General features: G+C 38.6%; 4 protein-coding genes across 6 annotated transcripts in view; 3 read left to right on the plus strand and 1 right to left on the minus strand.

Moving 5' to 3' along the window:
• Positions 1 to 7069, plus strand: part of LOC133553983 (claudin-10-like) — an 11836-nt gene extending 4767 nt beyond the window's left edge. The window contains 1 exon segment of the mRNA XM_061902308.1: positions 6922 to 7069. Within this exon segment, the coding sequence (XP_061758292.1) occupies positions 6922 to 7069 (148 nt within the window).
• Positions 7070 to 29190: 22121 nt separating this feature from the next.
• On the plus strand, positions 29191 to 42312 carry cldn10e (claudin 10e). The gene is made up of 5 exons (XM_061902467.1): positions 29191 to 29577; positions 29649 to 29810; positions 41391 to 41472; positions 41538 to 41651; positions 41708 to 42312. The coding sequence occupies exons 1-5, from the start codon at positions 29346 to 29348 to the stop codon at positions 42045 to 42047; spliced, it is 930 nt and encodes a 309-aa protein (XP_061758451.1). The 5' UTR covers positions 29191 to 29345; the 3' UTR covers positions 42048 to 42312.
• Positions 42313 to 51826: 9514 nt separating this feature from the next.
• cldn10d (claudin 10d) lies at positions 51827 to 58953 on the plus strand. Its single transcript, XM_061902468.1, has 5 exons — positions 51827 to 52192; positions 52259 to 52420; positions 56704 to 56785; positions 56856 to 56963; positions 57028 to 58953. Exons 1-5 carry the CDS (start codon positions 51931 to 51933, stop codon positions 57212 to 57214), a joined length of 801 nt encoding a protein of 266 aa, XP_061758452.1. The 5' UTR covers positions 51827 to 51930; the 3' UTR covers positions 57215 to 58953.
• Positions 58954 to 61492: 2539 nt separating this feature from the next.
• Positions 61493 to 120336, minus strand: dzip1 (DAZ interacting zinc finger protein 1). 3 transcript variants are annotated; one of them, XM_061902471.1, is made up of 20 exons: positions 120249 to 120336; positions 119651 to 119821; positions 111912 to 112493; positions 107631 to 107715; positions 106217 to 106332; positions 106090 to 106129; positions 102333 to 102442; positions 102148 to 102264; positions 98235 to 98297; positions 98042 to 98170; positions 91427 to 91475; positions 91285 to 91341; positions 91089 to 91142; positions 90734 to 90879; positions 84716 to 84920; positions 75380 to 75554; positions 71104 to 71450; positions 69500 to 69621; positions 69284 to 69437; positions 61493 to 62335 (listed from the first exon to the last, which is right to left on the minus strand). In XM_061902471.1, exons 2-20 carry the CDS (start codon positions 119651 to 119653, stop codon positions 62253 to 62255), a joined length of 2637 nt encoding a protein of 878 aa, XP_061758455.1. In that variant the 5' UTR covers positions 119654 to 119821; positions 120249 to 120336; the 3' UTR covers positions 61493 to 62252. The 3 variants fall into 3 exon arrangements, with proteins under 3 accessions (XP_061758455.1, XP_061758453.1, XP_061758456.1); XM_061902469.1 differs by having other exon boundaries at positions 119952 to 120301; XM_061902472.1 differs by lacking the exon at positions 91089 to 91142 and having other exon boundaries at positions 119952 to 120301.
• Positions 120337 to 127110: the final 6774 nt, after the last annotated feature.

The raw sequence follows: 127110 nt of genomic DNA on the forward strand, positions 1-127110 counted from the left end.
ATTTTTGCTGAAGGATGCAACTTGACGAAAATGTAGGTCTCAGTCAGACCTACATAGATGTTTTTGTTTCATGTCTCTACGACATCCCTAACGGAAGTTACAAGCTGTTTTGTCTGTGTTTTTTCCTAGGAGGGGCTAGAACGCAATTTTGAGTTTTGGGGTTTGGATTTTTATTAGATGGCAATTTTCGCCAGTCCTGATGTGTGTGTCAAATTTGGTGAGTTTTGAAGCATGTTAAGGGGGTCAAATTACAGCTCAAAGAGGCGAACATGACATTTTTTTAGGAAACTTTTGTTTTGAAGGGGTGTTTGCCAACTTCCTGATGATTTTTGCTGAAGGATGCAACTTGACGAAAATGTAGGTCTCAGTCAGACCTACATAGATGTTTTTGTTTCATGTCTCTACGACATCCCTAACGGAAGTTACAAGCTGTTTTGTCTGTGTTTTTTCCTAGGAGGGGCTAGAACGCAATTTTGAGTTTTGGGGTTTGGATTTTTATTAGATGGCAATTTTCGCCAGTCCTGATGTGTGTGTCAAATTTGGTGAGTTTTGAAGCATGTTAAGGGGGTCAAATTACAGCTCAAAGAGGCGGCTGTATAATAATAACAAAACCTTAGAAATAAAATAGGGTCCTCTGTACCAAAGGGACATTCCGTCCCTAATAAGACACGACAACCTGGTGGAGTTTAATTTTTTAACATTTATGAAGAAAATGTGCCTTGACTCAAAAAAGGTTGAAAATGAACCCAAAATATCCGTTAGCTGTGATGCTCATTTTCTCTAAGTTAAATTTCATTCATTTATGCTAACAACGTTAGCGATTCGAATGGCCCTTTTTTTGTGATGTGTAAAGTTGAAGTAGCAAATAGTAAATGAAAAGGTGTAGTTTCCTCTGCCTTCTGTTCTGCTAGCCCAGGGGTCAGCAACCCGCGGCTCTTTAGCGCCGCCCTAGTGGCTCCCTGGAGAATTTAGAAAAAAGGATTGAAAATGGAAAAAAAAGGGGGGGGGATATTTTTTTGTTTTAGTATGTCTTCTGTTTGAGGACAAACATCAGCAATTGTTAGAAAGCCCAGGTTTCATACGTTTGTGTGTATGCTTCACTGGTGACACTATTTGCAGCACAATCGTTTTGTCCTACTAATTTTAGTGGTTCTTGAACTCACCTCAGTGTGGACTGTGATGCCACAGTTTGTTTACATGTAACATCTTCCACACCTTTGTCACATTTTGTCCACCAAAAGTTTCATACTGTGTAAATGCACAAAGGTGAGCTTATTGACTTGTTAGAGTGCTAATCAGACATATTTGCATGACTGCAAGCTAATCGATGCTAACATGCTATGTAGGCTAGCTGTATGTACATATTGCATCATTATGCCTCGTTTGTAGCTACATTTGAGCTCATTTAACATCTTTGACTTGTATTCTCTTTGTATATCATTTAGTTTTGCATGTCTCATGACACATTATCAGTACCTAATATCGGCTGCATTTCTCATAGTTGATTGTTAGCCATGTTGTTCCAGACCACAGCAAACATTACCTAGTTGCAAAAATGGTAATAAATATATTAAAAGAAGACAGCTTGCTGTTTGCTTGAACTTGGACACACATTTCTATACTTCAGGCCAGGGGTAGGGAACCTATGGTTCTAGAGCCAGATGTGGCTCTTTTGAAGACTGCATCTGGCTCTCAGATAAATCTGAGCTGACGTTGCTTAACATGATAAGTAATGAATAATTCCACTTTAGTGTTAAAAATAACATTCGAAATCTAAAACATTCTCATGCATTTTTATGTTCAAGAAGTTGCGTTAATGGTAAGAAGTCATTTATTTATTATTGGTTAGTGTGGGGCTTGCCCTCCTGGGGGTTCTTCAGACCACCAAGAGCCTGTTTTAGGGTTAAAATATATATATTTTTTTCAATTAGTCTCTCAGGAGCTTTCCAGCAATTGTCTTTTTCTCTTTCGTCCTCACTCGCACTCTGGCTCCAGCCCCAACCCTGTCTCTCCTCCTGGCTGCTGCTTATAAACAGAGCGACAGGTGATTAGATAACAAGGCCCAGGTGGGCCATCCACGCACCTGTCGCTGATTTCAAGGCCGGTCCTGGCAACATCCTGCTTTGCTGCAGGCCCGCAGGCCACGCCCCTTCCACAGTTAGCTTCAGAATAACAAAGTTCGAGATGCTACCTCAGTAGAAGCATTTAAGTCTCACCTTAAAACTCATCTGTATACTCTAGCCTTTAAATAGACCTCCTTTTTAGACCAGTTGATCTGCCGCTTCTTTTCTTTCTCCTACGTCCCCCCCCCTCCCTTGTGGAGGGGGTCCGGTCCGATGACCATGGATGAAGTACTGGCTGTCCAGAGTCGAGACCCAGGATGGACCGCTCGTCGGGACCCAGGATGGACCGCTCGCCTGTATCTGTTGGGGACATCTCTACGCTGCTGATCCGCTTGAGATGGTTTCCTGTGGACGGGACTCTCGCTGCTGTCTTGGATCCGCTTGAACTGAACTCTCGCGGCTGTGTTGGAGCCACTATGGATTGAACTTTCACAGTATCATGTTAGACCCGCTCGACATCCATTGCTTTCGGTCCCCTAGAGAGGGGGGGTTGCCCACATCTGAGGTCCTCTCCAAGGTTTCTCATAGTCAGCATTGTCACTGGCGTCCCACTGGATGTGAATTCTCCCTGCCCACTGGGTGTGAGTTTTCCTTGCCCTTTTGTGGGTTCTTCCGAGGATGTTGTAGTCGTAATGATTTGTGCAGTCCTTTGAGACATTTGTGATTTGGGGCTATATAAATAAACATTCATTGATTGATAAATAAACACTGAATGTTATTGCAAAGAATAAGAGACCTTTTATACTCTAGAAATGTTGGTCTTACTTAAAAATGCACGCGTTTAGTTGTGTTCTGTGTTAGAAAAAAAAGTATATGGCTCTTAGGGAAATACATTTAAAAATATTTAGCTTCTTGGCTCTCTCAGACAAAAATGTTCCCGACCTCTTGCTTCAGGATAATAAAATCCAGTCATTTCCAGGAGTTATGTCACCTTCTGAGTAGATAAAGCTTTCTAATGTTGTAAAAATAAGTAGAATAAATATTACATTTCTACATTTCTGTCAAAGATTTGCTTCAGCCTGTGACACAGTCATTTTGATGGTAGGCTTAAATAGACACTTATTTATAATGTTGCCTTCATTATAAGACTTAAATACGGCTTTTATTTTTTGGCGGCTCTTTCAACGTTTTGGGTTGCCGCCCCCGGTGTTAGCCAGTCTGTTGTCGGACAAGAAAGTAGCTTATAGTTTAATTTAGTATGCTGATTGACTCTTCTTTTATTTATCTAATACCAGAGGTCAGCAACCTTTTTGAAAGCAAGAGCTACTTCTTGGGTACTGATTAATGCCAAGGGCTACCAGTTTGATACACACTTAAATAAATGGCCAGAAATAGCCAACTTGCTCAATTTACCTTTAATTCTATGTTATTATTAATAATTAATTATATTTATTATTGTGGAAACACTGATCATCTTAATGATTTCTCACACTTAATACATATTTTTATAATTATATTTTAACTCTTTAAAATTCAAAATTCAACCAAAAAAAAAGAAAAGAAAAACTAGCTAATTCGAATCTTTTTGAAAAAGTTAAAAAATAATTTATGGAACATCTTAAGTCATTTTTCCTGATTAAGATTAATTTTAGAATTTTGATGACATGTTTTAAATAGGTTAAAATCCAATCTGCACTTTGTTAGAATATATAACAAATTGGACCAAGCTATATTTCTAACAAAGTTTTGAATTTTAATCATAATAAGTTTGAAGAAATATTTCACAAATATTCTTCATATAAAAAATTGAAGCTAAAATGAAGGATTAAATCAAAATGTATTTATTATTCTTGACAATAAAAAAATACATTTTCTTGAACACTGCGGTGGCGACTTGTCCAGGGTGTACCCCGCCTTCCGCCCGATTGTAGCTGAGATATGCGCCAGCGCCCCCCACGACCCCGAAAGGGAATAAGCGGTAGAAAATGGATGGATGGATGGATTTACTTGAACATTGATTTAAATTGTCAGGAAAGACTTTAAAAGTTAAAAAGGTATATGTGTTTAAAAATCCTAAAATCATTTTTAAGGTTCTATTTTTTCTCTAAAATTGTCTTTTTGAAAGTTTTAAGAAGCAAAGTAAAAAAAAAAAATTTATTTATTTTAACAAGTGAAGACCAGTTGGTAGAGTGGCCGTGCCAGCAACTTGAGGGTTGCAGGTTCGATTCCCGCTTCCGCCATCCTAGTCACTGCCGTTGTGTCCTTGGGCAAGACACTTTACCCACCTGCTCCCAGTGCCACCCACACTGCTTCAAATGTAACTTAGATATTGGGTTTCACTATGTAAAGCGCTTTGAGTCACTAGAGAAAAGCGCTATATAAATATAATTCACTTCACTTCAAATATTTTCTTGGATTTTCAAATTCTTTTTGAGTTTTGTCTCTCTTAGAATTAAAAATGCCGAGCAAAGCGAGACCAGCTTGCTAGTAAATAAATACAATTTAAAAAATAGAGGCAGCTCACTGGTAAGTGCTGCTATTTGAGCTATTTTTAGAACAGGCCAGCGGGCGACTCATCTGGTCCTTACTTTGGTGACCCCTGGTCTAGACTATTTCTATTCATTTGTCCATCAGTCAAATATTTTTAACGACTACTCCAGTTGTTTAGCTGACTATTTATATCTGTGTGGCATTGAATTAGTCTTTTGAATAATCAAAAAATGGTCAAAATGTCCAAACTTCTCAAGTTTAAAGGCCTACTGAAAGCCACTACTAGCGACCACACAGTCTGATAGTTTATATATCAATGATGAAATATTAACATTGCAACACATGCCAATACGCCCGCTTTAGTTTACTAAATTGCAATTTTAAATTTCCCGCAAACTATCCTGTTGAAAAAGTCGCGTTATGATGACGTGTGTTTGTGACGTTTCGAGTTGGAGGGGACATACTAGGTCAGGACCACTAACGGCTAAAAGTCGTCTGTTCTCATCGCACAATTCCACAGTATTCTGGACATCTGTGTTGCTGAATCTTTTGCAATTTGTTCAATGAATAATGGAGACGTCAAAGAAGAAAGCTGTAGGTGGGAAGCGGTGTATTGCGGCCGCCTTTAGCAACACAAACACAGCCGGTGTTTCCTTGTTTACATTCCCGAAAGATGACGGTGAAGCTTTACTATGGAACTACTATGGGTTCTTCCGAGGATGTTGTAGTCGTAATGATTTGTGCAGTCCTTTGAGACATTTGTGATTTGGGGCTATATAAGTAAACATTGATTCATTGATTGATTGATTGAACAGAGCGGTCAAACGAACATGGTTTCTTACCACATGTCAACCGGCAGGTTTCAGTGAGAAAATTGCGGTAATAAGTCGGCTCTTACCATAGATGAGCTTGAGCGAAGAGCTTGCGTCGTTCCTCCTGCACCTGTCAAAGAGGCAGCTGCGACTCTATTGCCTCCTCCGACTGGCCGCCCCTGAACGAGGGAAGTTTCCACCGTGGAGGAGGGAAAAAAAAAACTCTCAACCCGGCCCTTCGCCTCGTCGAGAAACGTGGCTTCCCTCAGAGACACACCTGTGGACACACCCCTCTGACTTTCAGGTACGACCATATAATCTCACTAAAACACTAGTAACACAATAAGCAGATAAGGGATTTTCCAGAATTATCCTAGTAAATGTGTCTAATAACATCCCAATCGCTCTCGCTGCTGGTGGCCATGATTGTAAACAATGTTCAGATGTGAGGAGCTCCACAACCTCGCCTGCTACTTCCATTACAGGCAAGGCTTTTTTTTTCTAGTCCTTCACTCTCACTTTCCTCATCCACAAATCTTTCATCCTCGCTCAAATTAATGGGGAAATCGTCGCTTTTTTTCGGTCCGAATCGCTCTCGCTGCTGGTGGCCATGATTGTAAACAATGTTCAGATGTGAGGAGCTCCACAACCCGTGACGTCACGCGCACATCGTCTGCTACTTCTGGTACAGGCAAGGCTTTTTTTTTCTAGTCCTTCACTCTCACTTTCCTCATCCACGAATCTTTCATCCCCGCTCAAATTAATGGGGAAATCGTCGATTTTTTTCGGTCCGAATCGCTCTCGCTGCTGGTGGCCATGATTGTAAACAATGTTCAGATGTGAGGAGCTCCACAACCCGTGACGTCACGCGCACATCGTCTGCTACTTCCGGTACAGGCAAGGCTTTTTTTTCCTAGTCCTTCACTCTCACTTTCCTCATCCACGAATCTTTCATCCTCGCTCAAATTAAAAGGGAAATCGTCGCTTTCTCGGTCCGAATCGCTCTCGCTGCTGGTGGCCATGATTGTAAACAATGTTCAGATGTGAGGAGCTCCACAACCCGTGACGTCACGCACACATCGTCTGCTACTTCCGGTACAGGCAGGGCTTTTTTTTTCTAGTCCTTCACTCTCACTTTCCTCATCCACGAATCTTTCATCCTCGTTCAAATTAATGGGGAAATTGTCGCTTTTTTTCGGTCCGAATCGCTCTCGCTGCTGGTGGCCATGATTGTAAACAATGTTCAGATGTGAGGAGCTCCACAACCCGTGACGTCACGCGCACATCGTCTGCTACTTCCGGTACAGGCAAGGCTTTTTTATTAGCGACCAAAAGTTGCAAATTTTAACGTGGATGTTCTCTACTAAATCCTGATCAAGTATGACACATAGAATGGAGCTGCTATCCCCGTTTGAATAAGAAAATCTCATTTCAGTAGGACTTTAACTTCCTGTGGTAAATTTCTGGAAACTTCCCACCCCTTTGCAACCCAAGTCCTCACCACAGCGACTGGTCCTCAAGTCCAAGGGCGATGTTCTTCTCTCTCGCCCCGGCAGATTTGAACTGGGAGCGGCGCTCTTCGTGGGCTGGTCGGGGTCGCTGCTTTGCATCTTGGGAGGTTTGCTGCTCTGCCTCTCGCTGTGGGAGACCTCCAGGATCAGGCAAGTGGACTCCTGGTGACAGGCTTCACTTCTCAGGAACTAATTAGTCTGGAACTCCTTTCATGCTCTCATGCCTGCCAGTGACACAAGGAAGGTTCCAGACTTTAGTCGTAAAAACGTGTTTTTCAGAATATTTTTTTTTTTTTTTCCACATTTGACGTCCCTGGTCTGGATGGCTCCTTTTTAAAGGGGTGCACAAGAAAAACTGATTCACATCCACATTTTGGTTCTTATTGATTCCAATTCTAAATCGATTCATCATTTTCAAAAATGAACTTTTAGCCTTCCTCTTGTGTTAGCTTTCTGCTACCAGCTCATATGTTATCGGGTCGGTTTTGACTCTGTCACTTTGGGTTTGTGACGAACCCCAAGATGCAGAGAAGGCGGAAAGCATAGTAAAAGAAAACATGATTTCATCTTTAACACTAAACAAAACCAAACAAAAGGCGCACACAAGGAGGATAACAAACTTGGCTATGAAGAAAAACAATTACTGTGACACGAAGGAACAACGGCATGAATAGAGTGAACAGAAGCAAACACAGCTACAACGATAAGTAACACTAGACACTAAACAAAACCAAACAAAAGGCGCACACAAGGCGGATAACAAACTTGGCTATGAAGAAAAACAATTACTGTGACACGAAGGAACAACGGCATGAAGAGAGTGAACAGAAGTAGACACAGCTACAACGATAAGTAACACTAAACACTAAACAAAACCAAACAAAAGGCGCACACAAGGCGGATAACAAACTTGGCTATGAAGAAAAACAATTACTGTGACACGAAGGAACAATGGCATGAAGAGAGTGAACAGAAGTAGACACAGCTACAACGATAAATAACACTAAACACTAAACAAAACCAAACAAAAGGCGCACACAAGTCGGATAACAAACTTGGCTATGAAGAAAAACACTTACTGTGACACGAAGGAACAACGGCATGAAGAGAGTGAACAGAAGTAGACACAGCTACAACGATAAGTAACACTAAACACTAAACAAAACCAAACAAAAGGCGCACACAAGGCGGATAACAAACTTGGCTCTGAAGAAAAACAATTACTGTGACACGAAGGAACAATGGCATGAAGAGAGTGAACAGAAGTAGACACAGCTACAACGATAAATAACACTAAACACTAAACAAAACCAAACAAAAGGCGCACACAAGGCGGATAACAAACTTGGCTATGAAGAAAAACAATTACTGTGACACGAAGGAACAATGGCATGAAGAGAGTGAACAGAAGTAGACACAGCTACAACGATAAGTAACACTAAACACTGAACAAAACCAAACAAAAGGTGCACACAAGGCGGATAACAAACTTGGCTATGAAGAAAAACAATTAAAAGCCATATTACATACAGATAGTGTGTCATGAGATATAAATTGAATTAGGAAGACTTAAAGGAAACCAAATGAGCTCAAATATAGCTACAAATCAGGCATAATGATGCAATATGTACATACAGCTAGCCTAAATAGCATGTTAGCATCGATTAGCTTGCGGTCAAATATGTCTGATTAGCACTCCACACAAGTCAATAACATCAACAAAACTCAACTTTGTGCATTTATGCACAACGTTAAAAGTTTGTTGGACAAATTGAGACAGAAAGAGATGTGGCATAAAACACGTCTTAGAAAGTCGGAGAAAGTTATACATGTAAACAAACTATGGTGAGTTCAAAGACCGCCAAAATTAGTAGGACAAAACGGCGCTCGCCAAATACTTGAATCAGTGAAGCATGTTTAATATAAACAGTGTGTTTTATAACAATTAGGGAGGTTTGTGTCATGTTTGTCCTCCTACAGGAACCATACTAAAACAAAAAATATATATTCTTATATTTTTTTCCCCTCATCTTTTTCCATTTTTCATACATTTTTGAAAAAGCTCCAGAGAGCCACTAGGGCGGCGCTAAAAAGCCGCATGCGACTCTCGAGCCGCGGGTTGCCGACCCCCGGCCTATAATATACACAATTGTACCAAAGACATACAATAAGTGACAAAAAAGTACCATCCATCCATTTTCTACTGCTTGTCCCATAATTCATATAATAGTCAATAATCAATCAAACCAGGGGGTTCACATGCTTTATCAGTATCATGAAGTGTCATTGTTTGAAGCCCATTGTTAAGGTTTTACAGGGGAAGGTGACGGCAACAGACACTAGAGGCCTATGAAGCTCTATAGATTTATTATTTATATAAACTATATACCGTATTTCCTTGAATTGCCGCTGCTTATTTCAGCAAGACAATGCCAAGCCACATTCAGCACGTGTTACAACAGCGTGGCTTCGTAAAAAAAGAGTGCGGGAACTTTCCTGGCCCGCCTGCAGTCCAGACCTGTATCCCATGGAAAATGTGTGGCGCCTTATGAAGCGTAAAATAGGACAGCGGAGACCCCGGACTGTTGAAGGACTGAAGCTCTACATAAAACAAGAATGGGAAAGAATTCCACTTTCAAAGCTTCAACAATTAGTTTCCTCAGTTCCCAAACGTTTATTGAGTGTTGTTAAAAGAAAAGGTGATGGAACACAGTGGTGAACATGCCCTTTCCCAACTACTTTGGCACGTGTTGCAGCCATGAAATTATAAGTTAATGATTATTTGCAAAAACAAAAAATATATATGAGTTTGAACATGAAATATGTTGTCTTTGTAGCATATTCAACTGAATATGGCTTGAAAAGGATTTGCAAATCATTGTATTCTGTTTATATTTACATCTAACACAATTTCCCAACTCATATGGAAACAGGGTTTGTACAAGATTGAAACAACATGACTTTTGACCACAACTATATAATCATCTTCAATGCAACATCCTAAAGTGTGGCGTCCACTCACCAGATAAAAATGATGTGTCAATGAAATGTCTCCTCACGTGTTCCCAGCATGATATCAGCACTCGGTGGTGAGAGGATGAGTGCTGATGAAGTGTTGCTTCCTTCCAGAGCTCCTCACTCCTCCATCAGCGCCCAAGCTCTGGCACGCGCCGCACGTGGCGAGCGCAGCATGGCGGCCGGCGGCCCGCACAAAGAGCTGCAGCCGCCTTGCAGGCACTTTGGACGCAACGCCTACGTGTGACATCATCTTGAGTCTCCGTACGCCGGCGCCATCTAGTGGGACGCCAAAGGATCACTTAATGAAATATTTAAACACAGTGTGACTGTTCAAATTGTGTGTGATGTTACAAATATACTTGTTAAAAGAAACCTCTGCCTGGTCTTTAATGAATACTTAGATCTACTATGCTACTGTATATTAATGTTGTCATTATGGTGGTACTTAATGAATACTTAGGTCTACTACACTACTGTATTTAATGTTGTCATTATGGTGGTACTTAATGAATACTTAGGTCTACTACATTACTGTATTTAATGTTGTCATGATGGTGGTACTTAATGAATACTTAGGTCTACTACACTACTGTATTTAATGTTGTCATTATGGTGGTACTTAATGAATACTTAGGTCTACTACATTACTGTATTTAATGTTGTCATGATGGTGGTACTTAATGAATACTTAGGTCTACTACACTACTGTATTTAATGTTGTCATTATGGTGGTACTTAATGAATACTTAGGTCTACTACACTACTGTATTTAATGTTGTCATGATGGTGGTACTTAATGAATACTTAGGTCTACTACACTACTGTATTTAATGTTGTCATTGTGGTGGTACTTAATGAATACTTAGGTCTACTACACTACTGTATTTAATGTTGTCATTGTGGTGGTACTTAATGAATACTTAGGTCTACTACACTACTGTATTTAATGTTGTCATTATGGTGGTACTTAATGAATACTTAGGTCTACTACACTTCTGTATTTAATGTTGTCATTATGGTGGTACTTAATGAACACTTAGGTCTACTATGCTACTGTGTTATAATGTTGTCATTATGGTGGTACTTAATGAATACTTAGGTCTACTACACTACTGTATTTAATGTTGTCATTATGGTGGTACTTAATGAATACTTAGGTCTACTACATTACTGTATTTAATGTTGTCATTATGGTGGTACTCAATGAATATTTAGGTCTACTACACTACTGTATTTAATGTTGTCATTATGGTGGTACTTAATGAATACTTAGGTCTACTACACTACTGTATTTAATGTTGTCATTATGGTGGTACTTAATGAATACTTAGGTCTACTACACTGCTGTATTTAATGTTGTCATTATGGTGGTACTTAATGAATACTTAGGTCTACTACACTACTATATTTAATGTTGTCATTATGGTGGTACTTAATGAATACTTAGGTCTACTACACTACTGTATTTAATGTTGTCATTATGGTGGTACTTAATGAATACCTAGGGCTACTACACTATTGTATTTTAATGTTGTCATTATGGTGGTACTTAATGAATACCTAGGTCTACTACACTACTGTATTTAATGTTGTCATAGTGGTGGTACTTAATGAATACTTAGGTCTACTACACTATTGTATTTAATGTTGTCATTATGGTGGTACTTAATGAATACTTAGGTCTACTACACTACTGTATTTAATGTTGTCATTACGGTGGTACTTAATGAATACTTAGGTCTACTACACTACTGTATTTAATGTTGTCATTATGGTGGTACTTAATGAATACTTAGGTCTACTACACTACTGTAATTAATGTTGTCATTATGGTGGTACTTAATGAATATTTATGTCTACTACACTACTGTATTTAATGTTGTCATAGTGGTGGTACTTAATGAATACTTAGGTCCACTACACTATTGTATTTAATGTTGTCATTATGGTGGTACTTAATGAATACTTAGGTCTACTACACTACTGTATTTAATGTTGTCATTACGGTGGTACTTAATGAATACTTAGGTCTACTACACTATTGTATTTAATGTTGTCATTATGGTGGTACTTAATGAATACTTAGGGCTACTACACTATTGTATTTTAATGTGGTCATTATGGTGGTACTTAATGAATACTTAGGTCTACTACACTACTGTATTTAATGTTGTCATTGTGGTGGTACTTAATGAATACTTAGGTCTACTACACTATTGTATTTAATGTTGTCATTATGGTGGTACTTAATGAATACTTAGTTCTATTATGCTACTGTGTTATAATGTTGTCATTACGGTGGTACTTAATGAATACTTAGGTCTACTATGCTACTTTGTTATAATGTTGTGATTACGGTGATATTTGGCAATCTGTCAAAAATGTGTATTTAAACTTTGATCACTTTTAATAAACGGAGTGATTATTATAAAAAATCTGACTGTACAAATAAAATAAAAACTTGGTACGTTTTGTATTCAAATATTATTTCTGTGTCTTGTCAGTCTGTGGTTAAAAAAAATGGTGCTTTTATTTTGAAATCTGCCCATGTTAGTCTTATAAAAGCGACCACAGGAGGGGGATGTCCTCTGCAGGGTGACCAAACTTTTACACTGGAAAATTACAGCAAATTTTCCAAAGTGATACAATATAGAGATTTTATTAATCCTTCGGGCTCTCTTCAACTCTGGTCCCGGGGACCCGGAAGTGTCTCAGCCATACAATGTTTCAAATAGTATTCTTTTAATATAATTCAACGCTTAAATCTCTCGAACAACTTCAGGTGAGTCGAAGTAACCTTAAAACTTACATTTTTTATGACTTTTGCAGTTTTAATGGAAACAACACAAACATTTCATTTGATGTGACGTAATTGGAGACTTAAAAAGGGTCAATCATTCATAACTTTGATTTTAATTCATTATTATTTTTGACAATGAAAGTAAAAAAAAAAAATCCCACTAAAATTATTGGGAATCCAATAATTCTAATCCTAAAAGTATTAAAAATAAGTCGTGTATTTATTAGTATTTTTAAAAATTTCAACAACTTATGCCTCTAGTGGCTCTCTGGAGCTTTTTCAAAAATGTATGAAAAATGGAAACAGATCAGGGAAAAAAAAAATGTTTTCGTTTTAATATAGTTTCTGTAGGAGGACAAACATGACACAAACCTCCCAAATTGTTATAAAACACACTGTTTATATCAAACATGCTTCACTGATTCGAGTAATTGGCGAGCGCCGTTTTGTCCTACTCATTTTGGCGGTCCTTGAACGCACCGTAGTTTGTTTACATGTATAACTTTCTCTGACTTTCTAAGACGTGTTTTATGTCACTTCTTTTTCTGTCTCATTTTGTCCACCAAACTTCTAATGTTGTGCATGAATGCACAAAGGTGAGTTTTGTTGATGTTATTGACTTGTGTGGAGTGCTAATCAGACATATTTGACCGCAAGCTAATCGATGCTAACATGCTATTTAGGCTAGCTGTATGTACATATTGCATCATTATGCCTCATTTGTAGCTATATTTGAGCTCATTTAGTGTCCTTTAAGTCCTCTTAATTCAATTTATATCTCATGACACTATCTGTATGTAATATGGTTTTAATTTTTTTTGCGGCCCCAGATTTGTTTTTGTATTTTTGGTCCAATATGGCTCTTTCAACATTCTGGGTTGCCGACCCCTGCACTAGATGAACTTTACAAGTTTTATTATGTTCATGTTTTTTTTCCTTTTGTTTGTTTTATGCCCTTTTTTCCCCAAAAATAACTTAGTTTTTAATGGCAAACACAAACTATGCAGGATTCATTACATTGATTTTTATTTATTATTATTTTTGAAGCCACAACAGTTGGAAAAAAAAAAGTTTTGTGTTATTAGAGTCAACATTGCAACTTTTTCTTGTTACATATCACCTCTTTTTTATAAATGTTTGTCTTTTTTAGCCTTAGACTTCGTTTTTATTGTCATTCAAATGTGAACTTTACAGCACAGATAAGAACGTCATGTTAGTGCAGGATTAAAAAAGCAATAAGGTGCATACATAATCAAATAAATATATATAAATACTATTTAAATATATATATATATGAAATAAATACATATATATAAATAAATAGATTACTGTACAGATAAATATAGTATGTTTTAGAATGTGCTGTTAAAAATTAGCAGCGGGGCGCACTTTGGACACCCCAGATCTAGAAGGATCTGACATCTACAGGTCACATCTGAAGCCAAAAGACAGGCTCCGCCCCCTCCAGTCGTCCATCCATCGCCAACTTGGAATCATGTGAGTGGGAACTTCAGTCCGTGACCGACACGTTCCACTAAACAAGTGTCAGGTGTCCACCGGCTGTGCAGAAAGCTGCCATTGTGGAGCATTTTGTCGGGAAACTGATGAGAACGGCTGGACTTTAGAAACCAAGGAGGGGTGTCTCGACACAACTTTTTCACTTCCGGTATCGAGCCAATACGATACCAGCACGAATCATACATGATATTATTTTGCAGTGTGGAATGTCAGAAAAGGTTTGATGGAGTGAAATGGGTCAAACAGAACATTAACCTATTTATGGACTTATGCTGTCTTTAAAAGGCTCATAGTGGTCTACATTAAAAGACTTCCTTGAAGGTCTACGTCACATGTGAGGATGCTTCTCTGCTCAAAATGTTGCAGAGATTTCCCAGCTGGCACAAGACATTGAAACAACGTTGAGAACTTGTTGAAATAGTTCCCGACCTTGAGCAACGCAAACCTAACCTTGAAACAACATGACAACGTTTATTTAATGTTGGCTTCTAAACATTTAAATCTGCTCATTTCCCAACCAATATTCTACAACACAAACACAACGTTGAAACAACATACTTTTTGACTGACGTCATTTAATCAATGTCGGGTTCCGACGTTGATTTGACGTTGAATTTTGGTCATTTTCCCAACCAATATTCTACAACACAAATACAACATTGAAACAACATGTTTTTGGACGTTTCATCAATGTTGGGTTCTGACGTTGATTTGACATAGAATTTTGGTCATTTCTTAACCAATATTCTACAACACAAATACAACGTTGAAACAACATGCTTTTTGACTGGCGACATTCAATCAATGTTGAGTTTTTACGTTGATTTGAAGTTGAATTTTGGTCATTTCTCAACCAATATTCTACAACATTGAAACAACATGCTTTTTGACAACGTTTTATCAATTTTGGTTTGTGACGTTAATTTGACCGTTGAAATTTGGTCATTTCCCAACTAATATTCTACAACACAAATACAACATTGAAACAACATACTTTTTGACTGACGTCATTTAACCAATGTTGGGTTTTGACGTTGATTTGACGTTGAATTTTGGTAATTTCTCAACCAATATTCTACAACACAAATACAACATTGAAACAACATGTTTTTGGACGTTTCATCAATGTTGGGTTCTGACGTTGATTTGACGTTGAATTTTGGTAATTTCTCAACCAATATTCTACAACACAAATACAACATTGAAACAACATGTTTTTGGACGTTTCATCAATGTTGGGTTCTGACGTTGATTTGACGTTGAATTTTGGTCATTTCTAAACCAATATTCTGCAACACAAAAACAACATTGAAACAACATGCTTTTTTGACTGATGACGTTTATACAATGTTGGGTTCCGACGTTGAATTTTGGTAATTTCTCAATCAATATTCTACAACACAAATACAACATTGAAACAACATGTTTTTGGACGTTTCATCAATGTTGAGTTTTGACGTTGATTTGAAGTTGAATTTTGGTCATTTCTCAACCAATATTCTACAACATTGAAACAACATGCTTTTTCATAACGTTTATTCAATGTTGGTTTGTGACGTTGATTTGACATAGAATTTGAGTCATTTCCCAACCAATATTCTACAACACAAATACAACATTGAAACAACATGCTTTTTGACTGATGACTTTTATTCAATGTTGGGTTCCGACGTTGATTTGACGTTGAATTTTGGTCATTTCTAAACCAATATTCTACAACACGAATACAACGTTGAAACAACATGTTTTTGGACGCTTTATCAATGTTGAGTTTTGACGTTGATTTGACGATGAAATTTGGTCATTTCTTAACCAATATTCTACAACACAAATACAACATTGAAACAACATGCTTTTTGACTGGTGACATTTAATCAATGTTGGGTTCTGATGTTGATTTGAGGTTAAATTTTGGCCATTTCCCAACTAATATTCTACAACACAAATACAACGTTGAAAGAACATGCTTTTTGACCGGCGACATTTAATCAATGTTTAGTTTTGACGTTGATTTGACGTTGAAATTTGGTCATTTCCCAACCAATATTCTACAACACAAATACAACATTGAAACAACATGCTTCTTGACTGACAACATTTAATCAATGTTGGGTTTTGACGTTGATTTGACATTGAATTTTGGTCATTTTTCAACTAATCTTCTACAACACAAATACAACATTGAAACAACATGCTTTTTGACTGGCGACATTTAATCAGTGTTGAGTTTTTACGTTGATTTGAAGTTGAATTTTGGTCATTTCCCAACCAATATTCTACAACACAAATACAACATTGAAACAACATACTTTTTGACTGATGACGTTTATTCAATGTTGGGTTCCGACGTTGATTTGACGTTGAATTTTGGTCATTTCTCAACCAATATTCTACAACACAAATACAACATTGAAACAACATGTTTTTGGACGTTTTATCAATGTTGAGTTTTGACGTTGATTTGACGATGAAATTTGGTCATTTCCCAACCAATATTCTACAACACAAATACAACATTGAAACAACATGCTTTTTGACTGGCGACATTTAATCAATGTTTAGTTTTGACGTTGATTTGACGTTGAATTTTGGTCATTTCTCAACCAATATTCTACAACACAAATACAACATTGAAACAAAAACATTTTTTGACAACGTTTTATCAATGTTGGTTTGTGACGTTAATTTGACCGTTGAAATTTGGTCATTTCCCAACCAATATTCTACAACACAAACACAACATTGAAACAACATACTTTTTGACTGATGACGTTTATTCAATGTTGGGTTCCGACGTTGATTTGACGTAGAATTTTGGTCATTTCTTAACCAATATTCAACAATACAAATACAACATTGAAACAACATGCTTTTTGACTGATGACGTTTATTCAATGTTGAGTTTTTACGTTGGTTTGAAGTTGAATTTTGGTCATTTCTCAACCAATATTCTACAACATTGAAACAACATGCTTTTTGACGTTTTATCAATGTTGGTTTGTGATGTTGATTTGACATTGAATTTGAGTAATTTCCCAACCAATATTCTACAACACAAATACAACATTGAAACAACATACTTTTTGACTGGTGACATTTAATCAATGTTGGGTTCTGATGTTGATTTGACGTTGAATTTTAGTCATTTCTTAACCGATATTCTACAACACAAATACAACATTGAAACAACATATTTTTTGACTGATGACTTTTATTCAATGTTGGGTTCCGACGTTGATTTGACGTTGAATTTTGGTCATTTCTAAACCAATATTCTACAACACAAATACAACGTTGAAACAACATGTTTTTGGACGTTTTATCAATGTTGAGTTTTGACGTTGATTTGACGATGAAATTTGGTCATTTCCCAACCAATATTCTACAACACAAATACAACGTTGAAACAACATGCTTTTGGACGTTTTATCAATGTAGAGTTTTGACGATGAAATTTGGTCATTTCCCAACCGATATTTTACAACACAAATACAACGTTGAAACAACATGCTTTTTGACAACGTTTTATCAATGTTGGGTTGTGACATTGATTTGACATTGAATTTGGTCATTTCCCAACCAATATTCTACAACACAAATACAACGTTGAAACAACATGCTTTTTGGCTGGCGACATTTAATCAATGTTGAGTTTTTACGTTGATTTGAAGATGAATTTTGGTCATTTCTCAACCAATATTCTACAACACAAATACAACATTGAAACAAAAACATTTTTTGACAACGTTTTATCAATGTTGGTTTGTGACGTTAATTTGACCGTTGAAATGTGGTAATTTCCCAACCAATATTCTACAACACAAATACAACATTGAAACAACATGCTTTTTGACTGACAACATTTAATCAATGTTGGGTTCTGATGTTGATTTGAGGTTAAATTTTGGCCATTTCCCAACTAATATTCTACAACACAAATACAACGTTGAAAGAACATGCTTTTTGACCGGCGACATTTAATCAATGTTTAGTTTTGACGTTGATTTGACGTTGAAATTTGGTCATTTCCCAACCAATATTCTACAACACAAATACAACATTGAAACAACATGCTTTTTGACTGACAACATTTAATCAATGTTGGGTTTTGACGTTGATTTGACATTGGATTTTGGTCATTTTTCAACTAATCTTCTACAACACAAATACAACATTGAAACAACATGCTTTTTGACTGGCGACATTTAATCAGTGTTGAGTTTTTACGTTGATTTGAAGTTGAATTTTGGTCATTTCCCAACCAATATTCTACAACACAAACACAACATTGAAACAACATACTTTTTTTACTGATGACGTTTATTCAATGTTGGGTTTTGACGTTGATTTGACATTGAATTTTGGTCATTTCCCAACCAATATTCTACAACACAAATACAACATTGAAACAACATGTTTTTTGACGGGCGACATTTAATCAATGTTGAGTTTTTACGTAGATTTGAAGTTGAATTTTGGTCATTTCTCAACCAATATTCTACAACATTGAAACAACATGCTTTTTCATAACGTTTATTCAATGTTGGGTTGTGACGTTGATTTGACATTAAATTTGAGTCATTTCCCAACCAATATTCTACAACACAAATACAACATTGAAACAAAAACATTTTTTGACAACGTTTTATCAATGTAGGTTTGTGACGTTAATTTGACCGTTGAAATTTGGTCATTTCCCAACCAATATTCTACAACACAAATACAACGTTGAAACAACATGCTTTTTGACTGGCGACATTCAATCAATGTTGAGTTTTTACGTTGATTTGAAGTTGAATTTTGGTCATTTCTCAACCAATATTCTACAACATTGAAACAACATGCTTTTTGACAACGTTTTATCAATGTTGGTTTGTGACGTTAATTTGACCGTTGAAATTTGGTCCTTTGCGAACCAATATTCTACAACACAAATACAACATTGAAACAACATGCTTTTTGACTGATGACGTTTATTCAATGTTGGGTTCTGATGTTGATTTGAAGTTGAATTTTGGTCATTTCCCAACCAATATTCTACAACACAAATACAACGTTGAAACAACATCTTTTTGGACGTTTTATCAATGTTGAGTTTTGACGTTGATTTGACGATGAAATTTGGTCATTTCTCAACCAATATTCTGCAACACAAATACAACATTGAAACAACATACTTTTTGACTGGCGACATTTAATCAATGTTGAGTTTTTACGTTGATTTGAAGTTGAATTTTGGTCATTTCTCAACCAATATTCTACAACATTGAAACAACATGCTTTTTGACAACGTTTTATCAATGTTGGTTTGTGACGTTAATTTGACCGTTGAAATTTGGTCATTTCCCAACCAATATTCTACAACACAAATACAACATTGAAACAACATGCTTTTTGACTGACGTCATTTAATCAATGTTGGGTTGTGACGTTGATTTGACGTTGAAATTTGGTCATTTCTTAACCAATATTCTACAACCCTTAATACAACCTTGAAACAACATGCTTTTTGACTGATGACGTTTATTCAATGTTGGGTTCTGATGTTGATTTGAAGTTGAATTTTGGTCATTTCCCAACCAATATTCTACAACACAAATACAACGTTGAAACAACATCTTTTTGGACGTTTTATCAATGTTGAGTTTTGACGTTGATTTGACGATGAAATTTGGTCATTTCTCAACCAATATTCTACAACACAAACACAACATTGAAACAACATGCTTTTGGACTGGCGACATTTAATCAATGTTGAGTTTTTACGTTGATTTGAAGTTGAATTTTGGTCATTTCTCAACCAATATTCTACAACATTGAAACAACATGCTTTTTGACAACGTTTTATCAATTTTGGTTTGTGACGTTTATTTGACTGTTGAATTTTGGTCATTTCCCAACCGATATTCTACAACACAAATACAACATTGAAACAAAAAAAATTTTTGACAACGTTTTATCAATGTTGGTTTGTGACGTTAATTTGACCGTTGAAATTTGGTCATTTCCCAACCAATATTCTACCACACAAATACAACATTGAATCAACATGCTTTTGGACTGATGACGTTTATTCAATGTTGGGTTTTCATGTTGATTTGACGTTGAATTTTAGTCATTTCTCAACCAATATTCTACAACACAAATACAACATTGAATCAACATGCTTTTTGACTGACAACATTTAATCAATGTTGAGTTTTGATGTTGATTTGACGTTGAATTTTAGTCATTTCCCAACCAATATTCTACAACACAAATACAACATTGAAACAACATACTTTTTGACTGATGACGTTTATTCAATGTTGGGTTCCGACGTTGATTTTTGGTCATTTCTCAACCAATATTCTACAACACAAATACAACATTGAAACAACATGTTTTTGGACGTTTTATCAATGTTGAGTTTTGACGTTGATTTGACGATGAAATTTGGTCATTTCCCAACCAATATTCTACAACACAAATACAATGTTGAAAGAACATGCTTTTTGACCGGCGACATTTAATCAATGTTTAGTTTTGACGTTGATTTGACGTTGAATTTTGGTCATTTCTCAACCAATATTCTACAACATTGAAACAACATGCTTTTTGACAACGTTTTATCAATTTTGGTTTGTGACGTTTATTTGACCGTTGAAATCTGGTCATTTCCCAACCGATATTCTACAACACAAATACAACATTGAAACAAAAAAAATTTTTGACAACGTTTTATCAATGTTGGTTTGTGACGTTAATTTGACCGTTGAAATGTGGTCATTTCCCAACCAATATTCTACAACACAAATACAACATTGAATCAACATGCTTTTTGACTGACAACATTTAATCAATGTTGAGTTTTGATGTTGATTTGACGTTAAAATTTGGTCATTTCTCAACTAATATTCTACAACCCTTAATACATAATCCATCCATCCATTTTCTACCGCTTATTCTCTTTTTGTGGTCGCGGGGGGCGCCGGCGCCTATCTCAGCTACAATCGGGCGGAAGGCGGGGTACACCCTGGACAAGTCTCCACCTCATCGCAGCAAATACATAATTGAAACAACATACTTTTTGACTGATGACGTTTGATCAATGTTGGGTTCTGACGTTGATTTGACGTTGAAATGAGGTAATTTCCCAACCAACAAAGTAGATCCAACATCAGACATCAACATTGTCTCAGTTTACAAACACAACTATTATGCAACATTGTTTCAAAGTCCCCTTTAAAGCACACGTACGTATAATCAACGTTGCATCAATGTCTTGTGCCTGCCGGGGATATTTTACAGACTATCTTCAAGCCACTTTCTGATCGTCTCTTCAGGATTCACCGTTTGTGGGCGCTCCTATTTACCTGCCTCCACTTCTCCCCGCCATCTTTCTTGTAGTTTTTTGCACTTCCATAACGATTCTACTGACAGATATCAGTTCGAACTTGACGCCACTTTAGATCAGAAATGGCGAAGGATGAAGAAGAAAGAGAAAAAGAAGCGTATTGACTACAAACCTGGACTAGTGAAAAGCACTCTGGGTAAATCTCTACCATGTATGTTTAGTCCGCTGACGTCACACGTGGGGAAAATGTGACAAATTGCTTGGTTGCATTTGATGAAGTATTGTCCCCATACCAACATTTTGGTACCACTACCAAAATGTTTTTTGACACTTTTCTAAATAAAGGTTACCTTTATTTAGTCAACTTGTCTTTTAGTAGTAAGTAAACAAACAAAGACTCCTAATTAGTCTGCAGTAACATATTGTCATTTATACACCTATTATTTTATACACATTATGAGGGACAAACTGTAAAAACTTGTTCATTAACTGTTAATATCTGCTTATTTTCTCTTTTAACATGTTCTATCTACACTTCTGTTCAAATGTAATAATCACGTATTCTTCTCTTTTTTGATACTTGACATTAGTTTAGGATGATACCACACATTTAGGTATGGATCTGATACCAAGTAGTTACAGTATCATACAATAAAATGTAATTTTCTAATAAAGCAACAATATTATGGTTAAGAAATACTGAGGTAAAGGGTAGGTGTCGCGCGGTTTTCTGTTTGAACATGTTCTATCTACACTTCTGTTAAAATGTAATAATCACTTATTCTTCTCTTCTTTGATACTTGACATTAGTTTTGGATGATACCACACATTTAGGTATGGATCCGATACCATGTAGTTACAGGATCATACATTGGTCATATTCAATGTCCTCATGTGTCCAGGGTCATATTTACTGACTTAGTATCCCAGTGTACTCTGACAAGTATCCCAGTGTACTCTGACAAGTATCCCAGTGTACTCTGACAAGTACCCCAGTGTACTCTGACAAGTATCCCAGTGTACTCTGACGAGTACCCCAGTGTACTCTGACGAGTACCCCAGTGTACTCTGACAAGTACCCCAGTGTACTCTGACAAGTACCCCAGTGTACTCTGACAAGTACTCCAGTGTACTCTGACAAGTACCCCAGTGTACTCTGACAAGTACCCCAGTGTACCCTGACAAGTACCCCAGTGTACTCTGACAAGTACCCCAGTGTACTCTGACAAGTACCCCAGTGTACTCTGACAAGTACCCCAGTGTACTCTGACAAGTATCCCAGTGTATGACAAGTATCCCAGTGTACTCTGACAAGTATCCCAGTGTATGACAAGTATCCCAGTGTACTCTGACAAGTATCCCAGTGTATGACAAGTACCCCAGTGTACCCTGACAAGTACCCCAGTGTACTCTGACAAGTACCCCAGTCCTCCACCACTTTCAGTGGGAAGATGTTTAGTTTGCAGGTTTACTTGCCACTAGAGGGCAGCAGAATGACGCAGTGAAAGTTTTCAGAGGTGAGCAACTCTCCCAACTAACTATAAGTGTCATTAATATGTGATGTGAAGTCATTGAAGCATTAAATATGTCAATCATTCATAACAACATTGATTTTGATTCATTATTATTTCTGGAACAATCACAGTTTAAAAGAGAAATCCTACAAAATCCCCAGAGTCCAAAAGGGCTCATTCATAAAAGTGTTCAAAATAAGTCATATAATATTTAGTTTTTATATTCAACACTTAAATCCCGCGATCAACTTCAGATTTATCTGTTGATTATACGTTTTTTAAATGTTTTATGACCTTTTTGTCGTTGTAAACAGTTTTTTTTTAATGGCAAACATACAAAATATGCAACATTTCTCCCAAAATATTTAAAAGTGTAATATTTGATGTGAAGAAACTGAAGAATAGAATAGATCAATAATTTATAACAACATTGATTTTGACTCAGCTTCATTTTTTTAGCAATAAAAGTTTTTTTAAAAAATCACTAAAACTCTCAGGGATCCAAATGGACCACTCATAAAAGTCAGATATTATTTTAACTTAAATGCTTAAATCTCTAGATCAACTTCAGATTTATCTATCAATTATGTATATATTTTTAAAATGTTTTTGTTTGTCTGTTTTATTCCATTTTTGTCAAAGAAAACTTTTTTATGAGCTTTTTTTATGGCAAAAAATAAGCAATATTTCCCCCAAAATATTTCAAAGTGTAATATTTGAAGTGAAGTAATTGTCTTGAAAAGGTCAATAATTCATAACCACATGGATTTTGATTCATTATTATTTGGAGCAATCAGTTTGAAAGAAAAACCCCACAAAATATTATATGACTTATTTTTAACACTTGTATTAAAAATAAGTCATATAATATTTAGTTTTTACATTCAACACTTAAATCCCGCGATCAACTTCAGTTTTATTTGTTGATTATACGTTTTTTAAATGTTTTATGACCTTTTTGTCATTGTAAACAGTTTTTTTTATGGCAAACACACAAAATATGCAATATTTCCCCCCAAATATTTAAAAGTGTAATATTTAATGTGAAGAAACTGAAGAATAGAATAGATCAATAATTTATAACAACATTGATTTTGACTCCGCATCATTTTTTTTTAGCAATGAAAGTTTAAAAAAACTAAACTAAAATTCTCAGGGATCCAAATGGACCACTCATAAAAGTCATATATTATTTTTTTTACCTTAAATGCTTAAATCTCTGGATCAACTTCAGATTTATCTATCAATTATATATATATATATATATATATATTTATATATACATTTTTTTTTAAAAATGTTTTTGTTTGTCTGTTTTATTCCGTTTTTGTCAAAGAAAACTTTTTTATGAGCTTTTTTTATGGCAAACTGACAAAATAAGCAATATTTCCCCAAAATATTTCAAAGTGTAATATTTGAAGTGAAGTAATTGTCTTGAAAAGGTCAATAATTCATAACCACATGGATTTTGATTCATTATTATTTGGAGCAATCAGTTTGAAAGAAAAACCCCACAAAATATTATGTGACTTATTTTTAACACTTGTATTAAAAATAAGTCATATAATATTTTGTTTTTATACTTAAATCCCGCGATCAACTTCAGATTTATCTGTCGATTATACGTTTTTTAAATGTTTTATGACCTTTTTGTCATTGAAAACTTTGTTTTTTTATGGCACACACAAAATATGCAATATTTCCCCCCAAATATTTCTAAGTGTAATATTTAATGTGAAGTAACTGAAGCATATAATATATCAATAATTTATAACAACATTGATTTTGACTCAGCATCATTTTTTTAGCAATGAAAGTTTTTAAAAAAATCACTAAATATCTCAGGGATCCAAATGGACCACCCATAAAAGTCATTTATTATTTTTTTTTACCTTCAATGCTTAAATCTCTAGATCAACTTCAGATTTATCTGTCAATTATAAGTTTTCTTTAAATGTTTTTTTTTTTAATGCCCTTTTTTGTCAAAGAAAACTTTTTTATCAGCTTTTTTTATGGCAAACTGACAAAATAAGCAAAATTTCCCCCGAAATATTTCAAAGTGTAATATTTGAAGTGAAGTAATTGTCTTGAAAAGGTCAATAATTCATAACCACATGGATTTTGATTCATTATTATTTGGAGCAATCAGTTTTAAAGAAAAACCCCACTAAAATTCTCAGGGATCCAAAATTGACTACTAATTAAAGATATATATTATTTTTTTACCTTCATTGCTTAAATCTCTAGACCAACTTCATATTTATCTGTCGATTATAAGGTTGTTTTTTTTTGTTTTTGTTTGTTTGTTTTATGCCCTTTTTGTCAAAGAAAACTTTTTTATGAGTTTTTTTTTATGGCAAACACACAAAATATGCAACATTTTCCCCAAAATATTTCAAAGTGTAATATTTGAAGTGAAGTGATTGTCTTGAAAAGGTCAATAATTCATAACCACATGGATTTTGATTCATTATTATTTGGAGCAATCAGTTTTAAAGAAAAAACCCACAAAATATTATATGACTTATTTTTAACACTTGTATTAAAAATAAGTCATATATTTACTTTTTACAGTCAACACTTAAATCTCGCGATCAACTTCAGATTTATCTATCAGTTATATATATTTTTTAAATGTTTTTGTTTGTTTTATGCCCTTTTTGTCAAAGAAAACTTTTTTATGAGCTTTTTTTATGGCAACCTGACAAAATAAGCAATATTTCCCCCAAAATATTTCAAAGTGTAATATTTGAAGTGAAGTAATTGTCTTGAAAAAGTCAATAATTCATAAAGACATGGATTTTGATTCATTATTATTTGGAGCAATCAGTTTGAAAGAAAAAAACCCACTAATAAAACTCATATATTATTTTTTTTACCTTCATTGCTTAAATCTCTAGACCAACTTCAGATTTATCTGTCAATTATAAGTATTTTTTTTTTTTTAATGTTTCTGTTCGTTTGTTTTATGCCCTTTTTGTGAAAGAAAACTTTTTTATGAGTTTTTTTTATGGCAAACACACAAAATATGCAACATTTTCCCCCAAATATTTCAAAGTGTAATATTTGAAGTGAAGTAATTGTCTTGAAAAGTTCAATAATTCATAACCACATGGATTTTGATTCTTTTTTTTTTTCTTGGAAGAAAACAAAACATTTGTCAACATTGCAACTTTTGCTCCTAACATTTCACCACTTTGCTCTTTTATTGTACTTTTTAATATTTTTTTTAGTAATATTTTTTCTCTCGTCACAATTTACCTGTTTGCTTTTTATTCTACCTTTTTTTTGTAATAGTAGTTATTTTTGTTGTGACATTTCACCTTTTTGCTCTTGTATTTGACTTTTTTTATTTACAAACCCCGTTTCCATATGAGTTGGGAAATTGTGTTAGATGTAAATATAAACAGAATACAATGATTTGCAAATCCTTTTCAAGCCATATTCAGTTGAATATGCTACAAAGACAACATATTTGATGTTCAAACTCATAAACATTTTCTGTTGTCGCAAATAATCATTAACTTTAGAATTTGATGCCAGCAACACGTGACAAAGAAGTTGGGAAAGGTGTCAATAAATGCTGATAAAGTTGAGGAATGCTCATCAAACACTTATTTGGAACATCCCACAGGTGTGCAGGCTAATTGGGAACAGGTGGGTGCCATGATTGGCTATAAAAACAGCTTCCATGAAATGCTAAGTAATTCACAAACAAGGATGGGGTGAGGGTCACCACTTTGTAAGCAAATTGTCGAATAGTTTTAGAACAACATTTCTCAACGAGCTATTGCAAGGAATTTAGGGATTTTACCATCTACGCTCCGTGAAATCATCAAAAGGTTCAGAGAATCTGGAGAAATCACTGCACGTGACGATATTACGGACCTTTGATCCCTCAGGCGGTACTGCATCGAAAAACCGACATCAGTGTGTAAAGGATATCACCACATGGGCTCAGGAACACTTCATAAAACCACTGTCAGTAACTACAGTTGGTCGCTACATCTGTAAGTGCGAGTTAAAGCTCTACTATGCAAAGCAAAACCCATTTATCAACAACACCCAGAAACGCCGCCGGCTTCGCTGGGCCCGAGCTCATCTAAGATGGACTGATGCAAAGTGGAAAAGTGTTCTGTGAACTGACGAGTCCACATTTCAAATTATATTTGGAAACTGTGGACGTGGTGTCCTCCGGAACAAAGAGGAAAATAACCATTCGGATTGTTATAGGCGCAAAGTTCAAAAGCCAGCATGTGTGATGGTATGGGGGTGTATTAGTGCCCAAAGCATGTCTAACTTACACATCTGTGAAGGCACCATTAATGCTAAATGGTCCATACAAGTTTTGGAACAACATATGTTATCATCCAAGCAACGTTATCATGGATGCCCCTGCTTATTTCAGCAAGATAATGCCAAGCCACGTGTTACAACAGCATTGCTTTGTAGTAAAAGAGTGCGGGTACTTTCCTGGCACGCCTGCAGTCCAGACCTGTCTCCCCTGGAAAATGTGTGGCGAATTATGAAGCGTAAAATAGGACAGCGGAGACCCCGGACTGTTGAAGGACTGAAGCTCTACATAAAACAAGAATGGGAAAGAATTCCACTTTCAAAGCTTCAACAATTAGTTTCCTCAGTTCCCAAACATTTATTGAGTGTTGTTAAAAGAAAAGGTGATGTAACACAGTGGTGAACATGCCCTTTCCCAACTACTTTGGCACGTGTTGCAGCCATGAAATTCTAAGTTAATTATTATTTGCACACACAAAAAAGTTTATGAGTTTGAACATCAAATATGTTGTCTTTGTAGCATATTCAACTGAATATGGCTTGAAAAGGATTTGCAAATCATTGTATTCTGTTTATATTTACATCTAACACAATTTCCCAACTCATATGGAAACGGGGTTTGTAAGAATAGCTTGAATGTTGAAGAGTCTGAATTTCCAGGAAAAATCTAATTGGGTTTGGAACTTGGGAAAGTGTCAGTTGGATGTGTTGATGTCGGAATGGTTTGAATAGCTTGAAAAATGTGGAAATTGTGCAACTTGGAAAAATATCCCATTCATTTCAATGTGGACTTCCTGGAAATTTGGAAAAAGCGGGATTTTTTTTTTTTAATTATTATGAGCATGAATGTCCTAAAGTAGCTGAATTGGTTGGTGTTAGAATTGTTTAAATCAGTCAAGAAATGTTGAAGTAGTAACAGTTTTTTAATTGAAAAATTATATTATGGAATTTCGGGAACACCGGAAATTTTTCAACTTCATAAACCAACTTGATTTTTGGTCCTGACTAAGAGGAGTGTTTTGACAGTGGAAGGGTGGAAATGGGTTGCAAAATGTGAAAGGAGTCATCGCACTAAAAAAGTTGGAAATAAGGTTAGAACAAAAAGACAGGAATTCCTGGAAATTTGTTGGACGTGAAAAATGTTTGAATTTCCATGATGAACTGAATGTGTTGAAGGTGGAATGACAAGTTAATTATCATTTGGAAAAAAAAATCAAGTTTATGAGTTTGAACATCAAATATAAATGGGTTGTACTTGTATAGCGCTTTTCTACCTTCAAGGTACTCAAAGCGCTTTGACACTACTTCCACATTCACACACACATTCACACACTGATGGAGGGAGCTGCCATGCAAGGCGCCAACCAGCACCCATCAGGAGCAAGGGTGAAGTGTCATGCTCAGGACACAACGGACGTGACGAGGTTGGTACTAGGTGGGATTTGAACCAGGGACCCTCGGGTTGCGCACGGCCACTATTCCACTGCGCCAATATGTTGTCTTTGTAGCATATTCAACTGAATATGGCTTGAAAAGGATTTGCAAATCATTGTATTCTGTTTATATTTACATCTAACACAATTTCCCAACTCATATGGAAACGGGGTTTGTATATTTATAATAGTACTTTTAAAATGTGTTGTTGTAAAATGAGCTGCTAATGGCCCCGGGGCCACACTTGAGACTCTGGTGCAAAGGTGAGAAATGCGAGATTAGCAAACAGCAACACTAACTGACAATAATAGAAATATATCCAGCCAATCTTTCACATCTGCTGTGTGACACGTAATCGGAGACGCCTGCTTAGAGCAGCACTCTGGGCCCAGATTCAAACTGACAACTGTTGTGATCATGGGAACCAGAGGGGCCCTCCACTCCCACACACACACAACAAGTCTGCTTCAGACTCCTGAACCGAGCACTTGCCGGGACTCGCACAACAAAACCTTCCTAGAAACGCTAAGGAACCTGCTTTTGGAGAAAGGCGGGGATGCGGATCCGAGTGGTCCAGATCTGGGGCTTCTTGATGACCGTGCTGGGTTGGATCTTCGTGGCTTGCACCATGGCCATGGAAGGCTGGAAGATCACCTCGGTCGGGGGCATGGGGGGCTCCTCCATTCTGAAGGTGGCCTGGTACTGGTCCAGTCTGTGGAGAGCTTGTTTCACAGATTCCACGTCCGTCAGCAACTGCTACGACTACCCCGTGCTCTGGTCCGTGGAAGGTAAGTACAGCCTGGACTCACCTGGCGGAGCAGGACTCAGCGGCGTGTGCGTGTGTCTCCCCCCCCTCCAGGCCACATCCAGATCGTGCGAGGCCTGCTGATGGCCGCCCTGTCCCTGGGCGTGCTGGGCTTCGTGCTCAGCATGCTGGGCATGGAGTGCACCGTCATTGGGGGCAAAGACCCCTCCAAGTTCAAGAAGATCTACACCGGCGGTTGCTTCCACATCATCAGCGGTACGCTCTCATCTTGAGGAGACAAATGCAGAATATTCACGTGCACATGCAGCAGTGAAGTTGTCGCCGTGAGTAAATGTTGAATATTAAGAGAATACAACAAATCCTTTTAAACTTATATTCAATTGAATAGACTGCAAAGAAGATATTTCATCTTCACACGGACAAAATTCATTTTTTTTCGCGAATAATCATGAAATTAGAATTTAATGGCAGCAACACATGTCAAAAAAGGCCTTTTTACCAGTGTGTTTCATGGCCTTTCCTTTGAACAACTCTCAGTGCAGGTTTGGGAACTGAGGAGACACATTTTTTCAATCAATCAATCAATCAATCAATGTTTATTTATCCATCCATTTTCTACCGCTTATTCCCTTCCGGGGTCGCGGGGGGCGCTGGCGCCTATCTCAGCTACAATCGGGCGGAAGGCGGGGTACACCCTGGACAAGTCGCCACCTCATCGCAGTTTATTTATATAGCCCCAAATCACAAATGTCTCAAAGGACTGCACAAATCATTACGACTACAACATCCCCGGAAGAACCCACAAAAGGGCAAGGAAAACTCACACCCAGTGGGCAGGGAGAATTCACATCCAGTGGGACGCCAGTGACAATGCTGACTATGAGAAACCTTGGAGAGGACCTCAGATGTGGGCAACCCCCCCCTTTAAATGGAATTCTTTCCCATTCTTGCTTGATGTACAACTTAAGTCAGGAGTCAGCAACCTTTTTGAAACCAAGAGCTACTTCTTGGCTACTGATTAATGCAAAGGGCTACCAGTTTGATACACACTTAAATAAATTGCCCGAAATAGCCAATTTGCTCAATTTACCTTTAACTCTATGTTATTATCAATAATCAATGATATTTATCAGGGCTTCACGGTGGCAGAGGGGTTAGTGCGTCTGCCTCACAATACAAAGGTCCTGCAGTCCTGGGTTCAAATCCAGGCTCGGGATCTTTCTGTGTGGAGTTTGCATGTTCTCCCCGTGAATGCGTGGGTTCCCTCCGGGTACTCCGGCTTCCTCCCACTTCCAAAGACATGCACCTGGGGATAGGCCCCTCCCACCTCTAAAGACATGTACCTGGGGATAGGCCCCTCCCACCTCCAAAGACATGCACCTGGGGATAGGCCCCTCCCACCTCCAAAGACATGCACCTGGGGATAGGCCCCTCCCACCTCCAAAGACATGCACCTGAGGATAGGCCCCTCCCACCTCTAAAGACATGCACCTGGGGATAGGCCCCTCCCACCTCCAAAGACATGCACCTGGGGATAGGCCCCTCCCACCTCCAAAGACATGCACCTGGGGATAGGCCCCTCCCACTTCCAAAGACATGCACCTGGGGATAGGCCCCTCCCACCTCCAAAGACATGCACCTGGGGATAGGCCCCTCCCACCTCCAAAGACATGCACCTGGGGATAGGCCCCTCCCACTTCCAAAGACATGCACCTGGGGATAGGCCCCTCCCACCTCCAAAGACATGCACCTGGGGATAGGCCCCTCCCACCTCTAAAGACATGCACCTGGGGATAGGTTGATTGGCAACACTAAATGGTCCCTAGTGTGTGAATGTGAGTGTGAATGTTGTCTGTCTATCTGTGTTGGCCCTGCGATGAGGTGGCGACTTGTCCAGGGTGTACCCCACCTTCCGCCCGATTGTAGCTGAGATAGGCGCCAGCGCCCCCTGCCACCCCAGAAGGGAATAAGTGGTAGAAAATGGATGGATGGATGGATGATATTTATCTTTGTGGAAACACTGATCATCTTCATGATTTCTCACAATAAATATATATTTTTGATGACATGTTTTAAATAAGTTAAAATCCAATCTGCACTTTGTTAGAATATATAATAAATTGGACCGAGCTAAGCCACATTCAGCACGTGTTACAACAGCGTGGCTTCGTAAAAAAAAAAGAGTGCCGGTACTTTCCTGGCCCGCCTGCAGTCCAAACCTGTCTCCCATGGAAAATGTGTGGCGCATTATGAAGCGTAAAATAGGACAGCGGAGACCCCGGACTGTTGAAGGACTGAAGCTCTACATAAAACAAGAATGGGAAAGAATTCCACTTTCAAAGCTTCAACAATTAGTTTCTTCAGTTCCCAAACGTTTATTGAGTGTTGTTAAAAGAAAAGGTGATGTAACACAGTGGTGAACATGCCCTTTCCCAACTACTTTGGCACGTGTGTTTATTATTATTTGCAAAAAAAAATAAAGTTTATGAGTTTGAACATCAAATATGTTGTCTTTGTAGCATATTCAACTGAATATGGCTTGAAAAGGATTTGCAAATCATTGTATTCTGTTTATATTTACATCTAACACAATTTCCCAACTCATATGGAAACAGGGTTTGTAAGAATAGCTTGAAGGTTGAAGACTCTGAATTTCCAGGAAAAATCTAATTTGGTTTGGAACTTGGGAAAGTGTCAGTTGGATGAGTTGAATGTGTTGATGTCGGAATGGTTTGAATAGCTTGAAAAATGTGGAAATTGTGCAACTTGGAAAAATGTCCCATTCATTTCAATGTGGACTTCCTGGAAATTTGGAAAAAGCGGGATTTTTAAAAAAAATTAATATGAGCATGAATGTCCTAAATCAGCTGAATTGGTTGGTGTTCGAATTGTTTAAATCAGTCAAGAAATGTTGAAATAGTAACAGTTTTTTAATTGAAAAATTATATTATGGAATTTCGGGAACACCGGAAATTTTTCAAGTTCTTAAACCAACTTGATTTTTGGTCCTGACTAAGAGGAGTGTTTTGACAGTGGAAGGGTGGAAATGGGTTGCAAAATGTGAAAGGAGTCATCTTACTAAAAAAAGTTGTAAATAAGGTTAGAACAAAAAGACAGGAATTCCTGGAAATTTGTTGGACGTGAAAAATGTTGTTTGAATTTCCATGATGAACTGAATGTGTTGAAGGTGGAATGGTTTGAATCAGTTGAAAAATGTGGAAGTTTGAAAAATGGATAATTCATTTTGAATGGGGAAAATTACCCTGAAAACTGGGAATTACAGGAAATCCGGGAATTTTTTTTATAATTGTTGAAAGCGAGCACATAAATCCTGAACAGGCTGAATATTTTGAAGTTGGAACAGTTTCAATCAGATAAAAAAACATGGGAGTTGTCGAACTTTGAAAAATGTCCCATTCTTTTCAATGGAAATTTCATGAAAATTTGGGAACTTTTTTGAAAATGGTAAAAAAACACATGAATTTTATGAATGAGTTGAATGGTTGGTGTTGGAATTTTTCAAAACGGTCGAGAAATGTTGAAGTCGTAACATGTTGAATTGACAAATGCTATTACGGAATTCCTGGAATTTTGGGAAAACCAGGAATTTTTCCAGTTAAAAAAACTAGGTTTTTTTTTCTGATGAAGAGGAATTTTGGATGGTGGAAAGTTTGAAGTGGCTCAAAAAATGTGGGAGGAGTCGTCGCCAGAAAACAGGGTGGTAATAGGACTTTGGAAAACCAGGAATTCAGGAAAATCCTGGAATTGTTTTAACTTGGAAAAAGAATACTTTGAATTTCTGAGACGGTGGAAAATGTTGAAGGTGGAATTGTTTGAATCGGTTGAAAAATGTGGCAATGAAAAATGGCCAATTCATTCTGAATGGGAAAAATGTCCCAGAAAACCTGGAATTCTGGGTAAATCTGGGAATATTTGGAATTCGTCAAGAAAAAGCCTTCGATTCCTGAAATAGGCTGAACAGTTTGAAGTTGCAACGGTTGAAATGGGCTGCAAAATGTGAAAGGAGTCATCTTACTAAAAAAAGTTGTAAATAAGGTTAGAACAAAAAGACAGAAATTCATGGAAATTTTTTGAACGTGAAAAATGTTGTTTGAATTTCCATGATGAACTGAATGTGTTGAAGGTGGAATGGTTTGAATCAGTTGAAAAATGTGGGAATTGTGGAAGTTTGAAAAATGGATAATTCATTTTGAATGGGGAAAATTACCCTGAAAACTGGGAATTACAGGAAATCCGGGAATTTTTTTTATAATTGTTGAAAGCGAGCACATAAATCCTGAACAGGCTGAATATTTTGAAGTTGGAACAGTTTCAATCAGATAAAAAAATGTGGGATTTGTCAAACTTTGAAAAATGTCCCATTCTTTTCAATGTAAATTTCATGAAAATTTGGGAACTTTTTTGAAAATGGTAAAAAAAAACCCAATGAATTTTATGAATGAGTTGAATGGTTGGTGTTGGAATTTTTCAAAACGGTTGAGAAATGTTGAAGTCGTAACATGTTGAATTGACAAATGCTATTACGGAATTCCTGGAATTTTGGGAAAACTAGGAATTTTTCCAGTTAAAAAAAACTAGTTTTTTTTTCCTGATAAAGAGAAATTTTTGGATGGTGGAAAGTTTGAAGTGGCTTGAAAAATGTGGGAGGAGTCGTCGCCAGAAAACAGGGTGGTAATAGGACTTTGGACAACCAGAAAGTCACGAAAATCCTGGATTTTTTTTTAACTTGGAAAAAGAATACTTTGAATTTCCGAGACGGTGGAAAATGTTGAAGGTGGAAAATTGTTTGAATCGGTTGAAAAATGCGGCAATGAAAAATGGCCAATTCATTCTGAATGGGAAAAACGTCCCAGAAAACCTGGAATTCTGGGTAAATATGGGAATATTTGGAATTCGTCAAAGAAAGCCCGCGATTCCTGAAATAGGCTGAACAGTTTGAAGTTGCAACGGTTGAAATGGGTTGCAAAATGTGAAAGGAGTCATCTTACTAAAAAAAAGTTGGAAATAAGGTTAGAACAAAAAGACAGGAATTCCTGGAAATTTGTTGGACGTGAAAAATGTTTGAATTTCCATGATGAACTGAATGTGTTGAAGGTGGAATGGTTTGAATCAGTTGAAAAATGTGGGAATTGTGGAAGTTTGAAAAATGGATAATTCATTTTGAAAGGGGAAAATTACCCTGAAAACTGGGAATTACAGGAAATCCGGGAATTTTTTTTATAATTGTTGAAAGCGAGCACATAATTCCTGAACAGGCTGAATATTTTGAAGTTGGAACAGTTTCAATCAGATAAAAAAACATGGGAGCTGTCGAACTTTGAAAAATGTCCCATTCTTTTCAATGGAAATTTCATGAAAATTTGGGAACTTTTTTGAAAATGGTAAAAAAAAACGTGAATTTTATGAATGAGTTGAATGGTTGGTGTTGGAATTTTTCAAAACGGTCGAGAAATGTTGAAGTCGTAACATGTTAAATTGACAAATGCTATTACGGAATTCCTGGAAGTTTGGGAAAACCAGGAATTTTCCCAGCTAAAAAAACTACTTAGTTTTTTTTTCCTGATAAAGAGGAATTTTTGGATGGTGGAAAGTTTGAAGTGGCTTGAAAAATGTGGGAGGAGTCGTCGCCAGAAAACAGGGTGGTAATAGGACTTTGGACAACCAGGAATTCACGAAAATCCTGGAATTTTTTTAACTTGGAAAAAGAATACTTTGAATTTCCGAGACGGTGGAAAATGTTGAAGGTGGAATTGTTTGAATCGGTTGAAAAATGTGGCAATGAAAAATGGCCAATTCATTCTGAATGGGAAAAATGTCCCAGAAAACCTGGAATTCTGGGTAAATATGGGAATATTTGGAATTCGTCAAGAAAAAGCCCGCGATTCCTGAAATAGGCTGAACAGTTTGAAGTTGCAACGGTTGAAATGGGATGAAAAATGTGAAAGGAGTCATATTACTAAAAAAAGTTGGAAATAAGGTTAGAACAAAAAGACAGGAATTCCTGGAAATTTGTTGGACGTGAAAAATGTTTGAATTTCCATGATGAACTGAATGTGTTGAAGGTGGAATGGTTTGAATCCGTTGAAAAATGTGGGAATTGTGGAAGTTTGAAAAATGGATAATTCATTTTGAATGGGGAAAATTACCCTGAAAACTGGGAATTACAGGAAATCCGGGAATTTTTTTTATAATTGTTGAAAGCGAGCACATAATTCCTGAACAGGCTGAATGTTTTGAAGTTGGAACAGTTTCAATCAGATAAAAAAATGTGGGAGTTGTCGAACTTTGAAAAATGTCCCATTCTTTTCAATGGAAATTTCCTGAAAATTTGGGAACTTTTTTGAAAATGGTAAAAAAAAAACATGAATTTTATGAATGAGTTGAATGGTTGGTGTTGGAATTTTTCAAAACGGTCGAGAAATGTTGAAGTCGTAACATGTTGAATTGACAAATGCTATTACGGAATTCCTGGAATTTTGGGAAAACCAGGAACTTTTCCAGTTAAAAAAACTACTTAGTTTTTTTTCCTGATAAAGAGAAATTTTTGGATGGTGGAAAGTTTGAAGTGGCTTGAAAAATGTGGGAGGAGTCGTCGCCAGAAAACAGGGTGGTAATAGGACTTTGGACAACCAGGAATTCACGAAAATCCTGGAATTTTTTTTAACTTGGAAAAAGAATACTTTGAATTTCCGAGACGGTGGAAAATGTTGAAGGTGGAATTGTTTGAATCGGTTGAAAAATGTGGCAATGAAAAATGGCCAATTCATTCTGAATGGGAAAAATGTCCCAGAAAACCTGGAATTCTGGGAAATCTGGGAATATTTGGAATTCGTCAAGAAAAAGCCTGCGATTCCAAAAATAGGCTGAACAGCTTGAAGTTAAATGGGATGAAAAATGTGAAAGGAGTCATCTTACTAAAAAAAGTTGTAAATAAGGTTAGAACAAAAAGACAGGAATTCCTGGAAATTTGTTGGACGTGAAAAATGTTTGAATTTCCATGATGAACTGAATGTGTTGAAGGTGGAATGGTTTGAATCAGTTGAAAAATGTGGGAATTGTGGAAGTTTGAAAAATGGATAATTCATTTTGAAAGGGGAAAATTACCCTGAAAACTGGGAATTACAGGAAATCCGGGAATTTTTTTTATAATTGTTGAAAGCGAGCACATAAATCCTGATCAGGCTGAACATTTTGAAGTTGGAACAGTTTCAATCAGATAAAAAAACATGGGAGTTGTCGAACTTTGAAAAATGTCCCATTCTTTTCAATGGAAATTTCATGAAAATTTGTGAACTTTTTTGAAAATGGTAAAAAAAAAACGTGAATTTTATGAATGAGTTGAATGGTTGGTGTTGGAATTTTTCAAAACGGTTGAGAAATGTCGTAACATGTTGAATTGACAAATGCTATTACGGAATTCCTGGAATTTTGGGAAAACCAGTAATTTTTCCTGTTGAAAAAAACGACTTAGTTTTTTTTTCCTGATAAAGAGGAATTTTTGGATGGTGGAAAGTTTGAAGTGGCTTGAAAAATGTGGGAGAAGTCGTCGCCAGAAAACAGGGTGGTAATAGGACTTTGGACAACCAGGAAGTCACGAAAATCCTGGAATTGTTTTAACTTGGAAAAAGAATACTTTGAATCCGAGACGGTGGAAAATTGTTTGAATCGGTTGAAAAATGTGGCAATGAAAAATGGCCAATTCATTCTGAATGGGAAAAATGTCCCAGAAAACCTGGAATTCTGGGAAATCTGGGAATATTTGGAATTCGTCAAAGAAAGCCCGCGATTCCTGAAATAGGCTGAACAGTTTGAAGTTGCAACGGTTGAAATGGGATGAAAAATGTGAAAGGAGTCATCTTACTAAAAAAAGTTGGAAATAAGGTTAGAACAAAAAGACAGAAATTCCTGGAAATTTGTTGGACGTGAAAAATGTTTGAATTTCCATGATGAACTGAATGTGTTGAAGGTGGAATGGTTTGAATCAGTTGAAAAATGTGGGAATTGTGGAAGTTTGAAAAATGGATAATTCATTTTGAATGGGGAAAATTACCCTGAAAACTGGGAATTACAGGAAATCCGGGAATTTTTTTTATAATTGTTGAAAGCGAGCACATAAATCCTGAACAGGCTGAATATTTTGAAGTTGGAACAGTTTCAATCAGATAAAAAAACATGGGAGTTGTCGACCTTTGAAAAATGTCCCATTTTTTTCCATGGAAATTTCATGAAAATTTGGGAACTTTTTTGAAAATGGTAAAAAAAAAACGTGAATTTTATGAATGAGTTGAATGGTTGGTGTTGGAATTTTTCAAAACGGTCGAGAAATGTTGAAGTCGTAACATGTTGAATTGACAAATGCTATTACGGAATTCCTGGAATTTTGGGAAAACCAGGAATTTTCCCAGCTAAAAAAACTACTTAGTTTTTTTTTCCTGATAAAGAGAAATTTTTGGATGGTGGAAAGTTTGAAGTGGCTTGAAAAATGTGGGAGGAGTCGTCGCCAGAAAACAGGGTGGTAATAGGACTTTGGACAACCAGGAATTCACGAAAATCCTGGAATTTTTTTTAACTTGGAAAAAGAATACTTTGAATTTCCGAGACGGTGGAAAATGTTGAAGGTGGAATTGTTTGAATCGGTTGAAAAAGGTGGCAATGAAAAATGGCCAATTCATTCTGAATGGGAAAAATGTCCCAGAAAACTTGGAATTCTGGGAAATCTGGGAATATTTGGAATTCGTCAAGAAAAAGCCCGCGATTCCTGAAATAGGCTGAACAGTTTGAAGTTGCAACGGTTGAAATGGGATGAAAAATGTGAAAGGAGTCATCGCACTAAAAAAAGTTGGAAATAAGGTTAGAACAAAAAGACAGGAATTCCTGGAAATTTGTTGGACGTGAAAAATGTTGTTTGAATTTCCATGATGAACTGAATGTGTTGAAGGTGGAATGGTTTGAATCAGTTGAAAAATGTGGGAGTTGTGGAAGTTTGAAAAATGGATAATTCATTTTGAAAGGGGAAAATTACCCTGAAAACTGGGAATTATAGGAAATCCGGGAATTTTTTTTATAATTGTTGAAAGCGAGCACATAATTCCTGAACAGGCTGAATATTTTGAAGTTGGAACAGTTTCAATCAGATAAAAAAACGTGGGAGTTGTCGAACGTTGAAAAATGTCCCATTCTTTTCAATGGAAATTTCATGAAAATTTGGGAACTTTTTTGAAAATGGTAAAAAAAAAACATGAATTTTATGAATGAGTTGAATGGTTGGTGTTGGAATTTTTCAAAACGGTCGAGAAATGTTGAAGTCGTAACATGTTGAATTGACAAATGCTATTACGGAAGTCCTGGAATTTTGGGAAAACCAGGAATTTTTCCAGTTAAAAAAACTACTTAGTTTTTTTTCCTGATAAAGAGGAATTTTTGCATGGTGGAACATTTAAAGTGGCTTGAAAAATGTGGGAGGAGTCGTCGCCAGAAAACAGGGTGGTAATAGGACTTTGGACAACCAGGAATTCAGGAAAATCCTGGAATTGTTTTAACTTGGAAAAAGAATACTTTGAATTTCCGAGACGGTGGAAAATGTTGAAGGTGGAATTGTTTGAATCGGTTGAAAAATGTGGCAATGAAAAATGGCCAATTCATTCTGAATGGGAAAAATGTCCCAGAAAACCTGGAATTCTGGGAAATCTGGGAATATTTGGAATTCGTCAAGAAAAAGCCCGCGATTCCTGAAATAGGCTGAACAGTTTGAAGTTGCAACGGTTGAAATGGGATGAAAAATGTGAAAGGAGTCATCTTACTAAAAAAAGTTGTAAATAAGGTTAGAACAAAAAGACAGGAATTCCTGGAAATTTGTTGGACGTGAAAAATGTTTGAATTTCCATGATGAACTGAATGTGTTGAAGGTGGAATGGTTTGAATCCGTTGAAAAATGTGGGAATTGTGGAAGTTTGAAAAATGGATAATTCATTTTGAATGGGGAAAATTACCCTGAAAACTGGGAATTACAGGAAATCCGGGAATTTTTTTTATAATTGTTGAAAGCGAGCACATAAATCCTGAACAGGCTGAATATTTTGAAGTTAGAACAGTTTCAATCAGATAAAAAAAATGTGGGATTTGTCAAACTTTGAAAAATGTCCCATTCTTTTCGATGGAAATTTCATGAAAATTTGGGAACTTTTTTGAAAATGGTAAAAAAAAAAACATGAATTTTATGAATGAGTTGAATGGTTGGTGTTGGAATTTTTCAAAACGGTCGAGAAATGTTGAAGTCGTAACATGTTGAATTGACAAATGCTATTACGGAATTCCTGGAATTTTGGGAAAACCAGGAATTTTTCCTGTTGAAAAAACTACATAGTTTTTTTTCCTGATAAAGAGGAATTTTTGCATGGTGGAAAGTTTGAAGTGGCTTAAAAATGTGGGAGGAGTCGTCGCCAGAAAACAGGGTGGTAATAGGAATTTGGACAACCAGGAATTCACGAAAATCCTGGAATTTTTTTTAACTTGGAAAAAGAATACTTTGAATTTCCGAGACGGTGGAAAATGTTGAAGGTGGAATTGTTTAAATCGGTTGAAAAATGTGGCAATGAAAAATGGCCAATTCATTCTGAATGGGAAAAATGTCCCAGAAAACCTGGAATTCCGGGAAATCTGGGAATATTTGGAATTCGTCAAAGAAAGCCCGCGATTCCTGAAATAGGCTGAACAGTTTGAAGTTGCAACGGTTGAAATGGGTTGCAAAATGTGAAAGGAGTCATCTTACTAAAAAAAGTTGGAAATAAGGTTAGAACAAAAAGACAGAAATTCCTGGAAATTTGTTGGACGTGAGAAATGTTGTTTGAATTTCCATGATGAACTGAATGTGTTGAAGGTGGAATGGTTTAAATCAGTTGAAAAATGTGGGGATTGTGGAAGTTTGAAAAATGGATAATTCATTTTGAATGGGGAAAATTACCCTGAAAACTGGGAATTACAGGAAATCCGGGATTTTTTTTTATAATTGTTGAAAGCGAGCATTTAATTCCTGAACAGACTGAATATTTTGAAGTTGGAACAGTTTCAATCAGATAAAAAAACATGGGAGTTGTCGAACTTGGAAAAATGTCCCATTCTTTTCAATGGAAATTTCATGAAAATTTGGGAACTTTTTTGAAAATGGTAAAAAAAAAAACATGAATTTTATGAATGAGTTGAATGGTTGGTGTTGGAATTTTTCAAAATGGTCGAGAAATGTTGAAGTCGTAACATGTTGAATTGACAAATGCTATTACGGAATTCCTGGAATTTGGGGAAAACCAGGAATTTTTCCAGTTAAAAAAACTACTTAGTCTTTTTTCCTGATAAAGAGGAATTTTTGGATGGTGGAAAGTTTGAAGTGGCTTAAAAATGTGGGAGGAATCGTCGCCAGAACACAGGGTGGTAATAGGACTTTGGAAAACCAGGAATTCACGAAAATCCAGGAATTTTTTTTAACTTGGAAAAAGAATACTTTGAATTTCCGAGACGGTGGAAAATGTTGAAGGTGGAATTGTTTGAATCGGTTGAAAAATGTGGCAATGAAAAATGGCCAATTCATTCTGAATGGGAAAAACGTCCCAGAAAACCTGGAATTCTGGGAAATCTGGGAATATTTGGAAGTTGCAACGTTTTAAATGGGATGAAAAATGTGGAAGGTAGAGCGCGTCAACATTGAAGAAGAAGAAGAATAAATGGATGGATTTTGGTGCAGAAAAGCATATGTGAGAATGTGTGGAGCGTGGCCACAATAATGATGATGATTATGAAGAGTGTCTGTCCTGATATCTGCAGGTTTACTGTCCACCAGCGGATATGTTGTCTATGCCCAATACGTCTCAGGAGAATATTTCAACCCCAACTTCGATGGACTGAAGTAAGCCCACCAGTGGACAGAAAAGGTGTGCCATCAAAATCAAACTTCTCAACTCACCTTGTCAGGTACGACCTGGGCACCCCGCTGTTCCTGGGCTGGGTGGGCTCCTGCTTCCAGATGGCGGGCGGCGTCTTCTATCTGTGGTCCGCTTGTAAGCCGCTGTGTGGACAAGAACAAACGTGAGTCCAGTAAACGTAAGTCAACACTTCCTCAATGAATGTAAGACTCCTTCCAGGGTGATCATCCGGCCGGTCCCAGACCCGGAAAAGGACCCCAAGACCAAGTCCACCACGGAGCTGTCCTCAGTGTCGGGAATCACCTCCAAAACCAAAGTGTCCTCCGTGTCTGAGCTGTCGTCAGAACGCTCCGACGTGTCCGCCCTCTCCTCGGCGTCCACATCCAGAGGCTCGGTCCAGTCCAGGAGCAGACCGCTCGCCTCTTCTGCCGGGTCGGCCGTCTCGTCAAGGTCCGGCGTGTCGACGAGGTCGGGGTCCAGCGGCGGAAGTCGTGTCTCGTCGCTGTCTGGCAGCTCCGGGACCGGGAGAGCATCCTTTCTGAAAAACTCCTACATCTGAGGCAGGGGTGTCCAACATTTTTACACTGAAGAATCAAAGCAAGCGGGGGCCATTTTGATATGTTTTTATTTCAAAAACCAATACAAAATATGTGTAAAAATATACATTTAAGCCTCCACTCAGGCTTGATCCCAGGGACCCCAAAGGATTTTGGTCTAAAAAATAATTAAAATGTGTCATTATTTTGTATTATTGTTATTCAAGGTTTAAATCTCTAGATCAACATTAGGTCTATTTGTCAATAAAACGTTTTTAAAAATTTAAATTGTATGCCCTTTTTGTCAAAGATAAACCTGTTTTGTTATGGAAAAAAAACACAACATATGCAATAGTTTCCCCCAATAGATTTGAAAGTGGAATATTTGAGATTATAGAATAATTGGAGCCTTAAAACATCGTTGATTTCAATTTGTTCTAATTTGTTTAGCAATGACACACAAAATAATCACACTAAAATTGGAGCTCCGAAAGAGTCCTACTCATCCATCCATCCATCCATTTTCTACCGCTTATTCCCTTTTGGGATCGCGGGGGGTGCTGGCGCCTATCTCAGCTACAATCGGGCGGAAGGCGGGGTACACCCTGGACAAGTCGCCACCTCATCGCAGGGCCAACACAGATAGACAGACAACATTCACACTCACATTCACACACTAGGGACCATTTAGTGTTGCCAATCAACCTATCCCCAGGTGCATGTCTTTGGAAGTGGGAGGGGCCTATCCCCAAGTGCATGTCTTTGGAGGTGGGAGGGGCCTATCCCCAGGTGCATGTCTTTGGAGGTGGGAGGGGCCTATCCCCAGGTGCATGTCTTTGGAGGTGGGAGGGGCCTATCCCCTGGTGCATGTCTTTGGAGGTGGAAGGGGCCTATCCCCAGGTGCATGTCTTTGGAAGTGGGAGGGGCCTATCCCCAGGTGCATGTCTTTGGAGGTGGGAGGGGCCTATCCCCAGGTGCATGTCTTTGGAGGTGGGAGGGGCCTATCCCCAGGTGCATGTCTTTGGAGGTGGGAGGGGCCTATCCCCAGGTGCATGTCTTTGGAGGTGGGAGGAAGCCGGAGTACCCGGAGGGAACCCACGCATTCACGGGGAGAACATGCAAACTCCACACAGAAAGATCCCGAGCCTGGATTTGAACCCAGGACTGCAGGAACTTCGTATTGTGAGGCAGACGCACTAACCCCTCTGCCACCGTGAAGCCCGAGTCCTACTCATTAAAAATATATATATATTTTTTTAAACGTTTACTTTAAACACAATCGTCTTGACATCAACTTCAGATCCATCAGTCAATTATAACTTTTATTGTTGTTTATCTTTTTTGTTTGTTCTTATTAGGCCCTTCTTTAGAAAAAACAACAAATTTGTTTTCTATACACAAAATATGCAACATTTCCCCCCAAAAAATATCTCAAAGTGCAATTTTTAATGTGACATCAATTTTGATTAATTATTATTTGAATGAAAATAACAGCCTGCATGGCAGCTTTGTGTTATTAAAGTAATAAACATTGCAACATTTTCTTGTCTTTACTCTTTTATACCACTTTTTCTGTTCTTTATTTTTTTAATGGTATTTTTAGAATGTGCTTAGGGCCGTTAAATAAATCAACCAACCTCCACTGCTTAATGCACCAATCACACAGGATTCTCACAGGTATGAGGCAACAACTAACCCAGACCCACTGTATAGGTCGGATGAATGCGACTGCAGTTGCATCACATACACAACACATTTATATCCACGTACCAACGAGGCCTGAGTCGGATTTGAACATTTTGGAGTTGCATTGCTCACATTGACATAAACAAATCTGGAATTGTCCTGCAATCTGAACAAAACCTTTGTCTCTCTCTCTCTTTCTTCCTTTCTGTAGCAGCATAAAAATCTCCCCTCTGCAATCATGATTGTATTTGGTATGTCAAATAAATACTTCAAAGACCTTTGCTTTCTTTGGGCATTTCTCTATGGCCCAGGTGTCAAACTCAAGGCCCGGGGGCCAAATCTGGCCTGCCACATTTTTTTACGTGGCCCGCGAAAGCCTGGAAATAATATGTGTTAAGAAAATGCATAATATTTTCTAACTAAATATATTCTTTCCCTTTTGACATTAAAATCATGTACTGCATGCAATTGCATATCTTTTAAAATTCTATTATTATCAAAAATCAAAACACCTGCATTATATTATCATGTATTCCACCGACTGAGTTTTTTTTTTTACCATAAAATCAACTTTGGTACTGTTTTTTATTTCCATCTACAGTAAGACACTAAAGCATTAAAAAACAAACAAAAAAAACATTAAAACAACGAGATTTTACGGTTAAAAAGAAAAGAAAAGTGGCAGCTCTGTTCCTTGAATTTTACCTGGTAAAAACAGTGCTATTGCTAGAAAAACCCACGGCTTTTACTGTAAAATTCTGGTGACTGAGATGCCAGTTTTTAAAGTAAAATGTTAAAAAAAAAAATTGCAGTTTATGTAAAAATATATATTGTTAATGTTTATATATATATACATATAAACATACATACATATACATATACACATATATATATATATATATATATGTATTAACTTTAGAATTTGATACCAGCAACACGTGTTCAAAGAAGTTGGGAAAGGTGGCAATAAATACTGATAAAGTTGAGGAATGCTCATCAAACACTTATTTGGAACATCCCACAGGTGTGCAGGCTAATTGGGAACAGGTGGGTGCCATGATTGGGTATAAAAGCAGCTTCCCAAAAAGTGCTCAGTCTTTCACAAGAAAGGATGGGGCGAGGTACACCCCTTTGTCCACAACTGCGTGAGCAAATAGTCAAAGAGTTTAAGAACAACCTTTCTCAAAGTGACATTGCAAGAAATTTTAGGGATTTCAACATCTACGCTCCATAATATCATCAAAAGGTTCAGAGAATCTGGAGAAATCACTCCACGTAAGCGGCATGGCCGGAAACCAACATTGAATGACCGTGACCTTCCATCCCTCAGACGGCACTGTATCAAAAACCCACATCAATCTCTAAAGGATATCACCACATGGGCTCCGGAACACTTCAGAAAACCACTGTCACTAAATACAGTTTGTCGCTACACCTGTGAGTGCAAGTTAAAGCTTTACTATGCAAAGCGAAAGTCATTTATCAACAACATCCAGAAACGCCGCCGTCTTCGCTGGGCCCGAGATCATCTAAGATGGACTGATGCAAAGTGGAAAAGTGTTCTGTGGTCTGACGAGTCCACACTTCAAATTGTTTTTGGAAATGTTCGACATCGTGTCATCCGGACCAAAGGGGAAGTGAACCATCCAGCAAAGTTCAAAAGCCAGCATGTGTGATGGTATGGGGGTGCATTAGTGCCCAAGGCATGGGTAACTTACACATCTGTGAAGGCACCATTAATGCTGAAAGGTACATAAAGGTTTTGGAACAACATATGCTGCCATCTAAGCGCCGTGTTTTTCATGGACGCCCCTGATTATTTCAGCAAGACATTGCCAAGCCACATTCAGCACATGTTATAACAGCGTGGCTTTATAAAAAAAGAGCACGGGTACTTTCCTGGCCCACCAGCAGTCCAAACCTGTCTCCCATGGAAAATGTGTGGTGCATTATGAAGCGTAAAATAGGACAGCGGAGACCCCGGACTGTTGAAGGACTGAAGCTCTACATAAAACAAGAATGGTAAAGAATTCCACTTTCAAAGCTTCAACAATTAGTTTCCTCAGTTCCCAAACGTTTATTGAGTGTTTTTAAAAGAAAAGGTGATGTAACACAGTGGTGAACATGCCCTTTCCCAACTACTTTGGCACATTTTGCAGCCATGAAATTCTAAGTTAATTATTATTTGCAAAAAAAAATTAAGTTTATGAGTTTGAACATCAAATATGTTGTCTTTGTAGCATATTCAACTGAATATGGCTTGAAAAGGATTTGCAAATCATTGTATTCTGTTTATATTTACATCTAACACAATTTCCCAACTCATACGGAAATGGGGTTTGTATATACATACATACATACATACACACACACACATATATACATATATATATATATATATATATATATATATACACATATGTAGGTGTGGGAAAAATCACAAGACTACTTCATCTCTACAGAACTGTTTCATGAGGGGTTCCCTCAATCATCAGGAGATTTGAGGGAACCCCTCATGAAACAGTTCTGTAGAGATGAAGTAGTCTTGTGATTTTTCCCACACCTACATATTGCGCTCTACCACGGTATCGAGCACTATTCTCTGGATAATCTAATCAAGACATATATATAGATATATATACATAAACATGTATCTTCATATATTACTAATTGTTAAAAGCGGCCCCCTGAAGGCAACTATAACTGCAATGTGGCCCTCAATGAAAAGGAGTTTGACACCCCGCTCAATGGAATAAGACACATTCCAAAAGAGCAAAGTGTCCCGTCATGGGAGGGAAAGCATTCTGATATTAGCAAAACCAGGTTTGTTTGATTAAACATGTCAAAAGGGAGAATCAATCACTAAAGAAACCCATTTGAAGAGTAACCTGTGACTAAAAGACAAATAAAAACGAGTGATCTTCCAACATCTCGACTGTCTTTGTCTAATACTGTGAAAAGGTGGAAGAGGAACCAAACACAGTTGTCTCTATCGAGCTCCAGGAATTTATCAGGGCCATTAAAAGAAAAAACAGGCCGATATAGTTCGGAAAAAACAACACACACAAGCACTAAAGCAGGGGTGTCCAAAGTGCGGTCCGGGGGACATTTGTGGCCTGCAGCTAATTGTTTACCGGCCCGCCACACATTCTGGAAATGCTATTGCAAAAATAAAAAAGGACATTAAAAATACTGGAATGAGGAGAAATCTAATGAGAAAAAGTTGCAATGTTGACACAAAACTGCCATGCAGGCTGTTTTTTTCTTTTGTCTTTACTTTATCATGTAAAAAACATCTTTACCATGAATTGATTAACGTGGACGCCGACTTAAACAAGTTGAAAAACTTATTGGGGTGTTACCATTTAGTGGTCAATTGTACGGAATATGTACTGTACTGTGCAATCTACTAATAATATGTACTGTACTGTGCAATCTACTAATAATATGTACTGTACTGTGCAATCTACTAATATGTACTGTACTGTGCAATCTACTAATAATATGTACTGTACTGTGCAATCTACTAATAATATGTACTGTACTGTGCAATCTACTAATAATATGTACTGTACTGTGCAATCTACTAATAATATGTACTGTACTGTGCAATCTACTAATAATATGTACTGTACTGTGCAATCTACTAATAATATGTACTGTACTGTGCAATCTACTAATAATATGTACTGTACTGTGCAATCTACTAATAATATGTACTGTACTGTGACATCTACTAATAAAAGTATCACTCAATCAATTATTTATTCTTTATTTTTTTACAATTGCTCAAAATAAAAAATAAGGCCAAAAAAAAATCCATGTTATAATGAATTATTTTCAAAGCTCCAATTCGTTCAAAAATGTCACTTTAAGATGTTTTATGTGGTAAATATTGCATATATTGTGCAGTTGCCATATAAAACTAAGTTTTCTTTGACAAAAGAGCATAAAACAAACAAAATAATAGTTCAAACATAAAATCGACAGATATATCGGAAGTTGATCTCGTAACTTAAGTGTTGAAAGTTAAAAAAAAAAAAACTAATACCCCGAAAGGGAATAAGCGGTTGAAAATGGATGGATGGATGTATCACTTTCTGAGTGGGGAACGTTTTGGATCCCAAATATACTTAGTGGTATTTTATTTATCTTTTCACTGTGATTACTCAAAAACAATAAAGAATTAAAATGAATGGTGTCCTGCATTATTGATCTTTTAGGGCTCTAATGACTAAATACTGCATGAAGGAGCCTAAATACTGTTTAAGTTAATTTACATGTTATGGAAGGTCCTTTATGTTTATTCAGCCAAAAGGGGACTGTTTACTTTATTTGTGGCACGCAGCTAATTGTTTACCGGCCTGCCACACATTCTGGAAATGCTATTGCAAAAATAAAAAAGGACATTAAAAATATTGGAATGAGGTGAAATCTAACGAGAAAAAGTTGCAATGTTGACTCAAAACTGCCATGCAGGCTGTTTTTTTTTTCTTTTGTCTTTATTTTAACATGTAAAAACCATCTTTACCATGAATTGATTAACGTAAAACCCGACTTAAACAAGTTGAACAACTTATTGGGGTGTTACCATTTAGTGGTCAATTGTACGGAATATGTACTGTACTGTGCAATCTACTAATAAAAGTCTCAATCAATCAATTATTTATTATTTATTTTTTTACAATTGCTCAAAATAAAACATAAGGACAAAAAAAAATCCATGTTAGAATTAATTATTTTCAAAGCTCCATGTCACTTTAAAATGTTTTATGTGGTAAATATTGCCCTGCAATGAGGTGGCGACTTGTCCAGGGTGTACCCCGCCTTCCGCCCGATTGTAGCTGAGATAGGCGCCAGCGCCCCCCGCGACCCCAAAAGGGAATAAGCGGTAGGAAATGGATGGATGGATATTGCATATATTGTGCAGTTGCCATATAAAACTAAGTTTTCTTTGACAAAAGAGCATAAAACAAACAAAATAATAGTTCAAACTTAAAATCGACAGATATATCGGAAGTTGATCTTGAAATTTAAGTGTTAAAAGTAAAAAAACAAACTAATAAAAATATATCACTTTATGAGTGGGGAACCTTTTGGATCCCAAATATATTTAGTGGTATTTTATTTATCTTTTCACTGTGATTACTCAAAAACAATAAAGAATTAAAATGAATGGTGTCCTGCATTATTGATCTTTTAGGGCTCTAATTACTAAATACTGCATGTAGGAGCCTAAATACTGTTTAAGTTCATTTACATTTTATGGAAGGTGCTTTATGTTTATTCAGCCAAAAGGGGACTATTTACTTTATTTGCATGATAAGACAATGTATATATTGAATGCTTATAGTAATTATATAAAGCTCACTTTAATTGTAATGATTACATTTGTCAAAATGATTTGATGACATAACTGTTTTAAGTGCATATATGGCGGAAGGATCTGTGTGGTAAGGGGGTTTGTGGTCGCAAGGTGTTATGGGTAATTGCTGTCAGGTGCGGTGGAATCGAGCCACACAGTTTTTTGACCTCACTCATACTTATTCTCATTCATACTTTTTCTAACTAGTACTGCAACAAACTCTCTTAATTTTGTCATCCATTTGTTCCCACATTGTGACTGTTTTATGTTTTGAATGATTAAGATCACAAGTAAACCATACAAACCAAGAAGAACGCCTGGAGTTTAGTTTTGTTGTTGCCGCAGCAAGCGGAGTGAATGTGATAGTAGAGGAGCGTCAAGCTTCAGGCTACTTTAGGAATCTACACTGCATATTTCAGTTTTACTATTAAAAAAACAAAGATGTTTTTGACAGAAAAGCCATAAAACCTTTTTTTTTATATAGTTGGTATAGATATTTACTGTAAGCGTTAAATAAACAAATAATAAAAATCTTACTTATCTTTAACATTTTAATAACTGAGACCCTTTATGGTCCCGGGGACCCCTAAAGGTAAAATACATTTAAAAAAATCCATATATTTTGTTATGGTTTGAAAAGGAAAACTATCAAAATGTCCCCTGCATGCTTTTAATTTTTCCGTGTGTGGCCCTCAGTGGAAAAAGTTTGGACACTTGATTGATACTTGTATTAGTATATTGCACAGTACAGTACATATTCCGTACAATTGACCACTAAATGGTAACACCCCAATAAGTTTTTCAACTTGTTTAAGTCGGGGTCCACATTAATCAATTCATGGTACAAATATATACTATCAACATAATACAGTCATCACACAAGTTAATCATCATAGTATGTACATTGAATTATTGACATTATTTACAATCCAGGGTTTGGTTGATATCAGTACTTCAGTCATCAACAATTGCATCAACAGAGAAATGTGGACATTGAAACAGTGTAGGTCTTATTTAGTAGGATATGTACAGCCAGCAGAGAACATAGTGAGTTCACATAGCATAAGAACAATTATATACATTAGAAGTACATTTGAGTTGTTTATAATCCGGGGAGATGGGATGTGAATGGAGGAGGGTATTAGTAAAGTGTTGAAGTTGCCTGGAGGTGTTGTTTTAGAGCGCTTTTGAAGGAATATAGAGATGCACTTACTTTTATACCTGTTGGGAGTGCATTCCACATTGATGTGGCATAGAAAGAGAATGAGTTAAGACCTTTGTTAGATCGAAATCTGGGTTTAACGTGGTTTGTGGAGCTCCCCCTGGTGTTGTGGTTAAGGAAGTGGTTTGACATGTACTTCGGTATCAAGGAGGTGTAGCGGATTTTATAGACCAGGCTCAGTGCAAGTTGTTTGACTCTGTCCTCCACCCTGAGCCAGCCCACTTTGGAGAAGTGGGTTGGATTGAGGTGTGATCTGGGGTGGAGGTCTAAAAGTAACCGGATTAGCTTATTCTGGGATGTTTGGAGTCTAGATTTGAGGGTTTTGGAGGTGCTGGGGTACCAGGAGGTGCAAGCGTAATCGAAGAAGGGTTGAATGAGAGTTCCCGCTAGAATCCTCAAGGTGCTTTTGTTGACCAGAGAGGAGATTTTGTAGAGGAATCTCGTTCTTTGGTTGACCTTTTTGATGACCTTGGTTGCCATTTTATCACAGGAAAGATTAGCCTCTAGAATGGAAGCTAGGTAGGTGATCTCATCTTTCCTGACTTACTTGAAAATTGTTAAGACGAGAAATGACTTAATAAAGAGTGAAGTGAAGTGTGAAGTGAATTAGTATTGCAAAAATAAAATAAAAACATTTTTTAAAAAAGTGGAATGAGGTGAAATCTAATGAGAAAAAGTGGCAATGTTGACACAAAGCTGCCATGCGGGCAGTTTTTTTTTTCTTCCTTTTGTCATTATTTTCTTTTTTTTCCATTGTTCAAAAAAAAAAAAGGACAAAAAAAATCTGTTATAATGAATTATTACTTAAAAATTATCACTTTAAAATGTTTTATGTGGAAAAAATATTGCATATGTTGTGTGGTTGCCATATAAAAACATCAATGTTTTGAAAAAAAGAGCATAAAACAAACAAAATAATAGTTCAAAGTTAAAATCGACAGATATATCGGAAGTTGATCTTGAAATTTAAGTGTTAAAAGTAAAGAAAACGAATAAAAATGCATCACTTTATGAGTCGGGAACCATATTTAGTAGTGAAGTGAAGTATATTTATATAGCGCTTTTCTCTAGTGACTCAAAGCGCTTTACATAGTGAAACCCAATACCTCAGTTACATTTAAACCAGTGTGGGTGGCACTGGGAGCAGGTGGGTAAAGTGTCTTGCCCAAGGACACAACGGCAGTGACTAGGATGGCGGAAGCGGGAATCGAACCTGCAACCCTCAAGTTGCTAGCACGGCCACTCTACCAACCGAGCTATGCCGCCAAAGAGGACAGACTGTTCTTATCAGAGGTACGATTGTTTGCCAACCTCCTTCACTCCTGTTTGTCCGGTTTGTCTCACACACACACACACACACACACACACACACACACACACACACACACACACACACACACACACACACACACACACACACACACACACACACACACACACACACACACACACACACACATACACACACATACACACACACACACACACACACACACACACAAAACAAGGATGACATCAGTACTCGGTGTTTGTGGATGTGAGCGCTGGGAGAGTGAAGGACGCTGACTTGGCAAAATGATGCAGAAGAGATAAGGTGTGAGTCAAGCAGCCTCTCAGTCACATCCAGAGTGGCATGGAAGGAAGAGGAGGCGTGCCACTCACCATGAAGTACAGGACGCTGGTGATGTACATGGAGATCGGCAGCTTGGTGTCGTGTCTCAGCGGCTGGATCCTGGTGTGCTCCACTCTTCCCACAGAGTACTGGACCTACTCGGAGGTGGGCAGCGTGGTGTTGACCACCTCCAACTACTACTCCAACCTGTGGAGGGACTGCATCTCGGACACCACGGGGGTGTCGGACTGCAAAGACTACCCATCATTGCTGGCCCTGCCTGGTAGGATGGAGAGAGTACATGAGGTGTCGTGGAGGGGAGGAGGTAATGTCACCTGTTTGCTTGCAGTCTACCTGCACGCCTGCAGAGCGCTGGCCGTCTGCGCCGTCATCACCGGCTTCTTCGGAGGCGTCCTCACTCTGGTCGGCATGAAGTGCACCAAAATAGGCGGCTCGGAGCTTGCAAACGCCAGAGTGACCTTCGCGGGCGGAATTACTTACCTAGTTTCAGGTGAATATGACCATCTGGGGACTCATCAATGCATACTTGCCAACCATACCGGACTTTCCGGGAGACTTACGAAATTCAGCGCCTCTCCTGAAAAGCACCCGGGACAAATTTTCTCCTGAAAATCTCCCGAAATTCAGGCGGAGCTGGAGGGGGCGTGTCGACAGCCTGTTTTCACGTCCGCTTTCCCACAATATAAACAGCATGTCTGCCCAATGACATAACTGTAGAATGATCGAGGGCGAGTTCTTGGTTTCTTATGTGGGTTTATTGTTAGGCAGTCCTCCCAGCGCTGGTAACAACACACAACAACAGCAGTCACGTTTTCGTCTACCGTAAAGCAGTTTGTCTGCCGTAAACAGCAATGTTTTGACACTCTTAAACAGGACAATACTGTCATCTACTGTACATGCATATGTGACAGTAACATCTACAGCAGTGGTCACCAACCTTTTTCAATCAATCAATCAATGTTTCAATCAATCAATGTTTATTTATATAGCCCCAAATCACAAATGTCTCAAAGGACTGCACAAATCATTACGACTACAACATCCTCGGAAGAACCCACAAAAGGGCAAGGAAAACTCACACCCAGTGGGCAGGGAGAATTCACATCCAGTGGGACGCCAGTGACAATGCTGACTATGAGAAACCTTGGAGAGGACCTCAGATGTGGGCAACCCCCCCCCCCTCTAGGGGACCGAAAGCAATGGATGTCGAGCGGGTCTAACATGATACTGTGAAAGTTCAATCCATAGTGGCTTACTTATATAGCCCTAAATCACTAGTGTCTCAAAGGGCGGCATAGCTCGGTTGGTAGAGTGGCCGTGCCAGCAACTTGAGGGTTGCAGGTTCGATTCTCGCTTCCGCCATCCTAGTTACTGCCGTTGTGTCCTTGGGCAAGACACTCTACCCACCTGCTCCCAGTGCCACCCACACTGGTTTAAATGTAACTTAGATATTGGCTTTCACTATGTAAAGCGCTTTGAGTCACTTGAGAAAAGCGCTATATAAATATAATTCACTTCACTTCACTTCACAAACCACAACACAAACCACTACGACATCCTCAGTAGGCCCACATAAGGGCAAGGAAAACTCACACCCAGTGGGACGTTTGAAACCAAGAGCTACTTCTTGGGTACTGATTAATGCAAAGGGCTACCAGTTTGATACACACTTAAATAAATTGCAAGAAATAGCCAATTTGCTCAATTTACCTTTAACTCTATGTTATGATATTTATCTTTGTGGAAACACTGATCATCTTAATGATTTCTCTCAATAAATATATATTTTTGATGTCATGTTTTAAATTGGTTAAAATCCAATCTGCACTTTTCTAGCTGTAAAAATACTCCTCCCCTCTTAGCCCCGCCCCTAACCACGCCCTCTGCCCCACCCCCGACCACGCCCCCACCCCCCAACTCCTGAAATCGGAGGTGTCAAGGTTGGCAAGTATGCATCCATGGATGTTCATAGGGCTGCCAATCACACCCTTCGGTTCAGAATGGATTCAAAACTATTCTTAATCAAAAATCTAAAATTTTTGATAACATTGGGTGTCATTTCTATGATGAACTACATTTAATAATTGATAAAGAATAGTTACAAATAAGAATTGCAAGGTTGATTTGTCTTAGTCTTTATTATCGAAGCTTTTTTTGGACACTGAACTTAAGTAACTGGATTGTTTGTGTTTGAAATTTGTGAACTAAATTATGCTGACAACATCCTGGGATAAAAATCTGTGTGTTTAAGTATTCAGTTTGTTAAAATAGTGTTTTCAAATTCAGTGTGTAAACATTTAGTGTGAAAAAGTGGGTGTAGAAATACTTGTTGCTTCAAGACATTTTTTACAGTAAATAAAGAGTGAATCAATCTATCCTGTCTGACAACCAGCCAATGAGGTGTCAGCTTTGAAGTCATGTGACATGAGTCTGTGGGAATAATACAACATAATAAACATTTCTTTTTTTTAAGACTGTTCTGAGACAGGATTGATGGCTTCAGTCTTCATTTACCGGAAGTGGGTCTTGAGTTTTGAAGCAACGAACATATCTGCATCTTTTTTTTTTTTTTTACACAAAATTTTAATATACTGCATTTTTTTTAAGCTGGATTTTTCCACACTGATTTTTTTTTAAACTGAATTCCTTATACACTATTTTCTTCACACTGAATTGTTATACACACATATTGTTTATACACTGATTTATTTTTACAAACTATATTTTCACTGAATTTTTATACTCCAACTATTTTACACTGAATTTTTCTACACTGATTTAATTACACTGATTTCTTTACACATAATTTTTTTTGCACTGAATTTTTACACAGCTTTTTCTACACAATTTTTTATACACACCATTTTTATACACTGATTTCTTTTTACACACAATTTTTTACACTGAATTCTTATAACTGACTTCTTATACACAAATGTTTTTTTCCACACTAAATTTTTTTTCACCAAATTTTTATCCATTGTTTTTTTACTCTACATTTTTTACACTGAATTTTTAGATACATATTTTTTTACGCTAAATTTTAATATACTGAATTTTTACACACTGAATTTAATTACACTGTTTTTTTCCACACAAAACTTTTTACACTGATTTTTTTACACACTGATTTCTTTCCTCCTATATTTTTTGCACTGAATTTTTACACTGATTTTCCTACACACTAATTTTTTTAGACTGAATTTTTATATATATTGATTTCTTTTTACACACTATTTTTTTTCATCAAATTTTTATACACTGTTTTTTCCACACAAAACTTTTTACACAGTTTTTTTACACACTAATTTTTTTCACCAAATTTTTATACACAGTTTTTTTTACACACAAAAATGTTTACACAGAATTTTTGTATACATTTGTTTTCACTATATTTTAATATACTCAATTATTACACAGTGAATTTTATTACAGTTTTTTTCCACACTAAACTTTTTACACTGATTTTTTACACACTGATTTTTTATACAGATTTTTTTTACATTTAATTATTTTACACACTGATTTCTTTACACTTATCTTTTTTGCACTGAATTTTTACACTGATTTTCCTACACTAAACTTTTTACAGATTTTCTTTTTACACACTTGATTTTTTATACAGATTTTTTTACATTGAATTGTTTTACACACTGATTTCTTTACACATTATTTTTCTTGCAATGATTTTCCTACTCACTATTTTTTTTTACACTGAAGTTTTATATAGTTTTTATACACTGATTTCTTTTTACACAGTTTTTTTACACACTCATTTTTTTCACAAAATGTTTATACTTTTTTACACACATTTTTTACACTTAATTTTTATATACATATTTTTTTACACTAAATTTTAATATACTGAATTTTTACACACAGAATTTTATTACTGTTTTTTTACACACTAAACTTTTTACAGATTTTTTTTTTACAAACTTCATTTTTTATACTGATTTTCTTACATTGAATTACTTAACCCTCTGATTTATATTATTTTTTTTGCACTGAATTTTTACACTGATTTTCCTACACTAATTTTTTACACTGAAGTTTTATATACAGTTTTTATACAGTGATTTATTTTTACAGTTTTTTTACACTGAATTTTTTCACCAAATTTTTATACACACAAAAATGTTTTACACTGAATTTTTATATACTTTTTTTACAATACATTTTAATATACTGAATTTTTACACACTGAATATTATTCAACTGTTTTTTTCCACACTAAACTTTTTACACTGATTTTTTTATACACTACATTTTATACACAAATGTTTCTTTCACCAAATTTTTATACATTGTTTTTTTACACAACATTTTTTACATAAAATTTTAATATACTGTATTTTTACACTGAATTTTTTTCCACTCTTTTTTTCCACACTAAACTTTTTACACTGATTTTTTTATACTGATTTTTTACATTGAAATCTTTTACACACTGATTTTTTTACACATATTTTTTACCCTGATTTTTTTACACACTAAATTTTTTACACTGAATTTTACACACTGATTGTTTTATTTTACATTGAATTTTTAAAATGTTATTTTTTAAACAAACATTTTGCTCACAAATTTGTCTTCAATGAAATTGTCATCTTAATTTGATGTAAAAACACAATTCAATTACACAAATTCAGTGTCAAAAAAATAAATTAACCGCCACACTCATGGAGCTCAAAACAAGTCAATTGACTATTTACTGTCTGAAGTGCATCAATGCAGTCTTTTAGGTTGAAGCGGCAATTGTTTTTGTGTCAGGGTTCTGTGGCATGATCACATATTCCTGGTGGGCCAACAAATTCATCACAGAGTTTGTGGACCCCAATTTCCGGTTACAGAAGTGAGTACGTCTGAATGAACAAACCTGAAATGAAAAGGACTTGACATCCTCAGATGACCTCACTATTTAGATTTGAGCTCGGCGCTGCAGTTTTTGTCGGTTGGGGAGGCTCCATCCTGTTGCTCTGCGGTGGGACGGTGCTGACTTTCTTCTCCGGGAGAGAAGGTCTTCCTTCAGGGTAAGAAGTAATCAGCAGTGATGTTGACAGAAGTGCTTGCAGCTGACAGGTTGTCATCATACAGTTCTTCAAAAAGGCCCCGCAGGCCAGCCACTTACGCCACAGCCAGGACCCGCAGGACCTACATGCTGCCAAACACCTCATCCAGGGTCGGTCTGGGACCACCGCTCTTCTACCAGGGCAGGAAGAGTCAGCCGAGCAGAGCGCCGACAAGGACCGCCCGCACCTACAGCAGGGACGCCTTTGTCTGAGCGAAAGGGACATTTCAACTTTTTCATTAAAATACCTCACAAAGATGGCGGCCATCCTTTCTTGGTAAACAGCATCGAGGTTGCTGAATTGAACAATGTGCTCTTTATTTCTTTAGGAACTTTTTTTTATTTTTTTACCGCCGATACCGATATTTGAGCAAGGGTGTCCAAAGTGCGTCCCGGGGGCCATTTGTGGCCCGCAGCTACTCGTTTCCCGGCCCGCCACACATTCTGCAAAAATTGCAAAATTGATAGTATTGCAAAAATAAAAAATAAACATTTAAAAAAAGTGGAATGAGGTGAAATCTAATGAGAAAAAGTGGCAATGTTGACACAAGGCTGCCATGCAGGCAGTTTTTTTTTTCCTTTTGTCATTATTTTCTTCTTTTTCCCATTGCTCAAAAAAAAAAAGGACAAAAAAATCTGTTATAATGAATGATTACTTAAAAATGATCACTTTAAAATGTTTTATGTGGAAAAAATATTGCATATGTTGTGTGGTTGCCATATAAAAACATGAACGTTTTGAAAAAAAGAGCATAAAACAAACAAAATAATAGTTCAAACTTAAAATCCACAGATATATCTGAATGTGATCTTGAAATTTAAGTGTTAAAAGTAAAGAAAACTAATAAAAATGCATCACTTTATGAGTGGGGAACCTTTCGGATCTCAAACATATTTAGAAGTGAAGTGAAGTATATTTATATAGCGCTTTTCTCTAGTGACTCAAAGCGCTTTACATAGTGGCACCCAATATCTAAGTTACATTTAAACCAGTGTGGGTGGCACTGGGAGCAGGTGGGTAAAGTGTCTTGCCCAAGGACACAACGGCAGTGACTAGGATGGCGGAGGTGGGAATCGAACCTGCAACCCCCAAGTTGCCGGCACGGCCACTCTACCAACCGAGCTATACCGCCCCAGTAGTAGGATTTTATTTAACTTTTCACTGTGATTACTCAAAACCATCAAATAATTAAAATCAATGGTGTCCTGCATTATTGATCTTTGAGGGCTTTAATTGCTAAATAAAGGAATTCTCTTGAAGGAATCAATAAAGTACTATCTATCTATCTAAATACTGCATATTTCAGTTTTACTATAAAAAACAAAGTTGTCTTTGACAGAAAAGGCATACAACCTTATTTGTTTTACTTTATATCAACCTCAAGTTGGTATAGAGATTTACTGAAAGCATTAAATAAAAAATAATTGGACTTATTTAAAAAATTTTAGTGACTGAGACCCCTCAATGCTCCCCAGGAAGGATTAAAAAAAAAAATCCATATATTTTGTTATGCTTAGAAAATGAAAAAAGCATGCTTAAATTTTTCCGTGTGCGGCCCTCTGTGGAAAAAGTTTGGACACCCCTGTATTAGAGGCTCGAGTAGTACTGATATGATACAAAACCAGCATAATTAAAACATACTTTTAATATTTTGTAATGTGCAATGTCAGAAAAAGGTTGGATCAAATAGCGAAGGATGGTGTGTATGATACACACTAAACTATTTATTATTAACTGTCTGGAACGCACTTGTGCTGTCTTCAAGCTAAAGTGGAGTGGCCATTGTTTTTTTGCGACAACTAGTGGCCACGATAGAAATAATGCGCACCCGTTTGTTACTGGATACCTTCTAAGACCTTCGCAACTAATAATCATTTGGTACTTGTTTATGTTGACAAATGCACTGTTTTGACTGCAATAGTTCAATTAAAACTGTGCTTCTCGATTATTTTCTGTTACGCCGCTCCAAGAAGACTTTTTTTTTTCACCACATGACCCCGGCTGGAGAAATACTATAAAGCAGGAGTCAGCAACCTTTCTGAAACCAAGAGCTACTTCTTGGGTACTGATTCATGCGAAGGGCTACCAGTTTGATACACACTTCAATAAATTGCCAGAAATAGCCAATTTGCCCAATGTACCTTTAATAAATAAATCTATATATATATATATAAAAAATGGGTATTTCTGTCTGTTGTTTTTTTTCCTTTTACGGAAGGTTTTTTTGTGGAGAATAAATGATGAAAAAAAAAACACTTAATTGAACGGTTTAAAAGAGGAGAAAACACGAAAAAAATGAAAATTAAATTTTGAAACATAGTTTATCTTTAATTTCGACTCTTTAAAATTCAAAATTCAACCGAAAAAAAGAAGAGAAAAACTAGCTCATTCGAATCTTTTTGAAAAAAATAATTTATGGAACATCATTAATAATTTTTCCTGCTAAAGATTAATTTTAGAATTTTGATGACATGTTTTAAATAGGTTAAAATCCAATCTGCACTTTGTTAGAATATATAACAAATTGGACCAAGCTATATTTCTAACAAAGACAAATCATTATTTCTTCTAGATTTTCCAGAACAAAAATTTCAATAGAAATTTAAAAGACTTTGAAATAAGATTTAAATTTGATTCTACAGATTTTCTAGATTTGCCAGAATATTTTTTTTGAATTTTAATCATAATAAGTTTGAAGAAATATTTCACAAATATTATTCGTCGATAAAACAGAAGCTAAAATGAAGAATTAAATTTAAATATATTTATTATTCTTTACAATAAAAAAAAAAAAAAATACTTGAACATTGATTTAAATTGTCAGGAAAGAAGAGGAAGGAATTTAAAAGGTAAAAAGGTATATGTGTTTAAAAATCCTAAAATCACATTTTAAGGTTGCATTTTTTTCTCTAAAATTGTCTTTCTGAAAGTTATAAGAAGCAAAGTAAAAAAATAAATGAATTTATTTAAACAAGTGAAGACCAAGTCTTTAAAAATATTTTCTTGGATTTTCAAATTCCATTTGAGTTTTGTCCCTCTTAGAATTAAAAATGTCAAGCAAAGCGAGACCAGCTTGCTAGTAAATAAATACAATTTAAAAAATAGAGGCAGCTCACTGGTAAGTGCTGCTATTTGAGCTATTTTTAGAACAGGCCAGCGGGCGACTCATCTGGTCCTTACGGGCGACCTGGTGCCCGCGGGCACTGCATTGGTGACCCCTGATATACAAGAACACACTTGTGCACTTCTGGACATTGAAGCACCTCAAAAGAGTACAAAACGGCACATTTAAAAATCAATGAACCCACATCGGCATTTAAAACATACCCTACTTAGTACTGTCAATATTAAAATCATTGTAAAGAACATATTAAATGTGGGAAAAAAATATATATATATATTTGAACTTTTTCTTTGTGAGTTAAAAAAGTGAGAACCGATGATTTCTCTGCTGGCCGGGTATGGCTCCAGTGCTCCTTCCTGCTTTTTGCAAATTACAAACGTACAACGTGTGATGCTATTCTCACTTGGGAGTGACCAGTGAAAATCCAGTCACAGTCACGTTTAGCATAAGGCTACCTAGATGGGCTACTGTCAACAACTCCTGATCTGATTGGCTATCGCAACTGTCTATCAACTGCCTACTCGGCAGAATTCATACAGCGCTGGCAACAAGCTAGCTGAATTCTGATTGGATAAAAGCTCTAACGTAAAAACAAACACTGGAGCCTAACAAGACATGAACAGAATATGATGAATACTTTATGGAAAGTAGATTAAAATGAACTTAAGATCATGATTTATGTTAGGCTAGCAGACAAAGCCTTGCTGGCCCTATAAAATGATATAATTTGTCCATAAAATTGTTAGAATTACATCTCTGCATAACATTGTATCCTTAAAAACATTAAAGAAAACAAAAAATAAATATATAAATATTAACTTTATTAGCATTGTTTTTAGCCGGTAACAGAAAAGATTTGAAATGCATCAATTTGCCAAAATTACGAAAAAATGTTTGACTTTTATTCAAACTACAGTACATTTTTTGGACTGACTTTAGCAAGTTCCATCCATCCATCCACTCTCTACCGCTTATTCCCTTCCGGGGTCGCGGGGGGCGCTGGCGCCTATCTCAGCTACAATCGGGCGGAAGGCGGTGTACACCCTGGACAAGTCGCCACCTCATCGCAGGGCCAACACAGATAGACAGACAACATTCACACTCACATTCACACACTAGGGCCAATTTAGTGTTGCCAATCAACCTATCCCCAGGTGCATGTCTTTGGAAGTGGGAGGAAGCCGGAGTACACGGAGGGAACTCACGCATTCACGGGGAGAACATGCAAACTCCACACAGAAAGATCCCGAGCCTGGATTAGAACCCAGGACTGCAGGACCTTCGTATTGTGAGGCAGACGCACTAACCCCTCTGCCACCGTGAAGCCTGATACTGAAAAAAAAAATGTTAAACATGAACTCAGGAGCACAATATATAGAACACTTTAATCTCCAAAACAAAAATAAATAAAACAAATTGTCCATACATAAGGCCTCAGAGGTTTGTGTGTTTCTAAATAATTTACAAATGCTGCATTGATCAAAAATACAGTTGGTGCTTTATTCAAATGTTTCTTTTGCATTTTCTGCCCACACTGTTACAAATCCATTGACTACTATGAACCATTCCAGCTTCCCAACCCTCTCATTTCAACCACTAAAACGTGACATACGAATCTGAATAAAAATCACTTTCTTGAATCTCCCACTTCATCGAGAAATGTTGAATTGCTTGTAAAAATATTTCTATATAGAAAAAATACATCATGACTTAATTTAAAAAAAAGGTGTAAGGGGAACCGAACAGAGATGTCTCCACCGAGCCCCAGGAATTTATCAGGGCCATAAAAAAAGTATTTGATAACAAACATATATAGAAAAGTACATCATGACTTAATTTAAAAAAAGGGGGTATAAACATGGTGGACATTTTTAGACATGTTATATTTACTTGTACCTTAGTTTTAATGATGAAAAAATCAGCAAACATTTGGCACAGGGCAGGCATGAGGTAATATTAAAAATATGACGCCATGCTAAGATGAGTTAAATATGTTTCCGGAAAAAAAAAAAATGTTTTTCTAAATCTTTGAGGTTCTAGGTTTTGCAAAGTGGTATGAATGTGTGTTGTCTGTGGGTCCTTTGGGATTTGGACCGAGGTTGCCTGAGTGTGATGTGTTACTTGTGCTAAAAGTTCACGTCCTCTGCGTCACAGGTGTCACTGAACAGGCTGCTCTTCAGGGTGCTTCCTGTTCCGCCGTCACTCAAACCTAACAAGCACAAGACAACAAGGCACCATCAAAAAGTGGGGAATTGACAGCCAAATATAAACTCTTTATAATATATAGGAAGTACAAGGCGGCAATTGTATGCAGGTTAGGCAATTACATAATCCGCAACCGCATCACTAAAGTCGTCATCCACCCAAACCAACATTTCATCGAAGCCACACCCGCCCGTTGTTATATATCTAATATAGACGATGCAAGGCATTAGTGAGGTCAGAAAGTGTAACTTCCTCCAAATAGCACAGACACGATGGCTTTCTTGAACTGATTTTTGGCACTCAACATCAAGGGTTGGATTTGGGGGTTAAATCACCCCAAAAATTATTCCCGGGCGCGGCCAACGCTGTTGCTCACTGCTCCCCTCACCTCCCAGGGGGTGAACAAGGGGTCAAATGCAGAGGTAAAATTTCACCACACCTAGTGTGTGTGTGTGTGACAATCATTGCTACTTTAACTTTTAACTTGAAATAGTATTACCTCTGTACTAAGTAAAATAGTAGACTTAGTCACCTATAACACAAAGCTGACACTAAGCTTTGTCTTTAAATATGTCATATCTTTTCTTTTTATAAAATTAAAAAAAAATTATCAAAATGACCCCCACGGTCTTCAACTTTTTTAGGATGCGGCCCTTGGTGAAAAAGTTTGGACACCCCTATATTAAGACATATTTCAAACATATTTTGTGAGAATAAAATGTTTAGTTTTCCCCGGTTTCAGTAGCAAGTGTCTTAAGTTTGTACAATCAAATGCACATAGAAGTGTGTAATAATAATATTAGATTATACAATAATAAAATCCAGACATGGATTATCGTTGTGGCTTGTGCAGCCCTTTGAGACACTTGTGATTTAGGGCTATATAAATAAACTTTGATTGATTGATTGATTGATGGGCTTCACGGTGGGAGAGGGGTTAGTGCGTCTGCCTCACAATACGAAGTTCCTGCAGTCCTGGGTTCAAATCCAGGCTCGGGATCTTTCTGTGTGGAGTTTGCATGTTCTCCCCGTGACTGCGTGGGTTCCCTCCGGGTACTCCGGCTTCCTCCCACCTCCAAAGACATGCACCTGGGGATAGGTTGATTGGCAACACTAAAATGGTCCCTAGTGTGTGAATGTGAGTGTGAATGTTGTCTGTCTATCTGTGTTGGCCCTGCGATGAGGTGGCGACTTGTCCAGGGTGTACCCTGCCTTCCGCCCGATTGTAGCTGAGATAGGCGCCAGCGCCCCCCGCGACCCCGAAAGGGAATAAGCGGTAGAGTATGGATGGATGGATGGATGATTGATTGATATTTGAAGGCTTACTTCCCTTCAAATTCACCGTGAAAACTGTAATAAATAAAGCAGGTTACAAACGTAAAAATAATACAGTGCACAGCATGTGCATCAAACATTTTACCAAGTAAAATACCAACAAATGACAAATACCTCGTTGGCCATACCCGGAAGTAGCTTCCTTACATCCGTCGACAGACCAAACGAGACACTTCAAAATAAAAGTATGCCCACATACTGTTTCAAAGAGTGCTGCTCGTTTTTCGTATGAGGATAACAACATTGAACTATTTATAAATGGTTGATTTCTATAGGCTAGTAAGGTAAAGTGTTGTACTTGACAAGTTTGGGCTACCTTGCCTTTGCAGCCTTCATCAGAGGTGTCATGTGATGTTAGCGTCACGTTGTCTGTGATGTGTTATATGGATTGTACCATCAAGAGTTGTCAGGTACAACACTTTAACTACTAGCCTATATAAATCAACCATTTATAAATACACGTCAGTAGACTAAATGAACCTCTTCAACATAACATTTAAATATGTATAATGTAGCGGCTGGCTACGGGGTGTTAGGCAATGACTTTGGCTGAGGGGCGGGACTTCCGGGAGAGATAGGGAAGTGACGTTATTGACAGGAAGTGAGAGTTCGAGTTGTCCCGGGAAAAGCGTTAGAGCAGGGGTGCCCACACTTTTTCTGCATGCGAGCTACTTTTCAATTGACCAACTCGAGGGGATCTACCTAATTTATGTATATCATTTATATTTATTTATTTATGAAAGAGACATTTTTGTAAACAAGTTAAATGTGTTTAATGATAATACAAGCATAATACATAGATGTCTTTCTTTCACAAAGACAAGAATATAAGTTGGTGTATTACCTGATTCTGATGACTTGCATTGATTGGAATCAGACAGTAATGATGATAACGCCCACATTTTCAAATGGAGGAGAAAAAAAGTTGTCCTTTCTGTACAATACCACATGAAAGTGGTTGTTTTTTGGCATCTAATTCATCCAGCTTCCATACACTTTACAAGAAAAACATTGGCGGCAAATTCCGTAGCTTGCTTGATTGACATTCACGGCACCCGAGGGTCTTGTGAGATGACGCTGGCTGCTGCCAGTTCATTATTATGAAAAAATGACGGAGAGGAAGGCGAGAAACACTTTTTATTTCAACAGACTTTCGCGCCGTCCCTTCCGTCAAAACTCTAAAGGCCGACTGCACATTTCCTATCTTCACAATAAAAGCCCTGCTTCATGCTGCCTGCGCTAACAAAATAAGAGTCTCGGAAAGCTGGCGTGCACAAGTGATGTGCACGCCAGCTTTCTGAGGGATTGCTTGTGCACGCCAGTTTTCCGAGACTCTGTATTTAGTTAGCGCAGGCAGCATGAAGCAGGGCTTTTATTGTGAAGATAGGAAATGTGCAGTCGGCCTTTAGAGTTTTGACGGAAGGGACGGCGCGAGAGTCTGTTGAAATAAAAAGTGTTTCTCGCCTTCCTCTCGGTCATATTTTCATAATAATGATCTTGCAGCAGCCAGCGTCATCTCACAAGACCCTCCGGTACCGTGAATGTCATTTAAGTGACGTCTTGGTGAAGATTGATGATCACTAATTTTTAGGTCTATTTTTTTAAAAAGCCTGGCTGGAGATCGACTGACACACCCCCGCGGTCGACTGGTAGCTCGCGATCGACGTAATGGGCACCCCTGTACTAGCCTATATAAATCAACCATTTATAAATACACGTCAGTAGACTAGATGAACCTCTTCAACATAACATTTAAATATGTATAATGTAGCGGCTGGCTACGGGGTGTTAGCCAATGACTTTGGCTGGGGGGGCGGGACTTCCGGGAGAGATAGGGAAGTGACGTTATCGACAGGAAGTGAGAGCTGGAGTTGTCCCGGGAAAAGCGTTAGAGACATGAGAGCTGTTGTGTGGTTGTATTACATCTTGTGCAATAAAGACAAGACAAACCAAGAAGTTTTATGAGCCTACATTCCTGGGATTATTACAATATATATTTCCATATTGGTTCAACCGCCCGAATCTATTTAAAATCTATTTTTTCGTCATTTCACCTGCCCGACCTGCGGTTTATACGCGGACTCCGCGGTTGTGACCACAAACCGCGCATCTCTAACGCAGGTTGCTATGACCACCTAACACATAAAAAACCTATTATGTGGCACACAACAATTCATATCGTAGCAAGTTCAACCTAAAAAGAGTAAACAAATAACTAGAAAACTCCCGGCAAAAATTTGATGGGCTGGTTATCTGTGCTCTGGACCTCTCTGCCCGGGGGTCGTCGGAAGCTGCCGTACTTGGAATATGGTGCCGAGTGTCTGACATACTTGCCAACCTTGAGACCTCCAATTTCGGGAGGTGTGGGGGTGGGGCGGGGGCGTGGTTAAGAGGGGAGGAGTATATTTACAGCTAGAATTCACCAAGTCAAGTATTTCAATATATATATATATATATATATATATATATATATATATATAGAAACCTTTAGAAACCAGACTTTGCGGAATTCTACAGAACTCAGCAAACACATTTGGAACCTCAAAGACAATAATGTTGAATATTCAATAACATGGCAAATTCTTGCATCCAGCACACCTTACAACAGTGGTAATAAAAGATGCAACCTATGCTTAAAAGAGAAACTGTTTATTATATATCATCCAGATCAATCATCCCTCAACAAGCGCAGTGAAATAATTTCAACATGCCGCCACAGACGGAAACACCTCCTAGGTAACACATGAGCCAATCACCACGCCCCTACGCCTGCTTGTACCCACCCACTCTGTGCCCTATATAAACCATTGTATGTGAATGCTTCCATTAAAATCTCCTGATGATTGAGGGAACCCCTCATGAAACAGTTCTGTAGAGATGAAGTAGTCTTGTGATTTTTTCCCACACCTACATATACATATACATATATATATATATATATATATATATATATATATATATATATATATATATATATATCTATTCAAAGAAAACTGTGTTTGGATAATAGACTTCAAACTTGCATAAATAAATCTTAAAGGCCTACTGAAAGCCACTACTATCCACGAAGTCTGATAGTTTATATACCAATGATGAAATATTAACATTGCAACACATGCCAATACGGCCGCTTTAGTACACTAAATTACAATTTTAAATTTCCCCCTGAGTTTCTTGTTGAAAACGTCGCGGAATGATGACGCATGTTTGTGACGTTATTGGTTAGAGGGTACATTTTAGCCTAGCACCACTTGCGGCTAAAAGTCGTCTCTTTTCATCGCATAATTATACACAGTAATTTGGACATCTGTGTTGCTGAATCTTTTGCCATTTGTTCAATTAATAATGGAGACATCAAAGAAGAATGCTGTTGGTGGAAAGCGGTGGATTGTAGCGGCCTTTAGCACCGAGACACAGCCGGTGTTTCTTTGTTTTTGTTGTGAAGCTTTAACACGGAGCGGTCAAGCGCACATGTTTATCTACGTCAGTACATACGCTTTTGGATGGGAAATTCTCGGCTCTTACCGGAGACATCGGTGGATTATGGGACCTTCTCCTGTAGCTGTCAAAAAGCAGCTCCTCATCGGCTTTTTCTGACACACTGGCGTTCACCGCAGCCATCCGACTTTCAGGTATGACTTTACTCATCTAAACTCACTAATTTACTATTAACACAATAAGCAGATAAGGAATTTTCCAGAATTCTCTTAGTAAATGTGTCTAATTACATCTGAAACGCTACCACTGCCGCCGCCCAGAGTCGTCGCTTTTTTTTTTTTTTTTTTAGTGCCTCACTAACTTTCCTCATCCACGAATCTTTCATCCTCGCTCAAATTCATGGATAAATTTTCCCTTTCTCGGGTCCAAATAGCTCTTGCTGCTGGAGGCTATGATTATAAACAATGTTCAGATGTGAGGAGCCCTCACACCGGTGACGTCACGCGCACATCAAGGCCTTTTTATTAGCGCCCAAAAGTTGCAAACTTTATCGTGGATGTTCTCTACTAAATCCTTTCAGCAAAAATATGGCAAAATCGCGAAATGATCAAGTATGAGACATAGAATGGACCTGCTATCCCCGTTTGAATAAGAAAATCTCATTAAGGAATATAACATAACTTGGCTTCTGAGAGCTACAAAATGTAATGAATAAAATGCTAAAGTTGTTAATAAACAAGCAATTAGTTTAATAATTAAATATGGTCATTTTAAATGAATCATTATGATCATTTAAAATGAATTAATAATAATAATAATATATTTTATTTGTAAAAAGCACTTTACGTTGAGCAAACAACCTCAAAGTGCCACGGTGTAAAAAATAGTAATAATACAAATAAATAAAATACAAAACTAGAAACAGCCCAAAGGCTACAACCAGCATGCATGTATGTAGAAAGGTTTTTTTAAAAAGATGGGTTTTTAAGCCTTTTTTAAAAGCATCCACAGTCTGAGGTGCCCTCAGGTGGTCAGGGAGAGCGTTCCCCAGACTGGGAGCAGCGGAGCAGAAAGCCCGGTCTCACATTGTTCGAAGATTACTTCAAACATGTTTATTTCAATGTATAAATCTATGGCTGGACGTAATAAGGAGTTAGAAAAAATACAAATAAAAATACAATTAATTTTGATGTTTTTAGCAAAACATAGTGAAAATGTATTTAGTTTTTTTTAATTTTTATTAATAAATATATTTATTTTTAGTTACGATAAACATAATATTGGATGATTTAGTTCTCGTCACCCTGTTGTCCTCCCGTCTCTTCCCCAAACGCCTGGAGATGCCCCACATCAGTGGTCCCCAACCTTTTTGGAACCGCTTGAAATTGTGTCCGACGGAGGTTAACAAAAAAATACAATCATGTGTGGTTACGGACTGTATTGATATATATTGTAGGAACCAGAAATATTAATGAGAGAAAGAAACAACCATTTTGTGTGAATGAGTGTAAATGGGGGGTGGGGTTAGGGTTGGTGCACTAATTGTAAGTGTATCTTGTGTTTTTTATGTTGATTTAATAAAACAATATGTATTTTTTTTCTTTTCTTGTGCGGCCCGGTACCAATCGATCCACGGACCGGTACCGGGGACCACTGCCCTACGTCAACAACACGGTCAGTGCGCAGCTCGTACATCGCCGCCCTCTACTTTACCCTCAGCAGCCTGACCAGCGTGGACTTTAAACGTGTGCGCCAACACGGACGCCGAGAAGATCTTCTCCACCTGCACCACGCTCATTGGCGGTGTGCCGGACGCCTCGTATGGAATAACGTGATTGGGCAGGCACGCTGTTTATATTGTGGGAAAGCGGACGTGAAAAAAGGCTGTCCTCACTCAGGTCCGCATGGAGCTGGAGGGGGCGTGGCCTCCAGCTCCGGCTGAGAACCGGGAGATTTTCGGGAGAATATTTGTCCCTCCCGAGGCGCTGAATTTCGGGAGTCTCCCGGAAAATTCGGGAGGGATGGGTGCAGCATATTACTGTAAATTTAAAAAAACTACATTTTTTTTTGCGTTAAAATTGTGGCGCATGGTCAGGATTGTACCAGCTCTGCTTCAATTTGAGCCGGCATACTGCCTTCTACTGAGTTGGTTAGCAAATGTGTCAGCAGGGGCACCAACCTGATCGGCTCTTTCCCTGGGAGGTGTCCCACACGCTGGTGCTGACAGAGTCCAGGCTCCTCACCGCACTTCCAGAGTTGTGAGATACTTGGAATTGGCCTTTTCTGTCCTCAAGATAGGAATCTGGATCCTCGCTGGTCTCCAGATCTGAGGGCTGGTCATCGTACGTCACGATTAACACGTGCTCCAAACGTCAGGGTTGACTGCTCGTCTCACCACAAAATCCTGAACCTCGTCCTTCTTCTGCGGTAAGATGCTTACGCCCCCGACTGGTTTCTTTGACAGCGGATTTGCAACTTGTCTCTCAAGTCTCTTCGTCATTTCACTGACTATGTTGTCTAAAAATGCAGAGAGTACATTAAATGCATAGATAACACTTTGAATAAAGCACAATACATAACTAGGGTTGCAAAATTCCGGGAATATTCAAAGTCGGAAACTTTCCATGGGAATAAACATTGAATGCACCATGCTAGATCTTACAGCATGATTAAATAAATAATTAGAGCTGCAAGCAGCGTTGGTCGGGTCCGCCTTTGGTTGCTGCCGCCGTTTCTCAAGCCCTGATCTTAGTCAGACCTACATAGAGGTTTTTGTTTCATGTCTCTACGACATTCCTAACAGAAGTTACAAGCAGTTTTGCCTGGGTTTTTTCTTAGGGGGAGTTAGAGCCCAATTGTGATTTTTGGGGTTTGGTTTTTTATTAGATGGCAATTTTTACCAGTCCTGATGTGTGTGTAAAATTTGGTGAGTTTTGAAGCATGTTGAGGGGGTGAAATTACAGATCGGCGATTCTGGATGTTGTTGATAAATGGCTTTTGCTTTGCATAGTAGAGCTTTAACTTGCACTTGAAAATTGGGTCTGAGTCAGACCTACATAGGAGTTTTTGTTTCATGTCGCTATGATATTCCTAACAGAAGTTACATGCAGTTTTGTCTGTAATTTTTTCCTAGGGGGCGCTAGAGCGCAATTTTCACTTTGGGGGATTGGTTGCTTAATATGTTGGGAAGGTTTGTTATACCGACGTGTGTGTCAAATTTGGTGAGTTTTGAAGCATGTTAAGGGGGTCAAATTACAGTGCGTAGATGCGGAATAATAATAAAACAGCAGTTTCAATAGGGTCCTTGGCCCATGGCTAAAAAACCTTACAGTTTCAATAGGGTCCTTAGCCCATTTGGAGTCCTTTGGCAATGGGCCTGCGGACCCTAATAAATGATAAATGGGTAAATGATAAATGGGTTGTACTTGTACAGCGCTTTTCTACCTTCAAGGTACTCAAAGCGCTTTGACACTACTTCCACATTCACTCATTCACACACACATTCACACACTGATGGAGGGAGCTGCCATGCAAGGCGCTAACCAGCACCCATCAGGAGCAAGGGTGAAGTGTCTTGCTCAAGGACACAACGGGCGTGACGAGGTTGGTACTAGGTGGGGATTGAACCACGGACCCTCGGGTTGCGCACGGCCATTCTCCCAACTGCGCCAAAGGCGGTGTACATTTGCAAATAGTGTGGAAGGAGCTATGTCAAAAATGCCACAAAGTTGCAGTAGCATATAGTGCCCAATAATATATCATTATTGGAATCCCCCATTAATTCCCATTCATTCCCATGGAGGGTGTCCAACTTTTAATAATCAAAAAATGGTCAATAATTACAAACTTCCCGAGCTCAACTTCCCGTGGTAAATTTCTGGAAAGTTTCCGGAAATTTACCGGAAACTTTCCACCCCTTTGTAACCCTATATATACATATACATATACATATACATATACATATACATATACATAACGAGGTGTTTTGGTACAGTTTACCTTGAGTAAAGTTTGTCCTTTCTGCGTTGCCATTCTGCTCTCGGAAGTTCTTGAGCTGCTTCGGGTCAATCTCCTGCAGCTCACTGACTTCTGACAGGTCATCGTCGTCACTCTCCATATTTGTAACCGCCGTCTGGATCACGCCGGGCGGGAGATGGTTCGAGGACAAGTGCCTGGCTAAAAGTGGCCTTTCTTGCATCACGTTGGATTTCTTGCCACTGATTTGGATGGCTTCCTCCTCATTCATCCTGGTCTGCATTCTGCCCTGTTGAAGTTGAGGAGGCTCATCCTCCTCCATGTCTGAGTCCTCCACATCGGATTCTTCAAAGGAACTGAAAGGTGGGGTCCTAAGACACGAAGAAAACAAATCATTGTACTAACCAATCACACATACTGATATGTAAAAAACAAATGTTTACAATTAAAGAAAATGCGAAAGAGTTGTCTAATTAATAATAAAGAATTTAACGCTAAATGGTATTAATGATAATTGCGGTAAAACTCCCGTTGGTTAGTATTACAGTTTTAAATTACAAGTATGGAAAAACTGTTACAACTGTATAAACTGCCTGCTAGCTTAAATGCCAACATAAAAAAAAAAGACATTAACCTATTTACTCATTAAAAAACAACATAACACATTGCACATAAATTTGGGGAAATGTTTATAAAACAAACATACAATCATAAAACTTCAAAAAAGGGTCATTAGAATAATACACAAAGCCTGCTACTATGAACATACCAATCCTTTATTTATGAGTTCAAATGTGTTAAAATGTTCCGACATTGTGTTTTTAAAAACAATGGAAATTATGTTTCGAGTAAAGAACAACAGCCTTCCAGCTTGTATTCGCAGGCTATTTCATTTAAGAGGAGAAAACTATCATTTACGGGGGATATCGATTTTTGAAATGGGTAAAGCGAGAACAAATATAAAATACAAATGTACTACAGTTTTAGGAGTTAAATGGTGGAACAAGCTCAGTGATGAGCTGAAGACATGCACTTCTTTGGTAAGGTTTAAGAAAACATTGAAAGGTGAAATAATTGAAAATTATAAAATATAGTCACAATTACTTTCATCCCATTGATTTTTGATTGATTTATTTTTTTATGTTGATGTTCCAGGCAATCTAATTTTCTGTGAAGGTATAGGATAGGCAAATATAAACTTTGGCTTCAGCCTATTCCTTTTTTGGTCATTCTTTTTCTTTTCTTTTATGTGTAAATGTGCATTATTGTATACATATAACATGTACTGTAAAACTGATCACACACAATGGTTGATTGATTTGATTTGATTGATTATATGACCGAAATAAACTTATTTCATTCAAAAAAAAAATAACACATTGCTGTCTGAGTTAACTTAGCCACGGATGCAAAACTCAAGGCCCGGCGGCCAGAACTGGGCTGCCACATCATTTAATGTGGCCCCCGAAAGCCTTGAAATAATATGCGTCAATAAAGTAATTTATATTTTCTTACTGAATGTTTTTTCTTCTTTCCGTTTTGAGAGAAAAAATACATGTATTGCATGAAATTGCAGATCTTTTCAACTCTAATATTATCTATTAATGCAACAAATATTATACTGTTATCTAAAACTTTTTCAGTTAAAATAAAAATAATGATAATAAATATCTGCGTAATTTATGATTTCAAAGCAAGTCATCATTAGATTGGACACTGTAAAAACTACAATGGATTTAAAGAAATGGCAGCTCAGTTGCCAGAATTTTACTGTAAAAAAACTAGAGTACCGTTTTTCCATTTACAGTAAAACCACCATAAATTTTAGGGTAAAATTGTGACGGCTGAGCTCCCAGTTTTTTATAACTGCAAAATCTATTTTTTTTTTTTTTAATGTAAGAAAAATACAAAAAAAGTAAGAAAAATACAAAAAAAGTAAGAAAAATACAAAAAAAAACAAATGTATAGGTAATTGTATAATAATAATATGATGAGGTGAATCCCATACATTTATATTCCTAAATGTTTCATGGTTACAAGCGGCCCTTTGAGGGAGCCATAACTGCGATGTGGCCCTCAGTTAAAACGAGTCCGACACCCCTGAACTAAGACAGTAAATTGTGCACATTTAACCTATAAAATGTGTTCTCTTACTCTCTCTAGACTGGAAGGAATACCAAACAGAAGTATTTTTACGCTGCATTTGCTGAACAGAATAGGACGCTACAACCCCCACCGGAAACAATAACTAAAAATAATACATTTGATTTGCTACGCACTTTTCTTTTAAACACTCATAAAGTGCTACGGTAAAAACCTATAATTGAAAGCTTAGCCATTAAAACAAATAAAACACCAAGACTAAAACACTACCAGAAACACAAAATGTGCCACTTTTCTACCAATGTGTCTCTTTAATTTAGCTGTAGCTATAAAAAAAAATAACTGGGTCCAAAGATTTCAGTATATACCGTATTTCCTTGAATTGCCGCCGGGTATATAGTATGTGCCTGCCTAGAATTACTGCCGGGTCAAACTTGTTTTGCAAAATAATTAGCGCATGCTTAGCATTGCCGCCGGCTCAGGATTAACGCCGGGTCAAACTCGTTTCGCAAAATATTATTTTTATTAGCGCATGTCTAGAATTTCCACCGGGTTAAACTCGTTTCGCCAAGTAATTAGCATATGCCTAGAATTTCCGCCGGGTCAAACTCGTCACGTCATGAGTGACATTTCACATGTCATCATTTTCAAAATGGAGGAGGCTGATTTCAATCATTTGAAATCGCACAAAGGGAAGAAGATTAAGAGCTATTCAGTAGGATTTAAGGTCCAAGCTATTGAATATGCTAAACAGAACAGTAAGCAGCTATGTATTAATAATATACCGTAGCTGCGTGTGTCAAATATGAGTCATTAAATGACTCCCGCCTCCTGTTGGTAGAGGGCGCTAGTGATCCTTCTTGCGACTACTCGGCTGCAGAAGAAGTGACAACAAGCAGCCAGCGTGAGCAGCGATCCTTTATTTTGTCCTCTCGCTTGCACTTTTATCTAAAATAAAACAGTTTTCTAAACTGGACTTTCAATGGAAGCAGGAGGTAATAAAGGAAGATCTCCATCGAGACAGAGAGACTTTTAAAACTGAAGAAAGATAAGGAAGACTTCTATAAACAAGTTATCGATGCTTTTGATCAGAAGGAGCTGCGCATGGACTTCATTTATAAGTAAAGGTAAGACCATAATAACTCTTTTTTTTTTTTTTTGATAAAATGTGCTATTCGTGATGGTATCCTTACATCAAACTCAAATTAATAAGCGTAGGCCCAAACTTACCGCATGCCTTTGGTAAGTGCCGGAGTTTAGAAGAAATTTTAAAATAATTAGCGCATGCTTAGCATTACCGCCGGCTCAGGATTAACGCCGGGTCAAACTCGTTTCGCCAAATAATTAGCATTTGCCTAGAATTTCCGCCGGGTCAAACTCGTCACGTCACGAGTGACACTTCACCTGTCATCATTTTCAAACTGGGGGAGGCTTATTTTAATAATTTGAAATCGCATAAAGGGAAAAAGATTAAGAGCTATTCAGTAGGATTTAAGGTCCAAGCTATTGAATATGCTAAAAAGAACCGTAAGCAGCTATGTTTTATTTATATACCGTAGCTGCGTGTGTCAAATATGAGTCATTAAATGACTCCCGCCTCCTGGTGGTAGAGGGCGCTAGTGATCCTTCTTGCGACTACTCGGCTGCAGAAGAAGTGACAACAAGCAGCAAGAGTGAGCAGCGATCCTTTATTTTTTCCTCTCGCTTGCACTTTTAACATGGAGGATTACATATCTAAAATAAAACTGTTTTCCAAACTGGACTTTCAATGGAAGCAGGAGGTAATAAAGGAAGATCTCCATTGAGACGGAGAGACTTTTAAAACTGTTGAAACATAAGACTTCTATAAACAAGTTATCGATGCTTTTGATCAGAAGGAGCTGCGCATGGACTTCATTTATAAGTAAAGGTAAGACCATAATAACGTTTTTTTTATTAAATGTGCTTTTCATGATGCATCTTTACATCACACCCAAATTCATAAGCGCAGGTCTAAATTTACCGCATGCCTTTGGTAAACGCCGGAGTGAGAAGAGGTTTTAAATAAATTAGCGCCCCGGCGGCAATTCAAGGAAATACGGTAAGTACTTATTGAGCACATTCAACAATATCGCGACAATAATGTTAATAGCCGTGATATGAAATGTTCATATCTTTACATTCCCAATAACAATACACATCATTGGATTGGACTTACCTGGGGGTGTGATCTCTTAAAGCAGCTTTCTGGCTGGGAGTAGATGTCTTTGCTTGGGTGGTGGTCTTGCCTCTTGGTGCTGGCTGGGGTGTCTTTACCTGCCGGGCTAATGCCTCAGACACACCTTGTGTCGCCCTGGAGGGTAAGCTGCTGGATCGAGGCCGAGACTCCAACACTGAACAAACACAGGAAGAACACAAATGATCATACTGACTTAGAACTCATGCAGACCTGCCAACCTTGAAGAAACGAATATTCTATCTTTCTTCTACAAGCCAACCAATCAAAGCTTTTACTGTCATGGTTAGATGTTCTTCTGGATGTGTGTGTCAGGCTGTGTAAGGCTCTGCAAACCACGTTGATGCTTTAACGATACATTTCTCCAGCACGTCGAGCTTCAAATGCTGTGGCTGCACTCTATTAGGTTTTTTTCCTCTTTTCTTTTTAGCAAATATTATGTATTTTTGGCACATTAAGCTTCCAATGCTGTAGTTGCACTCTATTAAATTTCTTCCTCTTTTTATGTTTTAGCAAATTGTATGTAGTTGTGGCACATCAAGTGTCAAATGTTGGGACTCTGGACTCTATTAGGTTTTTGTTTTTTTTAGAAAAATCTACCCTCCCGGTAACAGTTCGCGATGCTACCTCAGTAGAAGCATTTAAGTCTCACCTTAAAACTCATTTGTATACTCTAGCCTTTAAATAGACTCCTTTTTTAGACCAGTTGATCTGCCGTTTCTTTTCTTTTTCTTCTATGTCCCACTCTCCCTTATGTCCCACTCTCCCTTGTGGAGGGGGTCCGGTCCGATCCGGTGGCCATGTACTGCTTGCCTGTGTATCGGCTGGGGACATCTCTGCGCTGCTGATCCGCCTCCGCTTGGGATGGTTTCCTGCTGGCTCCGCTGTGAACGGGACTCTCGCTGCTGTGTTGGATCCGCTTTGGACTGGACTCTCGCGACTGTGTTGGATCCATTGTGGATTGAACTTTCACAGTATCATGTTAGACCCGCTCGACATCCATTGCTTTCCTCCTCTCCAAGGTTCTCATAGTCATTATTGTCACCGATGTCCCACTGGGTGTGAGTTTTCCTTGCCCTTATGTGGGCCTACCGAGGGTGTCGTGGTGGTCTGTGCAGCCCTTTGAGACACTAGTGATTTGGGGCTATATAAGTAAACATTGATTGATTGATTGATGTATTTTTGGCACATCAAGCTTCACATGTAAGCTGCACTCTGTACGGTTTTTCCCCTTTTTAATAAGTATTTTTATGTATTTTTGGCACATCCAGCGTTAAATGTTGTGGCTGCACTGTATTTGTTTTTTTCCCCTCTTTTTTTTTTTTTTTTAGCAAATGTTATGTATTTTTGGCACGTCGAGCTTCAAATGTTGTGGCTGCACTCTATTAGGTTTTTTTCTCTTTTCTTTTTAGCAAATCTTATGTATTTTTGGCACATTAAGCTTCCAATGTTGTAGTTGTACTCTTATTATATTTGTTCCTCTTTTTATGTTTTAGCAAATTGTATGTAGTTTTGGCACAACAAGTGTCAAATGTTGCGCCTGGAATCTATCAGGTTTTTATTTTTTATTCTTTTTTTAAGAAAAATCTTAAGTATTTTTGGCACATCAAGCTTCACATGTAGCTGCACTCTGTAAGGTTTTTCCACTTTTTTAATAGGTATTTTAATGTATTTTTGGCACATCCAGCTTTAAATGTTGTGGCTGCACTCTATTAGGCTTTTTTCCTCTTTTCTTTTTAGCAAATCTTATGTATTTTTGGCACATTAAGCTTCCAATGCTCTAGTTGCACTCTATTAAATTTCTTCCTCTTTTTATGTTTTAGCAAATTGTATGTAGTTTTGGCACATCAAGTGTCAAATGTTGGGACTCTGGACTCTATTAGGTTTTTGTTTTTTTTAGAAAAATCTACCCTCCCGGTAACAGTTCGCGATGCTACCTCAGTAGAAGCATTTAAGTCTCACCTTAAAACTCATTTGTATACTCTAGCCTTTAAATAGACTCCTTTTTTAGACCAGTTGATCTGCCGTTTCTTTTCTTTTTCTTCTATGTCCCACTCTCCCTTATGTCCCACTCTCCCTTGTGGAGGGGGTCCGGTCCGATCCGGTGGCCATGTACTGCTTGCCTGTGTATCGGCTGGGGACATCTCTGCGCTGCTGATCCGCCTCCGCTTGGGATGGTTTTCTGCTGGCTCCGCTGTGAACGGGACTCTCGCTGCTGTGTTGGATCCGCTTTGGACTGGACTCTCGCGACTGTGTTGGATCCATTGTGGATTGAACTTTCACAGTATCATGTTAGACCCGCTCGACATCCATTGCTTTCCTCCTCTCCAAGGTTCTCATAGTCATCATTGTCACCGACGTCCCACTGGGTGTGAGTTTTCCTTGCCCTTATGTGGGCCTACCGAGGGTGTCGTGGTGGTCTGTGCAGCCCTTTGAGACACTAGTGATTTGGGGCTATATAAGTAAACATTGATTGATTGATTGATGTATTTTTGGCACATCAAGCTTCACATGTAAGCTGCACTCTGTAAGGTTTTTCCCCTTTTTAATAAGTATTTTTATGTTTTTTTGGTACATCCAGCTTTAAATGTTGTGGCTGCACTGTATTTGTTTTTTTCCCTCTTTTCTTTTTTTTTTAGCAAATGTTATGTATTTTTGGCATGTTGAGCTTCAAATGTTGTGGCTGCACTCTATTAGGTTTTTTTCTCTTTTCTTTCCTCAAATATTATGTATTTTTGGCACATTAAGCTTCCAATGCTGTAGTTGCACTCTATTAAATTTGTTCCTCTTTTTATGTTTTAGCAAATTGTATGTAGTTTTGGCACATCAAGTGTCAAATGTTGCGCCTGGACTCTATTAGGTTATTTGTTTTTTTAGAAAAATCTTATGTATTTTTGGCACAACAAGCTTCACATGTAGCTGCACTCTGTAAGGTTTTTCTCCTTTTTAATAAGTATTTTTATGTATTTTTGGCACATCCAGCTTTAAATGTTGTGGCTGCACTCTAGTAGGTTTTTTTCCTCTTTTCTTTTTAGCAAATATTATGTATTTTTGGCACATTAAGCTTCCAATGCTGTAGTTGCACTCTATTAGATCTGTTCCTCTTTTTATGTTTTAGCAAATTGTATGTAGTTTTGGCACATCAAGTGTCAAATGTTGGGACTCTGGACTCTATTAGGTTTTTGTTTTTTTTAGAAAAATCTTATGTATTTTTGGCACATCAAGCTTCACATGTAGCTGCACTATGTAAGGTTTTTCCCCTTTTTTAATAAGTATTTTAATGTATTTTTGGCACATCCAGCTTTAAATATTCTATTTGTTTTTTCCCCTCTTTTCTTTTTTTTTAGCAAATGTTATGTATTTTTGGCACATCCAGCTTCAAATGTTGTGGCTGCACTCTATTAGGTTTTTTTCCTCTTTTCTTTTTAGCAAATATTATGTATATTTGGCACATTAAGCTTCCAATGCTGTAGTTGCACTCTTATTATATTTGTTCCTCTTTTTATGTTTTAGCAAATAGTATGTAGTTTTGGCACATCAAGAGTCAAATGTTGCGCCTGGAATCTATCAGGTTTTTATTTTTTATTCTATTTTTAAGAAAAATCTTAAGTATTTTTGGCACATCAAGCTTCACATGTAGCTGCAGTATGTAAGGTTTTTCCACTTTTTTAATAGGTATTTTTATGTATTTTTGGCACATCCAGCTTTAAATGTTGTGGCTGCACTCTATTAGGCTTTTTTCCTCTTTTCTTTTTAGCAAATATTATGTATTTTTGGCACATTAAGCTTCCAATGCTGTAGTTGCACTCTATTAAATTTCTTCCTCTTTTTATGTTTTAGCAAATTGTATGTAGTTTTGGCACATCAAGTGTCAAATGTTGCGCCTCTGGACTCTATTAGGTTTTTGTTTTTTTTAGAAAAATCTACCCTCCCGGTAACAGTTCGAGATGCCACCTCAGTAGAAGCATTTAAGTCTCACCTTAAAACTCATTTGTATACTCTAGCCTTTAAATAGACTCCTTTTTTAGACCAGTTGATCTGCCGTTTCTTTTCTTTTTCTTCTATGTCCCACTCTCCCTTATGTCCCACTCTCCCTTGTGGAGGGGGTCCGGTCCGATCCGGTGGCCATGTACTGCTTGCCTGTGTATCGGCTGGGGACATCTCTGCGCTGCTGATCCGCCTCCGCTTGGGATGGTTTCCTGCTGGCTCCGCTGTGAACGGGACTCTCGCTGCTGTGTTGGATCCGCTTTGGACTGGACTCTCGCGACTGTGTTGGATCCATTGTGGATTGAACTTTCACAGTATCATGTTAGACCCGCTCGACATCCATTGCTTTCCTCCTCTCCAAGGTTCTCATAGTCATCATTGTCACCGACGTCCCACTGGGTCATTATTGTCACCGATGTCCCACTGGGTCATCATTGTCACCGATGTCCCACTGGGTGTGAGTTTTCCTTGCCCTTATGTGGGCCTACCGAGGATGTCGTGGTGGTCTGTGCAGCCCTTTGAGACACTAGTGATTTGGGGCTATATAAGTAAACATTGATTGATTGATTGATGTATTTTTGGCACATCAAGCTTCACATGTAAGCTGCACTCTGTAAGGTTTTTCCCCCTTTTAATAAGTATTTTTATGTATTTTTGGCACATCCAGCGTTAAATGTTGTGGCTGCACTCTTTTTGTTTTTTCCCCTCTTTTCTTTTTTTTTTAGCAAATGTTATGTATTTTTGGCACGTCGAGCTTCAAATGTTGTGGCTGCACTCTATTAGGTTTTTTTCTCTTTTCTTTTTAGCAAATCTTATGTATTTTTGGCACTTTAAGCTTCCAATGTTGTAGTTGCACTCTTATTATATTTGTTCCTCTTTTTATGTTTTAGCAAATTGTATGTAGTTTTGGCACAACAAGTGTCAAATGTTGCGCCTGGACTCTATCAGGTTTTTATTTTTTTCTAAGAAAAATCTCAAGTATTTTTGGCACATCAAGCTTCACATGTAGCTGCACTCTGTAAGGTTTTTCCCCTTTTTTAATAGGTATTTTAATGTATTTTTGGCACATCCAGCTTTAAATGTTGTGGCTGTACTCTATTAGGTTTTTTTCCTCTTTTCTTTTCAGCAAATATTATGTATTTTTGGCACATTAAGCTTCCAATGCTGTAGTTGCACTCTATTAAATGTGTTCCTCTTTTTATGTTTTAGCAAATTGTATGTAGTTTTGGCACATCAAGTGTCAAATGTTGGGACTCTGGACTTTATTAGGTTTTTGTTTTTTTTAGAAAAATCTTAAGTATTTTTGGCACATCAAGCTTCACATGTAGCTGCACTCTGTAAGGTTTTTACCCTTTTTTAATAGGTATTTTAATGTATTTTTGGCACATCCAGCTTTAAATGTTGTGGCTGCACTCTATTTAATTATTTTTTTTAGCAAATTTTATGTATTTTTGGCACGTCAAGCTTCAAATGTTGTGGCTCCACTCTATTAGGTTTTTTCCCCCTCTTTTCTTTTTTTTTTTAAGCAAGTTTTATGGATATTGTGCACATCAAGCTTCCAATGTTGTGGCTGCACTGTATTAGGTTGTTTCCTCTTTTTTAGCAAATCTTATGTAGTTTTGGCACATTAAAGGGAAACATTATCACAATTTCAAGAGGGTTAAAAACATTAAAAATCAGTTCCCAGTGGCTTGTTATATTTTTTGAAGTTTTTTTCAAAATTTTACACCTCCCGGAATATCCCTAAAAAAAGCTTTAAAGTTCTTGATTTTCGCTATTTGCGATGCCACTATCCATTTCCCTGTGACGTCATACAGTGCTGCCAATACAAACAACATGGCGGTTACCACGGCAAGATATAGCGACATTAGCTCGGATTCAGACTCGGATTTCAGCGGCTTAAGCGATTCAACAGATTACGCATGTATTGAAACAGATGGTCAGAGTATGGAGGCAAATAGCGAAAACGAAATTGAAGCTATTGAGCGAATAGCTATTGACGCTATTCGGCCATAGAGTGGGTGTACCTAATGAAGTGGCCCATAGCATGGCTGCCTTATTAGCATCGCCGGTAAAATGTGCGGACCAAACGATCAGGACTTTCGCATCTTGTGACACTGGAGCAACTTAAATCCGTCGATTGGTAAGTGTTTGTTTCGCATTAAATGTGGGTATCTAGTTTCAAATGTACATACAGCTAGCGTAAATAGCATGTTAGCATCGATTAGCATAGCATGTTAGCATCGATTAGCTGGCAGTCATGCTGCGACCAAATATGTCTGATTAGCACATAAGTCAACAACATCAACAAAACTCACCTTTGTGATTTCGTTGACTTAATTGTTGCAAATGCATCTGCAGGTTATCCATACATCTCTGTGCCATGTCTGTCTTAGCATCGCCGGTCAAATGTGAAGACACTCTGGTACATTCAATGGGGGTCTGGCGGCAGATTTCTTGCCAGTGGTGCAACTTGAATCCCTCCCTGTTAGTGTTGTTACACCCTCCGACAACACACCCACCAGGCATGATGTCTCCAAGGTTACAAAAAATAGTCCAAAAAACGGAAAATAACAGAGCTGAGACCCGGTGTTTGTAATGTGAAAATGAAAATGGCGGGTGTGTTACCTCGGTGACGTCACATTCTGACGTCATCGCTAAAAGACCGATAAACAGAAAGGCGTTTAATTTGCCAAAATTCACCCATTTAGAGTTCGGAAATCGGTTAAAAAAATACATGGTCCTTTTTCTGCACCATCAAGGTATATATTGACGCTTGCATAGGTTTGGTGATAATGTTCCCCTTTAAGCGTCAACTTTTGCGCCTGCACTATGTCCATTTTTTTTTTCAGTGTGTATTTTGTAAGTGGTAAATGGGTTGTACTTGTATAGCGCCATCTTTTCTACCCCTTTTTAAGGAGCCCAAAGCGCTTTGACAGTATTTCCACATTCACCCCTTCACACACACATTCACACACTGACGGCGGGAGCTGTCATGCAAGGCGCTCACCAGGACCCATCAGGAGCAAGGGTGAAGTGTCTTGCCCAAGGACACAACGGACGTGACTAGGTTGGTAGACGGTGGGGATTGAACCAGTAAGCCTCAGATTGCTGGCACAGCCACTCTACCAACTTCGCCATGCCGTCGCCATTACATTAAGTCTTGAATCAAGTCTTATAAAGTATTACAGTACTGCATGTGTCATTTTTATTTGTTATTATTATGATGTGGTAATCACTAGAGGTGGGGAAATACCGGTAATTGATTTTTAAATGAATCACAATATGGACATGGACAGTTATAGAATCGATTAGTGTGCTGTCCTGACGTAAAGTATTAATATTCTTTACATAATAACTTGATATTTCTGTATTAGCGACTGCAATGTTTTAATTTGGAGCTAAAGTTGTAATCAATAGATGATGTCACTTCTGCTAAATGTCTTCCTGTTGGTTGACTTCCAGTATTTGTTCGATAGCAAGTCATACATGTTGCGGTCTTCTGTAGTACTTTCTGTTGCCATCCTACACCAGGTAGCATCTGTGAGCAGGTAATACTGTATCATCTCTTTCAGACTTCTCAGGTCTTATCAGGTTGGTAGGGCAAATACAAATGTACCTACTGTAAATTGGTTGAAACGGGTTTAAAGATGATTATATCGGTGTTATTTCATATCTACAGGCATCTAATAATAAAAAACATATTTAGAAAGTCGTAAAGAGTACTTGTTAGGCTTTAACTGTGAAAATATTTGATTTGTAAAGAAGAATCCTACTTTGTGAAAATTCATTGACCATGGCCAAGCCCGGAACCAATGAAATAAAGAAGGTTAAATTGTAGGTGGTGTTGTGGCTGTCTCACATGGGAGCTGCGCGGTGTTCCATCCATCCATCCATCCATCTTCTTCCGCTTATCCGAGGTCGGGTCGCGGGGGCAGCAGCCTAAGCAGGGAAGCCCAGACTTCCCTCTCCCCAGCCATTTCGTGTAGCTCTTCCCGGGGGATCCCGAGGCGTTCCCAGGCCAGCCGGGAGACATAGTCTTCCCAACGTGTCCTGGGTCTTCCCCGTGGCCTCCTACCGGTTGGACGTGCCCTAAACACCTCCCTAGGGAGGCGTTTGGTGGCATCCTGACCAGATGCCCGAACCACCTCATCTGGCTCCTCTCCATGTGGAGAAGCAGCGGCTTTACTTTGAGTTCCTCCCGGATGGCAGAGCTTCTCACCCTATCTCTAAGGGAGAGACCCAAACTCATTTGGGCCGCTTGTACCCGTGATCTTATCCTTTCGGTCATGACCCAAAGCTCATGACCATAGGTGAGGATGGGAACGTAGATCGACCGGTAAATTGAGAGCTTTGCCTTCCGGCTCAGCTCCTTCTTCACCACAACGGATCGGTACAACGTCCGCATTACTGAAGACGCCGCACCGATCCGCCTGTCGATCTCACCATCCACTCTTCCCTCACTCGTGAACAAGACTCCTAGGTACTTGAACTCCTCCACTTGGGGCAGGGTCTCCTCCCCAACCCGGAGATGGCACTCCACCCTTTTCCGGGAGAGAACCATGGAATCGGATTTGGAGGTGCTGATTCTCATTCCGGTCGCTTCACACTCGGCTGCGAACCGATCCAGTGAGAGCTGAAGATACCGGTCAGATGAAGCCATCAGGACCACATCGTCTGCAAAAAGCAGAGACCTAATCCTGCGGCCACCAAACCGGAACCCCTCAACGCCTTGACTGCGCCTAGAAATTCTGTCCATAAAAGTTATGAACAGAATGGGTGACAAAGGACAGCCTTGGTGGAGTCCAACCCTCACTGGAAACGTGTCCGACTTACTGCTGGCAATGCGGACCAAGTTCTGACACTGATCATACAGGGATCGGACCGCCACAATAAGACAGTCCGATACCCCATACTCTCTGAGCACTCCCCACAGGACTTCCCGAGGGACACGGTCCAATGCCTTCTCGGTGTTGTGTGTGAAAAATAAAGATGGCTCCAATGTAAACTCACATAAGCTTTGCAGTCCTGGCCAATATTTTACACGACACAGGAGCATACTCCCGGTTTTAGACACCCGACCAGAGAAAATGTATACCTGGAGAGCAGCGAAGCGTACAAGCATATTTAACGGTCAAAAAGCATGCAGTGTACGAAAAATAGGTACATGTTGGCAAGTCTGCTTTGACTGTTGTGACTCATACAGTAAGAGTGGCTGCTAATTAACTGGGGATTAAGTTCATGTGTGTGACCACTCGTGCTTGTGTCACATAAAGACCTTAAAAAGCTGATCTCATTTTATAAGAAGCCCACTAAATGACTTAGTCCTACCTTGAAAGGAGTGCTTGGATCTGCTAAAAGAGCGGTGTTCCGGGTTTCTGCTCTTCCCTTTAAGGCCCACCTTCTGGTCCAAAGTGCTGTTTATGTTCTCCCGGTGCCACCAAAAGTCTGGCATTTGCTTTGCAAGGTTGTGCTGCGTCGAATTCCTATTGATCAGGATGGACTTCAACTCTTTGGTCTTCAGTTTTCTCTGATCCTGAAAAAAGAGACAGACAGAGATGATCTATGTTTTTGGGGGGAGGATCCAGCAAAGCTCTATTTTGACCGGTGGCCCATTTATTGTAGCTTCAACGCATTCACTTTCTCACTTCTTTGTTTACCTTGAATAGAATAGAATAGAATAGAATAAAATAGAATAGAATAGAATAGAATGGATTTTATTAGGGACCGAACGTCCCTTTTGGACAGAGGACCCTATTGAATTTCTAGCATTTTATTCTTTTCTTTCTTTATTATTCCACAGCTTTGAACTGTAATATGACCCCCTTAACAGGGTTCAAAACTCCCCAAATTTGACACACACATCAGGCCTGGCGAACATTGCGATTTAATCAAAAAACCTACCCCCAAAACTAAAAATTGCGCTCTATCACCCCCTAGGAAGAAAACACGGACAAAACTGCCTGTAACTTCCAGTAGGAATGTCATAGAGACATGAAACAAAGACATCTATGTAGGTCTCACTTAGACCTAGATTTCCTACACTGACTTCCTTCAGCAAAAATCAACAGGAAGTTTGCAATTCCCCCTTCAAAACAAAAGTTTTGTAAAAACACTCACCGTTGCCTCTTTGAGTTGTAATTTGACCCCCTTAACGTGCTTCAAAACTCACCAAATTGGGGACACACATCAGGACTGGCGAACATTGCGATTTAATCAAAAAACCTAACCCCCAAAACTAAAAATTGCGCTCTATCACCCCCTAGGAAGAAAACACGGACAAAACTGCCTGTAACTTCCAGTAGGAATGTCGTAGAGACATGAAACAAAAACCTCTATGTAGGTCTCACTTAGACCTAGATTTCCTACACTGACTTCCTTCAGCAAAAATCAAAAGGAAGTTTGCAATTCCCCCTTCAAAACAAAAGTTTTGTAAAAACACTCACCGTTGCCTCTTTGAGTTGTAATTTGACCCCCTTAACATGCTTCAAAACTCACCAAATTGGGGACACACATCAGGACTGGCGAAAATTGCAATCCAATCAAAAAACCTAACCCCAAAACTCAAAATTGCGCTCAAGCGCCCCCGAGGAATAAAACACAGACAAAACTGCTCCTAGGAAGAAAACAGACAAAACTCCCTTTAACTTCCAGTAGGAATGTCTAAGAGACATGAAACAAAAACCTCTATGTGGGTCTCACTTAGACCTTCACTTCATATATTGACAGCCACTTCCACATATACTCGGTCCCGTCCATCGCTGCTTGCAGCTTTAATCGTCATTATATCTGCATATAACGAGATTAAGGACTCCAATTTAAGGTGCAGTAGTGGAAACAAACATGGGATAAAAATAAATTACACAAGAAATAATAAAGATAAAAAATAGAAATTTAAATAAACAGACCACTATACAATAAAAATAATAAGCAATCCTCTACAATATACCAAATAGTGTACAATTTACAGAACAAGACAAGTCTACAGGAGTAATAACAATCAGTGTGTGATGTATTGCACTCGAAGGGTAATATTGCACAGTAGGGTATTAGAGTAGGATATTGTCTAGGGGTGAATTATTTATTATACAAACCCCGTTTCCATATGAGTTGGGAACTTGTGTTGGATGTGAATATAAACAGAATACAATGATTTGCAAATCCTTTTCGACCCACATTCAGTTGAATATGCTACATATTTGATATTCAAACTGATAAACTTTTTTTTGCAAATAATCATTAACCAGCAACACATGACAAAGAAGTTGGGAAAGGTGGCAATAAATACTGATAAAGTTGAGGAATGCTCATCAAACACTTATTTGGAACGTCCCACAGGTGTGCAGGCTAATTGGGAACAGGTGGGTGCCATGATTGGCTATAAAAACAGCTTCCATGAAATGCTCAGTCTTTCACAAGAAAGGCTGGGGCGAGGTACACCCCTTTGTCCACAACTGTGTGAGCAAATAGTCAAACAGTTTAAGAACAACCTTTCTCAAAGTGACATTGCAAGAAATTTAGGGATTTCAACATCTACGCTCCATAATATCAGCAAAAGGTTCAGAGAATCTGTAGAAATCACTCCACGTAAGCGGCATGGCCGGAAACCAACATTGAATGACCGTGACCTTCCATCCCTATCAAAAACCGACATCAATCTCTGAAGGATATCACCACATGGGCTCAGGAACACTTCAGAAAACCACTGTCACTAAAAACAGTTCGTCGCTACATCTGTACATGCAAGTTAAAGCTTTACTATGCAAAGCTAAAGCCATTTATCAACAACATCCAGAAACGCCGCCGGCTTTTGTGGGCCTGAGATAATCTAAGATGGACTGATGCAAAGTGGAAAAGTGTTCTGTGGTCTGACGAGTCCACATTTCAAATTGCTTTTGGAAATATTCGACATTGTGTCATCCAGACCAAAGGGGAAGCGAACCATCCAGACTGTTATCGACGCACAGTTGAAAAGCCAGCATGTGTGATGGTATGGGGGTGCATTAGTGCCCAAGGCATGGGTAACTTACACATCTGTGAAGGCACCATTAATGCTGAAGGGTACATACAGCTTTTGGAACAACATATGCTGCCATTATCTTTTTTATGGACGCCCCTGCTTATTTCAGCAAGACAATGCCAAGCCACATTCAGCACGTGTTACAACAGCGTGGCTTCGTAAAAAAAGAGTGCGGGTACTTTCCTGGCCCGCTTGCAGTCCAGATCTGTCTCCCATGAAAAATGTCTGCCGCATTATGAAGCTTAAAATATGACAGCGGAGACCCCGGACTGTTGAATGAAGCTCTACATAAAACAAGAAATGGAAAGAATTCTACTTTCAAAGCTTCAACAATTAGTTTCCTCAGTTCCCAAATGTTTATTGAGTGTTGTTAAAAGAAAAGGTGATGTAACACAGTGGTGAACATGCCCTTTCCCAACTACTTTGGCACATTTTGCAGCCATGAAATTCTAAGTTAATTATTATTTGCAAAAAAAAATAAAGTTTGAGTTTGAACATCAAATATGTTGTCTTTGTAGCATATTCAACTGAATATGGCTTGAAAAGGATTTGCAAATCATTGTATTCTGTTTATATTTACATCTAACACAATTTCCCAACTCATATGGAAACGGGGTTTGTACATTTGAGTTCAAGATGGTGACATATCTGGGAAAGAAGCTGTCTCTGAGCCTATTTCTTCTGGCTCTGATGCACCTGTCACGCCTGCCCGATGGTAGCAGGTGGAACAGGTGGAAGCCAGGGTGTGTGCTGTTCCTTGGTGATGTTTTTTGCTTTGACAGAAATGTCCACTTGTAATAATCATTACTGATCGTCTGATAAGTTTAGTTGGGGTTTTTTGAGCTGATTCTGCATTTTAAAAATGAAAATGAGCAGCGTGTCTTAACCATGAGGCAGAGAGCCATTGTTTAGACTTAGACTTCCTTTTAATTGTCATTCAAATTTGAACTTTACAGTATAAATAAGAACGAAATTTCGTTGCATTAGCTCTTGGTAGTGCAGGATAAAAAAGAGCCGTGTATAGACATGGTGGCCCACTGGGTTTCAGAGTTGGTACCAAACATGGCGCCCTGTAGTCACGTGAGCGGCTTTTGACCAGTCAGAGTATGTCCATACAATCTCCTAAATGAGTGGTCAAAAGCCCCTCACGTGACTGCAAGGCGCCATGTTTGGTACAAACATATAAACAGAGTTGGTTATACTCATACTGATGATTAAAGTGTAAATACATCTAATTGCACACAGTACATTTATTTTTGTAATATATCTCTTCAGAAAAGATAAGGCACTTTATTAATACATATTATTTCTAAGCTTTTGGGGGCCTCACAAATTGACGTGGCAGGCCAGATCTGGACCCCCGGGCCTTGAGATTGACACCTGTGCTTTATACCAGTCTTTTGCAACCTTTTCTGAACCGAGGCTAATTTTTTTCCACTGAAAAAATTCTAAGGCACACCACCAGCAGAAAACATTAAAAAATGAAACTCAGCAGCCGATTTTGACAATAAAAAGTTGTTCTCGCAATTGTTTGATATGAATTCCAACCATAACCAAGCATGAAACACCATAGCTCTTGTCTAAAAGTAGGTGTACTGTCACCACTTGTCACATCACGTTGTGACTTATTTCGAGTTTTTCTGGTGTTTTCCCTGTGTGTAGTGTTTTAATTCTTGTCTTGCACTACTATTTTATTGTTGATTGTCATGTCATTTACGGATGTACTTTTTGGACGCACTCTGTAAGTCTTTGCTGTCGTCCAGCATTCTGTTTTCGTTTACTTTGCAGCCAGTTCAGTTTTAGTTTCGCTTAACCTTCCCAGCTTTAATGCCTTTTCTTAGCGGCACTCGTCTTTTGTTTATTTTAGGTTTAAGCATTTGCATACTTGCCAACCCTCCCGGATTTGCCGGGAGACTCCCGAAATTCAGTGCCTCCCCCGAAAACCTCCCGGGACAAATTTTCTCACGAAAATCTCCCGAAATTCAGGCGGAGCTGGAGGCCACGCCCCCTCCAGCTCCATGCGGACCTTAGTGACGTGTCGACTGCCTGTTTTCACGTCCGCTTTCCCACAATATAAACGGCATGTCTGCCCAAAGACGTTATAACTGTAGAATTATCGAGGTCGAGTTCTTGGTTTCTTATGTGGGTTTATTGTTAGGCAGTTTCATTAACGTCCTCCCAGCGCGATAACAACACACAACAACAGCAGTCAAATTTTCGTCTACCGAAAAGCAGTTTGTCTGCCGTAAACAGCAATGTTGTGACACTCTTAAACAGGACAATACTGCCATCTACTGTACGTTTTGGGCCATGCTAGGGAGATCAAAGTTTCCAGACTCTAGTGCATTTGATTAAAGCATTTTTGTGGGTGCCTCACAGCAATGCATCATCATAGAGGGTGTTCAGCATGGCTAGAAAAATTAGTGACAGAGAATAGAACAACGATGGACAATTCAACCCTTAACTCAACAATGAGTAGATGAGTGTTATGTGTGTTTATATGTGTAAATAAATGAACACTGAAATTCAAGTTTTTCTCTTAGTTTTATATATATACATATATATATCAATCAATCAATGTTTATTTATATAGCCCCAAATCACAAATGTCTCAAAGGACTGCACAAATCATTACGACTACAACATCCTCGGAAGAACCCACAAAAGGGCAAGGAAAACTCACACCCAGTGGGCAGGGAGAATTCATATCTATATATATAATGAAATTAATATATACATACATATATATAGCTAGAATTCACTGAAAGTCAAATATTTCTTATATAAATAAGGGTTAGGGGGGTAGGGGTTTTATATATATATATATATATATATATATATATATATATATATATAAAATACTTGACTTGGTAAATTCTAGCTGTAAATATACTCCTCCCCTCTTAACCACGCCCCCTACTACACAAACACCCACACACACACCCACACCCCCCCACCTCCCGAACTCGGAGGTGTCAAAGTTGGCAAGTATGAACATTTGACACCTTTTTACCTACAAACCATTGTCGTCGTTCCAGACATCTACAAAGCAATTAGCTACCTGCTGCCACCTACTGGTATGGAAGAGTATTATACGGTTACTCTGCCGAGCTTTAGACAGCACAGACACTCAACAATGGAACATTTACGGATTATAATTACTGGTTTGAAAAAAAATATTTTTAACCCAATTAGGTGAAATCACATAATCTCCCACGGCACAGCAGACAATATCTCACAGCATACTAGTGTGTCGCGGCACAGTGGTTAAAAAACTCTGCTGTAATGTGATTGTGCTATAGAAAATGAGTGAAGTGGGCCATACTCACCGGATTTACTCCCAGGTTCTCCAGCTCCGTCATCACAAGCTGCTCAAGATGCCGCCTGATTTCTTTCTTGTTGGTGTTCTTCTTAATGGACACCCTGTGTTTCTTTTCCGCCTCCGGTGGTTTCATCCCAGAGATGCTGGTCAAGTCTATGAAAGATTGAATTGTTCATTTATTGACAGTTACGGCCTAGATGTGGTCAGGAAAAAAATAAACCAAATAGACAAAAAGACAAGAAAAACAAAGAGATGGTTTCAGTCGCAACAAAGCTGAAAAGAATGGCTGCTGAACAGACTGAATGAAGCTTCGATGTTCCATGCAGACGGCATGCAGTCCACCAACTCTGCCAGAGTTTTACCTTCTTCTGACAGCTCCTGTATAGGATCCAGCTGAGGAGCAGGGATGGGCTCCTCTAACAAAAGGTCATTGGACGTCAGGGAGATAAAATAGTGGTTATAAGAGGCTGTATGGGAGTGGTGATATTCCTTCATGCAACAAAGACCTGCTCAGACACTCTGGGAGGGATCAAGCCCATGTTTACTTCACTAACTCACCCAGTACAACTTTCTTTGGTTTCGGCTCAGGTGCTGGAGCCGGTGCACTGACTAAGACTGAAAAACAGAGGAAGAGACGGTTGCGTGCAGAATCACACTGGCCTTTTCCTGATGAGCTCTCTGTCCTAAAGAGAATCTTTACCTGGGACTTTCACTACTCTGGTGGGCGGATTTGAAGAAATATTCGTTATCTGCAAGACGGAAAAACACAGTGAAAGTGTTACAAAATACATGTATGGCTGGATACAAGAGCAGTGCAGATAAATGATTCAAATTACAGCAAAAAACATTCATTTGTGAGATTGTAGTTGTTGAACTTATAAGAAATAAGAATGTTGCATGAATAACTAACAATTTGCATCATTACTAAGATTATCTGCAAATCACAAGCAAGTTCCTGTGGTGAGAATCAAGCAAGTCAAAAGTCAAGTCATATATATTGATTGATTTTTTATTAGTAGATTGCACAGTACAGTACATATTCCGTACAATTGACCACTAAATGGTAACACCCCAATAAGTTTTTCAACTTGCTTAAGTCGGGGTCCACGTTAATCAATTCATGGTGTATGTATATTATATATATATATATATCTCATCATAGGCATCCGTCCGTCAATAGTGAGGATGGGTTGCGCCTGGGGGAGTTCATTCTTTCTTGCAGTACAGCCCCACTCTGGAGTGACAATCTCTGGTGCAGACGTATGGGGAGGGTTCTGACACAGGAGCAGGTCCCGCGTCACGCAGTTTCCGCTTTAGTCTCCTCGCCTGCAACAGGGAGATATGCTTCTCCTCGGCATGGTGGGTTCCTGTGGCAACAGTCTGCCTCCAAACGTCGCGGTCTTTTGCAGCTTCCTCCCAGTTGTTGTGGTCGATGTCTGCCAGTTTCATGTCACGTTTGCACACGTCCTTGAAACGCAGTCGGGGGCGACCAAGGGGTCTGGAGCCTGTTGACAATTCGCCGTAAAGGACAGCTCTGGGGAGCCGGCTGGGGTCCATCCTGTGGACATGGCCAAGCCATCTCAGGCGGCGTTGGCTGAGCATAGTGAACAGGTTGGTGGTGTGCGCACGATCTAGGACTTCCATCTTGGGAACTTTGTCCTGCCATGAGATTCCCAGGATGCGGCGAAGACAGCGCAGGTGGAAGCTGTTTAGCTGTTTCTCATGTCTGGTGTAGGTGGTCCAGGCCTCGCTGCCATACATCAATGTGCTAATGACGCAGGCTTGGTAGACCTGGAGTTTAGTGCGCGTGGATAGATGGTTGTTCGACCATACTCTTTTGGACAGCCTGCCATCACTGTGGCGGCTCTCGCAAGCCGGATGGAACCTTCTGTGTCAAGTCACTGGAGATTGCGGATCCAAGGTATGTAAAGGTGTTGACACATTCCAAAGTCTGATTGTCGACAGAGATGGAGAGTGGAGTTTCAGCATCTTGGCCCATGACATTGGTCTTCTTTAGATTGATGGTGAGACCAAACTCTTTACAGGCAGATGAAAGCCTGTCCATCAGCCTCTGGAGCCCGGACTCGGTGTGGGATGCTAGAGCTGCATCATCAGCAAAAATCATTTCACCTTGGTCTTGGAGCGCAAACGGGCAAGGTTGAAAAGTTTACCATCGGCTCTCGTGTGTAGGAGGACACGTTCAGAACATGTGCCGAAAGCAGTAGACAGAACGAGGGAGAAGAAAATTCCAAAGAGGGTTGGCGCAAGAACGCAACCCTGTTTTACGCCGCTGCGGATTGGAAAGGCCTCTGATGTTCCTCCTTCCCAACAGACGGAACCCAGTGTGTTTTCGTGGAATGATCTTATGATGGCGAGGACTTTTGGAGGGCAGCCAATCTTTGCAAGCAGCTTGAAAAGACCATCTCTGCTGACAAGGTCGAATGCTTTAGTGAGATCAACAAAGGCGAGATATACCTTATATCCCTTATCTATATATATATATATATATATATATATATATATATATATATATATATATATATATATATATATATATATATATATATATATATATATATATATATATATATATATATATATATATATATATATATATATATATATATAGATATAAAGGCCTGGGCAATTATTTTGCCTTGGTGGGCCACATTTAGAGAAAATAAATTGTCTGGGGGCCAGTTTATCTATTTTTAGGAACACAGAAATCCGAATCAGAAATAATTTATTAATCCCAGAGGGGAAATCAAAATTTTCAGCATTAATACAAAACCTCACAATAATGTCTGATTGAAATCTAAAAACATTATGACAGACGCCTTATACGGAATGGAATTTTGCATTTTTTAACTGAATGAGACACCCAAAATATACATCAAAATTCAGAATGTGGAATTTACAATAACTATGAAGGATAAAACACTGAATATTGACAATATATTAAGGTCACACCCCCTCTCCATCCACATATTTTACAACCAGGCGAAATGCAACAAAAATGCAACAAACACAGCGAATTATGAACGCGAAGGGTAAAAAAAACAACACCTACAATCTGATATATGTGATATATCACGAAGCTTTAGAACTTTGTTGTAAAAATCTCCTTCCGCGTCTGTCCCTGACACCCACATTTCAGGCTCTGGAAACACTCTGTGGAAACACTCCTCACCCACACTGCTTGGTGCCTCGTCTGAGCTGATGTGACTTAGGTCACCATAGTAACTAATTAGATGATCATAGTAACTAATTAGATTACCACAGTAACTAGCGTATCATGCAAAAGCGCGGATTCCAACCATTGAAATACTTTACATAGTTCTAGAATCACTGTCATTTGAAAATATCCCTGCACATCATAATGGCAGCTACACTTTCTATCTTAAAGATCTAAAAACAAATATTTGGGAATGTATGGCGGGCCAGATTGAAAAGTTTAATGGGCCGCAAGCGGCCTCCGGGTCTTAATTTGAACAGAGATCTGGCATAAGGCATAGCAATTCAAAATAAAATTTATACAATGGCAAATTTAGAAGGAAAATCTATAGACCAGGGGTCGGGAACCTTTTTGGCTGAGAGAGCCAAAAAGCCAAATATTTTGAAATATATTTCCGTAAGAGCCATATAATATTTTTTTTAACACTGAACACAACTTTTTAAGTAAGACCAACAATTCTAGAGTGTAAAAGGTCTCTTATTCTTTGTAATAACATTGTCATTCTGAAGCTAACTGTGGAGGGGCGTGGCCTGCGGCGACAGGTGCGTAGATGGCCCACCTGGGCCTTGTTATCTAATCACCTGTCGCTCTGTTATAAGCAGCAGCCAGGAGGAGAGACGGGGTTGGGGCTGGAAATACAATTGCTGGAAAACAACTGAGAGACTTATTGAAAAATAAAACAATATTGTAACCCTGAAACAGGCTCTCATGTCGGTGCTTGGTGGTCTGAAGAACCCCCAGGAGGGCAAGTCCCACACTAACCAATAATAAATAAATAACTTCTTACCATTAACGCAACTTCTTGAATGGGTGGGATAGAAAACGGATGGATGGATTAAAAATGCATGAGAATGTTTTATATTTTGAACATTATTTTTAACACTGTGATTACAAGTGGAATTATTCATTACTTATCGTGTTAAGCAATGTCAGCTCAGATTTATCAGAGAGCCAGATGCAGTCATCAAAAGAGCCACATCTGGCTCTGGAGCCATAGGTTCCCTACCCCTGGTCTAGACGTTAAGTGTCCGAGGACAATATTGACTTTCGAAAAAATCTATAATAGGGGCAAACCAATTTCTGGGAATAAAAGTACTTTATTTAATTATTTATTTACTTTTTTTTTTTTTACAAATTAATTAATTATTATTCTTTATTAGCTTATTTCATTATAATTACTTATTACCAGTAATTTTATTATTAATAACTACTTTTGCTACCCCGGCTGACAGAGCAGCTAATTGCGGATGTTCATACACAGTGTGGAGTCGCTCCCCTAGTTTATTAATCATCATCTCCATTGCGACAATTAAACCACATTTCTTACAAGTACAGTTATCACTGGAGGATAAGGCTAAACATGGTACACATCGAGTAAGACCAAACAGGCGCAGAAAAGAGGACATGCTAATCGCTAAGCCAGGGCGCTAAAACAGCTTGAAACAACGGAAGAAATAAAGTGCTTAGTAAAGTCTAAGAAGTATAGCTATATGTGTTCTTGTCTTACATAAAAATGATGAATGATAAGCAACATTTCAAAACAAGAGCAGTTCCCCTTTATTGTTTATGTTGCAAGCTTTGACTTCTGCGTGTGAATGCTTGAGGCCCCGCCGCCAACCTCAGACAGATATTGGATGACAGTGGCCCAAGACGTTGACGGCAAAGTTTGATGAAACTTTCAGCAAATGTCAGAAATGGAATAAGGAACAAGGGATTATATTTTGCGGCTGATCCGGATCACCGACTGGATTCAGGACTTTTGGCACGGCAGAGGTCTGTGCTCTCCAAGTCCTATTCTGGTTATGTGTGCTTCTCTTTCTTCCCCTTCATTTTTCTGTTTTCTTTTGTATCATTATGTGTATGTATTGCTGTATTTGAACAACTGTATTGTTGATAATAGAGGTAAATTATTGGTATTGTTCATTATCAATAGTGATATTTCTATTGGTATTTGTATTGCTCCATTTTTAGTGTAATAATGCTCATTGTCAATTCTGTATTATTATTTATTTCACTAACTGCTTCTTTGCTATCACTTTTACCATCATAATTGTACATATACGATGTTGCTCTATTGTTGTTGTTAGTGTTGTTGTTTTTGTCTATCTGTCTTATCCCCCTCTTGTCCCAATCCAATCCACTTTATTTATATAGCACATTTAAACAACAATAACGTTTCCAAAGTGCTGCACAGCCATGTTAAAAACAATTGTAAAAAAATAAAAAAATTAAAAAAAATAAAATAAAAAAATATATATATATTATGCTCCACCAATGACTGAATAAAAACAAAAAATAAATAAATATAAAACCAATAAAAACAATTTCCCCCTCTGTCTTCCTTTTTTCCTCTTTCCATCCCCTCCTGCTCCGGCCCGGCTGCACCAAATGATAATATAAATATATATAATAAAGTCAAATACAAATAAGGCAACAAGAGAAGTATCCCACACTTCTCTTTTGTAAAGTACCGTATTTTTTGGATTATAAATCGCTCCGGAGTATACGTCGCACCGTCCGAAAATGCATAATAAAGAAGGAAAAAAACATTTATACGTCGCACTGGAGTATAAGTCGCATTTTTGGGGGAAACTTATTTGATAAAATCCAACACCAAGAATAGACATTTGAAAGGCAATTTTAAATAAATAAAGAATAGTGAACAACAGGCTGAATAAGTGTAGGTTATATGAGGCATAAATAAGCAACTGCTATGTTAACCTAACATATTATGGTAAGAGTCATTTAAATAACTAGAACATATAGAACATGCTATACCTTTACCAAACTATCTCTCACTCCTAATCCATAAATCCTATGAAATCTTCTTCCTCGATGTCGCTTCTAAACAACTCTGCCAACTCCAAAGGTATGCGCCGCTTCCTCTTGTCGTTTTCTGCTGCATATTTCACTACATCCAGCTTGTAATCTGCAGTACATGATCTCATTTCGCTGCCATTTTTGTTCAGCCCTTCTCAGTTTTTGTAAGTTACCGCCAACGATAAAATGATCCATTTTAATAGCTACGGCAGTAGCATGTAGCATATAGCAGTTAGCATTCCATGACCCACGATGCACTTCTGCCATGACCCTCCCCCGCCGAATTCTTATTGGTTGACGTGTGTGTGACGATTGCTGACATTTTCTTCGTCTCTTCCGCGAATGAGATAAATAATCCCATCCATCCATCCATTTTCTACCGCTTATTCCCTTTCGGGGTCGCTCAGCTACAATCGGGCAGAAGGCGGGGTACACCCTGGACAAGTCGCCACCTCATCGCAGGGCCAACACAGATAGACAGACAACATTCACACTCACATTCACACACTAGGGACCATTTAGTGTTGCCAATCAACCTATCCCCAGGTGCATGTCTTTGGAGGTGGGAGGGGCCTATCCCCAGGTGCATGTCGTTGGAGGTGGGAGGGGCCTATCCCTAGGTGCATGTCTTTGGGGGTGGGAGGGGCCTATCCCCAGGTGCATGTCTTTGGAAGTGGGAGGAAGCCGGAGTACCCGGAGGGAACCCACGTATTCACGGGGAGAACATGCAAACTCCGCACAGAAAGATCCCGAGCCTGGATTTGAACCCAGGACTGCAGGACCTTCGTATTGTGAGGCAGAGGCACTAACCCCTCTGCCACCGTGAAGCCCTTATTTGATATTTTACGGTAATGTGTTAATAATTTCACACACATGAAACTATGAAAAAAAACTGCGACTTATACTCCGAAAAATACGGTAAATCTGAACACCCGATATGTGCATCAACATCTACTACATGATTTGCCTGAGAAGCTGGACAGGACAAAACATAAAAAATTAAAAAGTATTGCTGAAGAGGCACAGTTAAGTGCAGATTTTGTATTGGATCTCATCCAATGTGACTTACTCAGTAGTGCATATTTGTCTAAAGGGAACTATTCCAGGAAACGTTTCAACTTCCTTTGGATTAAGATCCCTATCCCACGTACAGTATCACCATCATATCACTCAGCTCATGCAGCAAATACAGGATATCCTCAACAAGGGCTGAGCTTCCACGCTGCTTCCCCTCACTGATACATGTCAAGCATTGCTAACCTGCTCCCTCTGAGTCTTGATGGTTTGCTCCTTCTCCTGCAGCCTCCTTTCCATCTCCTGCAGCTGCCTCTGGCTCTGCCCCTGGTGCTCCGACACGGCCACCTGAACCCTGCTCAGCTCGCTCTGCAACTGAAAGGACGACACATTCTCAGAGGGGGATGTTTCGCCAAGGATTATATCAAAACTTTTCTACCTTTTTCTTTTCCGATTCATGAAGTGTGTTCATTTTCTCCAGTCTGGACTCCCATTTTTTGTCCTAGAAGAGGATATTTCGTAGAAATTCAACGTTTCACATGCAAGACAATAAAATAGTTACCATATTATCTGGACCATTGGGCGCACCGGATTACATAAGGCGCACTGCCGATGAGCGGGTCTAGTCAGGTGTGTTTTTATACAAAAGGCAAATCGAATTAAAGGAGTCATATTATTATGTTTTTTTTCTTAATGTAAAATATGGTCTTGTGGTCTACATCAGTGGTCCCCAACCTTTTTGTATCCGCGGACCGGTCAACGCTTTATTTTATTTTATATTTTTGTCATGAAAAGGGGAGGTTTTGGTGGTCGGTGCACTAATTGTAAGTGTATATTGTGTTTTTTATGTTGATTTAATAAAAAAATATATATATATATTTTTTTTTAATAAAAATGAATAAAAAATTATTCTGCGGCCCGGTACCAATCGGGCCACGGCCCGGTACCAGGCCGCAGACCCGGTGGTTGGGGACCACTGGTCTACATAACATGTAATGGTGGTTCTTTGCTCAAAATGTTGCATAGATGAGTGTTTTTCAACCTTTTTTAAGCCAAGGCACATTTTTTGCGTTGAAAAAATGCGTAGGCACACCACCAGCAGAAATCTTTGAAAAAGGAAACTCGGTTGACAGTAAAAAGTTGTCGTCACAATTGTTGGATATGACTTTAAAGCATAAGCAAGCATGCATGACTATAGCTCTTGTCTCAAAGTAGGTGTACTGTCACCAACTGTCACATCACACCCTGACTTATTTGCACTTTTTTGCTAATTTCCTGTGTGTAGTGTTTTACTTCTTGTCTTGCGCTTCTATTTCGGTGGCTTTTTCTCCTATTTTGGTATTTTCCTGTAGCAGTTTCATGTCTTCCTACGAACGATATTTCCCGCATCTACTTTGTTTTAGCCATCAAAAATATTTCAGTTGTTTTCATCCTTCTTTGTGGGGACATTGTTGATTGGGATGTACATTGTGGACGCCATCTCTGCTCCACAGTAAGTCTTTGCTGTCGTCCAGCATTCTGTTTTTGTTTACTTTATAGCTAGGTCAGTTTTAGTTTGGTTCTGCATAGCCTTCCCTGAGATGCAATGCCTTTTCTTAAGGGCACTCACCTCTTGTTTATTTTTGGTTTAAGCATTAGACACCTTTTTACCTGCACACTGCCTCCCGCTGTTTCCGAACGATATTTCCCGCATCTACTTTGTTTTAGCCATCAAAAATATTTCAGTTGTTTTCATCCTTCTTTGTGGGGACATTGTTGATTGGGATGTACATTGCGGACGCCATCTTTGCTCCACAGTAAGTCTTTGCTGTTGTCCAGCATTCTGTTTTTGTTTACTTTATAGCCAGTTCAGTTTTAGTTTGGTTCTGCGTAGCCTTCCCTGAGCTTCAACGCCTTTTCTTAGGGGCACTCACCTCTTGTTTATTTTTGGTTTAAGCATTAGACAGCTTTTTACCCGCACACTGCCTCCCGCTGTTTCCCATATCTACAAAGCCACCTACGGATATGGAAGAGTATTACACGGTTACTCTGCCCAGCTTTAGACAGCACCAACACTCAACAACAACACATCATTTGCAGACTATAATTACTGCTTTGCAAAATATATTTTTAACCCAAATAGGTGAAGTTAGAAAATTAGTTGGGAAAGACCAAAATTCAACAACAAAAACGTCACAACCTAAAATTTAATAAACATTGTCAAAAACTATTGTGTTTCAACGTTGTTTTTGTGTTGTAAAAAAAAAATAGCTGGAAAATGACAAAAATTCAATGTTTGAAACGACGTCACAACCTGACATTGAATAAATGTCATCAAGAAGAATGTTGTTTCAACGTTTTACTTCTGTAGTAGAAAATTGTTTGGGGAATTGACCCAAATTTATCAACGTCCAACTCTGACTTTGAATAAACGTTGACAAAAGGCATGTTGTTTCAACTTTGTATTTGTGTTGCAGAATATTGGTTGGGAAATGACCCAAATTCGATGGTCAAATCAACATCAGAACCCAACATTCATGAAACGTCACCAAAAAGCAAAAAAATAAATAAAAAATAGGTAAAATAAGATAATCTTCCACGGCACACCAGACTGTATCTAGTGTGCCGCGGCACAGTAGTTGAAAAACACTGGCATAGATGATGTTTGACACATCATCTTCAAGTCGCTTTCTGACAGTCGCTTCAGGATGCACCGTTTTGTGGTATTAGTTTATTATCGTTTATTAGTAGCCAGCAAGAAGATATATTTTGGACGTGACGGATGTAAACAGAGTGTTACCTGAGGGGGCGTGGCTACAGGATAGTTTGCCAAACGGGAAACGTTTTCTGAGTTCCTTGCATGCATGTCATAGAATTTGACATTACATTTAAGGTGAGTACATCTTCTACTAATACATTATATCTACTAAAGACATTCTGTGATAGATGACATGGGACATGTAAGTGTCAAAAAGACAGCCAAAAGGTTGGTAGATGAGAATAAATCTAAAGGTCAAATATAGTTTAGAAATGCACCCAATTGCAGGAAATGTAGTCTTGCTTTTTTTTTACATTTTCTTTCACGGCTTTTGCGAGACAACTTTGTGCCGACCTGTCGATAGAAATGTTCTTTGTCTTTCCACCAGTTTTCCTATTTTTATCCTAAAGGGTGCTCACATGCCTGCATTACCGTATTTGCAACGGATCATAATGAGCACTGGCGATGAGCGGGTCTATTCAGGTCTATTTTCACACAAAAGGCGTATTGGATTATAGGGCGCATTAAACTAGTCATATTATGATTTTTTTTCTAAAAGAAAGACTTCCTTGTGGTCTACATAACATGTAATGGTGGTTCTTTGCTCAAAATGTTGCATAGATGATGTTTAATACATCATCTTCAAGTCGCTTACGGATGCGCCGTTTTGTGGGCGTGTCTTATTTACGTGGCTCACCTTCGACAGCGTCTTCTCCCCGTCATCTTTGTTGTAGCGGTGTAGCGTGCAAGGACGGCAGTGGGAGAGGGGTCAAAAGATGGCGCTAACTGTTTTAATGACATTCAGACTTTACTTCAATCCATAACGGAGCAGCATCTCCTCATCCGTGGCTCACTAATGCAACAACAACGCCGGAAATGTGTCCCGTGAAAAAAACTCGGACCGGAACTCTCTAATAACTAGAGTTTCTTGGGTGAATAATGTAAACTCACTATGTTTTAGCGCTTCCAGAGCCTGATATAAGTTAAGACGTTACACTACTTTATATTAGAAATGGCAACATAATAAGAAGATAGAGAAAAAGAAGAAGCTTATCAACTATGGCATCGGCATGGACTCAATTTTCAGAACTTATGCAGATCCCAAATACAGATCAGCAGGTACCAGAAGGTAAGGAAAGTTAGTTTTGCATAATATTGTGAAACAAAGCACAGGATAATATGTCTGCCAATCGGTGCCATTTTGCGGTCCTTACATACACACCATAGTAATACTTGTATCTCGGACTACGGTAGCCGTAACAGGCCGACAATCCATCAAGCGGTGCGGCTTCAAAGTCATACTAAAACATTTTGATTGATTTTTGAGCACCGTGTGCAATGTTCTTTTTTTTCCAATGGGACATTTAAAGTTTTGGTGTTGTTTACTGGCGTCATATTGCAGTCTACACATATCTCTTATGTGTGACTGCCATCTACTGGTCACACTTATCATTACACCATGTACCAAATACAATTGCTTTAAGGTAGGTAGGTAAGCACAACCAGAATTATTCCGTACATTAGGCATACCGGGTTATAAGCCCCACTGTCAATTTTTGAGAAAATGAAACGATTTTAAGTGCGCCTTATCATCCGAAAAATACGGTATGTTTACCTGCTGCTTTTGCTGGTACTCGAGCTTTTGAATGGCTTGCATCTGAACCAACTCTAAGGCTTTAAACTGTTCCAATTCTCTTTGCATGTCTTTGTCCTTGGACTGCTGCTTTTCCTCCTGAATCAGAAAAATGCAAACATCATTAATGAGAGGCATGTGGTCAAACACAAATTTTCTTTTCTTACCTCCACTGTTTTAGCTTGAAGGATGTGTTGGTGTTGAACCACGTCCTTTAGACTTTTAATCTCCTGTTTGAGGCTTTCGATCAGCAATTTATTCTCATTCTCTCTCAGCTCTGAAAAGAAGGCAAATATCACAACTGAAACATTCTTTCGTATTTTCCAAAGAGTCTTCACAAACGTCATCATCTTTGTCTACTAAAATGTTTTAGAGCTGGACAATGAATCAAATTTTAATCTCGATTTTGGCTTTTCACGATCATAAATTTATTGATTAACCATGAATTGATTAACGTGGACCCCCGACTTAAACAAGTTGTAAAACTTATTGGGGTGTTACCATTTAGTGGTCAATTGTACGGAATATGTACTGTACTGTGCAATCTACTAATAAAAGTATCAATCAATCAATTAATCAATAAAAATATTCCAATCAGCAAAAAAACGATTAATAGGCCATGCAAATTCGTGACCTTGTAACGGTGAAACAGATGAGTGAGCAAAAGAGTGGAGAAAAAAAGAGCACGTTCACAAGAAATGTGTGATCTCATCTCACTATCACACTCCTCAGCCTTCCCGGTAAGGTTTATTCAGGTGTACTGGAGAGGAGGCTACGCCGGATAGTCGAACCTCGGATTCAGGAGGAACAGTGTGGTTTTCGTCCTGGTCGTGGAACTGTGGACCAGCTCTATACTCTGGGCAGGGTTCTTGAGGGTGCATGGGAGTTTGCCCAACCAGTCTACATGTGCTTTGTGGACTTGGAGAAGGCATTGGACCGTGTCCCTCGGGAAGTCCTGTGGGGAGTGCTCAGAGAGTATGGGGTATCGGACTGTCTGATTGTGGCGGTCCGCTCCCTGTATGATCAGTGTCAGAACTTGGTCCGCATTGCCGGCAGTAAGTCGAACACATTTCCAGTGAGGGTTGGACTCCGCCAAGGCTGTCCTTTGTCACCCATTCTGTTCATAACTTTTATGGACAGAATTTCTAGGCGCAGTCAAGGCGTTGAGGGGATCTGGTTTGGTGACCGCAGGATTAGGTCTCTGCTTTTTGCAGATGATGTGGTCCTGATAGCTTCATCTGACCGGGATCTTCAGCTCTCACTGGATCGGTTCGCAGCCGAGTGTGAAGCGACCGGAATGAGAATCAGCACCTCCAAGTCCGAGTCCATGGTTCTCTCCCGGAAAAGGGTGGAGTGCCATCTCCGGGTTGGGGAGGAGACCCTGCCCCAAGTGGAGGAGTTCAAGTACCTAGGAGTCTTGTCCACGAGTGAGGGAAGAGTGGATGGTGAGATCGACAGGCGGATCGGTGCGGCGTCTTCAGTAATGCGGACGTTGTACCGATCTATTGTGGTGAAGAAGGAGCTGAGCCAGAAGGCAAAGCTCTCAATTTACCGGTCGATCTACGTTCCCATCCTCACCTATGGTCATGAGCTCTGGGTCATAACCGAAAGGATAAGATCACGGGTACAAGCGGCCCAAATGAGTTTCCTCCGCCGTGTGGCGGGTCTCTCCCTTAGAGATAGGGTGAGAAGCTCTGCCATCCGGGAGGAACTCAAAGTAAAGCCGCTGCTCCTTCACGTGGAGAGGAGCCAGATGAGGTGGTTCGGGCATCTGGTCAGGATGCCACCCGAACGCCTCCCTAGGGAGGTGTTTAGGGCACGTCCAACCGGTAGGAGGCCACGGGGAAGACCCAGGACACGTTGGGAAGACTATGTCTCCCGGCTGGCCTGGGAACGCCTCGGGATCCCCCGGGAAGAGCTAGACGAAGTGGCTGGGGAGAGGGAAGTCTGGGCTTCCCTGCTTAGGCTGTTGCCCCCGCGACCCGACCTCGGATAAGCGGAAGAAGATGGATGGATGGATGGATGGATGGATCGATCTCACTATCTCACTTCTTATTTGACCCAATGCCTAGTTAATAATCACTAAATTCAACAAAAAAAAGTAAGGACATAAAATTTCTGAGTTAACGTAACCGCAATAAAAATCACAGAATTGGCCAATAGTACAGAATCTGTTGATAAACTCAGAATATCAGGGAAATTGACATAAATGTGACTAAAATACTGTTATTGTGAAAAAGGAACATTTGTTTGAGAAAAGAATGTGTCTTGTACCTCTCATTCATCCCTGAATCGTCCTAAACTAAACAATCTCCAGATGGCCACTTAACACAGCGACTAAACAACAAAGTTAAAACTATCTCATTTGCTGGTGTTGTTGTGACAACTTCATCAATGTAAGAACTACGAACAAACAGGACAGCAGTCGCAACCTAAGACTTTTTTTTTTTTACTTTCTCAAGTCGTCATCACACGTCAAGCTCAGAGCAGCAGCACACTTCCCCCTTTCACAATAACGACGCTGTATGCAACAAAATAAAGGTTTCAAAAAAATACCGGACAACAGCAGAATCTACCTAAAGTACTTATTGATACATATAAAAAAATATTAGTCTTGGGCTTAAAATACCGGTCAAAATTGTCCCAAGATGTATAGCACCAATAAATGTGAGGATTTTTGCATGTAATTAACAAAATTGCTTTAACATTTTATTTAGGACTTGAAAAGCACACACTATATGGTGTTAAAATAAGTGTAACAGGTAATAAAAAAATTGTATATTACTCATGTTTTCAAATTACCTAAAAAATTGTGGGATCAATCGAGACTTCAATATCAATCACACAGAGTATTTCCTTAAATTGCCGCCTGGGCGTTAATTAATTTAAAACCTCTTCTCACTTTCACCAAAGGCATGCGGTAAAGGCAAGCATGCGCTAATTATTTTAAAACGTCTTCTCACTCCGGCACTTACCAAAGGCATGCGGTAAATATAGGCCTGCGCTTGAAAATTTGAGTGTGATGTAAGGATACCATCATGAAAAGCACATTTAATAAATAAAACGTTATTATGGTCTTAACTTTAATTATAAATGAAGTCCATGCGCAGCTCCTTCTGATCAAAAGCATCGATAACTTGTTTATAGAAGTCTTCCTTATCTTTCTTCAGTTTCAAAAGTCTCTCTGTCTCGATGGAGATCTTCCTTTATTACCTCCTGCTTCGATTGAAAGTCCAGTTTAGAAAACTGTTTTATTTTAGATATGTAATCCTCCATGTTAAAAGTGCAAGCGAGAGGAGGAAATAAACGATCGCTGCTCACTCTTGCTGCTTGTTGTCACTTCTTCTGCAGCCGAGTAGTCGCAAGAAGGATCACTAGCCCCCTCTACCACCAGGAGGCGGGAGTCATTTAATGACTCATATTTGACACACGCAGCTATGGTATATTAATAAAACATAGCTGCTTACTGTTCTTTTTAGCATATACAATAGTTTTGACCTTAAATCCAACTGAATAGCTCTTAATCTTCTTCCCTTTATGGGATTTCAAATGATTGAAATCAGCCTCCTACATTTTGAAAATGATGACAGGGGAAGTATCACTCGTGACGTGACGAGTTTGACCCGGTGGAAATTCTAGGCATATGCTAATTACTTGGTGAAACGAGTTGGACCCGACGGAAATTCTAGACATGCGCTAATAAAAATAATATTTTGCGAAACCAGTTTGACCCGGCATTAATCCTGACCTGGCTGTAATGCTAAGCATGCGCTAATTATTTTGCGAAACGAGTTTGACCCGGCAGTAATTCTAGGCAGGCACATACTATATACCCGGCGGCAATTCAAGGAAATACGGTAATGGTGATTACTATTTTTGCTATAATCGTCCAGCCCTAAAACGTTTCAATGCTAGCTGACTCACGAAGCTCATTCTCTTCCATGTGTCGTTGCAGCCTTTGATTCTGTGGAGAATCAATTGTCCACAATTCAGTCCAAAAATGACTGGAAATAGAACGCCTCCTGCAATATTTCATCCACTCTCCTCTCACCTCAAAGGTTTTAGCCTCCAAAAGCTGTTGCTGTTGCACAATCTGCTCCTTCAGATTGTTCATCTCTGATTTGAGGGCTTGGGTCGGAGATTTTTCCTCGCTGTTTAATTGTACATCTGAAAAAATAACAACAGCAGCAGTTCAAAATATGAGAAAGTCATGCATTTTTTCCCATGCATTAAGGTCTTGGAACTTGCAGTTGGGGGAAACAAGTCAGGTTGAGCCTCAAATGACAAGATGAAACATTAAAAAATTAAAAATAACATCAAATAAACTGTATTACAAATATATATTCTGTATGACTACCCTCATTTAACATTTTATTGAGTAAGAACATTTCCTGTTTTAAAAAAAAAAAAGGGCCAGGAATCTGAAACAAGGCTGCCGCTTTAAGCTTTCTTGGCTGCTTAATGCGAAAGCAAACTAGATGGTTTAAGTACACTGTGTCTAGTTCTGAGTACACTGAACAAATACAGGGTAGAAACCAGGTGAGCAAGTACCAACTATTTTCTTATTTATTTAGTGCACTAGAAGGCTAGGCTTCACGGTGGCAGAGGGGTTAGTGCGTCTGCCTCACAATACGAAGTTCCTGCAGTCCTGGGTTCAAATCCAGGCTCGGGATCTTTCTGTGTGGAGTTTGCATGTTCTCCCCGTGAATGCGTGGGTTCCCTCCGGGTACTCCGGCTTCCTCCCACTTCCAAAAGACATGCACCTGGGGATAGGCCCCTCCCACCTCCAAAGACATGCACCTGGGGATAGGCCCCTCCCACCTCCAAAGACATGCACCTGGGGATAGGTTGATTGGCAACACTAAATGGTCCCTAGTGTGTGAATGTGAGTGTGAATGTTGTCTGTCTATCTGTGTTAGCCCTGCGATGAGGTGGCGACTTGTCCAGGGTGTACCCTGCCTTCCGCCCGATTGTAGCTGAGATAGGCGCCAGCGCCCCCCGCGACCCCGAAAGGGAATAAGCGGTAGAAAATGGATGGATGGATGGATAGAAGGCTAACGAGTATCTGGGTGTAGTCAGCGTCATCTTTTTTTCTTCTTTAATTACTTAACAATAATAAAGACACAAAAAAAAATATCAATCTTGTAGTATTGACCATACACTGGTAATATAGTTGTTGTCCATGTGTGTTTACATTCAAGAGCTGTAGCTTAGCAGCTAGCCATACTCTGTTATACATTGTGTAGTGTAGCATGTTTAGCTATTCCTTGTCCTCTACTCCTCCAGTGATAATACTACTTGAAAAAAAAAACTGATTATTTGCCGTAACGGAGGCGAGGATTAGTGATTGAGAAGCTGCACTGTCTTGGGACATTGGCCGCTAGCGTGTTAAACCAAAGGCATCAGTGCCCGACTTGGCTTCCCGTCAGCGTTCAAACAACTGATCATGTGACTAGGAGACTTACGTGTCTCAGATTCATCAGGGTGGCGTCGCTGCATGTGACTTTGGAGAAAGGAAGCGTTGAGGAAGGTCTTGTTACAAAACATGCACTACAGGACAAAAGAAAGGCACAAACACAAAACAGGAGATGTCGATGTAAACAAAAAGGCATTTTAAAAAACACTGTATGATATTTTTTGACAGAACTAAGCAGTCTGCAAATAAGGTCACTTGTACAACCTTGCCAGCTGTCCACTTATTAATTCATCAGAAGCCACTGTTAGCCGAGCTACTCGTGCACACCTAGCAACCACATGCTGCCATGACACACGCGCACACTGTTGCCTTAGCAACAGCTTGGCCAGGTCAGAGGCAGCCTTGTACTTGAGGAACGTGTGGGAGCACTTTTCAATTGGGCTATAAATATCCCAAAGAAAAATTAAGGTACCATGATATCCTGCACTACAAATAAACAATTATCTAAAGGGGAACGGCACTTATTTTGCAATGTTGCTTGTCATTCACAATCCTTAGGTTTGTCTTTTTTTTTTTGCATTTTAACTCATAAATAGCAAAAGTCAGCGAATAATGGAGCTAATGGAATTCGCTCTATTCCGCCTATAAAGTGCTCAAAAAAACATCCAAAAGCTTCCATCATCCTTTATCCTTTTATATACTCACCCACGGTAAGTATATGTGTAATGTAGTAACAGACACATTCATAATTACTTGTAATGTTGACCTATTTTGTTTGTTTTTAGCATAAGGCGCCGTATTTATTTCATAGCCGCGTCACAACATTCCCTTTCCCTTTAAGAACAACACTACTACTACTCATGGCAGACTTCATGAGAGACAATTTTGGGAGAAATGATGATCCAGATACTTTTATTTTTGAGCCTGAACATAAGGAGGATGAGCTACACGTTTTAGAAGCTGTGCACTAAACAGATCCAGCTTTAGTGAAACACTAAGCATCATGTAGCAGTATTGCTAAGTGCTAAACAAGAAATACAAACTACGAACATAATACAACAATTACTTACTATACAATATCTGCTGTCACTGGGATGTTTATATCTTCCCGTTTAGATGAGGAATTAATTATAATCCTTTTTTGGATAATAACATCCATTACAGTAAAGTTAAAGTACCAATGATTGTCACACACACAACAGGTGTGGCGAAATTATTTTCTGCATTTGACCCATCACCCTTGATTCACCCCTGGGAGGTGAGGGGAGCAGTGAGCAGCAGCGGTGGCTGCGCCCAAGAATCATTTTTAATGATTCATCCCACAATTCCAACCCTTGATGCTGAGTGCTAAGTAGAGAGGTAATGGGCCCCATTTTATAGTCTTTGGTATGACTCGGCCAGGGTTTGAACTCACAACCTACCGATGTCAGGGCGGCAAGCTAAGACGAGATTACATTTTGATGAGGCCTATGTAGCGCTTGGTTTTACTGAGACTACAATGAGGGACAAGAAATTATTTTCTGCATTTGTTTTCCTTGCCCTTTTGTGGGTTCTTCCGAGGATCTTGTAGTCGTAATGATTTGTGCAGTCCTTTGAGACATTTGTGATTTGGGGCTATATAAATAAACATTGATTGATTGATTGATTGATTGAAGATGACCGGTGAGTCATTGAATCATGCTAATAAGGAAACTGTTTTGCTGAGGTGAACTTATAACAATTTTATCGACAAATGATATTGTTTATATATAGTTTTGGTGGAGAGTGGGGCCAAAATATTGTCTTCCTTTCTTCCTAGGAAATAATGGAGAAGCTGCACAAGCTATTTAGCTCTCTGATCACGAAGCGCTTATAATAATAATATCCCCAACACTTGGTTACTCTTCAGGTCACGAGATGTAAATTAAGTATTGTTGTCGGTTTTAGGATGTTTTTTTAGAGCGCTTAATGGGCAGAATATTGGGCTCCCGTTAGCTGCATTGTTAGCCACTTGGTACTTGCCGTATTTTACGAATGATCTGGTATTGTCTTACTTAGGGATTGTGAATGATAGGCAAAACTCCCCCAGATATGCAGTTGTCCTTTAAGATGAGTCTCAGGCAAGGGTCAAATCATATAAGCCAAAGAGGCTGGTTCAATACCACGTGTCACCCCTTTGTAAGTGGCTTTATAGCCTAATTGCCATTTGCCACCAAAACCCACCATCTGCCGGCTGCATTCAATCTGACGCTTACTAATAATTAAGCTTACTTGAGCTATTTCCAAACAACAGAGACAAGAGGTTTTAATGCCATTTGCATTCACATCACAAACGTGAGGTGTTTTTTACATTTAAATTGCATTAAATTCTGCTATTATGGCACTAACAATTGTTACACTAACAATTAGGCCCCATCCTGTTCGCTCTTTATCTCCTCCCTCTTGGAGATATTTTTAAGAAACATGGAGTGTTTTATCACTTTTATGCAGATGACTGCCAAATTTATATGCCGATTTCAAAAAGCCACGGCCCCCTGACGCCCCTTCTTAACTGTCTATGCCACGTCAAGGCTTGGTTAGCCCAGAATTTTTTAATGATGAATGAGGGAAAAACGGAAATTTTATTTTTTGGTCCGGCCCTCACTGACTTGGGACCATTGCAAAATGATGTGCGTCCCAAAGTCACCAGCCTTGGCGTCACTATAGACAGCCATTTTAAACTAGACAAAGAAGTCAATGGCGTTTTAAAATCGTGTTTTTATCACCTTCGTCTTTTAGTAAAGGTTAAACCGTTTTTATCTTTTAACCTTTTTGAACAACTCGTGCATGCTTTTATTTCAAGTGGCCTGGACTACTGCAATGCACTTTATGCTGGCATTAGCCAAAAAGCTCTATCCCAGTTGCACTTAGTCCAGAACGCAGCAGCACGACTTTTAACTTGGGCCAGGAAACACCAGCATAGAACCCCAATTCTTCAGAGTTTGCACTGGCTCCCTGTTCATTTTAGAATTGATTTTAAAACATTTGCTGTTTGTTTTTAAATCTTTACATAGACTGGGACCTCAATATATCTCGGACCTCATCCAAATTTACATTCCTGCGTGCGCTCTGAGGTCCGAGAGCCAGCTCCAGCTCGTGGTGCCCAAGACCAGACTTAAGACCAGGGGTGACAGGACCTTCTCTGTGGTCGGCCCTAAGCTCTGGAACACTCTGCCCCTCCATGTTCAAACTGCTTCCACAGTGGACTGTTTTAAGTCTTGTCTTAAGAGCCACTTTTATTCTTTGGCTTTTAACACTACCTGAGTTGTGTGGTCCTCTGTCCTCTGTGTTTTTTATACACTTTGATTTTTATTTTACTGTTTTAATTGACTGCCCCAAGTGGAGGAGTTCAAGTACCTAGGAGTCTTGTTCACGAGTGGGGGAAGAGTGGATCGTGAGATTGACAGGCGGATCGGTGCGGCGTCTTCAGTAATGCGGACGTTGTATCGATCCGTTGTGGTGAAGAAGGAGCTGAGCCGGAAGGCAAAGCTCTCAATTTACCGGTCGATCTACGTTCCCATCCTCACCTATGGTCATGAGCTTTGGGTCATGACCGAAAGGATAAGATCACGGGTACAAGCGGCCGAAATGAGTTTCCTCCGCCGGGTGGCGGGTCTCTCCCTTAGAGATAGGGTGAGAAGCTCTGCCATCCGGGAGGAGCTCAACGTAAAGCCGCTGCTCCTCCACATCGAGAGGAGCCAGATGAGGTGGTTCGGGCATCTGGTCAGGATGCCACCCGAACGCCTCCCTAGGGATGTGTTTAGGGCACGTCCAGCTGGTAGGAGGCCACGGGGAAGACCCAGGACACGTTGGAAAGACTATGTCTCCCGGCTGGCCTGGGAACGCCTCGGGATCCCCCGGGAAGAGCTAGACAAAGTGGCTGGAGATAGGGAAGTCTGGGCTTCCCTGCTTAGGCTGCTGCCCCCGCGACCCGACCTTGGATAAGCGGAAGATGATGGATGGTTGGATGGATGGATGTTTTAATTGATTTTACCCTTTAAAATTGTTTTTAATCATATTTGTTTTTATTGGTTTTATTTGTATTCATTTTTTGTTTTATTCAGTCATTGGTGGAGCATAATATTGTTTTTAACATGGCTGTGCAGCACTTTGGAAACGTTATTGTTGTTTAAATGTGCTATATAAATAAAGTGGATTGGATTGGATTGGTTGTGAAGGTCTGGCATCTGAGGGCCAATAGCCAGGCTGGGGTGCTGAGGAGGAGGGATTTAACGATGGCGGTGGCTCAATAGGACTAAAGACTGTCAAAGACCCCAGCAAGTAAAGAAAAAATAGAGTGTTTCGACAGTACCTTTTGGCTACTCATGATCCGTGGTGCAAACATAGTTTGCTGATTGCGTATGATCTTCTTCCGGTTCTTAAGTTCAGCGCTCATTTCCTTCATGCTCTCATTCTGCTTCTTCAAATGAGCCAGTAGCTGCTCCTGCTGCATGCTGGCGCTCGCCAGCTTCCCCTCCGCCGCCTGCAGGTTGACTTTGAGGAAGTCTTGACAGTGGAGGAGCCACTCCACCGTGAGCTGGGCCAACTGGAGGATCTTGATGAGACCCTGGTCCACGGGGCTCTGACAGCGCTGACAGCGCTCCCCCTCCAGGCTGCAGTAGGTCACGGTGTTGACGTGCTCCTGGAGAACGTCCACGTCCAGCTGGCTGATCACCGTGCCGATGTCGACGGCGTGGATCCGCCGCCAGTCCACGCTCTCCCTGCGCACGCGGAACCTGAAGGGCGGAATGGTGGGCGTGGCGATGGACGGAGCCATGACCGGTGTCTTCCCGGAGTGCTGGCTCAGAGGGGAATTCAAGAGGGATTGGATTCCTGACGAGGAATGGTTCCCCTGGGTGTCACTGCTGTACGGGTAGTAGACGCCATCCTGAAACTGACAACAAACACTGCTAGTGATGTGCGGATCCATACTGAAATGTCGACATCTTTATGCTCTGATTTAATCAAAATACCAATACTTATGATACTTTGGTTATTTGAGATCATGTACGGTATAACATGAACAGGAACACAGAATATAGTAGGGGTGTAAAGGTACGTGTATTTGTATTGAACCATTTCGGTACATGTGTTTCGGTTCAGTTCGGAGGTGTACCGAACAAGTTTCCACACGGACTAATTAGGTAGCGCACCGCACGTTGTATAAACAATGCAGAGCGAGGCACAACACTCGGCATGCTAGCAGCGACCGGGCTAGGACAACATGCAAAAGCCTGAGCTGGAAGACCATCCTGCCTCGTTAACATCTCCCCTTTGGGAACACTTTGGCTGCGCGGGGCGATACAACAATAGAGGACGGAGGTTTGCCGACATTGTTGAGCAGCAGTAGGGTATGCTTCTGCCAACACGTCAAACATGCTAACCCCTTTGAAGCGGCACCACCCCCAAGTCAACCTCGCTTTAAGGAAGAGAAAGAGGAGCGTGGTGCAAATATCGCATTCAAGCAGCCTCTCCTCGGCCAGCCAGGCAGGGCTGAAGCAATAACAAATGTTTTTATAGCAGCAGATTTAAGACCATCCATCCATTTTCTGCCGCTTGTCCCGTCCGGGGTCGCGGGGGGTTGCTGTATTGCATTAAAAACTACATTTTGACCCACTTCTATGGTGGAAGAACAATAAGCACATATATCCTCTTACTGTCAAGTTAGCCAAGTTAGGGCGGTAAAGAAAAGTTAATCTGAGGCTGAGTTGACTTGAAACTGTTTAATGTTGCCCTTTTTATATGTAGAAGAAAAGTTTTATCATTTTATTTCATCTGAGCAACAACTTGAGGCAGTTTAATGTTGATTAACGTGGACCCCGACTTAAACAAGTTGAAAAACTTATTGGGGTGTTAGCATTCAGTGGTCAGTTGTACGGAATATGTACTGTACTGTGCAATCTACTAATAAAAGTCTCAATCAATCAATCAAAAAAAGCATTTTACATGTAGAAAAGTTTTGTTAACAAATCATTCTGAGCCTTATCTTATTTAGTTTTTATTTTATACATATTGATCACATTAACCCTGGCAATGGACCCTGTGTGTATATGTATGTTATGCCTTTGTTTACAAATTTGGTAAATAAATAACCAAAACATTTATATTTTGTCGTTTTCCTAATGTACCCAAAATGAACCGAACCGTGACCTTTAAACCGAGGTACGTACCGAACCAAAAATTTCTGTGTACCGTTACACCCCTAGTATATAGTAATCAGTGTAAATTCCAGATTATATTTACATATTTTGCCCTTTTTTTTGTCCTGTCCAGCATCTCAGGCAAGTCATATAGTAGATGTAGATGCCTATATCGGCTGTTTCTCTTGTTGCCTTATCAAATGTATTTATATTATCATTTGGTGCAGCCGGGCCGGAACAGGAGGGGATAGAAAGAGAAAAAAAGGAAGACAGAGGGGGAAATTGTGGGGACAAGAGGAGGATTAGACAGAGAGAAAAAAACAACAACAGCAAACACAACAACAATAGAGAAACATCAGCAAATAGGATATGTACAAATTAGATGGTAAAAGTGGTAGCAAAGAAGCAGTTAGTGAAATAAATAATAACACAGATATGAAAATGAGCATTATTACGTTACAAATGGAGCAATACAAATACCAATAGACTAAACGCTAATTGATAATGAACGATACCAATAATTTACCTCTATTATCAACAATACAGTTGTTCAAATGCAACAATACATACACATAATGATAAGTAGAGATACAAAAGAAAGAGAAGCAACCTATATTAACCTTGTAGATTGTTATAGTAACAATAGGTTAAGCTTTGTCAGTGTGCCGTGTGTTACCCAGTTTACCCTAGGGCAACAACGTAAATTTATGTTTGATAAAAAGTGATAATGTGCATGAGTGTATGTCTGTTTAGGTACTTGTATATGTAGTTTGTGTATATGTATGTTTGTAAAGTGAACATATATGTACAGAATGTGTATATGTCTGTTTGTACAGTGAATGTATATGTACAGTATGTATATATGTATCTTTGTACAATGTATATGTACACTATGTATATATGTATGTTTGTACAGTGAATGCATATGTACAGTATGTGTATATGTATGTTTGTACAATATATATGTACACTATTTTTATATGTATGTTTGTACAGTGAATGTATATGTACATGTATGTGTATATGTATGTTTGTACAGTGAATGTATATGTACATGTGTGTGTATATGTATGTTTGTACAGTGAATGTATATGTACATGTATGTGTATATGTATGTTTGTACAGTGAATGTATATGTACATGTATGTGTATATGTATGTTTGTACAGTGAATGTATACGTACATGTATGTGTATATGTATGTTTGGACGTGAATGTATATGTACATGTATGTGTATATGTATGTTTGTACAGTGAATGTGCATGTGGATGTACAAACTTTGAGTATGTAGGTAAGTACTGTATTTGTATTTCGCTCTTTTTAAGCATTTGCGGCGCATTAATTTCGAAAAACGCACCACGTTTACTTTTTTTTTTAACATCACTGATTACTACTCACTCCAGACTTCATGAGAGCTAACAAGCATAATAAAACATCACTTACTGTACAAAGTCTACTGTCATCAGGATGTCAATTGATAAAATATTGTTATAGTCCAGTTTAGATGACGAATGACTCATAATCCTTGCAAAGAAAAGGTGGGTGGAACCAAGCATCTTTTTGTGTGCTTCTTGCCATTATCGGGTCTAAATTGGCTGTCAAAGTTGACAAACATGTTGGGCTCCTCATCCTTTGATTGATTGATTGATTGATTATTTTATTAGTAGATTGCACAGTTCAGTACATATTCTGTATAATTGACCACTAAATGGTAACACCCGAATACGTTTTTCAACTTGTTTAAGTCGGGGTCTACGTTAATCAATTCCCAGGCGAGAGGCATGATTTATGATCTACAATAAACTTCCACAAGCAAGGAAAGGAGGACGGAGCTTACCACTCGATGATGTCAATCTAGGCGTACAAGCTTGTGATCAGGGCACTGCTATAAATTGTCCACGTTAGCACTTATAATAACAATATCATTAATTGCATGGTTTTACTGCCATCACCTGCGGTTCACGTCCAGCCCATTAAATATACCTGGTGGTCAAGCTTGCTTTTTTCTCCATGGGTAAGAGGCATCATTTAAGCTTTCTCAAAGAAAAAAAAAAAGCCCTATTCTTGAGTTGTTTTCGGCTGTAGAAATCGTTCAATACGGAAAAATTATGAAGGTTCTTCAGAGTTCCTCGAGAGGTAATCAAAAAGGGCAGAAGAGGGTAAGAGTTTACAAAACGAGGACGAGAAAAGAAGCTCACGCTCCAGTTCAAGAGAGCGGAGTTGAAGAATGCATGAGTTTGCAGTGATCACTTTGTTAAAGGTTTGTCTGATATACTTTTAACGTTTATTATTTCCCATATAAGTAGTATCTTGATATTATTTGTATTTCTTAAACATGTTTGCTACAAGTGTCTAAATAAAAGAAAGCAAATGTGAGGAAGACCTAAAAGAGTTAAGCTTTTATCAAAGACAACGATCATAAATGATTATGGGTGTAACGGTACATGTATTTGTATTGAACCGTTTCGGTACGGGGGTTTCGGTTCGGCCCGCGGGCGTACCGAACGAGTTTGTAAGAAAAAGTCTTCACAAGCTGCTCTGCTTTCTGCCTCTGTCTCAGCAGCAAGCATTGTCCCGCCCACACAACCATCTGATTGGTTACATACAAAGCCAATCAGCAGTGCGTATTCAGAACGCATGTTGTCAATGCTTTAGCGTCGAGCAGATATGAGTTCAGCAAGGGAGCAGCAGACTCTCCCCAAATAATAATAAACACTTCCAAGTCAACTACTTTCTAAAGATCACTATGAGCCCGTTGACCTTCTAGAAACTTAAAACGGCAGCTCAGCTCACTCTCAGTCCTGGCTTTAGGTGAAGGCTAGTTAGCTTTTAGCGTAACGTTAGCTCATTTTGCAGTGTGTGTGTGCGTGCGTGTGTGTGTGTGTTAGGGGCAGCAAAGCCCTGTCTGTCTGTTATTGCATTGAACTCCGTGGTATTCAGGGATGAATAGTCTCTCATGTTGCTGTTGTACTATTTTTTCAGCTATAGTTACATTAATCATTAGTAATGTAGCAGCCAAGTTTGAATGGCAGGGTCCCTGCTATCACATGTTGACAATATAACATTTACATAATAAAAGTCAACTACAGGCTTCCCAAATGCTGTAATAAATTAAGCATGATGAGTTGATTCATCCATCCATCCATTTTCTACCGCTTATTCCCTTTTGGGGTCGATTCAAATCTGTTTAATGTTGCACTTTTTATATGTAGAAGAAAGGTTTTGTCATTTTATTTAATCATATCAACAACTTGAGGCAATTTAATGTGGATTAACGTGGGCAGAATTATTATACTGTTCCCAATGTTAAAAGGATCAAGCCATTGTTTACAAATTTGGTAAATAAATAACCCCAAAATTAATATTTTGTTGGTTTCTTACTGTACCGAAAATGAACCGAACCGTGACCTCTAAACCGAAATTTTTGTGTACCGTTACACCCCTATAAATTATGCATTCAGCACATACACAATGTTGACATCTGTAGTTATATTTTGATAGACAATCATAAATGATGCAATGAACACAGACAATAATAAATGATGCATTCAACACATACACATTGTTGACATTTATAGTTAATTTGGGTCATGACCGAAATGATAAGATCACGGGTACAAGCGGCCGCAATGAGTTTCCTCCGCCGGGTGGCGGGTCTCTCCCTTAGAGATAGGGTGAGAAGCTCTGCCATCCGGGAGGAACTCAAAGTAAAGCCGCTGCTCCTCCACATGGAGAGGAGCCAGATGAGGTGGTTCGGGCATCTGGTCAGGATGCAACCCTAACGCCTCCCTAGGGAGATGTTTTGGGCACATCCGACCGGCAGGAGGCCACGGGGGAAGACCAAGGACACGTTGGGAAGACTATGTCTCCCGGCTGGCCTGGGAACGCCTCGGGATCCCCCGGAAGGAGCTGGACAAAGTTGCTGGGGAGAAATCTGGGCTTCCCTGCTTAGGCTGCTGCCCCCACGACCCGACCTCGGCTAAGTGGAAGAAGATGGGTGGATATATATATATATATATATATATATATATATGTTTATTTATTTATTTATTAGGGCTGCGAATCTTTGGGTGTCCCACAATTCGATTCAATATCGATTCTTGGGGTCACGATTCGATTCAAAATCGATTTTGTTTTCAATTCAACACAATTCTCGATTCAAAAATGATATTTTTCCGATTTAAAAGGATTCTGTATTCATTCAATACATAGATTTCAGCAGGATCTACCCCAGTCTGCTGAAATGCAAGCAGAGTAGTAGATTTTTGTACAAAGCTTTTATAATTGTAAAGGACAATGTTTTATCAACTGATTGGAATAGTGTAAATATGTTTTAAATATTAAACAAACCAAAAATATGACGTATTTGATCTTTGTGAAAACATTGGACACAGTGTGTTGTCCAGCTTATGAGATGCCATGCAAGTGTAAGCCACTGTGACACTATTGTTCTTTTTAATAAATGTCTAATGATAATGTCAATGAGGGATTTTTAATCACTGCTATGCTGTTGTTGATAATATTCATTTTTGTTTCACTACTTTTGGTTTGTTCTGTGTGGTGTTTGTGTCTCCTCTCAATTGCTCTGTTTATTGCAGTTCTGAGTGTTGCTGGGTCAGCTTTGGTTTTGGAATCGGATTGCATTGTTATGGTATTGCTGTGTAGTGGTTTGTTGGATTGATAAAAAATAAACAAATAAATAAATAAATAAAATCGATTTAAAAAAAAAAAAGAGAATCGATTCTGAATCGCACAACGTATTCGATTTGTATTTTAAATCGGTTTTTCCCACACCCCTGATACATATATATACACACACATATACACATGTACACACACACATATATATATATATATATATATATATATTTATATGTGTAAGGGTGGAGTGCCATCTCCGGGTTGGGGAGGAGACCCTGCCCCAAGTGGAGGAGTTCAAGAACCTAAGAGTCTTGTTCACGAGTGAGGGAAGAGTGGATCGTGAGATCGACAGTAATGCGGACGCTGTATCGATCCGTTGTGCTGAAGAAGGAGCTGAGCCGGAAGGCAAAGCTCTCAATTTACCGGTCGATCTACGTTCCCATCCTCACCTATGGTCATGAGCTTTGGGTCATGACCGAAAGGATAAGATCACGGGTACAAGCGGCCCAAATGAGTTTCCTCCGCCGTGTGGCGGGTCTCTCCCTTAGAGATAGGGTGAGAAGCTCTGTCATCCGGGAGGAACTCAAAGTAAAGTGTGCTGAAAATTGTAATTTTCCTGAAGGAACTCTCTTGACGGAATAAATAAAGTACTATCTAATCTATCTAATCTAATCTAAAGCCGCTGCTCCTCCACATGGAGAGGAGCCAGATGAGTTGGTTCGGGCATCTGGTCAGGATGCTACCCGAACGCCTCCCTAGGGAGGTGTTACGGGCACGTCCGACCGGCAGGAGGCCACGGGGGAAGACCAAGGACACGTTGGGAAGACGCCTGGGGTTCCCCCAGGAGGAGCTGGACGAGGTAAGTCTGGGCTTCCCTGCTTTGGCTGCTGGCCCCGTGACCCAACCTCGGATAAGTGGAAGAACATGAATGGATAAATACAATAAATACTTGAATTTCAGTTCATTACAGCTATACATATATACATAAATATATATATATATATATATACACACACACACACACCATCGGGCAGTCTGAATATCTCCCTAATTCTGAGGTCTCAAGGTTGGCAAGTATGATTGTCATACCGGCCTGAATTTTACTCGGTATCGAATCGGAAAGAAAATTGGCAGTATCGCACATCCGAACACCGCCATTGACATCTGGCAGGCAAGCCAGATCTGTCCACGATGGTCCATCTTGTCACCGCACAATGGTGAATATCGACGTACAAAAAGCATGAATACCTTCCAGTCCAGCGGTTCTTACCATGTCTGGATCCTGAGGACCCACACGGGGATCGCGGATGAAGTCGCCGTCCTTCCCTGCTCGCTGCGCCTTGTCGCAGCCGCGTTGCCGTGGCAACAGGAAGGAGCTTCCCCTCGGGAGGTTAAATGTTATCAAAACACCACGCCGTGTTTCCCCAGCATCGACTGCGTCCTGTGGGAGACATTGAACAAACATCCATGTTTTAGTCCGTGCAGAAATAACCAGCATTATTGCACCTTTACGGCAGTTAGTTAGTGCAGAAATAACCAGCATTATTGCACCTTTACGACAGTTAGCTTACCGTAATGGTCGTCGAGTTCGCGCCGCTAATTTGCCGAACAATAGCACTTTGGAGCTTCAATACTCAACAAAAGAGGACGTGTTTAAACTTGTCCGAGGAGCGCCAGTAACTACGAAGAATATCAAGTACGACCCTTGTTGTTTCTCGAAAGTTCCATTTTATAAGCGGGGTTTTCCCACTCGGTTTACACTGATTACTATCAAGACCACCGTGTCAAAAAAATAACACATTCTTGAGCTCCGACCGTTAAAAGTTGGGGTTATAAGTTAGTTAAGCATACTTCGAGACCAAACTTACAGTTTGACGAGTTACTCGAGGATTTAAATCAATGCACAGACTTTTCTGGAAAAGTTCCCCCCTCCTTTTTTTTTTTTGGACCCGAAGAATTTCGGGGTGACTCACGTGTCAACTTCCGGTACCTTCAAAGTAAATCAGATTACTAATTGAAGGCGAATTATATTAAATTTGAGCGAAATTATTAAATGAACGACTGGGGAGAAGAATATAGTTGAACGGAAAGTTTATTAAAATCAGCATTATTCGTGTTAACATAGTCATTGTCAGTTCAGTACGTGCTATTATTTTGCCACTTGTTCGTACCACCAACTTCCTTTCATGCATATGATGAATAGTTTATATTACATTTTCAGGAGAGCGGTGGATATACAGTGAGAAATGTACAAAATGTAAAAATGTGGTTCTAGAATTAAAAAAAAAACCATGAAACGTTTGCTATGCTCAACATTCGTGGCCTTTTTTTCAAAGTTGTCCCAGTGAGTTTGGGGGTGACGAACATATTTTCGCGCATTTCCGGCACCTTCAAAGTAAAACCGGATGACGATGGTAACGTTGGTGACACGTGTTTTGCAATTTGTTATTTTTTTCTTTTGTATGACGCAAATTAATCCACAGGTCTAAAATAAAATTAGGGCCAAACAGCCTTCTTAAAAACAGAATCTTAAATATTAATAAAATAGTAAAAACAATCAATAATTATATCAAATGAATTCTATTAAAGGCCTACTGAAAAGAGATTTTCCTATTTAAACGGGAATTACAGGTCCATTCTATGTGTCATACTTGATCATTTCGCGATATTGCCATATTTTTGCTGAAAGGATTTAGTAGAGAACATCGACGATAAAGTTTGCAACTTTTGGTCGCTAATAAAAAAGCCTTGCCTGTACCGGAAGTAGCAGACGATGTGCGCGTGACGTCACGGGTTGTGGAGCTCCTCACATCTGAACATTGTTTACAATCATGGCCACCAGCAGCTAGAGCGATTCGGACCGAGAAAGCGACAATTTCCCCATTAGTTTGAGCGAGGATGAAAGATTCATGGAGGAGGAAAGTGAGAGTGAAGGACTGGAAGAAAGAAAAAAAAAAGACGAGTGCAGTGGGAGCGATTCAGATGTTATTAGACACATTTACTAGGATAATTCTGGAAAATCCCTTATCTGCTTATTGTGTTACTAGTGTTTTAGTGAGATTATATGGTACCTGAATGTGGTGACTGCCAGTGTCTCTGAGGGAAGCCACGTTTCTCGATGAAGTGAAGGCAGCCGTTGGGGCCGGGCTGAGATGTTTTTTCCCCCCCCCTCCTCCACGGTGGAAGAGTCCCACGTTCGGGGGCGGCCGGTCGGTGGAGGCAAGAGAGTCGCAGCTGCCTCTTTGAAGGATGCAAAAGGAACGACGCGATCTCTCCACTCATGTCTACGGTAAGAGCCGACTTATTACCACAATTTTCTCACCGAAACCTGCCGGTTGACATGTGGTCGGGAACCATGTTCGCTTGACCGCTCTGTTCCATAGTAAAGCTTCACCGTCATCTTTCGGGAATGCAAACAAGGGAACACCGGCTGTGTTTGTGTGGCTAAAGGCGGCCGCAATACACCGCTTCCCACCTACATCTTTCTTCTTTGACGTCTCCATTATTAATTGAACAAATTGCAAAAGATTCAGCAACACAGATGTCCAAAATACTGTGTAATTATGCGATGAAAACAGACGACTTATAGCTGGGAACTGTGCTGGAACAAAATGTTCTCTACAATGCGACATTTTCAGCAGGACTTTTTATACACTGATCACAGTTTTTTTTACATGGAAATATTAAACGTAGATTTTTTTTTTACAGTGAACTTTTATAGACTTATTTTTTACACTTAACTTTTATACACTGAACTTTTTTATACACTGATTTTTTTTTTACACTAAATTTTTATACGCTGAATTATTTTTTTACATTGAATTATTAAACGCTGATTTTTTACAGTGGACTTTTTTAGACTTAATTTTATACACAAATGTTTTTACAGTGAAATTTTTTACACACACTTTTTTTAATCCAAATTTTTATACACTCATTTTTTACAATCAATTGTTAAAATACAGATTTTTTTACATTGAATTATTAAATGCTGATTTTGTTACAGTGCATTTTTACAGACTGTTATTTTTTACACTTACATTTTATACACGGATTTTTTTACGTTTACTGCAAACTTTTTTATATACCGATTTCTTTTTCACACCGAAGTTTTATACACTGATTTTTTTACAATCAATTGTTGAATGCTGTTTTTTTACATTGACTTTTTATGCACTGATTTATTTTACACTTAATTGTTGAACAGGTTTTTTTACATTTAATTTTTATACACTGATTTTTTTTATATTGAATTATTAAACGCTGATTTTTTTTTACAGTAAAGTTTTATACACTGTTTTTTTTTACACTTAACTTTTATACACTGATTTTTTTTCTTTACAGTGAACTTTATTATATATGGATTTTTTTACACCAAATTTTTTTTACGGTGAACTTTTTTATATACTGATTTCTTTCTGACACCAAATTTTTATTCACTGATTTTTTACAAGCAATTGTTAAAATGCTGTTTTTTTTACATTGACATTCTATAAACTGATTTATTTTACACTTAATGTTGAACACAGTTTTTTTATACTTAACTTTTAAATACTGATTTTTTTTTAAAGTGAACTTTCTTATATACTGATTTTTTTCCCCCCAATTTTTTATACACTGACTTTTTACAATCTATGGTTAATCCCAGAATTTTTTTTTTTTACATTAGCTTTTTATACACTGATTTTTTCAACGCTGAACTTTTTAATACACTCATTTTTTAACACATTATTTTTATACATTGATTTGTTTTTTAAAACTGAATTGTTAAAGGCTGATTATTTTTACAATTAACTTTTAGACGGTTATTTTTTACACTTAAATTTTATACACTAAATTTTTTCTACGCTGAACTTTTTTATACTGATTTTTTTTACACTGAATTTTGAAAATGCTGTATTTGATCAAACTTATATTTTTAAACACATATTTTGATTTACTTAAATTGTACGCATAATATGATGTAAACACAATCCAGAGACATAAATAGTGTCAAAAAGTTTTCATAGTAAAAAAAAATAAAAATCGTAAGAATTAACATTTTTATTCAACCTAAAAAAAAAATGTGAGCACTTAGCTTTATTTGAAATAAACTCATGTATTTTTCCAAACTTTAACTTTGCGTTTCAAAAATAGTTTTTTCAAGTACAAAACCTTTGACCCTAATTGAGCTCCGTAAACTATTAGAAAAGAATCGCTATTATGAAAAGGGACAAGCGGTAGTGAATGGATGGATGGACTGACTCTGATGTGGCTTGAAAGCAACAACAGCATCAGGGAAAATGACGTGTCATATACAAATGACCAGCAGGGGTCAGTGATGTGTAAGGTTCATGTTTGGACTTGGAGCGCAGCAGAATGAGCCATCCATTCATCCATTTTCTACCGCTTGTCCCTCGATGCCTGTGGAAATTAGCGAAGGGAGCCCGATCATTTGGAGCCGTTATTATGGTTTTTATTTCACAAACAGTTTTTTCAATGAAAGAAGCAATCAATAGTGTCAGTTAAAAACATAGATGTGGATCAGACTAATTACAATTTACACTAATTTTACTTAATCAGTGCGAATTATACAGAAATATTGGCTATAATTTACGTTTTTGTTGTGTTTTTATTGTAAACCTATAAGGCGAAGCCATATTTTCATGCTTTGACAGTGACATCACAATTTTGAATTTTTGATCACCACAAAAAAATGAAAAGTTACACAGATAATAAACAATAGTAAAATGCATTAATGAATAGGAAAAGCATAAATAAGACTAAACAAAAACTGTACTACCCGACCTGGTGTGTGTACACTTAAACTACCACTTATCAGAGGAATGACAACAAAAAGAATCTAAATAAAATAAAAAAATAAAATAAGAACAAAAAAAACTAACTATATATATATATGTATATATATGTATATATATATATATATATATATATATATATATATATACACACACACACACACACAAACAACTATAAAACACATTTTTATGATCTTTTTGTACACACACAAACATTTTTATTATCTTTATTATATAAATGCATATATATATATATACATTTGTACACGTATATACATATATATGTATATGCATATATATATACTTATATATATGTATATGTATATACATATATCTATATATGTATCTATATATATATATATATATATATATCTATATATATATCTATATATGTATAATGTAAAAAAATAAATAAAAATAAAAATAAAAATATAAAAAAAATGTTTACGTATATATACAGTATATGTATATACTGTACATATGTATATACATCCATCCATCCATGGATGGATGGATGTATATACATATGTACAGTATATACATATACTGTATATATACGTAAACATTTTTTTTACATTATACATATATATAGATATATATACATGTATATATCCATATATATATATACACAAGTGTATAAATATATATGTATATATATATATATCTATATATATATATATATATATATATATAAATACACAGTATTTACTGTATATATAAACAGGGGTTAATCATTTGGCGATGCAGTGCGCTGGAAATGTAGAAAGCGGCATGTACTCAACATAGCAACTGACGCTGTGGTCAAAGTTGGAATTGCCACTAAACATTATTGACGATATCCAACCCTCTACTGCCATCTGGCGGCTAAAGAGGATAGTGCAACCCTCTGATTTGTCACGTTTCATGTGTCAGGTAAACCGTGTCGAATAGGGCCATGTGAACTTTTTTTGTTTCTTTCATTTTGAAATCCAAACATTCCTTGGTGTCTCGGAGGTATGACACATGTTCTAGTAGCGTGGCCAATTGCAGACGCTACATCCGCATGTGCAGCAACTCCCAAACCAACCACTCACCAGTGGGAGTCATTTCTCTCATGGTTCGCCCAGAAAAGCCATTAAAAAGACTTGATTCGTTGGGGGGAGTCACATCTCTGGTGCAAATGATGTCGACGCACACACAAGACGGTGGTGAACACACCTGTGCAGGCACGGCTGGTCACAAGCAGACAGGAAGTTGAGTTGTGGGACAAGGACCGTTTGTCAGAAGGTCTGCAGCAGGTGACGCCTCCTCTGAATGTTTGTCAGCAGGTCTGCAGCAGGTGACGCCTCCTCTGAATGTTTGTCAGCAGGTCTGCAGCAGGTGACGCCTCCTCTGAATGTTTGTCTGAAGTTCTGCAGCAGATGATTCTTCCTCGGAATGTTTGTCTGAAAGTCTGCAGCAGATGATTCTTCCTTTGAATGTTTGTCAGAAGGTCTGCAGCAGATGATTCCTCCTCTGAATGAGTCACAGCGGGAGAAGGAGAAACAAGTGAGGACCTTTGCAATACATCAACTGCAAGCATGCACCTACTATATATACATCTTCTTTTCCCACACTACCTTTTACACTCACACCATATATTTTGGAAACTATATATATATATATATATATATATATATATATATATATATATATATATATATATATATATATATATATATATTCATATATGTTCCAAACCCCAAAAGCAGTGAAGTTGTCACAGTAAATAAAAACAGAAAAATTATTCCCAAATCCTTTTCAACTTATATTCAATGGAATGGACTGCAAAGAAAAGATATTTAACGTTCCAACTGGAAAACGTTATTTTTTGCAAGTATTAGCTCAGTAGAATTTGATGCCTCCAACATGTTTTTAAAAAAAGCTGGCATAAGTGGCAAAAAAGACTGAGTAAGTTGAGGAATGCTCATCAAAGACATTTGGAACAGGTGAACAGGCTAATTGGGAACAGGTGGGTGCCATGATTGGCTATAAAAGCAGCTTCCATGAAATGCTCACTCATTCACAAACAAGGACGGGGTGAGGGTCACCACTTTGTCAACAAATGCCAGAGCAAATTGTTGAAGAACAACATTTCTCAAGCAGCTATTGCAAGGAATTTAGGGATTTCACCATCTACGCTCCGTAATATCATCAACAGGTTGAAAGAATGTGGAGAAATCACTGCATGGAAGGCCATGATATTACACACCTTCCATCCCTCAGGCGGTACTGCATCAAAAAGCCACATCAGTGTGTAAAGGATATCACCACATGGGCTCAGGATCACTTCAGAAAACCACTGTCAGTAACTACAGTTGGTCGCTACATCTGTAAGTGCAAGTTAAAACTCTACTATGCAAAGCCAAAGCTATTTATCAACAACACCCAGAAACCCATAGCTGGGCAAGAGCTCATCTAAGATGGACTGATGCAAAGTGGAAAAGTGTTCTGTGGTCTGGCGAGTCTACAGTTCAATTTGTTTTTGGAATCTGTGCACATCATGTCTTCTGGACCAAAGAGGAAAATAACAATCTGGACTGTTCTAGGGTGAAAGTGTTGTAGTCAGCATGTGTGATGGTATGGGGGTGTATTAGTGATTGTTGTAGGGTGAAAGTGTTGTAGTCAGCATGTGTGATGGTATGGGGGTGTATTAGTGATTGTTGTAGGGTGAAAGTGTTGTAGTCAGCATGTGTGATGGTATGGGGGTGTATTAGTGATTGTTGTAGGGTGAAAGTGTTGTAGTCAGCATGTGTGATGGTATGGGGGTGTATTAGTGATTGTTGTAGGGTGAAAGTGTTGTAGTCAGCATGTGTGATGGTATGGGGGTGTATTAGTGCCCAAGGCATGGCTAACTTACACGTCTGTGAAGGCACCATTAATGCTGAAAGGTACATACATGTTTTGGAGCAAC

The sequence above is a fragment of the Nerophis ophidion genome, linkage group LG06 (genome assembly GCF_033978795.1).
Source record: "Nerophis ophidion isolate RoL-2023_Sa linkage group LG06, RoL_Noph_v1.0, whole genome shotgun sequence".
Taxonomy (NCBI): domain Eukaryota; kingdom Metazoa; phylum Chordata; class Actinopteri; order Syngnathiformes; family Syngnathidae; genus Nerophis; species Nerophis ophidion.

Coding starts and splice junctions, on each gene's coding strand:
- cldn10e (XM_061902467.1), top strand. CDS start 29,346: ATGCGGATCCGAGTGGTCCAGATCTGGGGCTTCTTGATGACCGTGCTG. Junction 29,578..29,648: donor CGTGCTCTGGTCCGTGGAAG/GTAAGTACAGCC, acceptor CCCCCCCTCCAG/GCCACATCCAGATCGTGCGA. Junction 41,473..41,537: donor CCCAACTTCGATGGACTGAA/GTAAGCCCACCA, acceptor TCACCTTGTCAG/GTACGACCTGGGCACCCCGC.
- dzip1 (XM_061902471.1), bottom strand. Junction 107,716..111,911: donor GGATCATGAGTAGCCAAAAG/GTACTGTCGAAA, acceptor TTTGTCCTGTAG/TGCATGTTTTGTAACAAGAC. Junction 69,438..69,499: donor ACGAGGTTCAGGATTTTGTG/GTGAGACGAGCA, acceptor TACGATGACCAG/CCCTCAGATCTGGAGACCAG.
- cldn10d (XM_061902468.1), top strand. CDS start 51,931: ATGGAAGGAAGAGGAGGCGTGCCACTCACCATGAAGTACAGGACGCTG. Junction 52,193..52,258: donor ATCATTGCTGGCCCTGCCTG/GTAGGATGGAGA, acceptor GTTTGCTTGCAG/TCTACCTGCACGCCTGCAGA. Junction 56,786..56,855: donor CCCAATTTCCGGTTACAGAA/GTGAGTACGTCT, acceptor CTCACTATTTAG/ATTTGAGCTCGGCGCTGCAG.